General features: G+C 43.1%; 4 protein-coding genes and 1 long non-coding RNA gene across 13 annotated transcripts; 1 reads left to right on the forward strand and 4 right to left on the reverse strand.

Annotated features, from left to right (window-relative positions):
- Positions 1-258: 258 nt before the first annotated feature.
- On the reverse strand, positions 259-63982 carry KDM7A (lysine demethylase 7A). Of its 2 annotated transcripts, none has more exons than XM_066997925.1 (20): positions 63819-63982; positions 38754-38839; positions 35332-35449; positions 33399-33559; positions 31828-31969; positions 31378-31564; positions 30736-30898; positions 28668-28755; positions 27786-27892; positions 24734-24825; positions 20411-20500; positions 19403-19612; positions 17872-17996; positions 17218-17375; positions 12281-12378; positions 10659-10804; positions 10295-10507; positions 8013-8094; positions 6557-6833; positions 259-5718 (listed from the first exon to the last, which is right to left on the reverse strand). In XM_066997925.1, exons 1-20 carry the CDS (start codon positions 63935-63937, stop codon positions 5624-5626), a joined length of 2757 nt encoding a protein of 918 aa, XP_066854026.1. In that variant the 5' UTR covers positions 63938-63982; the 3' UTR covers positions 259-5623. The 2 variants fall into 2 exon arrangements, with proteins under 2 accessions (XP_066854026.1, XP_066854019.1); XM_066997918.1 differs by having other exon boundaries at positions 10659-10807.
- A 2579-nt stretch (positions 63983-66561) lies between these two features.
- Positions 66562-81393, reverse strand: LOC106031010 (uncharacterized). 3 transcript variants are annotated; one of them, XR_010831847.1, is made up of 6 exons: positions 80172-81393; positions 73857-73953; positions 72547-73769; positions 70799-71853; positions 68459-69310; positions 66562-67518 (listed from the first exon to the last, which is right to left on the reverse strand). It is a non-coding gene; the product is annotated as an uncharacterized lncRNA (long non-coding RNA). The 3 variants fall into 3 exon arrangements; XR_010831848.1 differs by lacking the exon at positions 80172-81393 and adding an exon at positions 77817-80165; XR_010831844.1 differs by lacking the exon at positions 80172-81393 and adding an exon at positions 74337-77807.
- A 2746-nt stretch (positions 81394-84139) lies between these two features.
- SLC37A3 (solute carrier family 37 member 3) lies at positions 84140-108070 on the reverse strand. Of its 3 annotated transcripts, none has more exons than XM_066997933.1 (15): positions 107843-108070; positions 105007-105172; positions 103969-104083; positions 101431-101523; positions 100862-100945; positions 99489-99634; positions 98795-98891; positions 97592-97676; positions 96356-96537; positions 93700-93841; positions 92367-92468; positions 90396-90443; positions 89198-89349; positions 87421-87486; positions 84140-86603 (listed from the first exon to the last, which is right to left on the reverse strand). In XM_066997933.1, exons 2-15 carry the CDS (start codon positions 105105-105107, stop codon positions 86511-86513), a joined length of 1506 nt encoding a protein of 501 aa, XP_066854034.1. In that variant the 5' UTR covers positions 105108-105172; positions 107843-108070; the 3' UTR covers positions 84140-86510. The 3 variants fall into 3 exon arrangements, with proteins under 3 accessions (XP_066854034.1, XP_047927693.2, XP_013028562.2); XM_048071736.2 differs by lacking the exon at positions 107843-108070 and adding an exon at positions 107270-107515; XM_013173108.3 differs by lacking the exon at positions 107843-108070 and adding an exon at positions 106178-106295.
- Positions 108071-108151: 81 nt separating this feature from the next.
- Positions 108152-116977, forward strand: RAB19 (RAB19, member RAS oncogene family). Its single transcript, XM_013173107.3, has 3 exons — positions 108152-108444; positions 109323-109506; positions 111780-116977. The coding sequence occupies exons 1-3, from the start codon at positions 108247-108249 to the stop codon at positions 112043-112045; spliced, it is 648 nt and encodes a 215-aa protein (XP_013028561.1). The 5' UTR covers positions 108152-108246; the 3' UTR covers positions 112046-116977.
- A 400-nt stretch (positions 116978-117377) lies between these two features.
- Positions 117378-137439, reverse strand: MKRN1 (makorin ring finger protein 1). 4 transcript variants are annotated; one of them, XM_066997958.1, is made up of 9 exons: positions 137361-137411; positions 137186-137279; positions 131548-131676; positions 126961-127196; positions 120812-121038; positions 120104-120318; positions 119313-119423; positions 118720-118858; positions 117378-118297 (listed from the first exon to the last, which is right to left on the reverse strand). In XM_066997958.1, exons 1-9 carry the CDS (start codon positions 137392-137394, stop codon positions 118085-118087), a joined length of 1398 nt encoding a protein of 465 aa, XP_066854059.1. In that variant the 5' UTR covers positions 137395-137411; the 3' UTR covers positions 117378-118084. The 4 variants fall into 4 exon arrangements, with proteins under 4 accessions (XP_066854059.1, XP_066854051.1, XP_066854046.1 ...); XM_066997950.1 differs by having other exon boundaries at positions 118735-118858; positions 137186-137439; XM_066997945.1 differs by having other exon boundaries at positions 137186-137439.
- Between the last annotated feature and the right edge of the window lie 4410 nt (positions 137440-141849).

The following is a 141849-nucleotide window of genomic DNA, read 5'->3' on the forward strand; positions in this document are numbered from 1 at the left end:
GGAGGGAGAAATGAGCAGGGAAGCCATCCGTGAATATGACAAACTATGTGGATGTGTGCAAGAGAAATCACTTCTTGCAGAAACAGCACACCACTTGAAGAAAAAAGATATTCAGAAATGAGTCATCAGTAGCTCGAGGCAAACCTGAACAAAAACCAAGAGCAAGAAGAACATGGAAATATCTTTTTTTTTTTTTTTGACACCCTGCTTAGAGTTTACACCTCTATTTTTCTTGATTTGCTAATATGACAGATCACAGAACACTTCCACCTCCCTTTTATATTAAGACTCAGAAAGAATATACACATCTTCACAAATTGCAATTGGCTGCCATATAATATACTTGGATTGAAACAAGATTTGCACTTTGAAAAATAAAGAACAGTATGAGAATATTCCTTCTCACATTTCTCCAGAAAATGTCTTCTTAAAAACGCCGTGAGTAAAGAGCACAGACACTGGGCCTAGAAAAGCACATTCTGTACAGTTTTCTGTATTTACACTGAAGTGAATGAGAAGACTGAAGAAATTAAACACTTTAGAGTGCTAAAATCAAAACATAAGCAATACAATTTTTTAATTTCAGTATTTTAAAGTACAGAAAGTGGAAACTATGAATATCAAATACAAATTTAAACAAAGCCACTTGTCCTCCCCTAGAATAATCAATGTGAACTACTTATAGAAACTTACAAATTTAAAGTAAAATCAAAACAAAATAAATACTGTACATACACTTTCCCTGCCTGCAGGCAAAAGAGGATGGGAAATACTGTTATGAATTGAAAAAATGCTCTTAAAGCTGCAGCATCCCATTTCCCAGCCAAATACTTAACACAGTAGTGCGTTTCTGTAAAAAGGAAGACACACATACACCGACCCCTACCAAGCAGACAAGCTAATATTTTCATAGACATTAGAAGGAAAGACAGAAATTAGACTATCAGAGTAGAAAAAGGAGAGGAAAAGACAAACAGGCCAGCAAAACATTACTACAAAACTAGTAAATATAGCCAAGAACTAGCCCCCCCCTTTTTTTCCCCTCAAATTTCATGGTTTTTTTCCTTTTTTTTTAAAAAAAAAAAAAAGATTTGCCAAAGTATTGGCAGCAATAGACATTTCCCAGCAGAAGTGACAATACATATCAATATAATCTCTTAAAGTGATCCCTTTCATTCCCTTCCCACAGCATGAAACTCTTATGGCTTAATTTATATTAAAAGTAGAAAAAAGTCCTTTTTTCCAAACAGAAATGCAGCCTATGAAGAAGGCGCATCTCCTTATCAGTGCTACTTGTATTTCCCATCCGCTGCATGACTTATCACTCTTGTGCTCCCACAAAGAGGGCTACTAGGGTGTTTTTTTTACCGTAGGTTGTTTTTGGAAAAAAATGGATGTCGCAGCTTTTAATCTTGTTTAACCACAAATAGTAAGGCCCTGGGTTCCATTTATATTTCTTCTGAGAAAGAGAGTTCGCTCTAGGCTCACTCAGTCCCAGCTTTTAATGGTCTGGAAGTATTACATGAATGAGACTCTGAAAAGACGCTAGACTTGGTGGTGGGAGTGTGAAGGGATAGGTGGGCATATGGAGCCTAAATAGGGCAGTAGTTATAGGCTTGTAGTACCAGGTCATTCTAGCTTCAGCTCTGCTTAGTCTCCACAATCGCCAAAAAAAGCAGTTAGCAGACTTCAGGCCAGCCCTAACTCTGAAACCCTGAAAAAAAGTTTCAACATTTGCAACTTCATGGCCATGAGGATGAAGGCAGCTGATGCCATATAGCAAAGCCTAGAGAAAGCTGAAGCTTCTAAAAGGCAATCATGACACTGTGCTCTCTTATTTTGCTATGAGAAGTAACACAAGCACTTCAACCACCAAAAAAAAAAAAACCAAGAAAAAAAAAACACTTCAAAACCCCCCAAAAATTCCCCATGTGATCAGAAAGCAATAATTGTAACTCTCAACATCTAACCCTTTCAAAATTGTCTTTAAAATGGATTCATGTAGAGTATTATAGGTTGCATAGGTAATCTACCTCAGAGGTCATTAAAGGCTACCTTGTAGCCAGGGTTTATTAGCAAGTCTAGAGGGAGAAAAGGGAAAGTTGCTGGAAGAGTCATTGATATAGTTTCTAGGTGGTCTTTCCATTTTCATGTTTTGGTTGTTTTGTTTCAGTTTTTTTGTTTCTGTTTTTTGTTTTTTTTTTCCTAGTTGTAGGAACGTGAGAACTTAAGAGAATGGGAAAACCATTACAGTATTTCGTTTCCTATTGTATGGTCTATCAACAAAAAAATAAAAGTACGTTTTTATGTAAAATCCAAGTTCACTGACTTTTCAAAAAAGATCCTCCTTCAAAATGAGTTACCATACCAGGCTTAATTCTCTGAGTTTTCACGTCAGTGCTCCCCACTCCCCCATCTCTCCCATCCCAAGTGATACAGCAAGAAAAAAAATAGGGCTTTTTCCCTCCACTACTACAACACAAGGTTCAGTCCATCTACAAAAAGATTGGTGCAGTAGTGTTTTCACCTAGAACACAAAAATACCCCTACAAACAAGTACACAAAACAAGTGAGGTTACCACATCCTCTTCATAAGCTACCAGGAGACTAGACTTTTTTTTTTCCTTTTTTTTTTTTTTTTAAATATTGCTCATAATGGCAATTTCTTTTAAATTGCTTGTTCTGTGGTGGAACATCAGAGTTAACATCTGCTGGAAGCATGGATATCTGAAGAAAATGGGAATTAACCTCTGCCTGTTGACAGCCTGCGAAGAGACTATTACATAAACTCACAACAGCAACAACAGCGGAGAGCCACTTTGGGAAAAAAAAGTAGAAAACAGAATAAAGAAAGGATAAAAACAAGAAGAAATAATATATATGGGTCCAGCCATGTCTGTGTTCCAATAGTAAGATACAGATAAATAATATGGATGGTCAGAAAAGAAACTTTGTATAAACCTGTCACATATACAAGCACACTTATTCCATACTTCAAAATTCCTTACTCCAGATTCTATTCTGGCATACTTCTATTTCCGATTAGTGTTCTCTGAAATCTGCCTTCAAGGAGAGATGGCTCATTCCTCCTATTCTGAATCTGCTTGCTGTCCTAAACTGGAAATTTTTGTTCTTAAAAATTACACAGCCAGCAAGAAGGAAGCAGTTTGGTTCAATATGCTAAAGCTAAAACAGATTTCAAAGCTTGGTGGGCAGTAATCTATTTGCTCAAGCTTAAGCACAGAGTATATTTATATGGTATATAATTTTAACTAGCACTGACAACATAGTTTATTTCTTTGATTTATTACCTTGATGAGAACATGTTAGAAGATAGCTAAAATATTCTCTTTTGACTATCTCCATCTGGAAAACATAGCACCTGAGAATAGCAAGTACTTATTGTCACTTTCAGCACCAGAGAGTACCTCTTAGCTTATCTTCTGATTTGTAGCAATCTTTTGTTATGTCCATTCCCAACAGTCTAAACAAGGTAAATAGCTTGCATTAATAAAAAATAGTAATTAAAAAAAAAAAAAGACTGAAAACAGCCTGAATGCAGCCAGTGGTGTTCTTCTTCCAGGGGATGGGGGTGGAAGAAATATCTACTTTTGTGAAATCATAGCTAGCAAACAAAAAAAGGTTTAAAAAAATCATTCATATGCATACTCACGCACACAGACACACACACATGCATATAAAGTCAAGTCAATATAAAGTTAAAGAGGGGCTCCAAAACAAACAAACAAACAAAAAAAACACTTAAATTATAATTTTGAAGCTCCAGAGGAAGTTAGGCCATGAAAACTACCCAATTTATTTGCAGTTGCATTATGTTTTGATGTTTCTCAATTTAGAAACAGGATAACATAGTGCTGAAGTTTTGACCCTGCAACAATCAAAACCACCTGACATCAGAACCATTTCCATAAATTTTTAAAGGCATTCATAATCTAGTCTATATGAAAATAACTCTGCACAAATATTCTGGAAAGTCCAAGATAATCTGTTTTTAAATTACAACACGAGAAAACTATTTCAGTATAGAATATGGAGGAAGGAAAAACTGGTTATGGAAATCTAAATCAGTTCAAAAAATTGGATAACTATGCCTGAGTATTTTACTCTTAGGAAATCACTCAAAACAAAACAAAAAAATATACAACAACAACAAAAAATCGTTGTCACTAGCACATTAATGTTTTCATTTTGGCTGGACCCTGCAAAATGCCCTTTTTCCAGAATCAAGTATTCCCCTTTCTGCCTTCATCCCCGACCCTCAAAAGTTAAATATTTAATTTTATATTACAGAAAAATACAAATTTAAAACCAAAATTATTTACAATAATTCAGAATCAGCATTTGCTATCAGCTCTGAAGGAAGCTTGACACAAATGATCATTCTGATACCAGTAAGCTACTTAACGCTTATATGCGCACCAGTTAAGACTTTTAATTGGCTGTCATGCCCAGCTTTGAAAGCAACACAGATTCTCTTGCCTTCCTGATCTTCACTGAAATGTCTGAAGTACAATAATAATTTTAATGCTTCTTTCATGCTACATTAAATAATATGCCAAATCTTAAGACCACAATGTATCTTATGAGTTATTACTGAGTAAGCGTTGTGGAAAAACATGTAACTTAACTGAGCTCCCCGTTCCTCCAAGAAGACGTATCGTTTCCCTCCCCTGTACCAACTTCTGAATAACCTGTACAAATGCAACTTCAGGGACCTTTTTGCAGACGAAAATCATCAGAGATAAATCAAACACCACATCAGGAGGAAAAGTATGCACTCCAATTTGGAGGAAAGGGGTGCGGCTTAAAGCAAGTTAGCTACTGGACTGACATAAGAAGAATCTTCTGTCTTTAAGAGAGTCTCCTCTAGTCCATCAAATAAATAAATCTGTATAAAAGAGGAGAGGTCAAAAAATAACCAAGCTGGCAGAGAATATGCACCTTGCAAATCAACAGAAGCCCAGCCAATAGCTTATAAAGAGCAGGAAAAAAAATAAGATTCCAGAAGCCTTAATTTAAAAATAATTAATAATGCATCTCATCCCTATTTAAGACTATAACCTGAATATCAAATTTAGGAGTCCAGAATAATAATCACCATTAATGTGGCTCTCCACTGCACCAAACATACATTATCAAAACAATAAAAAACTTTCACATTCTTAAATCTAAATTAATAACCCCACAAAAAAGTCTTCCAAATAAATAGTTTTTTAAAATGAATTTAAAAGTTGTCAAAATCTATCAGAAATAAATTATTGATAAACCACCTTCATCATCTTCCCCTCATGAATTAGGTCAGAAACTACCAGCAACAAATGATATTCAAGCCCTGATGAGAGACTAATTCTCACAGTCCATGTCTCTCCGAAGATTTCCCCATTCCCATATGGTTATTGCTGAGCAGGTGTGGCACAGTGAAAATGCAGCATTGGGTTGTGGGTTTTGTTTTTTTTTTTTTGTTTTTGTTGTTCATCAGGCAGTGTTTTATACGGTACATGCAAGTCTGCTTCAAGCAGAGGAAAAACAGCAGCTCCAGGCTCTGTCGACCTCAATACTGGTCTGTGTAGGAAAGACAGCAGTAGTAGAAGTAGCAGCTACATTAAACAAAGAAGCGTGCATGGCCATTCCGGTTCAGCTTCAAGATCTTCCCAAGGCGCTGTTTAGCAGTTGCCATTCCTTTCTTTGGACGTTTGCCTGAAAAAATAAATCAAGTACTTCAATTGGGAATTTCAGAACAAATTTTTATTATCATAGAACAAAGAAAAGAACTTAGAGCTGAAGCAGGCAAAGATTTCACCTAAATCACACTTTCCAAAAAATGTTCTTCATCTGTCTGTTTTGGAGCAAGCAAACAGGAATCAGAATTCTAAGAACAGCAGGAGTTCCTTTCCCTATACTTCTGCTAGCATTATCATAAATAATGCTATTGTACTATTTCCAAATATTTCTAGTCTAAGGAAGGGCAGTGGGTGTGGTAGGGGAGAACTTAAGCCAAGCTCCCTGAATTCTAGTCAAGTAAATGATTCCCTTGAGTAAAATATGCAAAATAAACTAGAAACTAAAAATTAAACAGAATGATCATCAGTTTTCTTTTGTTTGTTTTTTTTTGTCGTGTTTGTTGTTGTTTTTTTTTAATGTCACAGTTTTTAAACCTTCACTTAGATAAATAAATCTGATTCAGGCCAGTGTTTCAGAGTATAGCTGTGGTTCTCTTTGTTCTGTTCCCTGTAATATAATGAATGCACGACAGACAAACCTGCAGAGATGCAGTGCTAACAATGACAGGTTCTATTAGCCAAGCAGTCAGTCAGATCTCTTTTTTCCCCTCCTCCGCACATTCTAAGCCAATATTTAACAATCCAAAGGATTCCCAATTTTCTATTTTTCCTCAAGGTCTAAGCCTGTCCGTTTTGCACTTTCTGCATCTAACAGCTCTTTTTGATGTTTACAGGGTTCTTTTCTCAGGTGCTTGTTGTCCCACCACCTCCCACCTCCCTTTCCCTAGCAAGAGGACAGCAGAGATAAACATTACCTTTTGTCGCCTGGTTACTGATAGGGGGTGGATTTGATGCTGGCCTCTTCGTTGGGTGAAGTGGTATAGACAAGGACGTTTCACCATATGGCCTGTCAGGGCTAAGGCTGCCATCACTCAGCCGGCATTCTCCTTGAATTAGATTGGAGTCTCGTGTATACTTGCCATGCTGAAAACTCAGGCCATTGTTGTGGACTATACTTCGGTTTTCCTGAACTTTATGATTAGCCTCAGATGCACCCTCTTTCTTGATATATTTTTGTGTTTTATTTGTATCCTGATGTGGAAAGGAGGGGGGGAAGAAAAAAGTGGAAGTTAATAGCTTCTGGATTCAAATTCACTACAGCTTTTCTAATCCCACTACTATATCTTTGAAAAAGAAGATGCAACTCCACCAGTGTCACCAGTGTCCAACCACTTTATGATTCCATCATTTCCTCTAGGACAGATTCCTCTTAAAAATAAGATATATAAGTACAGTATAATATCTCTGTGCAAGCTTTTTCATATTCACTTAAGGACAATGCTATAGATTAATTACACATACCAGGGTACTCAATTTTTCTACTTTCTGATTTTAGTTTGCAGTAATCAAAACAAATGCAATTGCTGTCAATTAAACTGGCCAGTACAGCAAGCCATACCATAACCATTGACTACTTAAACAAGTAACTTGTTTATTTGTTTTCAATATCCAGCTGATGGGACAACAAACACTAAATAGGGGATCACCAACTGTAAAGATTGTTAAGTAGTTAGATGTTCTTAAAAAAAACCTACAAAGCATGCAGTTAAAATACAGTTATTAAACAGCACTGTTATTTTGTAACTTGATTTGTTCTTCATACTTCCAGCATATACAGCTTTAGAAACAGAGACACTTATCAAAAAGAAAACAAACAACAATGTTAGAGAGTAAGACAAGCAATCTTTCATTTATACATTCCTTGCTGGATTCCACCTGGACATCAGCAAGCAAAATATTCCTACCTGCTGGCTTTTAGGTTTTTATCAGTTCGGTAGTATCAATTTCCTAGGTATTTTTTAAATTATTATTAATTTATTTATTTACTGTTAACGCTACTGACAAGTTCCACTTGTTCTGATGCTCTAGCTAAGAATAACAAGCAAACAATATAGTTCTTCTCCAGTTAGACTGCATGCAAATTCAGATTTTGTAATATATTTATTTTTTCAAGATACTATACTAAACATCTTTATACTAGCCACCATAATGGAAGAAAGTTTGAGAGGAAATAAAAAAAAAGACCATGACAGAAATACAATCTTCAGTTATGAGCACCACAAACATCTATTATCAGCTCTGCAGTATGTAAAGACCTATCCCATCATACTTAACTTTCTGTGCCTACAACTTTGCGACCTCTTTTTCCTATAAAAATATGCTCAAAACGTTTTAATATTGCTTTAATATTGCTTCAAAATATTGCTTTACCTGAGGGGTAATCCTCGAGGCTTCATTCAGGTGTCTAGCCCATGCTGAAGTTCCCAATTGTCTTTCTTCTTCCTTCACAGACCTACCTAAAGAGAATTTCAACAAGCTTAAACTTTGAAATCAGTAATTAGGAGTACAAAATCAATTATACATTTGAATAACTTTAAAATTAAGGCAAGAAGGAAAGAAAAATATAATGGAAAATTTTCCTAGATAGCAAGTAAAAGCTGTCAAATCTGTTTGGTTCTACACACTAAATCAGAAAACAATTTCACAATATAAATAGAACTAATTCAAGATTTATATACCTCTGTAAGACAGTCAGACAAACACAATCATTCAAATTTGAAAACAATGATGCTGAGGACATTCTACTTTCTTTGCTATACTATACTGTTCAGTTTTCTACCATGGCTTTGTCTCATGGGTAGCTCGTACAAAGACCAAGACTGTCTTTCCTTTACAGGCAGTGTTTTCTTTCTAAGCACTGATGGGCTACTCACACACAACATATGGAACAAGATCTAAGCCAACAGGCCTATACTAGAAGTGTCCACGTTGATAACATATGCTATACAGTTAGCTTCTAAAATTGAGGGTATTCCAAAACATCAATTCAATTCAAATTTAGAGGTTAATACTCTGACACTGAAAGATTTTGCTAAATATCGCTACACTAAGAGTTATGCAGTTTCATCTCCTTCACCAGTGATACATACTGGTGATATATACTATGTTAGCTGGATTTTTTTCCCCATAACAAACTACAGTGTGCTACGTTTTAGATTAGTGGCTAAAACTACACTGACAGCACACCGAAGTCTTGGCTATTGCTGAGCGGTGCTTGGACAGGGTCACAGCTTTCTCTTTTTAGCACTCTTGCCTTCCTACAGTGAGTAGGCTAGGAGTAAGCAAGAGACTAGAAGAGGACGAAGCCAGGACAGCTGACCTGAACTGGTCAAAGGGATATTCTCTGCCATATCACATCATGCTTGGCAATAAGAACTGAGGTAGAGGAGAGAGCAGGAGCGAAGGCTGTCTTCAAATCTGTTTCTCAGAGACTCGCTGGGCATCAGTCTGCTTGTGGGAGGTGGTGAGTGATTGCCTTTGCACCACTTGTTTCTTTTTCTCTTTCTTTCACTTACTAAACTGTCCTTATTTCTCCCCATGAGTTTTCCCACTTTTGTTTTTCCTGCTCTCTCCCCAATCCCACAGGGCAGGGGGAGGGAACAAGCAGCTGTGTGGGTGCTTAGCTGCTGGCCTAAGTAAACCTACCACAATGATAGTAACCTAGATATTACATTTTTAATAAAGGTATAAAGACAGTAACACACTGTGTATGTCTGTGTGTTTTGGTGGTTGCTGTTTTTTGTTGTTGTTTGGCTGGTTGTTTTTTGTTTGTTCGGGTTTTGTTTGTTCATTTATTTTCTGTTTTTATTTACTTGATTGGTAGGTTTTTAAGGACCTACAGCTTAAGGTACCAGAACATTGTCCATGACATCACATCAGGCTTTTCTGTTTTCTACTTAAACAAAAAATGAATGTATTATTAGTACTTTGACCTAGCACCCTATTTGCTGGTGGGTTTCTATTTGTTTCACATGAGCCAAGCTATAATCCTCTTTCATTTCCTTCTCATGCAAAGAATTTTCACACATAATTACTTTTTCCTCTCTGTTCCAAAACCTGAATTTGATTCCTTTGAGGGAATTAGTGTTAATGTTCTGTTGTCTGTCATTCCCAAAATTCATTTAACAGATGCCTATTTTCCACAGGCACAGAGACATCAAAATGCCTCTGACAAAAAAGTTACTTCTGAATTCTCCTCAAGGTTAGATTCTCCTTTAATGCACTGCATTCATAGCAGAATTTCATGAGTAAAGCCAAATGTGCTTTCCAAAATACATGAAAGCCATCAAGCAGATTCCTGTTGATATCTAAGTAATACACATGCTATGCAAGTTGCAAATATGTAGATGCTGTCAATCCTTTTTGAAGGAGATTACACTTTCTGTCTAGCCATAACTTCCTCACTCTTGTAAAAATGCCATGAAACTTCTAAATGGCAATATTCAGTAGATGCATTTTGATGACCTCTCAAGCTAAGTTTGCCACTGTTTTATGAAGTATACTTACGTTTTATAGCAAAACCGAAAAAAGCCCACCTTTTAAAAAGATGTCTGGTTTACTTAAAAGCTTAACTACAGATCTTAAATATTTAAATGCTTCTTCTGAGCAGTCTGTTCAACAGCAGAGAGCAGCAGCATAATTAATTCAGGTACCTACCACATTCCATTGCTTTGTGACTCTGAGATGGCTGTCTGTCTTTATGCCTACTTCTGGGATAGCTTCTGTGTTCCTGAAGAGAGGTTCTTTTATCTGTGCAGTCTGTGCTTTGAGTATGACCTGGTAAACATGTGGTATAGTGCAATCCTGCCATAGAAAGCATGCCCTGAATAGCTTCTTCTTCTGTACTTGTCGAGGTAGGACATTCCCTAGAAAAATACACGAGTATTAAGCAGTAAAAAACAGAATCCTATATTTCTCCAAATGAATGATTTTTGCATTCATATAAAGAGAAACCATAAATATTTGAACGAAAAGGTCTAACAGTAATTTATAAACGAACACAGAAAATATTCTTACTTTTTATTGGGAGTTTCATTTCTGGATGGCTTCTGAGTAGTTTGACAAAGGTCTCTTGTGACCTTAGATTCCTCTTTGAAATTTGATGTTACTTCCTGTTTCTGTTCATCACCTGAGCTTTCTGACTCCTCTGTGGAGGAATCCTTCTGCTGGAACAAGAGCAAACAGTACATTGAAAGGTCATCATGCCTCCTAAAATAGAGATGCTACTTTAATTTATGCTAAATAAAAAATCCAAAGCTTCTGGGTCCATCTTTATATATATATACATTTATATATATGTGTGTGCATAAATCAGAAAGCAATTAACTTGAATAGAGTAACTGAGATGTTATATATCCAAGTATTGCAATACTGAGGGATTACATGCCCCAGTAATCAAGCATCTCCAAATCTAATTTCTTCCAGAAAACACTACACATATTATGCCACGCACAAATCATTGCATTGCACAAATTTCTTTAAAGAGAGTATTGACTATTCTTTATCTTCTATATATGAAGTAGAGGAAAAAATTATGGAACTATGGTTCCAAGGAGCTGCCCAGAGTGATGCTTATTACTTATAATGAGACACATGTTGTCCCAGGTAACAGTTTCTCGTTCAAGCCAAAGACTATACATAATACTCAATAAAAGGCTTCAGAGTGGAAGATCAAAACATGGAGGAATCATAATTCTTCAAGACTGCTACCACTATCCCTGCCATCAAAACATAACTGGAATGACTAAGTCAGTGCAACAGATCACCAAGGGATGTTTTCAAACAATAGCTACATTCCTAGGAGCATCTTGTTAATCCTTGACACTTGTAAAGTGACATAAATGAGCAATTACATTGTAACTACAGTTCAATGTTAATTTAAAATAAAAGTTGTCTTGGTTTGCTAAGATCTTCTTCTCTACAATATAAAAACATAAAAAGGATTTAAAGGAGCTACTGAGATGCTTCATTTTGGATATATCATTACAAAAAAAAGCAAACAAAAATTATTATGCTAAATATTATTAGAAATTAGGAAGCAGGATATAGTAAAAATAAGAAAACAGTTGCACTAATACAGAACATTTTATTCAATGAGAGTGATCCAAAGGTGGCTACATGCTTGTAAACAAAAATATTTAGTATACTTGCAAAGAAATCACTACAGTGTAGGCATTCAAATGGAAGATCTCCATTTATGAGCAGTCTAAATCACCTCATTAGTGTTTAGCCAGTTAAGGTTATTTAAAAATTGAAGGTTTATAGGATTGTTTTCATTTAACTATTCTCTAAAATGAGTGTGGTAGACACTTATAATTCTAATGATGAAAGTTACATTTATTATGGAAGAAATAAACAAAGCAATTATTATCTATTTTCTCAGCCTTTGCACATTCCAGAGCAGGGTCATCCTTTGCCAACCCCACATTAATGGTAAACAAGATCATAATATTTGGCTCAAAAGGCACATCTTGCCATTTTCCTCAGTACTAGAAAAAATGAAGAATGAGACAGAAGGGTAGAGTGTGAAATAGTGTCTTGAACAAGAATTAAATATTTTGTTATTGCCCACATAAATTTGAAGTTCGCAAAGTATACTTAATTGCTTTGTTAACTTTTGTGACTTCTTCTAGCTATACCTGTGTAGTGCAATCAGGCTCAGATTCTTCTGAATCAGAAATATCAGAGTACTCTGAGGATCCATTCCTGAGTTCTGATTTCACACTTTCAAAGAACACTACGGAGAGAAAAAAAAATATATAAAACCCAACATTTATTACAAGTAATATTTAACAATTATGATGGAAGTAAAGAACACAAAATTCACATTTGATCTTTTTAACAGTCTTTATAAAGAAAGCACAACCCCATACTGATCTGACTCACAAGTCAAGTTTCCTCAAACTCTGAGTTGTCTACTGTTGACCAATAGCCTTGTGAATTGGCTCACTGGATGAAGCCAGTGGAAGAGAAATCGTGCAGCAGGAGCACAAATCTTTTCTCTCTCTTACAGATGGGAACACTGACAACCAGAAGCACCTCATTTGATTCCTGCTTTTGTATATGTAGATTGGAGTGAGAAGCGTGTCTCAGGAAGAACGGAGTAGGTTTCACTAGTTGCAATTCTACAGATTAAAAGTAATCTTCAGTATCATTCTTAAATTCTTTAAACATGAAATTTCCTTGTTTTAAAATAAGAGCAGTCAGAGAAACACTCATCATAAAAGTCAGAGGATATTAAATGACTTAAAGGTAAATGTATATATATATTTCACTGCGTTACTTGCAATTTTTCTTTCACATCACAGTTCACTAGCAATATTCTGAATGTTTTGTGTCACTGCAGAACTGTCAATCGGGAGTTAAAATGAAGACCTGTCACAGAAGCTTAAAATATTATTGTGATGACACACAATATACATGTATTGGTTTTCATCACATTGAGAACTGAAAAGGTAGGGGTGAAAAGGAAATACCAACCTTAGACACTTTTTGCTAGTAGTAAGATAAAGTACAATCAGAGAATGAAGTGTCAAAATAGACATCAAAAATAGTGGCACATGACACAATAATCTATCAAATACATCCACCTAGTAGTCCACATGGTTTATTTCTATAAGTGCTGAAGGAACTTGAATACGAAGTAGTTAAACTGCTATCACAAGTATTCACTTTTTAAGACAGCTTATGTTCCAAACCACAAATTGTAGGTGTTCAGAATCATCCAATACTGTATACCTGTGTCCATGCTGCTGGCTGAAGTCTTGGTTAAGTACAAATTAATGGAAGACTATAATATGCAGCTTATCTAGCAAATATGCTTTGGAGAAAAGCTATGACTCAGTGAAAAAATAACGAGTTTATAAATGTTTGTCAAGAAGCTAGTGGATAAAGAAGCACTTGAGAAGTTTTATGTTGCTTTTTTAAAAGTCTCAGCTAGGAAACTGAAACAAGTACCATATATTAAGTACTAACACAGATCAGAAATTAGTTCTGAAACAAAGACAAGTATAGTTAAAGTATTTTGCTTTTAACAGTTTAATATGCGGCTACATAAAGAGAATGCAATAATTTGTAATTCATTAGTTATTTAAGCATTAAAGATGTACCTGATACCCTACTTGTAGTAGGATTTTGTTTCTATTGTGGACTGTGGCAAAGCTCATAAACAGGCAAACATATTCCAAGTGATAGCATTAATTTCTAAACACTACATAAGCAGAAAGAGTCATTACATCATACATAAGAGTCAAAAGAAAGCTAAGAATGAAACAGAGTATCAGAAAGTGAATACAATGAACACCTGGAACTTAAGGTAGTACTAGAAAGAGCTGTGAGGGATATCCAAACACAGTAAATGAGCAACACAACTGTAAATGAATTTAGGCCAAATAATGTTCAACATATGACCATAAATATTCTAAATGACTATAGCTTTAAAAAAAATAAAATAAACAACACCACCAAGGGATTTCTGATGATAGTTTAAGTCTTTGGCTTAAGGTAATAAAAAGACAAACAAGATTCTAGGATAAGCAACAAAATAGATAATACAGAGAATGACACCATTACATAGCTCAATTTAATTCTCCATTGGAGTACTGCATCATGCCTTTTTCAAAAAAAAAAAAAAAAAAACAAAACACTGCTCCAAAGTTAGAGATGATTCAAAGGAAGGGGCAAGAACAATTAAGGACATGAAAATATGCTCACAGGTGGAGCTTCAGATCTTAGCCAAAACTTAATGTGTAAATAGTGAACCACAATTTAAAAAAAAATACAATTAATGAAGGCTCCTCAGGAACTACTGTCTCGTGGAATTGGAAATGCCTAACATTAAATCAACAAAACTATAAAGAAGAAATGCAAGCCTTCACAAAAATCTATGAGAAGGCAAATGATGTAGCAAGACAGAATAGGAACTGGACAAGTACATAATTAGTTAAATACAGAAAATACTTAGAGTTATAGAAGTAATGCTAACACAGAATCTCATACTTCAGAAGCCATCTTGCCTTCTCATAGAGATTAACTGATACCCTGCTAGGGAGAAACAAATTATTTGTCATCTACTTATTATCTGGCAATATGATCTAGACTGAACTGCTAAAGCCACCTAACATTACTGAGACATTTCTGGTTCATCTGGGACTGAGTACTAACATATGTAACAAACTGTATGAGTCTCAGGTTTGATCCAGTTTGGCTGTGCCAATATTCCCACATTAAGCCAAACCATTGACCCTTCTTTATTTTGCAAGGTGTGGGCAAAGCAATCAGAGAATACCTGCCCAGTTTTCTTTCTGCCTTATATTGCTCAAAATGCCACACAAACTGCGTTCCTCTAAACTCCCCTAAAAAAAAAAAAAAAAAAGACCAACAGCCCTTTTCATTTGTTTTCTTGTTGCTGTTTTCTACATTCCCCCACCAAAGATGCCTCTTGTTTTCTCACCCTTCACATGCAGGCTTCAGATACACTTACTGACATTCCCAAGAACACAGGACCCCTTTTTTAATTAACCTCTTTTTTAATAAAAGTAATTTTTTTGTAATTGAGCTTTTAAAAAAATCAGTGTAAATATACATACTGTTTTTTCTTGGGTATTTTTGTTGTTTTCTGTTTATTTGTTTGTTTCCATTACTTTGGTATTTACTGTTATTACCTTATAAAGAACTAGTCTACCCTCAAGTAAATTTATGGCTCCACATGATACCAGAGAATGTGAAGAATACTCTAAAAATTCTGTGAATGAAAGCAGTCATTATCTATAAGATCAGGCTAGCCTACTGTGAATTCCCCCCCAAAAAATAAATTGAGAAAAAAAAAATCTTAAATCACCTTCCCTCTATCCACAGGAAGTATCTTGCTCTGTTAAGTGCCATGCTGTATCTTTGTCTCTCTGATAACACTGGGTCACCATTTAGAACCAGAATCTTGGCAGGACACACAAAGCTGTATAGTCTGACCTGTTTAAAGGCATCTCTCTATAGACTTTGCCTCTTGGCCTAAATCCCAGTAAGAACAATGGAAGGCAGCAGCCTGTTATAGAAACAGGTTGTTCCATTATGGAATTCTCTGCAGAAGAAAAATTTCTCCCTTTCTGCAACCTTCACTTACGGCATAATAACATAACCAGAAATAGGTGATGTTCCCTTAATAGGGACATATGAAGACTCTCACAATTCAATTACAAATATTAGTGAAAGTCCTGAGTACTCAATTTCTGGAAGAACAATCTGAACATTCACTTTTAGTCCCAAATACATTTCTTAGATTTAGATGCAAACTGCTAAATTCTAGCTGTATCAAGTAAGAGCAAAGACTTTGAAGAAAATCTACAATTTCTGTATATGATTGAATCTTCAATGCAAGTGTAAAACTTAGTTTAATTTTTAAAGTGGAAAAACAACATTATACCTAGCCTTCACTCAATTAGCCATTTGCCTTTTTGGTTCATGAGCACACAAGGGACGTTTTTTCTGTGCAGATTTTTAAATCTTGTCCTCTGTGACCTTTGGAAGCACAGTCAACAGGGATTAGAAATTGCTTTGTTAGTGAAAATAATTAAATATTTTATCCAGGCTGACAATGGACTCATAAATGTTGTTACAGATGTGCAGGAAGCCAAGGGAACTGCAAGTCTCTAGAGGAGTCTTGTTATCTTATAAATGTTGACCTCCGTTTCCTAATACATATCCTCTGAACCCCTGGTAAGCTCTACTGTGAAAGGATGTGACTTTTATAATTAAACAGAAAGATGAAGAAACTATGTCAAGAACCAACTTGTCCCTGTACACAGATAGCATTATTAAAAATAAGCACTGAAAACAGGTATTCTATATTGATACTTTACTAATACACTTTGTGATCAGCACTGTTGAACACTTGGCAGGAAGACTTGAGGCTACAGAAAGGCCAAGGAAGATCAACTCCTAGTGATGGATGGTTTAGATATAAAGTATTGGAAAAAGGGACTGAAGTGTTTTTACATACAGATAATGATAAATTCTCCCCCAACTTTGCACATAACTGCTAAGGTTGAAAGTGTAAGATTTTATTAATGCTAAGTTATGTTTCTTCGCCTTTATGGAATAAACCCATTCATTAGCAAAACACACAAAATCATATGAGCAAGTATGTAATCACCAAATGGAACAAAAAAATGAAAGATGACTTGGGCTTGAAATTATCTGCATTTTATCTTTTATTCTCTAGAGCGAATGATATGTAGCAATTTTGGTCAAAAAATCAGCACTCTCATATTATGAAACAAAACTAAATGAACAAATATCTTATACTCAAATACTCATCTAGAAAACCAATTAAACATCCACTCTGAAAGATGCTGTATTCACAGTATTCAAGATGGCACTAACATAAAAAGATGAGTTTTACCTTTCAACTCTATGCTGTTGTTAGCTTCTTCGGTAGACCAATAATATTTGACGAATCTATTATTGTAACTTAATGCTACTTCACTGATCTATTAGTTTATCCTCTCTATACTTAGGTAAAATTTCAGTAAACTCAAGACCATTAAAACATTGAACTGACAAGGCTTAGAGAGAAGCTTACTGTTCAGTGGTTTCTGGGCATCTGTATTCCCTCCTCCTTCAAATCCTGAGGTCTGGACTTCTCTCTTAACAGCCGTCTTTTTCGACCTTGTCCTGTCATCTTCGTCTTCACTATCTGCCGTGTAAAGACTTCGATCTGTAAATGGGCGTCTCTCATCTCTGTCTCACAAGAAAAACAACATACTATTCTTACAAACCTGAAGCAATTGTCTTCTCTTCCTTAATTATTTATGTCACCCTTGAGATAGTAACAGTAACATTCTCTTATGCTCATCTCTTTGTTCTGAACTGCACATATTTCCATTTTGTTCCCTGTACAACTGTCGCTACCATAAAGATGCAAAGTTTGACACCATAATATTTTTAATGAGAATCACTGTAATATAGTGACCCAACCTAGCAACTGAATGAAATGTCATAGCAAAGGAACGTGTAAAGCATTTCCTCCTCTTCACTCCGTAACTGTGGCTCCACTAGGGGACAGCAGACACAATAGACAAGACATTCCTTCTATACTCCTAACACGAATCTTACTTGTAAGAGAGAACTTAGAGCTTCATAAACAGAAAAAAAAAAAAAATACTTTTACTAAAAAATTAGCATGCTCTGGTCCATAATGACTAGGAACAAGTGATCCACAAACAATGCTTTGTACCTAATTATTCTTCCATTTGACAGCAGAAGGCGAAGATCGTTGTCTTTTGTTCGCCATTCAGGTACTGTAGAAGATGGCTGAAAGGGCTTGTTAAATCTCCCATTCAGTTTCGAGTTTGCTGTATCCTAAAGAAGTAAAAGCAATGTTGCTTATTATTTATTTCTATAAATTAAATTGCTTTTCCTGCACTCCACAAAAGCTTAAGCTCAGCACCAGGACAGTTACACATTTCTGATAACCAACTGAAGAAAGCTCAAGAAAAATATGTTCAGATGTAAAAAAACAACAGACTGCATCTTCTTCCTTAAATCATCTACAGCCTCCTGAACCACCTGCAATAGCTACAATATGTCTATAATACTCCTTTTGGGTTTTCTTTGGAGAAGCTGGGACAGAGACTGATAAAGCAACTCCTGGATTGGACATCTGGTCCCTGGAATTAGTTCCCAAACTTATTCATAGGACAGCAAAATGTTCATTATGGAAAGTAACCTGCCATAAGTAAAACCCTCTTAGCTCAAAGCAACTCGTGTCTGACACATGCTCTGAAATAATCAATGATAGACTTATGTGCCAAACACAGAGTATGTAAAAGAGTGTTGTTTTTTTAAAAATGATTACAAACAGTATTTTTCTATATCAAGTGGCAATGGCTAATACTCCTAAATATTTTATTTTAAAAACAGCTTGTAGCAATGAACTGCACAGGTCAACTATTTGTGCTAAATTTCAAGCTCAGCTTCTTTTCTTTGGGGCCTAAATGCATGCCTCTTCGTCATGTCTTAGGAAGTTCAGTACGAGAACAACTTAGTATTTCTCCACTATCACAGCCAACACATTCATCTGCATTTCTTATTCTCAGAAAGTTACTTATTTCCATATTTGCGTTTTTTCCCATTTGTGCTTCATTTTTTTGAAAATAACGTCATCAAACCTGAAAAAAAAGAATATTTCAAGAGACTACATATATTTCACTCATTCTCTCTGTGATGCTGTTGTAATACAACTACACAGTTCACTGTCCCACAATGGAGACCAAAGGCAACCTTAGGCTTTCTGGTAGGGAGTCATAGTCATGCAGGAAATAGGAGCATGAAGGAAAAATGAGGCTAAACAAATTACAGTAATTGAACTATAACATACAGCTACTTAAAAGCACACAGGGAAGCAAGTCTGGCCTAGAGCTTCACAGAACTGAGGCTTTGCAAGCTCCCTTTCTGAACAGAACTGATTCAAAGTAGGATTTGACAGCTACAGCTGTCTTATTTGAAAAACTATACTTGCAGTAGGTGAGATTCAGGGCACTTTCAAAACCAAAATGTTGAAGGAATGTCCACAAAAGGTATCAAGGAAGAGAGAAATTTCTATCAGAAAAATCTGAAAGAAAGAAATTGAAGACCTACCCATGGCTCATATAGCCAAGAGTAATAGCCTGTGTTTTTATGCATATTTAAATTTTTTCCCTTTCAACAAAGATTAGAAATTTCTTATGTTCTGGTTTTGCTTTTCTTTCACGTAACATAATACTTGCCTCCTCCCAAGGTGACATCTCCAGCCTTTTCAGTACCTCCCTTGTGTGGAGTTCCAAGATGTCCAGGTTGGAAGGAGTTTTGGTAGCATGGTCTCGCAGTTTCCTCACTCTTCGTCTGGAGTGGTGAGGAGAAGCTGTTTCATGTGAAGACCGTGACGCTGCACACACACCGAGAATTCCCTGAGTTTTAGCTGGTTTGTTGTTTTCCTCCTTTAATTAAAAACACATATTTCAGAACAGTCACATAGGGACAAATCCACATATTTAAGTGCTGCTTCCCACTCGTCTAATGGAATATAAGTTATACAAATAAAATTTTTAGACCTCTTCGTGAAGTACTACATATTTGCTATGGACTTATACACAAGCCTTAGTTACACAGTTTCTCTTTCCCATTTGGGGCTTTTAACCTCTCCCGTAACAGAAGTGCAGCACCAACATACAAGGTAGGGCATACATGCACTGTACCCAATAGATCACTATTCTCTTCAGATTTCAGTACTCCTCTCTCCATAGGCAAATGTAGGAGCTTTCGATATTAATCAAAATTAAAGAATAAAAGAGTGAAGGGGGGGGGAGAACAAAATAGTTGACAACCAGATCACAACAAACAAGTCAGTAGAAGAATGCAATACGAACGGAATTTCAAATGAAACTACCAGTTATAAGTGGTACAAGTGGTAACATTTTAGAAATATTGATCTACAAATAGTTTCACCATTAAAATGTGTGGATTTTTTTTTTAAGAATTACATAAAAAACCCTTGTTACACATTTTCTTTATCTCAAACACCAAAAGCATTGTATTTCCAACAGTTTTACTCTTGATCTTCAACTAGAAAATGAGAAATGAAATTTTCTCATTTTTCTATGAGAAAATATATTAAATATAAATAAATATTTACTTTGAATAAAGAGGTGAATAAGGTCAAATTAATGCATAGCTACCATGGAATGCCCTGATTCAAAGATTTTTCCTGCAGACTTTAGTGTTGCCTCTGTTCTTACCTCTACAGAACGAATCACTTTTGAGAGCTCTTTTATGAGATGTCCAGGCCTAATGTTGTCTGGAATTTCAAAGGCATGTTCTGTTACAAGCTGTATGCAAAGGATTGAGAAAAGGCAATTAATTCTTTTTTTCCCCTTCAGATAAAAGCAGAAGTAGTACAAAATAAATGAAACTACAGGGAAAAAAAAGTTTGAAGGGAAGAAGCCAGATTGATTTCTTTTAATAATTACAGCAAACTGCCAGGACAGATGCATAAACACGCTGAACCTTCAAGTCCAAGATTTAGAAGGGAGCAGATATCCCTCAGTGTCTGACGTTCAGGATATATAAAGGTAGGCTCAAAGTCAGCCATCCCACAGCTTCTAGTATCTCTAAGAATCTAAAGAAGTGGTTATACAGAGCTATTCTGATAATCATTTACATCATTTTATTTCTCTGTAATTAACTTCTTTTTTTTTCCCCCTTTAGCATGGTCAGTATTGAGTCACACTTAGCAAACTCAGAATGATGACCTTCAAAAAAACCTAAAGGCTAACAGAATTTCACTATGACAAAATTTATTCTTAATGGTAAATCAGGAATAGCAATGAGTAACCAACAAGCAGATTTTGGACATCTGCCTCACATTTCACTTTTTAAACGACCTCCTTAGCTTATTTAAAATGTGGTAGGTTGGAGAAAGCTATTCAAAATCATTCCCTACAAAAACAACTTGGGACACCATAATAGTTTATGTTCCCTTTAATCCTCTGAAACAGTATCATAGCACAGACAGATCTACTATATATTTATTACTAATCTGAGCAAGTCCAAACACTCTACAGTTAGATCTAGTAAAACAAGTTTAATATTTTGTATGTACAGTTTAAATTTGCCCCAAGACACCTTTAGTTAATATTAAACAGATGAAACACTTGCACATAGACCAGAATGACTGTCATGAATTCTGGTATCCCCTTAATTGACTATTTAAACAGAAAAATGTCTCTCAAACACTTTCAGCCATTCACACTTCAAAAATGAGGTTCGGCAGCAAAATTATTGCTAGAAGCAATTCGATACTGTAAGTATATTTCATTGAATCTGGCTTCCTCTCAGTCATTTAAAACCAACCAGATGTATAACCTTGATATACTCATTTCAGTGTCATTAATGATACAGGGAATATTAAATCTGCTGGTATTATTTACAATTGTTCATTCACCGGTGCATCACCTCTACACATTCACTCTTGGGAACACAGCACCTCTGGCACCACACAGTATAATTGTTCCAACAAATTAATGGTTATTTTAGGACCTTTCAGTCCTTTCTACATAAAGACTCTCCCAAAAAGCCTTCCTGTCCATGAGGACTTGAAGAAGAAGAGACTCTGATGCAATTTTATAAAACACTGACTGGAAAGCTTCTCTGGCTTAAAAATACTGGCAAGCCTTACTAAATCAACCATAGTTGAAGAAGAAATACATTATTTTGCAAGTAAAATCTGTAATAACTCTTTGAACAAATTAAATTCCATTGGCAAACTCACTTGTTTGTTACTATAAAAGGTATCTCTTTACATCAAAGCTTTCTCAACTAAGCTGTGGTCAGAGTAATTATGAAAAAAGTCCATCCAAGCAACTAAAATATGCCAACAAATTCAAATTGATATATCAGGCTAACAGTTTGACAGCAAGAACAGATGGGCAGGAAATACGAATACCTAGAGATACCACGTCTAAAAAATTATCATCATTATTATGTAGCTTGTTTTAAAGTTGTCTCTGCATGCTGACTCCTGGAAACTCTTTGGGACTGAGGAATTCTCTTTTAGTAGGGTGAATAGTAGCAACAAAATTGACTAAGTATGTCAGGCATTACAGATAAAGAAAATAATGGAAAAACCTGTAATAGACTGAAAAACTTCAAGAAATCATTTTGTACATATTGAAAATAAACAGTTGATCAAGAAACCTATTTTAAAATCAAGATGTACAAAAAGTCCTGGTAGGCATAAAAATCCACAAATCTTTAGAAATTAGCATTGAAATTAAGCATACTGGTACCTAAAAATACGAACACAACCGAATGCCCATTCCTTGGGGGGGGGGGGGGGGAAGGTTTTTCTTTTTCCCCCCTCTTAAAACAGCTGTTAAAAACAACAACAAAAAAAACCCACAACAGAACAGTTGCCCAAAATAATCTTACTGGTACATGGATCAAGCATCTTAAAAATAGAAACTGAGACCTGTTGCTTATATAAGTTGGAAGGAAGCCAGAGCTAAGATCCAAGAGCTCAAACGACTGGTTAGGTCATCATCTTTACTGTGTCTATCAACTAACCTGCTCGCTGATGATCTGCACTAAAGTAATCAGAACATATACCTATCAATAAAAACCTTGCACAAGCTCAATTCAAATCAAGACAAGAAAACTAAGATTATTTTAGTAGCACTCCGTCACTATTCTCAGCATCTTGTAACTCTTGGCATTTTTTAAACATTGCAGAAATGAAGATACTGCTGCTTTGCTGAAGATGAGTTTAAAATGCTCGAACAAGTAGTTCACAGCAATACACTAACATAATTCACTTGTCTTGAGAAGACATATTCCATGATAGGAATGTGAAACAACATGAGTAGGCTTCCCATTTGTAGACTATTCATTTTTCATTTCTTTCTCAGAATCTGTCTGAAATCCTCACCATGAACAGATGATATAGCAATGTACAAAGCTCTTCCTGTCTTCTGCTGCATACAGCTACAATCCTAACATGCACATGGTCTGCTGCGAAGAAAACATCAGCTCACTTATGAAGCAGCAGCTAAAAAAGGTGAAGGCAAGCTACAAAACATGATAGCAGGTGGACAGCAGACCATGTTCTCAATAGAGCACGAAGGCTGTGCAGTTGCCTCACAACTGAAGTGTCTTCAGCCAGTGGTTTGGGAATACTCACTGATCTCATTAGTAAGCATCTGAAATGCAGCATCTGCAATTATTATTTTTTTTTCCACAGAAAAGTAGGAAACATGCCACATTCTAGACAGAATATTACTCAAACCATTTAATTAACTACTAGACACTACACTACACAGACAACAATACTATACTACGGCAATCTATAAAAGAGGAATTCCAATCCAACTTCAAGTAAAAACAAGGATTTATATAGGTTATGTTTCTCGTTTATCAAGTTAGATTAATCAGCTTGTTTATTTGCCATGCCATGGATGCAGAGAGAGCTTGGATTCACAGATGGTTTAGTATCTTAGGCACAACCTCCTGTAAATACTGCTATACTGCTTACTAGCAGGATTTGACCCAGAACGGCACACCGGAGAACCAGTTCTGAAGTGTTACAGGTGTACCTTTCCTTCACCCTCTGTAATCAGTAATGCTATACAGGCTGGACTTGAGCTGATTACACATGGCGTTAACCACCTCTACATTTACACCTCGTCATCAGTTCCATGAAGCTTACTATGCTGGATACAGCATTGTGTGAATAGGATACCTGATGTAATACAAGAAATTCTCTTCCAAGGAGAACTTGTGGGCAGAAAGACCAAACAAATCTCCAGGAGCCAGTTCAGGTCAGTGAGGCCAGCAACAAACTAGAATTAATAAACTCAGTCAGAACCAAACTGACTGTCTGAACAGCGTTTCCTAGAAGCACAGGTTCCAAGAGGGCTCATTAGCTCAGACACTTAAAAAAACACACAAAACAAACAAACAAAAAAACCATAGAGTTAAGGCCTGGTCCAGTGCTGTGCCAAAACAAATAAGCCTTCCTAGAGAGCAGAGCACCAGCAAAGCCAGCACAGAAAACGTATTAATGATTTTACAAGCCAGCAAACGTTCTGGAGGGACAGTACTCAACCAAAGTCAATATCCTCAATCTAAACTGACTCTTCAGCAATATACGTGTACCTGAAATGTGCTCTCCAAAGCACTGACATCAATGGAAAATCCTAATATCAGGGCATTCCAACCTTCCATTGCCTCAGATGAGGATGAATTGACTGTATAAACAGACCTATTAGAAAAAACTCCCACTGGCTTATTTTGAAGGATTCTTATCCCATACTGCAGTGAAGCATGATTCTGTTTCTATCAGCTACAATACAAGAGCTTATTCATTAACATCATAGTCATAGAAATTTGTCATGATGACTCTTCCCCAGATCAGCAGCACATACTTTCACTCTCCATAGTCTTTCAGTACTCAATAATGGAAAAAAAAAATCTTAAATATGAGAAGGACACAAACCTTCACTTATTTCTAAATCAAAACAGAGTTCACCAAAATAGCAAACAAAATCAGTCTCACTCTTTCTTACCTCTTTTTTCATCCATAATTTTAAAGCAGTAAGTAAAGCCTTCACTCCTTGCACTAAATAGCTTGGAGGCTGGAAACCATCTTCCCTCAGTTCTAAAAGGGATATAGATAATAATTTAGAAATTCACTAAGTGAAAACAGTAGAATGATACCCACAGCCAATGAAGTTGTCATTATGCAACAGCCCAAGAAAAGGAAAAATTGTGTAAGCAAGTGAAATACTACATCCTGTATTTGCATGCATACTGTAACAAAAACAAAACAAACAAATAAACAAAACCCACAACCTCACAACCTAAAGCAATTCTACATAACATCTTTTTTCTTGGCTTCTTCTTGGGCAATTTAGAAATTTTACAACATACTACACTTCATTTGGAATAAAACAGATCTACAGTGTAGAAGAAAAATGTTATTTGAAGAAACAAATAACCTGTTTTGTTCAGAAACATTTTAGTCAATGGGGACCAGAGGTACATAGGATGGGACGCATCTCTCCATTGGAATTCCTACTGCTTATTCCCATACATGCAGCAAATAGTTCACACTTTAATACCAGAGTTCTCCTTCTTAGTGTACATCATTTTTGCTCCAAAGTAAGAGTGGGGAAAGAGAAGAAGTACAACACTCTGCTACAAAAGCTGTTGTTGTTAAGAAAGCTGGTGCTCCCAAGTGATCACAATTCCTTTTAAAATTTCCCTTTTCCTTCATGGGAAAAAGGAAGAGAAAAGGCAAATACTCCAGAAAGTCAAGAGTAGACTGGAGACTCTTCCTATGCTCCTGAAAAATACTTCCTCCTGTCAATAAGAAATGAATAAGCCCTAGAACTATTTTTTTTTCTTTTTATTTGTTAAAAAAAAAATACACTAATAAAGTTATGTATTAGTCCAGTGGCAGAAAAAGGAAAGTTCTGCTACTTAACAGCTGTTTATCTCTCCAATATGCCTCCTACTTTTTAAAGGGTGTGAGAAGGAGTGGCAGGCCTTTGAGCTGCAGCAAGAGTCTTTCTGCCTACTAGCTGACTCAGTAAAATTTTGAGAATACAATGCAGCACCACAGACTGGACTTATTTTTTTTTAGCTGCAGTAAAAAAAAAAAAAAAAAGGGACTGTGTTACATAAGAATAATCAAAACCAATCAGCATTGTACAGATGAAAAAGTCACTTATTCTTAAGTCCCTAGAACTACAGAGTAAAGTTTAGGTGAATGGCACAACACTTATAGCATTATAATATACTTTTTACCAACAAAAAGACAAAATCAAAAGGTTTATGACTGCTTGTTATCCTTTCATAAAAAGAAGCAGAAAAACACAGTGCACTGATTTTGCTAACTGACGTGAATTTCACAAAGTACTGCTAACAACCATGTGTTCAATGCATTACAAGCTATTACCTTTCACAGCTGAACTGATATCATCCCTTATTTTAAAAACAAAGGATTCTGACTGGCAAACACGTGAGCCATATAAGCCTCGATGCCAAAACCCAACATAATCATTACATTAGCCATGAAAGCCTCAATTTTGATTTTTCATTATAGGTTTATAGATCTTACCAGTGTTCTGCAGCAAAATACCTGCTAAGCCACAGCTGAAAAATAACATGAAAATATGCTTCATGACCCTCCCTTAAGAACCACATGTCACAAGAGGCTCCTAGTATATCTGCTCAAGTAAGGAGGTGCATAATAAAAGAGGGAAACATGTAGAGATGAAACATGTAGTTAACTAGATTACTTAGAAACATTTATCCCACTGATTTTCCAGCAGAAATATAGCTCCTACATCTTCTGTCGTGTTTTTAAATTTCAAATACCCAGGTGTGAGACCGACAAAAGCAAACTTTCAAGAAGAAAACAATCTTTCTTGGAAGCAAAAAAAAAAAAATCTTTAAGTTTGTTCAGTTAAATTTCTGAATTGTTTTAGTTTCATCCAGAAACTCTAAATACTCATTTAGGAAACTAGAGTTGTTCAACGCCTTCATTTGCTGAAAGAAGAACAGATCATTTTCAAGGTTTTTACCTTAGAAAAAGGTTTTGTGAGAGTGCTCTTTTAAAGCAAATGCTGAATTCAGCAATATCCTCTCCGAAGGTTTATTTCTCTCCTTTGAAATATGGTATTTATTAATAAGATTAAACAGAGGTGGCAGAGGGCAAGATATTTGATGCAAAAGAAGGTGAAGTCAGGCATTCTCTCAGCCTCAATTATACATGGGTATAGATATATGAGTTAAAGGACTAGATGAGGAAGTTTGGAAAGGACTGTGAACTGTCAAGAACAAAAGCCTGTTGAGATGTCTACCGATAAACATCAATATCAGCGATTTAACACTGCTCATAAGAACCAATAGATCTTTCCTACAAAAATCCTCATGAATGCCTTCCCCTTAACAAGAAAGAGCAGAAGACAACAGGTAGTTTTACTGAAAAGGTCCAAGGAAATTGTAAAGGTGCAAGAAAACCTTTACATTCAACTGTGAAGTCACCAAGAAGCAGCCACAGGCATAAACTAGTGGGATCATTTAGAGAGCGTTGTTTGCTGAAAGGAGAGAAAGACTACCAAAGGGTATTCAAGACCTTAAGTGACACACTGAAATAACTTTCATATCTGCCTTAACAAGACCTTGTCAGATAATGGAAAATTAATCCTATCTGGCTGATAGCCTAATTGCACTGTGCTAGAATCTCCGATATTCTAGATCATCAGGACAGAGTATCTTCGTTGACCAGATACACCATTAGCATTAAATGAAAAGCACTAATAAACAATTCAAAGGTGTCAGTAGCGTTCTACAAAACGTTAGTTACACACATCACTACCTACACTAAGAATTCTGCACAGTGCAAGTTACCCTAAAAAGCTTGTACTAAGAACTGCTGAATCTAGAACTGTAACAGTGCAGTATTTACCAAAATCTGTTTAAATACTATCTGGTTTTCCAAAAAAAAAAAAAAGTCTCACCTGTTCTCATAGCAGCAACATAATTTCCTCCACTGTCAACTGAACAAAAAAGCAGACATATGTATATCTCTTGAAACTGGACAAAGATTACCTTTTAACGTTTCCAGTAAGTTTTTGGCCACAAACCAACAGATGGCTTCAAAGAAAGGAAATTTGAAAAGATCTGGGGTTTTTAGCCTCTTCTCCATTTCATAACACCTGAACAAATAGAAATATCATTTAAAAACATTCACATTATCTGATTTATTATTCAAGCATGTAATCATTCAAATTGATATAATGTCCAAAATAAAATAAAATAGGCATGGTCATGTTAAATAAAAGAAGTACCACAAATTTAAATCCCAACAAGACCACAGACAAGATTCAACTCTGGTCTCATCCAGGCTCTGACCTTATCAAGTTTGACTGCTGCACTTCTAAGAATAAAGTTGGACTTCATAAAACTAGGATACAAACCCAGTGTGTGATCTTTTAACAGATGGAATTTTATCAGGATTCCACTGTAATAAATAAAAACAATATGTTTAGAAGACAGCTCCACATCTTGGACAAAAGCTAAACACAGCTGCCCTTTGAGCAATGCTGACTTGAGGATGCTCATTTCAACTCAGTGTTGCACACCTGGGCTTGCTCAGCTTTCGTTTTCTTGCTTATACTAATCACCAAAGTATGGCGGGGAGTGGGATTTTTGTTGTGCTGGTGTTTTTGTTTTGTTGGTTTGTGTGGTTTTTTTTTTATTATTATTATTATTATTATTAAATTTGTGCATATTCGTCATTTTGCTTTTAAAACAAGCTTTGCAGAAGTGAAACAAGAGTATGTGCTGGGCTTAGTCTAACTGAAAATGCCACTATTGTCTGTTTTGAGAGCCTGTACCCATCTGATCCTGGTTACAAGCATGAAGAAAAGTATCTACCGGAAAAAATATCCTACTTACTGAGGAAAAGGTATAGTAAGAGTCGAGACTAACCTGAGCTGCATGCCAATGTTGAGGTTGTGCAAAAAATTTCCTCCAAAAGCCATACAATCCTGAGATGTGAGCACAGCATGAATCCAGCCTGAAATGAAAGATTCAGAAACTTAGTAAATACATATAAATTATTATAGGAAAGATGTTTTTAAATACTTGCATGTACATATTAAAAATCATTTAAAATATTGTATGTCAAACCAAAAAAAAAAAAAAAAAGAAAATTAGTATTCTACACCAGGAACAAATATTCTTGACTTTAATAACATGTAGTTTAGATTTCTGAAACACTTTCTAATGGAAATGTAGTTTTCTAAAGGAGTTACAAGCAGACAAAGGCATTCAAGACATTTTGACTGGGTAGGAGCTTTGGGTGGCAGAGGGGGAAAGACAGAACACCACTGATTCTTTAAGTAAAAAGTCCCGGAAGTTTTCCTTCCAATCAGCAATAATAAGTGAGTTACTGTGGGGAAAAAAAAGCATGCTGAACAATAAAGTAATAAAAATAAAAAAGAAATTATATTACTTTTCATGTTTACATGTTCCTTACAGTAACCAAAAAATTTGCACAACTTTAAAAAAAAAAAAAAGTAATGTAGCAATACCGTGTTTTTTCTACTAGGAATTCAGAAATAGTTCTATAAGTTATTCCCAGTATAGCCATTCTAATTTTAGCGAAACTAATGATCAATTTAAAACCCAGTCTAGGTACTCTGACTATGCTAATTTGTCACATATTTGAAATATTGTCCTCATGAACTCTACAATTTACTATGGCAAAGCATGGCCAACATTACACTATTAATCTAGCTGATTACCACTCAATAATTTCAATTAAGTACACAAAAGAACATATTGGCTTCCTAGTTAAAAATAGTTGCATTGAAATTTTATCCTGTGCAGTTTTAACGTAAATAAACTAAAAATATAGAGAGTTCTCTTTTCCAATGCTTTTTCTGATTTTACATGCATACAGACCTTTCTGTATGCAACAATAGACCAGCTGGCCATGAATTTGGAGATTACCTCATGGTTTAACTGAGCACAGGCAACATGTACAAACACAGGAAGCTCCTCAACCTGATGCAAGTTCAGCCCAAATCACAAGCAACTATACCGTGCCCTCATTCAGCTAAAAACAACCAGTTCTAGTTGTTGTGGTACCACATACAAAAAGACCTGAAACTAGTAACTACGCTGAGTAACCAACATACCTTCTATGTTTCCTGTGAATGAAATTACAGAACGGAATATAAAAGACTGAAGGGGACAATGGCAAAAGCAATCTAAGGATTGGCGTTTGTAATTGTTGTTGTTGTTTGTTTTAAACAAATTAAACTGTTGTTTGTTTTAAATTAATATTATAAACTGCTTTGTTTTATTTCTATTGTTTGAAAGGTGCAATGAAATGTAGAGTGCCTTGTATTTCCAATTGCATTTTGCATTTGTCAGTATGGTTTTCATTTTTCACTCATCACAGTAGATGAGTACCTCCGACTCTTCAAGGAGGATGCGTATTTCAATCCTATCATACACATTTCCCCAGACACTGACTAAACCAACAATAAAGCCACATAGAATATCTTGAATAGAACAATTTGATTGTTATTTAAGAATAGTATCTTTAACAATATTTAAATAACTCTCGAGAGCCTCCCAGTAGGTGGTATTCTTCTATATGCAAGATTAGTTTTAAATCACAAGTCTACTCCAAACATATTACAGAGATTACAAAATAATTATGATATCCACTACCGTCAGGATATCCATCCTACCAAGCAGGAACAGCAAAAATGCATTTCAGTACAGATCAGATTTTTTCAAAGCCTTTAATCAGTCTTACAGAATTTCTTTCCTTTTTTTTTTTTTTTTTTTTTTTTAACATCTGTCTCAAAAGCTGGCATCATTGGTTGGGTCTTATTCCATACTCCAACACCTTTTTTTCTTTTTTCATTCATTCAAAAATTCAGGATAAACCAATTATTGATAATGTAATGTGTCATTTAAGACACCCTTCATTCCTGGTAATGAAACATGCTATGTCCTAGAAATAAGTGTAAAATCTTACCTGTTGGAACAAATAAAGTGTGTCCTTGCTTTACAACACATTTGTAACATTTGTCAACCTTGTCCCCAAAATATACTTCGCTTTGGGTGACAGATGAGCTCCAAGACTCATATAGAGCCAAATTTTCATCAGTGGGCTTGATCAAATAGAAGATCTTCTCACCCTATTAAATAAAAACATCAAATAAATAAATGTATGTCCTCTTGGAGGCACAGTACTACCTCTGAGTTATTTGCAACAAAAACAACTTATTGACCAGTGTGTCACAGCTGCAATTGTCCAAAAGCTTAAGTAATAGTACAGTAACCAACTGGGGGGAGGGGGAGAAGGGGCATGCATTTTGAGATGTGAAAAACACCCAACAATGACATTCATTTTCATTTAATTCATTTTTTAATACTAAAATTTCACTATACCATCTACCAGTCTATTAAAATGGTCAGCCAACCAATTATAGTCTAGAAGTCACCAACCGCATGATAAATTAAAAACATGAAAATGAGACACCAACTTCACTTTCACTTTCCAGCTCCTCCTTTGCCTGTTAAGAAAAATCATTCTTAGCAGGTAATAATGCCATTGAAGAAAGCTGCACACTGAGTAAATTGTTTTTCATAGTCATAAATCAAGAAGCCTTCATACCCAGAGAACATGGTACCAAACTGAAGTTCCTCCAAAATCGATATGAAAATCAGTATAGCTGTCCTGGACACCCATCAAGCAATACTTCTGAACAAAAGGCTTAGGGAAGACAGAATCATCTGGCCAATAATTTTCCACCCATGAAAGCTTTCTGGCAATATCTGGTACTTCCACTAATTCAGACATCCTTTAAAAAAAAAATTATACACATAAATAAGATCAAGAGTAAGTGCCCCTCTTTTTAAATGACAACATTAAATGTTTGCTTCCTACAGAGTTATTACTTATGAATTAGTAAAAATGTTTTATACCCATATTACATCACAGTAGCTGTCTACATAAAACATGCAGCCTCTTATCTTTAACACTAGAGACATTATATTCCTACGCATAGCGTTCACCTTAGTGAAAACCACTTCCTACATTCAAGGAACTGAAGTCAATACTCACTTTGTGTCTGAGAACTCCAGGCTGATCACGTTCAATACTTTTGGTCGGTCAGGATTTGTGAAATATTTAATATAATTATGGAGCTTCATTTTGCTGTCTGCTTGTCTTGCTACATCTATTACATCTATCACTTTGTCACCACCTGTGAAAGACAGGATGATTTTCGTAATCCTACCACAGATAAAAACAGCTGTTCAAGATGTTTAAGAGAAATTTTACTTTTTTCCAGCTTTTATCAATATATTTCTGTACAAAAACTCCAATATCATTAGCATTCTCTTAGAACAAGGACAGATTGGTATAAACCAACTTTTACTAGTCTAGCTTTAATTGTTACAGTCAGCAAAGGACAGAACTGAAAAAAGTCTAAAGATAAATCCTCTTTCGTGTGGTTAACCAAAAAAAAAAAAAAAAACAGGAGCAATGCAGAATCACTGGTTTAAAAAAAAAAGAAAGAAAGAAATTGGTTTTGTGGCTGTCACTGGAAAGACTAGTGTAGAGAATGTTATCAAGGCAGATCTCTTCCTCACTCTTCCTATTAATCATCACCACAGCATTTGAATATATAACACAAGGACCACTGAGAATTCTTTACAAATAATAAATCTTCCTTCTTACAGCTCTTAGCAAACTGCACTGAACTTTTGCCATAATTAACGGATAGCTTTTTATATTGAAAACCATGCAGGTACTCTGCTGTAATCATTCTATGCTCTCCCCCCCAGCTTATATACACACATATCTTCTAAGCACACTCTGATTTCATTGAATTAAGCCATAAGGCAAGCTTAATTTCTAAATACAACAAGAATTTGTTTGCATAAGACATATTTTAAAGCGAAATCTGTAGAAATAGGCAAGCAAGAAGCAACCTTTAGCCAAGAGAAAGGAGTAATGACAAAATTATAACAGTAACTGAATTACGTCTATTTAGTTACACAGGAATCAAATTTGACAATTCATTCTGGAATGAAGGAGTGCATCTAGATGCACACTATATTTACTTTAAAATTCCAAGTTAATAGCATCTTGACAAATCCTACTTAGAATAATTTTATTTCTGTTTTCTTACTTTTAATTTCAAAACCAGAAAAGTGAACCTGCAGAATTCCAATTTTGTCCCTAAACCTGGCAGGTCAAAATATACGCATAGTAATGAAATGAAGAAATTTCCAGAAGATTGATTGAGTATGGAAATGCCAATTCACTGAGCCCAAAACATTAAGTTTTGCAATAGTCTGACCACTGATTAATCTTTATCAATCCTAACAGTGATTCATTCAATTCTCAAAAAAATGAACAATCTGGTAGCAGAACAAAAACATGTTATGTTTAGCTTGCACCAAAATTAACACTTCTGAAAGTTGAGAATTAATGGTTTACTCCTGTCACAAACCTACCACAAACAAAATTCAAATCAGTAGCCTTAATTGTGCTCTTTGCCAATCCTCTGGTTAGAAGTATTCAATTTAGAACATATATTTAGCTCTCTAGAAGCTCTTATAATCATGCAAATATTTATTTTACTTTAAAAACAGGATCATTTGCACATATTTCACAGTGACCCTTACCTACATAGCGTTCCACATCTAAGACGGAGAAAGTTGGCGGAGGAAGTCTGAGCCCCAGACCATCTAATTTTGGAACCATTATAGGAACATCAAACCCATGCTTCTCCAAGTATCTTTGTGTCAACTGGCTTCCATGCATTTTCAAAATTACTTCATCAGCACTAACAGAAAGAAATAATGGAATGTTAGCAGAAGAGCGTCCTCCAAGCACTACTAAAAAAAATAATTATGTCACAGTTTGGGGGAGGACAGGTTGGAATGGCTGCATTTGAGTCCAAAAGAACTGGACCCAGTACTACTATCAAACTAAGCATTTACCTGGAAGACAAGGACAACAATATAAACCAGTAAGGAATCATTTATTGTCAAGCATAACCTGGGAAACCACAGTCTTTCTATATGATTGAACACAGTCATTTAAGACGATGAGAAAAAGGAATTCTCACCAAAATAATACAAAATGTTAATGTTAACAACAACAACAAAGAGTCCTTTAAAGAGTTAAAAGCCATTATACATTTACAGTGAAAAAGACAGCCACAGACAGATTGAGATGATTTCTGTTACAATTTTCTCCACTTTCCTCAGCATGAGAGAATGGGTAGGGTAGAGCACATGTAAATGTTCTTTGTTATCTGGAATGAAATTGAGGTGTAATTACCCAATCTCTCCTTTCCTGGACTAGAGGAATAGACAGTATTCTGACAGTTCAGGCACATAAAAAGAAAAACAAAAGTCAACCACTCTTGCTGCTGCACCCACACTGCCTTACAGAGGCATCTATACAGATTGGAGCACTGGACAATCACCAACAGCATGAAGTTCAACAAAGGTAAATGCCAGATGCTGCCCCTAGGACAGAGTCATGCCAGACACAGGTACAGACTGGAGCAGAGTGGCTGGAGAGCAGCCCTGCAGAAATGGACCTAGGGGTGCTGGTTGCCAGCAGGCTCAACCTGAGCCAGCAGTGTGCCCTGACAGCTACAAGGAAAAGCTGCATTTTTGGATACATCAAACACAGCATAGCCAGCAGGTCCAAAGAAGGGAATCTCCTGCTACATTTAGCATTGGTGCAGCCTCAGCTTGAACATTGTGTGCAGCTCTGCACTCCACAATATAAAAAGGATGTTAAGGTACTTGAAAGCATCCAGAGGAGGGCAACAAGGCTGGTAAAAGGGCTGGAATACATGTCCTGTGAGAAGAGGCTGAGAACACTTGGGTTGTCTAGTTGGGAAAAAAGAAGGCTGAGAGGAGACCTCATGGCTCTCTGCAACTCCCTGTGGAGGGGAAGTGGAGCAGGAGGTGCTGGTCTCAGCTCCCTGAGAACTGATGACAGGGTGCAAGGGAATGGCACAGAGCTGCATAAGAGGAGCTTCAGACTGGACATGAGGAAAAATTTTTTTACTGTGAGGGTAGCCAAACACTGGAAGAGGCTTCCTAGCCCGGTGGTTGGTGCCCCATGCCTGTCAGCGTTCAAGAGGCATTTGGACAATGCCCACAATAACATGCTTTAACTTTTGGTTAGCCCTGAAGCTCAGGCAGTTGCACTAGATGATCTTTGAAGGTCCCTTCCAATTAATTATTCTATTTTATTCACTCCCCCTCTCAAAGAAACAGAAACAAAACCCAAAGAAAAGCAAACTCAACAGCCATCACCCTGTAGCGGCCCTGACAGACAACGTAGCCCAGTGCAAAACTGAACAGGGGAAGCTACTGCATGAAAGGGCAAATTTATCCACCTGAAACAGGGACTCACTGTTTCAGATGGGGAGGGTGGGATAAGGGAGAATTCTAAAAGGAGGAGGAAGTAATAATCCTAGGCCTTCATTTTCTGAAGCAGGGAAATGTTATTCACCTTCTCGAAGACATACTCAGCCCACTAAGTTTCTCTATTATTTTTTTTTCACTGAAATGTTTAAGTGAGCTTCTGTACCTTGGAAAAGAACGAGCCCGCAGCTGTTTAACAAAGGTCCGCGTTCCAGCCTGCACCGGTTTGGAGCCATCATCCAATTCCGTGTAGTCATGTCTGTGCCAGTTCCTCCTCTTTTTCACTATAAGTTTCAGAAGGATTAAACTTTAAATTAGTTAAATCAGATGCCTAAGATTAGCAGTCATTCTATCAGCGAGGCAGACATGCCTCAGTCACATTACTGAGATTAACAAATCTTATTGGATACCCAGGTGACACCTTACCTATCTGCAACAAATGAAATCTTCAGAAGACCTGACAATGACCATTTGGACTTCTAGAGCTCCTCTCATCTGACAACATCAGTGCACATTACACACAAAGATTCAAAATCCCATACTGAGTGCAGCATAAATAAACAGTAACAATCTGAAAATTGTTCAAATCTGAAGAGTAAATCAATAAAATTTGAATACTAATTTCCTAAGTCTCCAATTTTTATTTTTAATAAATAGAAGAACCCTACCTCTTCAAGATACTGAAGACTTCGTTTTATGCATTAGTACAGAATTAACAGAACCTAATCCCATTGTGCTATCTCACTATATGAAACAAAACCACCCTTATTTTGTTCACTGTTTATCTTACCATAACAATTTGGGGTATAAAGTGTTTTGGCAGGTACAACCTTTACTATGCAATACATGTAATAATATGCAATACATATATATATATGTGTGTGTGTGTGTGTATATAAAATTATTATGCAATACATATAATGTGAGCATTGTGCCCCAAAACAATGAAATTCTGAGTTGCTCTAAACTGCTATTCTCCATCACAAAATAATAATAAAGAACAAAGAATAAGTTACTGTTCTATTACAATTTGGGGAACCTGAGAGTCCAAAAGCAACTAAATTGCATTTTTAACATCTCCTTATACTTAAAGGGCCAAGGAAAATTAAAAACTAGACATTCACATAAAATTTGGTGTGTTGGTTTCCCACTGAAAAATGACAGATAATCAAATCAAGAAGTGTGTTGGATTTTTTTTTTTTTGGTTGAAATATAAAAAGAAATTGATCAATACTCCTGTATTAGTTAATTTGATTTTTACATCTAACTATATAGTAGCTTTCTTTTAATTACTGGAGCTCTTACATAATTAATTTTGTAAGATACTGAATCTAAATCCACTTTGGATAAAGTGTATGTTTCTTGTATATTCTTGCAGGTTTTTTTGGTTGGTTGTTTTTTTTTTTTTCCACAATGTCATTTTACTAGGTGGGATTATATATCTGCCGAAATTAGATATACTTGTCCTCTTAAACACAGTTGAATTCTGGTCTCTTTCAGAACTCCTTTAGACAAAGGGGTTTTAGAATATGAAGCAGTAAATAAAAGATGTCTTTACTTATACACATAATTGCATACAACTGAAGCACTGTCAAGCATTGTTGCAACATTCGAAGTCAAGAAACATTATCAGTCTCTCTCAACATTAAAACACGCTGAAGTCCAAACCACAAACCATCACAGATTTGATTCTGGCAACTTAGCTAAGTACAATTAATAAAATTACAAATTAAGATATATTTCAATATATCACCTCTGCCTGGGTTGATAAGCCTGAAGCTTTTAATAAATCTAGAAGATGTACTCACTTCAGGCAATATGATGTAGTAAGGATAATTTTTACTACTGATTCTTGTCTTTTAAAAGACTTCCAACACAGAAATGACTCAAATTGCTGCAGGTGAAACAAAGCTGGCATTAGAAGCCTTTGCATTAAAAAAAAAAAAAAGGTTATTCACAGGAATCAACAGGATGATAAAGCACACTAGTTCTGTCAAATAAAAAAAAGAAAAATCTCCAAATTCTCTAGATTTTTAGTATTTTGAAAGTCTCATATGTACTCCCTTCTACTCTTTCTGCCAGTCCCTCTATTCCACAGGAAAAAAAAAAATACAGGCAGAAAGGTGGGAAAAGAAATGGCTGATATTTTACTCTTATTTACAAGAGACACATACAGCGTTTTAACTGAAAGAGATGTCCAGAACAGTAAAAACCACAAGCAAGTAAAAGAGCATTTATCTTACCTTTCAGGCCCTAACATGAAGGTAGCTAATATTGAAAGTATTAAATATAACCTACATACAAAATACATATAATACAACATGTATTAATTACATAAATATGTGAAATTAATCACTCCATTCATACTCCACAAAACTACCAATGAAGGTGCAGTGGTTTCAAAATTATTGTTTCTAAATGGTAAAGTGAATTCAGCTTTGTAAAGATTCTAGATCTTGAGATGGCTGTAAACCATTAAGTGGTCTTCAAGCAAAGAAAAAAATATATATGAAAAAAACACAAATGACCACAACATAGTGCTCGGACACTAAGCACATATAGACATTTTTTGTGTTAGTGCGTAAGAAACACAGTACATATATACATTTTTCAGGTTTGAACATAGAAACTTAATTCATTGCTGGATAGGTGAAATTCATTTTTACGTTACTTTCTTTTGAGAACAGAAGTCATGTTGAAAAATCTAGGGAATTAGATATAGCAGTGCCCTTGCAGTAGTTACAGAAGGACAAAATACATTTTCTTCAGAAGTGAAATGTTATCTTTCCACTCCAGATCTCTACAGTGAATGTATCTACTGATAGAACCAAAGAGGTCTGCCTCTCTTGCCACTCTGCTTCAGCCTCTTCCGGTAACTCACAAAATTCCTTGTAACTTGGTGGAAACATGTTTACAAATCAGATACCTCGAATTCAGAGCAGTGTAAGTCTCAAGGACATAAAAGAAAAGTAAGACAGCAAGCTCCAATTCTCAAATTTCACTGGATTGTTGTGACGTATACTCTTTAATCATCAAGAAGGATAAGAGAGCTACCTTTTATATTTTCTCAGGGTTGCTTTCCTAGGTATGAGGATTTTCATGATTAAAATACAGAATAGTGAGCAGTCTTTTGGAAATTTTTTTTCTTTTTCTTTTTTTTTTTTTTTAAAGTAGCATGTAATATATACAGTAGGAGAAAGCATCACAACCTGTACTTGACTTTTTTTTTTTTTTTTAATGATTCCCTAACTTTTGGTCTCTCTCTCTCTGTCAAGTACAGATTGTTTTCTTCTAGCTCTGCACACTTTGATTTCTCTAATCTATAGCTGTGGTTTATATTTTATTCTATCTTCATCTCCAGATCAAGGAACCTCTCTCAAAAAAAGACAGCTTGTAGGTTTTGTTATTGTGATTGTTGTTGTTTTTTTCAGTTCAAAGTTTGTCACATAGAACCAGTACCTCCTAAACAATCAGACATCTTGAACATCCCTCTGAATAGTCTTTTTCAATAGCGCTTCGAGAGAAGAGACATTAAAAATATAAAATAAATATATGTGAATAATATATATCTGAATAACCCATACTTACTTAGAGAAGGTCCATGGAGAATTGCACAGTTGGGACAATGGTACAGATCAATGTCAACAGCATGATGCTCCTCTACCCCAACACAGCTGCAATAATATTTTTAAAATGTTAATGAGAATACAAAGAAGATTTATCTTTCAAGCCAAAAAATAATTACATCTTAAGTCTTTACCAGAATATGCTTAGTCTACAAAATCATAATGAGATACCAAATTATCTCAACTACTAGGTTGCCACATAAATTTTGAGTAACAGTTTACCACTGAACAGAGAATGCCATGAAAGAAAAAAGGAAAAAAGGAAAAAAAGGAAAAAAGGAAAAAAGGAAAAAAGGAAAAAGGAAAAAAGGAAAAAAGGAAAAAAGGAAAAAAGGAAAAAGGAAAAAAAGGAAAAAAGGAAAAAAGGAAAAAGGAAAAAAGGAAAAAAGGAAAAAGGAAAAAGGAAAAAAGGAAAAAAGGAAAAAAGGAAAAAGGAAAAAAGGAAAAAAGGAAAAAGGAAAAAAGGAAAAAAGGAAAAAAAGGAAAAAGGAAAAAAGGAAAAAAGGAAAAAGGAAAAAGGAAAAAAGGAAAAAAGGAAAAAAGGAAAAAAGGAAAAAAGGAAAAAGGAAAAAGGAAAAAGGAAAAAAGGAAAAAAGGAAAAAAAGGAAAAAAGGAAAAAGGAAAAAAGGAAAAAGGAAAAAGGAAAAAAGGAAAAAAAGGAAAAAAGGAAAAAAAGGAAAAAAGGAAAAAGGAAAAAAGGAAAAAAAGGAAAAAAGGAAAAAAAGGAAAAAAGGAAAAAAGGAAAAAAGGAAAAAGGAAAAAAGGAAAAAAGGAAAAAAGGAAAAAGGAAAAAAGGAAAAAAGGAAAAAAAGGAAAAAGGAAAAAGGAAAAAAAGGAAAAAAAAAAGGAAAAAAGGAAAAAAGGAAAAAAAGGAAAAAAGGAAAAAAAGGAAAAAAGGAAAAAAGGAAAAAGGAAAAAGGAAAAAAAGGAAAAAGGAAAAAAGGAAAAAAGGAAAAAAAGGAAAAAAGGAAAAAAGGAAAAAAGGAAAAAAGGAAAAAAAGGAAAAAAGGAAAAAAGGAAAAAGGAAAAAAGGAAAAAAGGAAAAAAAGGAAAAAAGGAAAAAAAGGAAAAAAGGAAAAAAGGAAAAAAGGAAAAAGGAAAAAAAGGAAAAAAGGAAAAAAAGGAAAAAAAGGAAAAAAGGAAAAAAGGAAAAAAGGAAAAAAGGAAAAAAAGGAAAAAAGGAAAAAAGGAAAAAAGGAAAAAGGAAAAAAGGAAAAAGGAAAAAGGAAAAAAGGAAAAAGGAAAAAAGGAAAAAAGGAAAAAAGGAAAAAAGGAAAAAAGGAAAAAAGGAAAAAAGGAAAAAAGGAAAAAGGAAAAAAGGAAAAAGGAAAAAAGGAAAAAAGGAAAAAAGGAAAAAAAGGAAAAAAGGAAAAAAGGAAAAAAAGAAAAAAAGAAAAAAGAAAAAAGAAAAAAAGGAAAAGAAAAAGAAAAATCAAGCTCCTTTAAAAATGACTCCATAATATACACCACTGCCCTCTACCCCCTCTCCCAAGGCTTTGATCCTCATTAAACAGTGCACACTAAATCATTCTATCAATTCTCTTTATAAAATTTATAATTAAAGAAAAAAATCTGAAACCTACGTGTTGCCAATTTCTATAAGATAACATGGATTTTTCATATATTTCTGCAAAAAGTACATAACGAACTCCTACCCCAATACTTTTGTATTACCCCTGAAATCTTTACACTACCAGTGCTAGCTATATAAAGTACACTGTGATCACACAAATCACATTATAGCAGTGTTTCTGTGATTTTAAAAATCACGCTTGTAGTAATGTTTTCCTTGTGCACATTTTCCCCAGATAAAGCAGTCAAAGTGGGATTAAAGTTGAAGATCTTTATAACAGTCATGAGAAAATATCTACTCTACTATCTCAATAACAATATTTTAAAGCCAAAAGGAAGTCAATCTTTTGGAAGATCAAATGCTAGAAATGAATCGGAGAAGCCATGCTTTTGCACAGAGCTCACAAGAACAAAAATCCCTACTTGCTGGTAGAATCTGAATCCTGACAGAATTCTCTCTCTCAAAAGTTCACTGAAGCTTAGAAAAATGCTGACCTTATAATAGGGAAACAAGACTGCAACGTTAATTTTTTTACACCACAATTACATCTTTCCATTTAATGCATTCTAGGAACATGAGAACTTAAACACTACTCCATTCAAGTAACCCACTTCATCTCAAAAGTGTAACAACAGCCTAAACATTGAAGCTTTGAAATGGCCCAGCTACAAGAAGTCTTTGCCCTAGCAACCTAGTGCCAAAACTGATGACATGATCCAGAAAATATCAGCTAAACAACTGCTAAAACAACACACTAAATAGTCTAGCATTCAAAGCGTACCAATGAGCAAGTCAAATCTGAAACTAAAAAGCATCTCTCAACGAGAAGCACATCATTCTGAATTCTTTGTGAACAGCTTCAGCTGGTTCTTCTACTTAGCCATTCACTAAACAACACATGAAATTAAGGTTATATAACTTTTTGTGTGTACTATTCTAAAACCTGAATATAAAGCTCAGCTGCCAAATATGTTTCATCAAAATTATTTCAATATTTTGCATCTTTTTAAGATCACAACTACAGAAATTATTACATGATTCAGCTGACATATAAACAGAAACAAAGGCAAAAGCAATCTTTTAAAATGCTTATCCAATTTCTTTTTGCTTATATTCTCTCTCCTTTGATAGAATTGAAGAGTGACTCAGTCCTATTATTATAAGAAAACTGTTTTAAAATATACACTCCAAAAGGCCCAAATCAGAAGGCTGGTTTATGCATACACTTGAGAATCTCACTATTTTAGCTAATTTTCTGATTTCCAAACAGCTGAAGATATTTGTGTTGGACTGTATCTTGCTGAGATTTGCATAATTATTCAATGAAGCACTGCTCTGTGTAAAAATTTCACATACTCCCTTTATTCCTTTTTTGTGATGTAGATCTAACTTGGTCACCATCATCCCAGCCAGATTATCTTGCGGACTAATGGTAAGAACTTTAGAGAGCATAGAAATAGTTCCTTCAAGCTTTGACACCTGCTTGTCATACTCTGTTTAAGAGCATTAACTTTATTGTCTCTTATAAAATACTACAGACAACCTGAAAATAAAACAGAAATTCTTTTAAATACCAAGCACTTTCCCGGACTTGATTAAGCCCACAAAGGCTTAATCACGAAGCCCTTTCCTGAAGGCACCACGGGCTTTGTGTACAGAGACAGGTGATACTGGAGGGGGATTACAATAGTTGGAACAGCCACTCAGTAAAAAAGCCAACAATTTCAACCTGTGATTTGTGCTCAAAGTTCAGAACTAACTGGAAAGGCAAAACACTACCTGGGAGATACAGGAAGGGAATCTACCAGCAGATACCTGACTGACGCAAAGGGCAAAGGAGGATCCAGCACCCGCAAGAACAAGTGCTGACAAGGATGCCATAGAGGGTATCAATCACAAACAGCACCATAAGTCACTTTCCTGAGTCTCTTTCTGCAACATGCACAGACAAATGTGACATTAATCATTTTGGCTACCAGCAAACAATCAATTACTGTGATAAGTGCAACTTCAGACTTCAAGTATCAAAGCAAGGTCACTAAGAGAGAGGGCCTGAAAAGCATTAGCATACTCAAACAGTAACACTCCCAATCCACTGGATGCTTTCCTGAATGAAATACCGTTATTATCCTTCACCTCTCCACCCATTTGGGTTGAAATGTCTTCAGTATATATTACCTAGTTTTTGAATTGCTCATCTCCTGCAGGAAGGCTGTAGACTAATCCTCAAGTATCAAGGCAAGGTCAGCAAGAGGTAGTAGAAGAATCTGGCAAGTAATATTTTTTTTTCCACACAAAAGAACATGCCCATCCCTTGCAAGCAAAGAAATCCTTTGCTATTCAAAGTTCAAGGAACCAGTTGTCCGGACTTAAGTCTCATGAGAAAGCAAGTGGCTTGGCTTTAGTCTGAACTTCCCATTTGACTGTTCAAATTCTAGGTATACAAAAGCAGCACACATAAATCAGAAACAACCAAAGGAGGACTGTCCAACATACACAATAGCTACTAATGGATCACTGTTTTTAAGTAAAGGGAAAATAAGCCTTCCTTCACCTAAGAAAAGAACCTACAAATGCTGTTCTCTACTGTAGTATTGCTATTCATTTATATGTCAGTAGATGAGTACAGATAATTTGGAATGGTGGATTCAACAATTTCATGATTGGGCTGGAATGCCTTGTAGGAAGAGATTACTCAAGCCCAATACCTTTTGTATTAGGTTTATGTGTCAAGGTTTTGGTAGAGGGAAGCTGCAGGGGTGGCCTCTGTGAGCAAAGCCCAGCAGCTGCCCCACGTTAGTGAAGAGCCAGCTCCAGCTAGCTCCATCCCACTGCTGGCCAGAGCTGAGGGACATGGGCCGCACCTCTGAGAGAACATAATTCAGGAAAGGAAAAACCTGCTGCGCAACAGCAGCTGGGAGAGAGGAGTGAGAAAAATGTGAGAGAAGCAGCCCTGCAGCCCCCAAGGTCAGTGCAGCAGGAGGGCAGGAGGTGCTCCAGGCACGCAGCACAATTCCCCTGCGGCCTGTGGAGAGGCCCCTGGTGGAGCAGGCTGTCCCCCTGCAGCCCATGGGTCCCACACGGAGCAGATCTCCACGCTGCAGCCCGTGGAGGAGCCCCCGGTGGAGCAGGTGGATGTGGCCTGGAGGAGGCTGCGGCCCATGGAGAGCCCCCGCAGGAGCAGGCCCCGGGCCGGAGCTGCAGCCCGTGGAGAGGAGCCCACGCAGGGGCAGGGGGTCTGGGGGGAGCTGCCGCCCGTGGGGGACCCGTGCTGGGGCAGTTTGCTCCTGGGGGATGGACCCCGTGGTACGGAGCCGTGTGGGAGCAGTTCCTGAAGAGCTGCTGCCTGTGGGCAGCCCCCGCAGGCTCAGTTCGGGAAGGACGGCATCCCGTGGGAGGGACCCCACGGGGAGCAGGGGCAGGCAGTGACCCTGAAGGAGTGGTGGAGAAGTGTTAAGGACTGACCACAACCCCCATTCCCCTGTGCCACTCTGGGGGAAGAGGTAGAATAGGGTGGATGGGGGGGGAAGTATTTTTAGTTTCTCACTGCTCAAGTCTTCCACTGATAGGCAATAAATTACATAAATCTCCCTATGCTGAGCCTGCTTTGCCCATAACAGCAATTGGTGAGCCATCTCCCTGTCCTTATCTCAACCCACAAGCTGTTCTTTTCGTCATATTTTCTCAACCTGTTCTGTTTTTTTGGGGGGGAGGGGAGTGAGCGAGCATCATGGTGGAGCTTATCTACCTACCCATGTGAAACCACCACAACTTTACAGGAAACACTGTCCCTGAAGACTGCATGGTTGCACGAACCCATCCAAGGCACTGGGCTGCTCTTCTCTGCTACAGCAGCAGTGTTGGTGGATCAAGTATCAGAGCCAGGTCAGTCACCTGAAGGTTTGCTGCACCTTCAAAATCTAATAGCTGCTTACTCAAACTATTCTTGTTTTTTTTCTTTTCACCACTTTTAGCGTTATCAAGCACATCCATAGCATTCTGGATATTGCTTAACTGCTGTTGTTGGTCTCATTGAAAGAATCCTGGTTTCAGCAGGAAAAAAAAAAAGCCAACACAGAAGACAAAGCACTCTTGATTCAAGACTTTATTTTCACATCCCCTTTATAAGAGATAATCACATGAAAAGCTATCTTATTAAAAGACTATATACTCTACCGTTATATAAAATTTCAAGTATAAAAGGGAATGAATGCAAATCTTGTATTCATTCTTGCTAGTATGTTTAGACACAATACCTTCTTTCTTTTCCAAGCTCTAAAATTGCTAAAAATTGTTTTTTCAGAGATACACTTATACTCTCCCTGAATAAATACTGTGGGTACTCTTCTTTTTCTTTCTCCGCTATCCTATTTCTGAGCAAGAACTCAGCACATCCTCTTCTTCAACTCCCCCTTACATCGACACCCACAAGCTTCTGTTGTTATGTCTCAGAAAGCACTTGCAGGCATTATCTGGTACAAGGAAGAAGAAAAAGCACACATCTTGACATCCAGTAGGGGAAAAAAAAAAATCAAAAATGCTGGAACAGATGAAAAATACTAGGGCTATTACAGCATGTTCCCCGTTATTAGGAATGCAGGGCTATACACAATTACTAGGGGTATAGGCTTTTCTCCCATTGACTCCTGCTCATTACATGAAAGAACAGATCCCAAAATCCTTTTTTGACTTCCAGTTTGCCTCCAAAAGAGCTGAGAAGACGTATAGACAGTGATTCCCTACTGTGTCTTACCAGGAACGAGAAAAAGAATACTTAAGTTCTTGAGGTAGCAGAGATCAATTAGTAATGTGACAACCTTAATTGTCCAAAAACTGTAGCGACTACCTCGGGGTACGGTTTCTCAGAATATTAAACTGAGCGTGGCTGTTGCTCCGAAGAAAAGGTCCCAACCTGCCTCCCGCAACTGCCTGACCATATACTCCCCTTGTGTCTGTCACTAGATCTAACCATCAGGCAGCCACACATCAAGTCAGCTAAGCAAGCCGATCAGCAGCAAGTTAGCCCCTGCTCAACTCACTTTTTCAAACAGACTTCAGAAACCCTGACAATAAGAGTCTTAAACGTAAGTAAATAATTCAAGTGTTACCAGTTACGGAAATACCTCACTATTTACCAAACACAAGCTTAGTGGAATTTTTAAGATGTGTTATTCGAAAACAATGCTTTATTTCATTTCTAACCTATTTTGGGTTTCTAAAAATGACTGCTCAACAATAGGAAAGAGATGTCACTTGAGCAATCTCAGGCTGACAATACACACACAAGATTGTATCAGGCCTTACTACTAAATTTCAAATCACAGATGAGAGATATTCCTATTAAAATACTGAGCAAAGAACTATCTAAGTGGTAGGCACGTACTACAATAAACTTTTCAGTTTACAAGGTCTGCAGTTGCTGCTTTCATTTCTGTGTATTTGAGCTTAACAACAAAACCCAAAATATTATTGCCCTAATTGTCGAAATTAATTAGCCAAGGTGCAAGGTATGCAAAGAATGGTTTTGCATACCCCATCCCAAGAATGCAAAGAGAAGCATTTTTACCCAGCAAGGTGATTAGGTACAAAGTCAATTTGGCAAACTAGTTTTCTGTTTAGTCGTTAACTCAAGCCTATACTATGCAAGTGGTGCAAGGATGTCACATAGGCAATATTTACAGGATAAAACAATGAAAGTACTGAAGATGTCACTGCCACAGCTAAATAGTTCTCTAGTACTTCTGAAGCCACAACTGTTACTCCTTCATGGAAGATATGAAAGTAATTAATTAGGAATAGAAAGACGAAGTCAGCGTGACAGTACTGTTGTCAGACTACATGTCAGACTACCGTAGAACAAAAACAGCTAAAAAATTAAGTTCGTTTGAAGGAGAGTCTAAAACTTAAAATAAATGTGGTAAGCTTTTAAAAAAAAATTAACCAGTTAGATATTTTCCCTTCTTCAAAATGCATGTAGTTGCATACATAAATATGAACACGCAGTAATAAAACTGACCAAAATACAAATCAACATGGAAATGTGGAAAGAACCACCAGCTTCCTCTTAGTCTTACCACGATAAGTATGGCAACAACTCTGGAATCACAATGGAAACTGTAATTTTAGGCTTATGCAGGGATTTACTCTGATAATTAAATAATTTAAAAGAAGTGGCGGACTTCTATTCACTAAATATTAGAAACATACTGCCATAAAACAAATTATACAAAAAACACCCAACAGGAAAGTATTTGAGCTTTTATTTTCTCCATATTTATTAATTTTCCAAAGCAAAGTATGTTTTAAGGGGAACTATTCCTATAAGCACATTTCAAATAGAATACATAAATACACTATTTAAAAAGAAAAATCAAAAAAGAAAAACATTTATCTCTAGCAAGTATTCCTTCTCTTAGGGCTACCAGTTTTCTCCAGAAAATACTTTTTCATACGACAACCTCAAGAATAACAATGCTGCATGCCATTAACACACAACTCTGCCCCTCTTTGATTGCTCAGACATCTTTCAGTCTTATGAGATCTTCCTCTAGATTAATCATTACATCACACACTAAAAATATAAACATTCATTATATAGGTTTAGTATTCCCTAATGTAATTGATCCCTGTTCCTTTTAAATTAAGTAGTGTTTCTCTGACGTGATGTGTCACAGTAATACAAACATGCAGATAGGTATATGATCTATTTTAATTTCCAAAGGGCTTTCTAGTGATCAAACTCTCTGGACATCCAGAATCAAAACCTAAAGTTTGATACCCATGGTAGTATCATCCTTGCAGCAGACACTTTTAATGCCTACACTCAAGCACATTCTTCCATTGAGAAAGAAAATCAATATAAATAGTTTCTCTTTGAAGTACCACTGCTTTTCATTCACCCGAAGCACAGAGGCTAAAATAAATAAAAATCAGCAAGTGCCATCTTGGCAAAGAAAGCTCAGCTCCACAGAACGGATTCTGAAAAGTAGAAATGTAAAAGGAAAGCCACGAGCAATGGAACAAAGCTATCTAGTTCCGTAACAATATAGGTTCGGGTATGGATACACAAAACCTTCCACCTACATTTAGGGATGTATTCAACTTAACCACCATGGGACCTGAAGTCTTGGGGAAACAACACTGAACTTATTTGCACATTGATTCTAATTTTCTGATTTTCTAATTCGAGTCCAATCAGAAAATGAATTGCTACATTTTTGAGAGTGAACATATACGTTTCCAAAGATCTGGTGTATTAGTACAATCAAACTGCTACATTGAAGTAAAGAGAGAAAGGATCCCTACTTTCATAGAATACTTTGACAATTGAGTATTTTGTATAATCAGCATAATCATGTATCTAATCATCTATGCTTATGAAAAGGTTACGTGGAACACTGATTTTCCATACAATGATTTTATATAACTATTACAAATTGGGGCAGGGTTCAAGCTGCAGTCAAAATAAGTACAGGCTCAGGATTTCCAAAGAACTTCACATGCAAAAATGTCCACCGAAGGCAAACAACCTTTTCATCACCAGATAGGAGTGTCAGGAGAAGACACACAGACTGGCTTACCACCATGAATTACATGTAACAGCTTTATGAGAGAAGTACTTCTGCTAGTAATAACTTCGTGACAAGGCAGAGTTAACATCGCTGAAGTACTTGGGATGTATTCCTTCTGTTTAGTATCATCCATTAAGCGCACACACGATTTATCTCTCCTTATGCAATAAGAGATTTCTGCTTATTCTTTCCAACTATACCGACCGCATTAAGCTGCTTTAAAAGAATATTTACAGTTCATTTTTGTCCCCATCCTTTTGAAAACACTGTTTTACAGAAATGAAGGTCTGAAGGAACCTAGATCATTTACTGTAGATTTTTATCAAAATAAGCTGCCTCAATAAGATCAGAAAAATCACATTTAAGTAAACTACGGCAGACCTCAAAACTAAACAGTATGTCAGTGACAGCCGAGAGAAAAAAGCCTTTAAAAGCTGCAGTGGTGTTTGAAGGCCTTATTTCAGTGTGAAAGTGATTAGATGAGATAAACCAGGATGACACCAGCAAGTGAATCATGACATATGATTTATAGGAAAGCAAGAAAAAGAAGCCTACATCAATCTGACCTGAAGAGCATCTCTTCAGCACTTTAAAACTAGCAATCAGCTCAGGAGTCCAGGACTGCCCTGTACTGCAGCTCGTACTCCCGCCTGCCTCCATTGTCCCCCCAGTATGCCCAGCCTGACACACCACAGAAGAGGGAAACCAGTTGCCTGGTCTTACAGATCTGCTAAGAGATGGCGGCTGAAGTAACTGCTAGAAGCATGATGAAGTAAATGAAAGCTAGCCTGCCCTCCCCACAACTGATGCAGGAAAAAAAAAAAAGAAAAGAAAAAGAAGCATTAAGACTGGATTTAAGTAATTCTAGGAAAACTGGTTTCTTTGTTACTGGCTTCTTTGTTATATGTTGTCTACACACAAGTGCTTGCCTCAACTTTCACTGGTGTTATTTTCATCTTTCTCTTCCTCCATGCCAACTTGCACAGACTAATTCTGTCTCTACCTTAATGAATCATTGCAGATGATGCAGTTTAAGGGGTGCTGAGTCCCAGTTCCTTTGGCCACAGACAATACAAACCAGTCCTGGTTACACTGCAGAGTTTGTACCAGGTTTCTTTTCCTGGTAGGTAGCAAGGTCCTTTTGTGCACCAAACGCACAAGCCGGCTATTTGGTTCTAAGGAGAGGGCAGTGGAAGAAGATGAAAAGTAGGAAGTGAACTGAATCAAAAGCTGTCTTTGAAGAGAAACTGAGGCTCTACCCACAGTGACAAACAAATTTCAAGCAGCAGTGACATGATACAGCTTGCACTGATCTAGCAGCTGGCAGCCAGTGGAAGAGGCAAGCTCCTCATTCACTTCCAACCAAGCACTCTCATTCCCTTTCTCAGCCATAGCCCCAGCACTAGTCTGGTTACAAAGCACCTTGTTTTCACTTGCCTATCTGACAGAAACTAACCTAACCAGTTCAGTTCCCGGTTTACCAGGTCACCTTACAGCACAGACAGCTATCACAGCCAGCCTGTGAAAGGGAGCGGGACTGCGCAATCTGGAGAGGGCTGTAAGAAGCAGGACTGCCCTGTCTGGCAGCGGAAATCGCTAGGCTGGTCGGGGCTATGGGGTAACCTTACCCTCACTGTGCACTGATGCTTGGACTAGCAGGGGTTAATGGATTGCCAACAGCTTACACAATCAGGTTGCAGGGAGAGATGTTCTTCTGAAACAGACCTGAAAAACAGCCTAGAATTTAACTGTATGATCTGCACAACACAGAAAAAAAGATGTTATCACATCCAAGAGATGTGTGTGTTGGCACTGGACGCCAAGTGAAGCAAGCTCTTTTTAGATAGCACAGCATTTATGATGGTCTTACTCTGACTGCCTTTAGATATCCTGATCCTTCTTTGAAGTATTTAGTTTTATCAGTTCCTTGAGACCAGGTAGCTGTAGATCCAGGTGCAAGAACGGCTGAGCCAGGTACCAGGCAGAGCCATGATTTTATGCCACGGTCCATGTTGTTTGCCTACAAAACTGTCTTTCCAGTAACTCCAACAGATCAGTTTGAAAGCCACATTTCTAAACCACAGGATGGCTCTCCGTAAAGAAGAACAAGATCAGAGAGATGAACTTTCAGACTGTTTCCCACCTCGTAGTTTGAGAGAAACATGATGACCATTCTGAAAATGTTTAGACACCTGCCTGCTTTTAATACAAGGAGTGTTGCTTGATGCCAGGTTGTTGGAAGACGAGACTTGATGTCTTTGTTTGTGTGCACACACATTTTGTTTGGCTGGGTTTGTTGTTGTTGCTGTTCTGGGTGTGGGGTTTGGAGTTTGTTTTAGAACACTCACAATACTGACACACTCAGCAATTCTTAAATTCCAGAATTACACACACACAAGCCTTAGAAAAACACATTTAATGTCATTCTTTTATATGAAACAAATCTCTTTAGCATTAAGTATTAGGCCAAACAATTTGTTCAGGTGATCTACACCACATATTAAAAACAGTTTTTGATCCACTTGGCAATCTCGTTGGTATCTTCAGCAGTTCCATTTCCTTCTCAACAGCTCGAAGCGTTGACTGCTCCTCACCAGCGAAGGGCCTGGAGTGCAGCCTCCTGCGGAGCGCTGCCTGGTAGTTCCGCTTGCCTAATAAAGACGAGCTGTTTAGAAAGATCAGGTTGCCTAATAGAGACAAGCTGTTTAGAAAGATGATGCACGCACGACAAGTACTATCAGTACCCTGTTACTTCATGCAGCGCAGTCTGTACATCTTTCAACATCCTGAGTAACGCTGTCAGTAGACACCATCAGACCTGTCTCAAGCCCAGTCGCAATAAAAGCTATGAAGGTGAACAGGTAGAAAACCCACAAAGGCTTCTTTGCCTGAAGGGACTGATCAGGAAGCTAACAACTGGGTTTTTTTTAACCTGTGCACCTGCATTAGGAAATGTCAGGCATGATTTGAGAACACAACTTTCAGTTAACAACAGGGCAGTACCCTTTCCTAGCCCCCCGTTCTAGCACCAGTAACCAGCATTCGCACAACCTTTAAGACTGCACTGCTGCAAATCCCTTATTCCTGGGTTACTTACTGTGGGGCTGTTTATACAGACTGCAGCAGCAGCAGGTTCGTTCAGGCTGCTTTACGCACCTTTTAATTGGTGCCTTGAACTGAACACACTGCTTTAAAAGTTTCTGAATCAGATTGGTGATTGGTTTTAAAGACATCCTAACACTCACCAGAACACTCAGGCTCTGCAGCTGTACCTAAAATGAATTTATTTCCTTCAAAATTCAAATCATTAAATATTTCCCCTCCCTTAGGAAAAAAAGCAAAAGTCAAAAACATTTTTATACTCTTTTGTCTCCCAGTCATGTAATTCCCCCTCCAGTCTACAATCTTCTTCTGCCATTGCTAAGAACTTACTTTTTCCCTTGATCAAGCTTCTAAGCAAGCACAATAATTTCTGCATTTTCTAACTACAACAGAGAATAACGCATGATGGCTTCCAAAGCTTTGAAATACCTTACTTTTATATGGCAAATAAACTGGAAGTCAATAGCAAGCAGAGACAGACGCTTCATTTTTGAAGAAACCCGAGAGCAAACTGGCTCATCATCGCTGCTCACCATCCTCATTTTAAACGCAGATGGAGTAGTTGATTACATTAACTTCTATTTAAGCTATGATACAAGCAAACTGTTTCAGATACACAGATAATGAGTTTAAATATCAGATGTTATGTTGGCTGGCTGGCAGAGCAGTAAGTAGAATAAGCTCCTTCAATCAACTGGATAATGCCCATAATTTAGAGATCTTTATTGGATTTTCAGCTGCTTATAGAGGTCCAGAGGAACATACCAGCAAAACTGCATCCCTGTAGTCCATGACATATCAATAACTTGCTTCTACACATTATTCTATCTACAGTAATCTAACTGTTCAATCCTCCTCAGATGGAATTAATGAAGCATAGTTATTTTCAGACCACATGGAAACTTCAAATAGCGCAGAACAAAGCTAAATAGAGTTTGGGGGTTGAGTTACATCAGCACTAAGGTTTAATTTTATCTGTATCAACTATTTTTATTCTGGTTACAATTTAACACACTGATTTTAATCTCAAACTCTAAACAGTTCAGATCCAGGTTACTGAAAGCAGCTTTGCTCTTTCATAAGCTATCTAAAGTCATCTACATTACTTGAAAAGGTACAATTCCACATCTTTTATTCTAGATTGAGTACACAAACACTTTTAGAAGTAATCTTTATATCACAGTCCGTGCAACTCAGCTCCAGAGCTTTTGGAAGGGAAAAAAGATATTATCTATATATTAATCTGGCATATGTATATGTAGCTCTTATGTCTTCTTTTTCTTCATAGTAGGCACAACACAGTTAACATGTGAACAACGATACACACAGGAAAATATAAAGCAAGAATCAGAGGATCTACTGCAAGAGGTCCCCTGAAAGCAAGTACATTTACTATTCCTGTAAAAATTACCGGAACCATCAAGGTCTTTAGGACAAAAATTCTAGCTCAAAATTTTCTTAGTTGTTTCTATGAGTAAAGATAGGAAGCCTGCCAAAGAGCAACACGTCCATGTTGACACGTTTTGGGTGTCAATATGACAAGCAGTGATTATATGAAAGTGTTTTGATATAAGTCTTTGCAATTCAAGAGTGAAAGTACACATCGTGGGTCCCATGCTTTGTCTGCGAAGGAAATCTGCACCACTACACGCTGTAGACTGACGGGCCAGGACACAGCTCTGCAAGAGGAGCTTGTGGCTGTGGCGAACAGCAAGAGGATCTTGACACAGCAACGCAGCCTCAAGGCAAAAGAAGGCTAACGGTATCCTGGGCTGCTTGAGGCAAAGCGTGGCCAGCAGTGAAGGGAGGTCATCCTTCCCTCTGCTCAGCACTGGTGAGGCTACGCCAGGGCACTGGGACCAGTGCTGGGCTCCCAGTACAAGAGGAACAAAGACTCACCGGAACAAGTCCAGCTTGAACCAGTCCAAGACCTTTTGGAGTAACGCTAACACCTAACAGTTGTTGCCTTTCTGGTTTGAAGGTGGCAGTAATAGTTTCCTTTCCTTTTCTACCTCTACTAAGATAACCCAGAAGTTCCAAAAACACTTTTCTTGACTCATTAACAACTAGTAAATACTTCACATGAGGAAAGAACTAAATCCTTCACCACCATTTCCTAGATAAGGGATTGGAGGTCAACAATCTCCAAAGAGCATTAATTTAGTCCAATCTTACACTGACTGCAAAATATTAAGCCATTTTCTTACAATTCAATTACAGAATCACAGAATCATCTAGGTTGGAAGAGACCTCCAAGATCACCTAGTCCAACCTCTGCCCTAACACTAACAAGTCCTCCACTAAACCATATCACTAAGGGCTCACATCTAAACATCCTTTAAAGATCTCCAGGGATGGTGACTCAACCACTTCCCTGGGCAGCCCATTCCAATGCCTAACAACCCTTTCAATAAATAAGTTCCTCCTAATATCCAACCTAAACCTCCCCGGCGCAACTTTACCCCATTCCCCCTCGTCCTGTCACCAGGCACGTGGGAGAATAGACCAACCCCCACCTCTCTACAGCCTCCTTTAAGATACCTACAGGGAGCGATGAGGTCTCCCCTGAGCCTCCTCTTCTCCAGGCTAAACAACCCCAGCTCCCTCAGCCGCTCCTCGTAAGACTTGTTCTCCAGACCCCTCACCAGCTTCGTTGCCCTTCTCTGGACTCTCTCGAGCACGTCCATGTCCTTCTTGTAGCGAGGGGCCCAAAACTGAACACAGTACTCGAGGTGCGGCCTCACACCAGACAGGGGCACAATCACCTCCCTAGACCTGCTGGCCACACTGCTTCTTATGCAAGCCAGGATGCTGTTGGCCTTCTTGGCCACCTGGGCACACTGCTGGCTCATGTTCAGCCGACTATCAACCAATACTCCCAGGTCCTTCTCTGCCAGGCAGCTTTCCAACCACTCATCTCCCAGCCTGTAGCGCTGCTTGGGGTTGTTGCGCCCCAGGTGCAGGACCCGGCACTTGGCCTTGTTGAACTTCATGCAGTTGACCTCAGCCCATCGGTCCAGCCTATCCAGATCCTCCTGCAGAGCCTTCCTGCCCTCGACCAGATCGACACACACACCTAACTTGGTGTCATCTGCGAACTTACTGAGGGTGCACTCAATCCCCTCATCCAGATTACGTAAGAGAAGTTTATTTATCAGTTTTTTTTCTTAGTATTTTTTAGTTTGATGGTCAGTGGTATGTAACACAGTCAAGCTACTTGAAGAGTGACGTACTACTCATTCATTATACTGACAAGTCCCCAACTTTGCAATCTAAATATATCTATAGTCAACTTTCCCTAAAAATAAAGTTCTTACTTTTAGCAGCAATTCAAACCTTAGAATTGCATAGGACAACCTCAAACTGTATATCTATCTTCAGAAAACACAAGAATTAAGATTGGACATGATGATGCCAATTCAGAAGCTTCCATCCAGAGAAAGATACAGAAAGCTGTATTTCAAATTAACGCTGAACATCACTTACTTTCTGCACACCTTACAGTAGCTTCCATCAAATCAAAAACTCAATTATGAGTCTGTATCAGCATCAGCAAGCTTACTGGCTGCAACAGAACATAGATCTTCCACATATAATTTAAAAGAGATGGTGACCACACAATACTGATTATCTGACCATACTCAAAAGCTAATTTTTTTCATAAGTTTTCAACTTTTTCATGATTTTGCCTCCTTTCTTTGTCCCCCTCCAGCATAACAACACCGTACAATCAATGACAAAATGGAATTAGATGCAGCGCTATCCTATGCAAAGATACCGATTGGGCAGGACTCGGCAAATTTCACAGCCATTCAAGTCACAGACATGCATTGACAAATGCTAGAAAAATAAAAATGTCACAAGGGCACTGATGTGCAATAAGCAAACAGAACTGTACAGTTAACCCATATCTGTTCCTTAATGTAAGGAAACAAATTCTGGGAAAACTACCAGTTGCACATGAGGCATGTATTTACCTTTGTAAGGAGCAGATAACTACCCCACATTAACACGTCAAGCAGTGGCACCAGCAGTGGTAACTTCCTTTCACCAATATACAAGATTTCAATTTCTTACAGTAACGAGCCTGTTCAGCATCCAGTAACAGAACCAGCCAGCTGGAAGTAAAGAGTTTTACACTTGTACAAAGCGGAGGGCTTGAGTTTTCTTCTTTAGCCAATAAAGTTATTTCCACATGCAAGTAAGGGCCAGGAAAGAGAACACACAGTATGTTTTCATTTTGCAATGCTAGCTGAAACACCAGTTCCAAATGACAAAATTAGAATTTAACCTTTACTAGTCAGATGTAAAAGCAAGAGGTAATGTTTGCAGAAGTATTTGAGCGTTATTTCTTTGCTTCAGAAAATTCTGATCTAGACAGATGATAGTCCCTAACCCTAGTTCATACCTGAATCCTTCATAGTGGAAGTCCATGATGCTTCAAGCACTGCTGCCAGACCACACTGGAAGTTAAGAGCTACAGCTCAGGCATTTGCTTTCACTGGGTTAAATAAGGCACTCACTTTTCAGTAAGGATGCCAGCCCAGTCACTCAATACCAACAACTAATCCACTATTCTTCCTTAGCAAGAATAAGAAGAGCATTCTAAGCTACTGCTCCCGAGTTCATTACAAGATACAGGAGCAGCACATTTCACCGAAGCATTAAGAGATTCACACCGATGTCCCCAGAGGTCCTAGCAACTGACACAGGAGAGCACAGCATCAGAGGCAGCAAGCTGCTGCTCACTTTCACAGCACGTCGATGTATCCTCCGTGCAGACAAACACTGCACTTGGAACTCAACTTGAGATTTAACAGACTACATGCGTACAACATTTTCAGTAGCGTGCTTTTGGTCCTTTCTTGAACAAGCAACAGAGCACAGAAAAATGCCTGGACAACTCATTTGGGCTTGAGACTGTGGCCTGCCAACACGACACACCATCATGAAATAAAAAGGGAAAGAAAGCTCTGTCCTCAGAGGCAGACTGACGACATTTGCCTGGGCACACTGTCACGTCAGTGTGACCATCCTTCTGGTAAGGTTCCTAAACCGCCCCGTACCACTCACAGATCTGCCCTCAGTATTCCTGAAAGGCACGCGTTAGGTTCTGCAGCGACCATTCCACTTTTGCTTGCTTTTGATGCTGAGTTTAGCAAATCTACTGGATGATGTTATCATCTAGCAAAAAGATCGGAATATTTTTTGTTACCGAAACAAAACTAAAAATCTGTATCACTGGCAAGCCAACCACAAGTTTTACAAGCAGCTTTGGATAATAAGACATGGCAATTCCTCTGGCTGCTTTTCATTTACACAATTTGGCCTTTGTGTATAGGCCCTCATACACCAACATCCCAAAAGGAAAATGTCAGTCTATTCAGAAAATACCTGCTGATAACTGGTAAGAATGACAGATCAGATCAATCCTACATCCTGAATACCAAAGACTTCATTTCTCAGAATGTCACCTTTCCTTGCACTCATCTTCATGATGAGTGCTTTAAGAGCTTTTAAGTGAATAAAGCATTAATGTACACGGAAGAAATATGATTAAATTTATGAAATTAATTTGCCAAGCTACCTGTAATGTCAGCTGATGGTTTCAAATGAAAATAAATATACTTCGTACAACAATGTATTAAAAATTTAGAGCAGTCATCCTCACTACAGTTAGCTTTTAAGACAGAATGATATGGAGGAGGAGTTTGGTGTGTTTTTTTTTTTTTTAAAGCTTTCTTGCTTTTGTAGCAAACATCAGCATTTATGGCTGCCTGAGAAGCAATGAACTCAATATTTTCAAAAAGAAAGACCAATTTTAAAGTCTACTTTAGTTAATGCTGAAGTAATGGAGAAAACAGTATTAAATATTAATTCCATTCAAAAGCAGAACTGACCCGAGGAGATGTAACTAGCCACATAAATCCACATTACCACCATACAGCAGACATCTGAAGACTATTCATACTCCACAGACTGTTAGTTCTATGTATTTGTGAGCTAATGTTACAATACATTAGAAAGGACTGACAGATGAGAAATAGCCTAGCCATTCTAAAAGCTGTGTGTTTCACTAAAATCTCTCCTCTACGTTGCCAACAAAGCAATAGCAATGTTTTTAAATGAATTCTCAGACTTGGGCAATGAAAATACAGGAGTGTTTTTCTGTTTTTGAAGCACATACATTGTACCTGTGAAAGTCTTTGCTGATTACTCAGAGTTGTTTTGAGACGACGGTATTTGATTTCAGAATTATGTAGGGCAAGTATAAATATTTATATTAAGAGCATGAGTTCATCTTCATCTTGTGCAAACTGTCATGTAAACAGAACAGAGACACTGCATCACATGATCTTTCAAAAGATATAGAAAGTGCACAGAACACTGAACTGAGCATATGAAATCTGCTAACGAATATGGTAACTGTCCATGAAAAGCTAGAAACCACAAATGAAGAGTGAAAACAAAATTAATGTGATTTTGCCCACTGGCAGTTAACAGAATGAAACTCCACTGCAAGGCTTAACCCATTTTATCGCCATTTATTGACATTATTGTTGTCTTAAGAGAGCTCAGCATTACAAACAGCCAACAGATCAAGATAAGTTAAAAAAAAGGAATATATTTCATATCTGCTAGGTGTTATAGTGCAGAGCAGATACAGACGTTAGCGCACCAAGCAGTAGCCTCGTACCCAGAGTTCTCTTACCTCTATAGTCTGTGGACGTAAAAGACACAAAACAGAGCCATTTGAAAACATTTTAATTCTTCTGTCAGGTGAAGCAAATATTAGACAAAGCAAAAGGAAAGAAAGATACAGAAGTGCTACGTAAGCACCAGGAAATAACATCTTTGTAACCATAAATTAACTAGTTACGAATTCGGTATTAGTCAGTGAAACTACAGAAAAAACTTGCTGCATCTTCATTTACGTAATGAAGAATGGGTGAAGAAAAAAACAACAGTATCAGTAAAACTGATAAAGATCAACCACAGCATTACAAAAAACGAAAGGCGCTGTTTAAATCACTAATGCTGAATCTTTATATTTTTTAAGTAACATTTAACAGGTATTAGAGCTATCAGCATCCTACCCAGTATTTAGAAGTTCACAAAAATCTTGTTGCATTCTAATTAAATAAGCCCAGTGATGTACTTTCCCCCTGTTTGTCTTAGAAATGTTGACTGGACAATGCCTTTTTTTGTTGTTGTTCCTGTCATGGTTATTTAACCAGAATGCATATTCTAAATCAGCTACTATGCTTTCTTCCAGAACATCAAATAAAAAATGAAAAAACAGGCAGATTACAGATCAAAAGGAAAGAAGTGTTAACTTTCAGAAGCATATACACTTCAAACAAAGCCAGTTTTGCAAGAAAACTGTAAAAGGAAAAACTCATACATATAATGCTAGATGTTATTACATAGTTTCAAAAATTGAAGAAATTTGAATACATACTACTGTGCAGTGCTCATTATGGAGGAATACATCTACTTTAATATATATTAATAAGTCTTCCCACTTCACAGATGGGAACAGAGAGGGGGGGAAAATGGCTTACTCAAATTAAGACTATAAAAGGATTTGAAACAGACATTCAATTACACAAGTGCTAGTCTGGCATCTTCATTGCTGCTAGTTTCTTCTCAGTTTAACCAAAACTAGTCTGGCATCTTTATTACTAGTAGTTTCCTCTCAGTTTAGCCCAAACTGTTTCAGCTGTAGCACTGCTAGCAGAGCCGAAGTCACCTGAAATCACCTAATTCTTTGGCAGAGGACACACAGCTCAGGCCTCCACCTTCCCTCTAAGGAAACAAGGCCAAACCAAAGAAAAGCAAGATCAACAAACGTGTCGTTCTCCCTCGAGGTCTCAAACATTACCCTAACATACTCCCAGTTTCCACAGGAAGAATTTAAGGCTTACATATCATAAAAGCCAGAAAGCCAGCTCAATAGCCTCTGGTGCCAGATCAAAGCGCTAGTGACCAGACAGCGATTTGTTGATTCACTTCAGGCCCCCGAACACACTTAAGCATGTTTCATAATTAGTTAGTTTTCTGCGAACAGAAGGTCTGCACCAAAAGGCATCTCTAACAGCCTCTCCTCGCACCCTGCACGTTTCTTGGCAGGGCATCGCCATACCTCGCTCGTCCCCAGTCCCCTCCCGTTGCGGCCCGGGCGCTTCGCCCTCCCTGCAGGCCGGCGATGAGCAGGGACGGGACGGGCAGGTTCAAGGCAGACCTGCACCTGCCGACAGGCACCCAAATGAGGCTCCACAAAGCTGGGTGAGCCACTGACCCCAAAGAGGGCAGTAAGGAAAAAAGCCAGGCACTCCCCTGTCTTATCCCCCCCGCTACCATTTCCTCCAGCAAGGCAGTCCCAAGCGGCGCTTCACAACACCCGGAGATCTGCCCTCGCCCCAGGGGAGGCTGCTCAGCTCAGTAACCCGGCAAAACCCTACCCCAGCAGAGGAATGCTCTCTGTCAGTTTCCTCAGCGGAGCTGGCTTACCGAACAATCAGACAAGCACTGAACCAGCAAGACAGAAACGACACGAGCACGCGGCCGGGAGCGGGCCAGCCTCTTTGAGCAGCAGAGGGTCGGTGAAGCCCATCGTACACAACCTCGTGTGTAAAGCGCCAAAACAAAGAACCAATTCAGGCAAAGGAGTCACTATAGCACGTAGGTTTCCTTCTTTCCCTGCGGAGAAAGAAAGCCTGCCTTCAGAGCGCGGAGCAGCGCGTTAGGATAGATACGTGGTGCCCTCTTCCCAGCTGCCAGAGGGAACCTTCGTTTTGTGGCTGAGGTCAGATAGGAGCGGTTGGGAAACATTACGTTTCTTCAGAGACTAAAAGAAGACACGCTCAAATCTATCTGAAAGTCTTGTACCAGAAAAAACATGTTCTACATGAACTTTATTGTGATGTTTTGTTTTTTGCAGGTTTATTTTTCCATTTGAGAAAAATGTAACAAGCTTCGAGGTATTTGCAATCCTCGAAAGCATATGAATCACTCTTCTTTTCAAATGATGTTACTTAATGTTTTTTAATAATGACAAAGCTGTAAAAAAAACATCAGAAGCTCAATGGCAGAGTTCTATATATCACCAATGAACTGCTCTAGGACAGGGGCAAAGAGAAGTTGATTCTTTCAAGAAGGCTTCAGAGAGCACAGAATAATCCTGAGAGCAAGAGCCATCAATTTAAAAATGATTACATATAAATGTAATCAATTGGGGTTTGTGTTGTAACAGAACTGCGTTCATATGTACAATGCATACAGAGGAGGGCAGCGTTCCCTTCACTGCCCTCTAACCTGCCCAAATACGCGTTGATTTCTGTAAACACGAGCAGTCAAAACAGATACAGCCGTTATGACCACTAAGTTTCATTTATACAAAACACCAAAGATACAACTGCACGTAACGCTGAGCAAAGGTGGATGGGTTTTCTTTCTTAACTCTCTCTGCGAGGGAGTGGAGATGGCACAACAACTTTGTTGGTGCAATTATGAAATATTAGGAAAAGCTACCAATTTTTGAAGAAAAGGGATGCTTCCCTTCTTTTTCCCTATTGCTCTGGCTTTGAAGAATAAAACACTTCCTTAGCTCCATTAAGCTCTTTTTAACGTGAGAAAGTGACATGATAAAGGTTACAAGCATTTTAAAAGGCAAAGACTGCTTGGGGAGTGAGATCACTGCAGCTGGCACTGACACGTGGGCCGGTGCCTTACCCTACCTGCCACTGGGGCACGCTGGAAGCTCAGCGCAGGATCGCTCACAAACAAAACACCCCTGGAGAAGCGCCCCAGCAAGCCTCCCAGGGGCACGTGCGTTTCTCAATTCTCGGTTTGACAGACTGGCTTCTCTCTGCTCCGTTACGGCCAGTACAGTACCAGTGCAGTCTGACAAAGTAAACAGCCTCTCAAAGCCAACTCCATGGTAATCTACTTCGGAAGCATTACGGACACCGCTACGTGGTGCGGACAAAAACTGAATTATATGCTTAAAGAAACTTCAGCTTGTTCAGGCTGGTCTTAAATCTAGCCTACAAGAATAAGTGACATCTATGCAATGCAGTTATATCAAGTCAAACACGTGTCACGGACAGAAAAAAAAAAGGACAAAGAGTTCAATGCTGACAACAGGATTTCTGCAAACTCCAGACATATTCTAACAGTTAACTGTAAGTTACACACAGACACACACACACACAACATATATTTTTAACTTTACGCAGACAATATATCACAATAAAAGACACGAGTGAGAAAAGAAGGCAGGATGTGGTTAACCTAATAACTGTGGTACAGCATCAAAAAAATGAAGGGAGACAGGGGCAGAAGGAGAAGGGTCATGCATGGTATCATTTGAAGACAAAGCCCAGAGCTCAAATAGGTGTGAAGGGCTACTGAAAAGACTCAAGAAAAAGTTGAGCACAAGACGACAAAGGGGTTTTTCTGCTGTGTTTTATCTGGAGTATATTCTAGACAAGAAAGGGAGGCAGCTTAATGGGACACGTTCATTAAAGGAAGAAAAAGCAGGTAAATATGGAAATTGTCTAAAATATAACTGTATGTGCCCCTCTAAAAGATTTGACAGTCTGTCATATCAAATCTCTAGAGTCTCTTCTCCCTGGCAAGCCATCCAAGGAAGTGCTGAAGCCTACAACACACGCAGACACATGTAATGCTCTTTTGTTCAGCAAAAGATAATTACACAAGATTGTGGCCAGGTGCTAGGTCCACTTACAGAGTAACTAAAACCCAGAGCGTAGGTTCATAACCTCCTAAGGCACATGGAGACGTTTGCTTTTACAGAACAATTTGCCAGAAGAAATAAAATACCCATTTGTTTACGGTGATTAATGTATTGACAACAGTAATCCAAAAGAGTCATTGGAAGGCGGACAGCGCAAGAAGAAAACCCAGAAGAAGGATCCCGTGCCATGCAAAGGGACTGGCACAGCTGTCGGAACAGACCTCGCGCTGCCTGCTGCACATTATTACCAAGGCGCTCTCTTGACTACACGCAGGCAGGCAGCACGGAGTTTTGTAATCCAGTAACACGCACTGCATATCATGCTAGCGCACCTTAATCAAGCGTGGCTTTCCATGCTTCTTAACAAAGTCACATCAATTCCAATCCACAGGCTGGGTAAACAAACAAAAGAAAGAAATCAAGCGAGCGAGAATCCAGTTCCCCCAAAACTTCAGACGTTTCGGACCGGGTATTTTCTTTCACAAGCTACGTAACAGACCTCAGATACCGTCAGACAGAGGGAAGGGAGCTCCCAGGGCAGAGCACAGCTGGGAGCAGATAACAGTCTCCCACGATCCCGTCCCTTTGTCACGGGTCCGCGCGAGCGTGCGGCTAAACACAGAGCAACGCAGCAAGAGGGCTGCTGCCAGCTCCCCCTGGCACACGCGGGGCTGCAGGCGACCGAGGCGGCTCAGCGCAGGCACTGCTCTCCTGCCAGCCGCATGACAGGGCTCGACGCAGGAGCCGCTGGGGATCTCCGGGCAGACGATCGAGACTTTAAAGAGCTGCGGAGCGAGCAGTCCTTCCCACCCCCGTGTCAGCCAAGCCTTTCCTCCTCTTAACCACTTCGGAAACCAGCTCGCTCGTACCGCAGCAATATTAGCGCACAAGACCGGCGTTTCAATTAAGCTCGCGTGCAAAGCGAGCAATTCCCAGCACAGGCTTGCAGACCGACACACGTGTAGAGAAACACTTGCTAGAGACAGCCCGTGACCCTACACAAGGGCCTTCAGACGATGCCCCAACCTTTCCTACCAGAAGCGACCCTAAGTTTTGACAAACTTGTGTCAAGCCACTGTAATGCAAAGGAGCCGCCGCGCTCCCAGCTTCAAACAACAGCACCGGCGAGTGCAGCAGCAGCCGCCTCATTAAAAATGTTAATGAGGAGCTGTTTGGGGGAGGCACGGCGATTGTGTTTTGCCTGTTGTTTTCTTTCCAGTCCTTGCAGCTCTTTTTATAGTTTCTCTTACAGCCTCCTTTGACGCGAGGGGACCCCACACACAAAGGGCCAGCCAACTCTACCTCGGTCCAACCAACAGCCCAAACGCCGCGAGCGCTGCCTCCTTCCAGCACCCTGCCCCTCAGCACCCTGCCCCTCAGCACCCTGCCCCTCAGCACCCTGCCCCTCAGCACCCTGCCCCTCAGCACCCTGCCCCTCAGCACCCTGCCCCTCAGCACCCTGCCCCTCAGCACCCCTCTCACACCGCTGCAGGGGGAAGAGGGGGCGGACAGCGAACCGGTGCGGGGAGCCCGGGGGACAGGCGGCTGGCGCGGTGCGACCCAAGCCGACCCAGGCCAACCCGGGGGCCCGGGGCGCCGCCGAGCCGAGCCGAGCCGTGCCGGCAGGGGGCGGTGCGGGCGGCCTGCCGGCTGTTTTTGTTCGGCGGGGGGCATTTAAACGCCCCCCCCCCGGCCACCGCCGCGCCCCGCCGCCGGGCGCCCCGCGGGACGGGGGCGGACACGCGGGGCCGGGCGCCCCCCGCTCGCTGCCTCCCTGCCTTTGTTCGCGGGTCCCGGCGCCCCTTCCTCCCCCCCCCCCCCTCACCCTCCTCCTCCTCCTCCTCCTCCCGGCCTCCCAAACGTCAAACCCAGCGGAGCCCCGGCAGCAGCCCGGCACGGCACCGGCCCCGGCCATTGTCCGCCGGCCGGCACCGGGGGCACACGGGGACGACGAGGCGAGGCTGCCGCCTGTCCGCCCGCCCGTCCCCCCGCCCGCCCGTCCCCCCGCCCGCCGCCTACCTGCCGTGGAACCAGTCCTTGCAGATGTCGCACTCGATCATGAAGCGGCTCACGTCGTAGGGCTCCCGGCACACGCAGTACACGGGGGTGGCGGCGGTGCCCACCGCCGCTCCGGCCATCTTTAAAGAACTCACGGACTGGGGCGCCCGCTCCGCCCCTCCCCTCCCCGCCCCGCCCCGCCCCTCCCCTCCCCGGCCCTCCTCCTCCCCCTCCTCCTCCTCCTCCTCCCCCCCCCCCGCCCAGAGGCACGGCGCGGGAGCGAGCGGACGGCGGCGCGCGCACGTGCGTCACCCGCTCCCCCCCCTCCCTCCCCGCGGGCGGACGCGCACCGCGCCTGCGCGCCGCCCGCACCGCTCCCCCCTCCCCCCCGCTTCAGAAGAGCGGACGGCACCGAGCGTGCGCGGGGGGGGGAGCGGGGGGCGCGGAGCGCGCTCCCATTGGGCGGCGGGAGGGGACGCGCACGTGCCCCGCCGCCCGCCCCCCTCCCTCCCCGGAGGGCGGGGCGCGGGGAGGCACGCGCTGCTCCCCCCCCCCCCCCCGGCCGTGTCACGCGGGGAGGGGAGGGGGAGGGGCAGGGTGCCGCGAGGACACGGAGAGAAAGAGCGCGCCGCGCGCCCCTCCCCCGCCCCCCTCCCCGCTCCTTACGTAACCGCGGCGGAAGCGGCCGAGCGGCGCCGAAGCCGCCCGAAGGCCGGAGCGTGCCGCCGGGCCGCCGCGCAGGCGCAGTGCCGGCAGGGGCGTCGAGGCCGGGGCAGCGTCCCCGCGGCGACGGGAGGGGGGGCGCACCCCGAGGCGGGCACCGTGAGGCAGCACCGGCCGGGGCCTGCCGTCACCGCCTCCTGACACTGGTTCTGTGAATAGAACCAAAGAACCACTGGGCTTGGAAAACCAAGACCATCTGGTCCAACCATCCCCCTACCACCAATGCCACCCACTAACCATGTCCCCAAGCACCACGTCCAGCCTTTCCTTGAACACCCCCAGGGACGGTGACCCCACCACCTCCCTGGGCAACCCGTTACAGTGCCTGGCTGCTCTTTCTGAGAAGAAATGTCTCCTCATTTCCAGCCTGAACCTTCCCTGGTGCAACTTGAGGCCATTCCCTCTGGTCCTATCACTAGTTACCTGCGAGAAGAGGCCACCCGCCAGCTCCGCACACCTTCCTTTCAGGGAGTTGCAGAGAGCAATGAGGTCTCCCCTGGGCCTCCTCCAGACCAAACAACCCCAGCTCCCTCAGCTGCTCCTCACAGGACTTGTGCCCCAGGCCCTTCACCAGCTTCGTAGCCCTTCTCTGGACAAGCTCCAGGGCCTCGATGTCCTTCTTATACTGAGGGGCCCAAAACTGAACACAGTACTCAAGGTGCGGCCTCACCAGAGCAGAGTACAGGGGGACGATCCCCTCCAGGTCCTGCTGGCTGCACTATTCCTGATACAAGCCAGGATGCCGTTGGCCTTCTTGGCCACCTGGGCACGCTGACAGCTCGTGTTCATGCAAGCACTGACCAGCACCCCCAGATCCCTTTCCTCTGCACGGCTTTCCAGCCACTCAGCCCCAAGCCTGTAGCACTGCATGGGGTTGTTGTGGCCAAAGTGCAGGACCCGGCACCTAGCCACGTTGAACCTCATCCCATTGGCCTCTGCCCATTGATCCAACCTGTCCAGGTCCCTCTGCAGGGCCTTCCTACCCTCTGGCAGGTAGACACTTGCCCCCAACTTGGGTGTCATCTGCAAACTTACTGAGGGTATAGTATGTACCAGGACATTTTCTTACAACAGATATTGTTTTCCTTTATTAATCTGATTCAAAAGCACATCGAGTTATTCATCTAATTCAAAAGCACATCAAGGAAAATACATATTAGTGGTAGGGCCTGAAAGCTCTTGCAGAAACATTCGCAAGTAATAACAACATGACAACAACTGGGAGACAGCTGTTCACGTCAAAGTTGTGCAACAACACATCGGTACTTGTAGCCACGTCACAGTCTGAAAACACACAGTTCCTGGCTCCTTAGTGTGCTGCTTCCTAGGCTGTCACGTGCTGAGTGTTATCTTGGAGCTGCAGTTACCAGCTGCAGTGGTAACTTTATCCAAATTGGCCATAAAAATGCACACGTGTTGTGTTTCAGGAGGTCTCTGCGAACGACAAACCCCCTAATCGCCTTGGTAAAGCACACCGCTGGGTATTCCTGTAAGCAGGGGGTGAGGCTGTCTGATTGTGGGGAGGAGAGCTCGTTTTGCAAAGGGTTGTTCTGGCATTGCTCGATTTCATGAGGAAGTTTGCAGGTGACACAGAAAAGGTTTGCCCAGTGGAGAGAGTGCAAAGAATGAGGAAACAGGACGGGCTCAGCCCTCTGCAGGGACTTTCCCTGTACCAGCCTCGAGTACTGCAACAAACCCAGGTTTCTGTGAAAAGAAGGAAGTTACAGCCTCAGCCACGGACAGTGAAGCTTACCGTTTAACAAGCACTTTCTCTACGACCACAAACAACATCCTTTTGCTGTTGTGATTTCTCTCCAAGCAAGGTGTATCGGCGATCCTGTCTGCTGCAGGCACCCTCTGAGCAGGTGGGGGGTACCTGTCTCATCTGCGGCAGGAACGTAGCTTGAGCTGGCTCCACCTCGCTCCCAGTCTGATCTGCTCTCCGTCAGCTTTTCTCTTTCCAAGGTTTCTTTCCAAGCACAAATACACTTGAATGGAGCAGAGCAAAAGTTCAGAAAAGCAAAAGAGCACACACTCTCTGTAAGAGACCTACAAAACCGCTTTTAATAAGCATTCCTTCCAGAAACGTGGACAGCCTCATGAAATGCAGTCTAGAAACAGAAATGGCAATGCCAACCTTGACCGTGCATAAAGGAGCAGGACCGTTCAGAGCACGCTCCCCAAAGTACTTCAGCAGCACATGCTTTGCTTGCCGCAATGCTGGCACCTGAGCAGACCTGGGGCCAGCGTGCAGCCCGCCCGCCCTCCCTCAGCAGCTCCAGCAAGCGGGTTCACCCTCCAAAGCAGCCCCCAACTATCTTCCCACCATCTTCTCCACCAGAATGGGCCCTGCTGAGCACAGCCCCTGGCAAACCCAACTTTCTGGGATCAGGCTGTGGGATAGAAAGGGCTGAGAGTCTCGGATTATTGCTGGAAAACATGAGCACTGCCCAGAGGGGACGAGGAGGAGTACCCAATTCTTTTACTCTGGGACAGGGCCAAGAAGGCACTTGGCTGACCAAATCAAGCAGCTTCCCGCTAGGTGCGGAGGAATGATGGATGCACTTGAGCTACCATTTGGGGTGAGTTATTTCTGTGGGCGGGCACTGCAGGCTGGAGAAAATGTCAAGAATGGGAAGCAGGGCTTAGGACTGAGGAACAAGGATGATAGGAAGATGAAACAGTGGCACTGCAGCACATCCTTCTGCGTGCTTGTACCAAAGGCTTGTAATTAGCTTTTAATCAGTGCTCGAGTAGAGGTCACAGTTGTATGGGCTGTTACAGAGTCAGGATTGTAGCAGGGTTTGGGTCATGGTGCTGTGTGGGGCGTGCAGAGCAGGGACCTTTCCAAGGAGCCAAACGTCTCGAGAGCAGGGGGAGAACTCATGTCCATCAGTCAGGGGCCGCTGGCTCTCAGCGGGCAGCACAGGGCTGGGTGGACACTTACTGGAGCTGCTGCACTCAGCAGCCAAAGGGATGGCCCACGAGCAACCAAGACCTGGAAGGAGCAGAAAAAGAAGTCAGATGTTAACGGGCATTTTCAGAGTAACAAGGAAATAATCAGTTAAGTTGTTGGGAAAACACAGGGGTAAGAGGTAGTTTCCCCATCCTCGGACATTTTTTCAGTATATTTTTGTACATTTTGCAAGAGCACTCCTGTTTTATTTATTTATTTTTATTTATTTCCACATCAAGAGGCTTTAGGCTGCCAAAAAGCAAAGCTCTGGAATAAAAAGCGTTCCAGTTCTCCGCATGAAACTGCCCAGAGTCTACCCAGAATTGGCAGTGTGATCTTTGCATCTGCAGAGAAAATACTGAGTCATGTTGTCAGCCCACACACGTCTAACAAAAATAAAAGCAGCCCAACGATTCAAGATTCACCCCCTCACCACGCAAAGAAAGCACAAGTCATTCAGTCATGCCTCGTGCGTCCGAGACCTTTAGAAAACACCCGGCGCAGGGAACATTCGCCCCCGCGGCGCCCACGCGCCGCTTCAAACCGTCGGCAGCGTTTTCAACCCATTCACCACCCGGTCGCAGCGGCGCTCAGTTTAGCATCCTCGGAGGAAGTTGCAAAGACTTAAAGGTTTCTGTTGAAACTAAACACTGCTGCTTACGGTAAACACACCGCAGAGCTTATGTGAGGGGCGTTGAAACGGTGCGACACGTTGTACGCCGCGCGAGTCCAAGAAGGCAGGAAAGTGTCCTGTGCTTCCCCGCATAAAAGAAGTGACAAACTTAAGGCTTGGTTTGTATGAGAAGTTTATGGGCTCTTTTCCTGCAGGAGTTAATCCTGCACAGGGACATGGTCTCTCCCTGCACTGTGCTCACAGGGGTGGCACGCAGCAGACCGGGAGGCATTTGCACACGCATCAAGATTTGGGGAATTACCCAGGAAATCCTCCCCCTCCTTCCCCTTCCCACATCTGACATTGTACCCGAGTGAGAAAAAGCAAGTCCCTGCTGCTCATCCGGCTGCTGAAAAGCTCTCTTCCCACTTTGGTGGTAAAAGCTGGTGGAAGCATTAGGGGCTGAGCTTGGAGCGGCCCCGCACGGTGCCGGCGCAGGGACGTCACCGCACAGAGGACGCGGGGTTGCATGAGCGCTGTGGCACCGGCGGCAACACTGGAGACGTGTCAGGGGCCCAAAGGCCACAGCTAAGTTGTGTTTGCTTTCACACAGCGTGATTTTAATCGGCGCAAAAAGCACCCATTTGCTGTTTATGCGGGGAGCCCTGGAAGCCGGGACAAGTTTACAGAGCAGCCGGGGCAGAGCACGCGTCTGGAGATAAGGGGCGGGGGAGCACTGAGCGGGGAAAGAAAGGAAAAATCTCCTCAACCTGATTTCTCAGCATTTCCTTTATTGCTCAGGAAGGCTACGTACTGCGTGGCAGAGGGCTAGGAGACAACTTTACCAAAACACTGTAATCACCTAACTCCCAATATAGGAAGGGAGGGGAGAGAGCTGCAATGAGCCTGAGGACGAGCTCATCCCAGAGGTGCTGGGTGCATCCCGAGGTCCTGGCCTGGGGTGCGGGCGGCTGTGCCCATCCCCGTGCCACCAGCCTGCACCAGCACGGTGGCAGGAGCAGCAGGAGGGTAAATACACCTCGACAGCTCTCAACTTGTTTGCTTTGTAGCTCGGGTACGCTTACTGGAAACTCAGAGGTGCAGCTTGACGATCAGGGAGTGCTATTGCTGGAGAAAATCCTTCATTTCAGCCCTCCGCTGTTTGCCCACTGGGAATAAATACTCCTTATCTGCTCTCGGTTCAGCTTCATTCCTTGAAAGCTAAGATAAAAAAAAAAAAAAAAAGGAAAAAAATCACACGAGGACCTTTGTTTTGGAGCACCGTTTAGGTGTGTTTTCAGATGGCTGGTTCAGGATAGGATGAGCTGCACATCAAGGATGTAAGGGAAAGCAGCCAGAGGAGCTCAGCTGTCGCTTTCCACATGTAGCCATAAAGCCAGCCCCAGAGGCCACGTCCCCTCAGCCAGCCCCTGCTGCTGCTGCACACCCCAGGGGCATTCTCTGCCCAGACCCAGCAGCTCCCCGAGGAGCCCGGCCCCGCCGGTGCTGGGGGACGGGGAAGAGGGAGCCAGACGAGCGCGCAAACAATCCCGCTTGCACCGCAGAGCGTGCGATCGAGCTCTTTGTCACCGCGCTGGAGCACGCTCCGTCCTGTGCGTTTTCCTTCCCCGGTGTTATCGCACACCCCCTTTCTGTACACGCCTTATCAACCCCCCTATCAGAACCAGCCTTGTCAGGACGGGGGCTCATTTCTGCTCGCCTAATATCTGCCTGCCAGCTGCGTGTTTGTTTTGTTCAAAAATTACAGCCAGTCATAAAATCTAAGTGCCGAACCTGCAGCTGCTGTTGAAAATAAAGCTCAGAGCCGCCAGGGCAGCACAGCGGCGCTCAGGACCGAGCAGACAAGGGCTCTCCCTGGCCAGATCCACAGCCCCAGCGCCCGAGGGGCCTCGTGCGTCGAGTCCAGCACCTGGCGACGAGCCCACCAGCCAGCGGGCACCTGCCCCGCGCGCCGCTCACCTGCCCGCCTCCAGCTGGGGACAAAGGACACGGAGCAGCGGGGTGAGCGCCTGCCCGGGAAGGAGGCAGGCGGCCCACTGGAACAAAGCTGCCCCGTGCCTATTGTTTGGCCTCTTTTGTGCTCCCAAGCCATGCTGGTCCCGAGCTGCGCCAACGGGGAGCCGGATGGAAAGGGCTTTGTTAGGGGAAGCCCCTCAGTCCCCAGCTCCTACTGTGCCCAAGGGACCCCAGCGCTGCTCTGGGGAGCACCCCACGGAGAGGCCCCGCTCAGCCCGGCTCACACGGCCCCTGCCCTCCCACAGGCAGCTCCACGGTGCGGGGATGGGCAGCAGGATTTGAGCACAGGCATACTGAAGGGTCCCCGCAGGGGACAGGGCGGCGAGGAGGCAGGTGCACACAGCAACCAGAGGCCACCTCTCGGCTTTGTTCTGGGAGAAACAGCTTCTGACGTTTTCTGGTACTAAGGCTGCACGTTAAAGAGGAAGGCTCTATCCAGAGCTCAGTTTCTCTTCCTACTTTTCATTATATTGGGTATATTTAAAGGAAATTATACATTTATTTTTCGCTGCAAAAGCTCCTTTGGCCATCCAGACAAGCAAGAAGGCTTCCAAACAAGCCTTGTTCAGATACAAAGCTAAAGAAACAACTGCAAAATTCCTATTTAAAAAGTACAAAACAAACAAAAAACAACAAAGGACTAGAAACCACGATGCCTAAACACAGCATCACCTCCTTCCTTCAGGCTTTGCAGTTGGCCGAGAAGCTTCAGCAGACCTTACAGCGCGGAGCTCAGGGGCCAGGAGATTCCTGGTCACGTCCAAGCTGCAGACAGCAGCTCTGGGGCCCAGGGGCTGAGCTGACGGGGCTGGCGCGGGCGGGCTGGGGCGTAACAAGGTGCCACCCCTGGGGAAGCCGGGGTCTCTGCGGAGGCTGCCCGCGGTTCCCGCAGGGCACCGGGGGCAGCAGGTAACTCATTAACGCCGGCGCTCACACGAGCAAAGGTCAGCACGTGTTGGTTGCTCCTCTGGAACAGCCGACCTGAAAAGTTTATCTCGCAGGCTTTCTAGGAAGAAGAGAGACATCCAAAGAAAGCATCCCCCAGCCACCTGCCCCGAGCGCCCCGCTGTGTGCCCAAGCCACCAGCGGCTGCCCTTGCCCACCTCCCCGTGCCCAAGGAGTCAGCGATTGCAAGGAGCACTGCTTGTGGTGGTTTGCTCTTTGTAGATGCCTGCGCTGCCTGCAGGTCAGATGTACAAACACACGGGTGATGCTGGCAGAAGTGTTCCTCATCTCCGAGCATTTCATGTGAGCGATCAGCGACCTACCAACCACTTCTGACAGCAGCTGTGAACAGACAACTGTTGCTTAATTTGACCCACGCAGGGCCATTATTTAGACCTGTTAAAAGCGAGACATCCATGGCTGTTGGGATGGTACCAGCAGCACCTACTGGCAAGCCTGCACAGGAGACATCAGCTGCAGCCTTTAGTCAAGCGCCAGTTCTGGGGGAGCGAAGTTCAGGGCTGAGCTCCTGCTCCCATGCTTCGAGTTCATTTCAGTCCGGTGGGACGAAGCAGCCCTCCTCCCTCACATCCGCAGAAGCAAATGCAGTCCAGGGAAGGGAACTGAGCTCCACTTCCACAGCCACTTACCAGGAGAAACGGGGCGTTTGGGCCATTTCGATGATTTGTTTTCCCTGCAGAGATGTACTGACAAAGGCCGTGCTTCTCAGCCACGCTGCGGTAGGGAAGGAGAAGGCTTTACCGCAAAGGGGAACTCAGTCACTGGGAAACAGACAAGGAGGATGCCGTGAAACATATCAGGAAGCACTAATGAAAAGGTGGCGGCAGCCAGAGGCTTTGAAAGTTTTGATTTCTCCAAGAGAATGAACTGCCTGTTCTAACCAAAGAAGAAACAGCCTCCAAGCTCTCTCTCCTGGAAGGGAGGGCGTTGAAGGGCTGGAGAGGAGGGAATGCTCTTTTGGCCAGATTAATTTAGAAGGTAAAGGTGGTTTTTCCCAGGGGAATTAAACCGGACGCTTGCCTTTGCTCCTCTGTGGTTAATGAAGAGCGCCTGAAGCCCTCCTGCTTGCAGGAGGAGGGCAGGGGCAGCTCCTGGCCAGGACCATCCCAGCACCAGGTGGTGGCTTCGGTGGAGGAACTAAATGCTCCTGGTTCCTTCTCCAGCCAGACTGCTTCAGCTTTGTATTTGTTTTTGCTAACACCTTCTTATTTTAACTCACAAAGCCCTCGCTGAAGTGCGGTGCCCTGCCCCCCGGTTACAGTTACTGTGGCTCTACTCAGATCTCCTGCAAGCCTTCAAGATAGAGGCAGCCTGAACGCGGCAGTTCAAGGAGTGATAAAACCCTTTAAACGTGACGTGAGACAGAGCATGCGCTCAGCAAATGTGGGAATTGAGAACAACCCCAAGAAACTTGACCTCCCAAAGTGCAGGGAGGGGAGTGCAAAGCTCCTTACCTGGAAGGAATTGCAGCAGGCATCAGCACAGGTTTGGGACAGGCTGGCCGAGCAGCTGCCCAGCTGAACAGGACCTGGGGGTCACAGTGGTGCCAAACACAGGAGCTAGCAGTGTGCTCTCGTTGCAAACCACACAAACCACATGGCAGGCAACCTTAGGGGCAATGTGGCCAAAGGGAGGTGATAATTCAGCACCGGTGAGGCTGCAGCTGGAGCAGAGCTGCACGCTGGGTGTCGCGAGTATTCGAGTCCCAGAGCAGAGTTGGGCTGCCTGGAAAGTCTGAGTATTTCAGACTTAGGGGGAGAGGGAACAGCAAAAACCACCCCAGAAGTGACAGTTTCCTTCCAGTTCCCATGTCTCTCTAAGTGGCCCTACCTCACCATTATTCAGGTGTACATCTCAGAAAGCAAGGCTCTATTTTTTAGTATAAAGCGACTTGAAGCAGGGAATGAAGCTCTGTGCAGCCACCTTACCCACAGCAGCTGCTGCCCAAGCCGGGCCCGGCTGGGCTGCCGGTGCTGAAGCATGCAAGACCCAAGGGGAACGTCCCTCAGCCCGACAGTTTGGGCACCTGCACACAGCCCATAACCCCGCTGGTCTGGCGGATTTTGACCCTCCCTGCTTCTCACCAGCACCCAGCAGACGACAAGTCCCTGGAGGTCACCAACATGCCTCCAGGTGACCTCCCGGCTCGGTGCGACGGACAGCCAGCTTGCTAAGCTTAATCCCCACGTGCTCCGTGGGGTTTCTCACCACGTTGCCGTCCTTCTGCAGCCGGAGCAGGAGCGACTCACACCAGACCCCAGCCTCCATCCGCAGCCTGGCATTATGATCTCAAGCATTATATTTCTTTACGAGCAAATTATCACCGAGGCTTCAATGCACTGTTGGCCTTTTAAAAACCTAAGTGTTTAGTATTTTTATTTCTCTCTGCTTTGCGGTTTATGGCTCCCGTAAATCTGGGACGAGCCGTGGCAAAGGGAGAGAGCTGATCTCACCCACGGGAATGAGAAAATGGGCAGGAGAAGGGGCACGGACTGAGTCCTTAACCAGGGGGTCTCTGCTCCCTGCCCCAAGCCTCCCTGAGGGACAGGCAGGGCGCTGCTCACCAGGGCTGATGTTAACGTCACGGTGATGCTTTCTTCTGTGTTGCTGAGCAGAAAGCTTATTTCTTCTGTGCCGCACATCTACAGTAAAGCAAGAATCTCTGTGCTTCCAGATGCTATTAAAATAAAATAAATCTTTCCTGTAATCAGCCTGCTCAGGGGCATGGGACCCACAACCCTTCCTTCCCACTGCCCTTGCCCACCTGTCTCAGTTCTCCAGATCCTCCAGGGCAGATCATTTCTACATGAGCACATGCACGCTTCACACCTTGCTGAGCAGGTCACCATCTTCACAGAGACCTTTAGGCACAAAAGACAAACAATATATAATGTTCCAAGGGTGTCCGGTGGATTGGGCTGTTCGCTGACAGTTTTACTGCTAGCTGCACTGCTCTGTTCATTGCTAAAAAAAAATGATCTTCCCCCTACCATGGTACCCAAGATACACAGGTAGCTCATTTTATACGTATTTTTATCAATGTTTAAGAGCATGTGAGAGTCCCAACCCGTGCCATAACCTGCACACAGGACTGTAGGGCAGGTAAAGGAGAAAGTGAATTGAACACGAAAGCCCCAGTGAAACTCACGGAGCTTCACACACGCTCTGGGATCACCCAGCAAATCGGGTTTTACTCCAGACACATCAAGACTCAAAGGCAGAGGTAAACATCATCAGCACTTACTCTGCCCTCCTCCAGGAACTACAGTCAGCTTGTGTTTGGACAGGACAGACAGACACAAGAGTACACACTTCGCTGCACGCCTGTGAAAACCGTTCAACTGCTTTCAGTGCTGGAGACCTGCACCTCTCCCTTCCAAGCGGAGGCTCCCTCCAGCCCTGCCTTCTCCTCGCAGCGGGGGCAGCGGGCACCTCGCTCCTCTCCCGGCCACGAGCGGAGGTGAGGACAGGACGGCGCTGAAGGCAATTAGGGCTGCAGGGAGAGCGCGGGGAGCAGGATGTCATTGCCAGAGCTGGAATTTGGCCTGGGCGCCATGGAGATGAAAGGTAGCAGATGGTTAAGGTGTACATGGGAAGCACGCGCACAGCACCTGACTGTAGATTTAAGACCAATTAATACAGCAAAAGAGAAAACTTGACAAGGAAGCTGGAGATCTACAAAATGAATAAGTGAACCATGAAAAGGGGAGTCTCCCCCATCCACAACAACAACAACAAAAAAAAGCAAGCAGCACAGCGTACAATACCTACAGAGCCCTGAATAAACTGAAGTTGGAACAGATGGAGGCAGAAACAAACCGCGGCGCTTACGAGCTGGCCAACAAGTGAAAGGACCAACTCAGGAAGGAGCTGCCCACAATGCGGGGAGAGGACAATAGCCCCCGCCCCACGCCACCCCTTTTCTGAGGTGCTCAATATGCTTCGTACAGCTTAATTCAGGGCTTGCAGTCTGCAGCACTCTTGGATGCAAGATCCTAACAAACGACCAGGAAAGCATATTCTTCTGAATAATAAAGCATGTGTCTCTAATTAAAAGATGCCGGGCACAACGTGCTGCAGACAGAAGCCTCCCGACGCCGCCTCGGAGGCGCAGGAGCAACCTTTATCTCTGGGCAGGGCCCGGCCCTGCGGCGTGAGAGTGGCTGGGCACACAAACCTTTCCTTTGCATTTTATCTGATGGCCTGGGCTCTGCCTCAGCCAGGTCAGAGGCGAGAAGACGAGCTGCGAGACAAGCTGCCGCGCTGCAGAGCGGGAAGAGGTTAGCATGGAGTGATTAGGCACACAGAGAGAAATTCCTGGCTACAAGGGTGCATGAAATGCTAGCCACCAAGGAGGGAGGCGAGAGTCCTGGGGTGCCCAGGAAAGGCAGCACGGGGCCCCCAGGAGCAGAGGGCAGCAGCCCCGCTGGTGGGGCCAGGCTGTCGGGACACAGGTCTGCAGGCACAGGGCCGCCCCGCCGCCCTATCTGCGGTGTAAATCCCAAAGGTAAACAAGTCCAGCGCTGCAGACAACATTTATCACCCGCTTGAAGGCAGGGCGGCGGGGGCTAAGCCCCCTGAGAGGCACCCCCAGCCTGGACGCGACAAGCGTTTCACGGCATGCGATCCCGCCTTGAAGCCACCGGCCCGGACCTCACCGACTTCAAAGCGGGAGGCTTTTGCTGCTTGGCCCCTGGGAACCCTGCCCCAAAGCCCCTGCCCCTGTCTGTGCTCCGGGCCGAGCCCAGACATCGCAGGTTTGCAGGGCGCAGGCACGCTGCAGCGGCTGCTTGGCTCCTTGTAGCACCAAGGGGACGCCAGCACCGGGTGCACGTAAAACAATGCTGTCTGGGAGGCAGCGAGCACAAGGAGCCCAGGCACAGGCCATAAAACACCTCCCCTGTTTTTATCCCCACCTGGTTCCCTCTGTGGCTTTAGGCAAATCACGTTGCTTTTCCTCCTCAGTTTCTGCACCTGCAAGACAGTATTTACCTACCCCAGGAGGGGGTTGAGAGGATTAGTTAATGTTTGCCCAGGGTTTTAATGGATAAAATACTCTGTGTTAATTCCTAGACCAGTATCTGCAACCCCCCCTCCTCCAAGAGAGGGGTTTGCTCAAGACTGAGCTTTGCTACTTCAAAAAATCAAAATCAGTTAGATAGAAAAAAACCCTTAAGACCATCATGTCCAGCCTAACATCAAGATCAACCTAACACTCCGAAGTCCACCATCAAACCGTGTCCCTTAATGCCATGTCCACATCTCTTAAATACCTCCAGGGATGGGGACTCCACTACTTCTTGGCAGCCCGTTCCAGTGTTTGACCACCCCCTTCTGTGAAGAAATTCTTCCTAATATCCCACCTAAACCTCCTCTGGTGCAATTTGACGCTGTTTCCTCACATCCTGTCACTTTTCACCTGAGAAAAGAGACCGACACCTCCTTGCTGCAGCCTCATTTCAGGTAGTTGTAGAGAGCGATGGGCCGTCCCCTCAGGCTCCTCTTCTCCAGACTAAACAGCCCCTGCTCCCTCAGCTTCTCCTCACAACTCATTTTCTAGTCCCTTCACCAGCTTCGTTGCTCTTTTCTGCACATGTTCAAGCAACCCAATACCCTTCTTGTGGTGAGGGGCCCAAAGCTGAAGACAATAACTGAGGTGCGATCCCTCCATGCCAAGTGCAGAGGGACAGTCACCTCCCTCATCCTGCTGGCCATGCTATAGCTGATGCAGGCCAGGACCCCACTGGCCTTCCTTGCCACCTGAACACATAGCTGGCTCGTGTTCAGGTGGCTGTTGACCAACACCCCCAGGTCCTTGTCTGCAGGGCAGCTTTAAAACAACACTTTCATATACAACCCCAAGCCTGTACTGCTGCTTGGGGTTGTTATGGCCCAGGGGCAGCACCCAGCACTTGGCCTTGTTGAAGGCCATACAGTTGGATGTGGCCCATTGATGCGTCCCATCCAGACCCCTCCTACCCTCGAGCAGATCAATGCTCCCACCCACCTCAGTGTCATCTCCAAATTACTGAGGGTGCAGTCCATCCCCTCATCAAGATGTTGATAAAAATATTAAAACTGTCCCCAAGACGGAGCCCCCAGGAGCGCCACTTGTGACCAGTCACCAACTGGATCTGAGTCCTCCCACAAGGACCCTTTGGGCCCAGCCCCCATCCGGTTTTTACCCAGCAAACAGTACATCCACCAAGCCACCAGCAGCCACTTTCTCTGGGAGAAGGCTGAGGGAAACAGCATCAAGCACTTTGCAGAAATCCAAGTGAACAACAGCTTTGTGCCTGTGGGCTCCTAACCCCCCTGACACCAGCCTGCTGCGAGCACCGGCCCCGCAGCAGGTCCCTGTGCAAGCCCCAGCCAGGGGCAAAGTCACAGGCCCACCAGCGTGGCGGCAGCTCTGGGGCTCAGCTCTCCCCCCCCAAGCACCCGGGGGGATTTTGGGCAGCCCCTCGCCCCCCCACATGCACAGCACTGGCCTCTCCCCTGGCCTGCGGGGCGGCAGATGAAGGCCAGGATGCTGCAGAGGCTGCTGAGCAAAACCAGGAGCGCGGAGCGAAACGTGACTCACTCCTACCACACCGCAGCCCGAGTCACTTTGTTTGCGAGTCTGAATCGCTTTCTGCTGCTTCCATACTGGCTTCTTTCAAGGGTGAGTAAGCAGACAGCGGCAGACATGACTCGTGTTATTCACGGAGCACTGAAGCCGTACCATTTCTCCATACGCAGCCGGATGACTGCATCCTCCGCCTCGAGTGGGACATTTCTAAGAACTCGGCAGTGACGCAGAGGCGGCCAGACCAACATGCTCAGCGTATTCCACTGACAGTACCTCGCGTTGATTCATTAATTGCCTGCACTCCGCCACGCATTGTTTTTACCCAGTCGTTTCATTTCAGTATTCTTGGCAACTCCAGGAAGGCCCATTCATGGGCAGAGCTCCAGGACAATGAGACTGCTTCAAGCTGGAACTGAAACCCTGCCTGTAAAATTAGCAGTGCACGAGTTAAAGTGGGTTTTGTGGTGAACATCCTTGAAGAGTAAACAACAGTAGTTAAAGACGGGGAAATATGGAAAGACTGCTCAAACTGAAACAGCGTGAGCATTTCATGCACTCGTTCACATTATGTATAAACTCATACATATGCAAAAAGGTAAACAAACACACAGCTATGAGGCAAGAAAGTGAAACTTCCTTCAGTACTGAATTGTCATTTTTGAATTACTCAAACTGGCTCGTTATGTAGATATTTTTATGTTTAAAAACACAGCACTTGCACGCATTTTGAGAGAGAATTGTGATTTTTTTCCTATCCCAGGCTAAACTGCTGCATCTTTTTCTCCTGCTGCTCCAGAATTCCGTGTTTCTCATTTATATTTCTGCATTTAGTCACTGTTAATTTGAATGACAACATCAAGACGATGACTCTTTGCATAGCTTGTAGCGGCGCAGTTTGAAATAGTGTAGTATTTTTAGCAACACAACCTGCATCAGCTTAGGCACAAATGTGAACTTTCTGCCAACTGGAGGCACAATACCCACTTCCCTAGGAGGACGTGACACCACAAACACCAAAGTCTAAGCAAAAGCACTTGATTGTAATTGTAGTGTTATTTACACAGACCAGTTCAAATTCTGCTTTTTCTTCCAGTGCCAAAAGTTTAGGGCTCCAGATAAATCACTCTTTCCTCTTGAAAGAGGTTTATTGCATTTATTACTCGTTTCAGAGTCCAAGGGCCCAGGCTGAGATCAAAGGCCAGAGGCAGGACGCAGCGATGCCCCACATGAAAATGCTGCAGCACGCAGTGGGCGAGATCTCCGCCAGGGACAGGAACACCCAGATTCAGTTCCCAGCAGCGCTCAGCCTCCTTGAGTAACCTCAGATGTGTCATTTAGCCTCCTATGACTCAGTTCCTCATTCATACAATGGAAATGACACAACTTCTTTATTTCGTAGGAGTCCTGTGCAGATAAATATCTTCTAGTTTGGTATCGGAATCCGCTCAAAAATCGTAACAAAAGCAAAGATCAGCCATGATCTGAAGAAATGATGTGAGCAAAGGCTGGGAAGTAACAAAACATACCCAGCAACTGAGGGGAGCTCTCTGAAGTGAGCTGGTTTCTCGTTATCATCACCTCAGAGTACCTCCAGAGCGAGTGATTTGGTTCCCTTTACAAGGTGGAAAATTCCAGTGACCGAACTGTTTCCCACAAGAAACGCAGCTCATTTTGTAAATGCAGTTTCCATTCTCTCCGTACCAGACTTGACAGGGCTTGATCATGAACTGTGGCACCAGAGAAGCGCAGCGCTGACTTGGCCAGATGGCCGGGTCAGGATCCTGCTTCCCAGCATCACTTTGCACCCTTTCAAAGGCTCCGCGGTGCTGCTGCCTCCCGGTTATGGCCACATGGCTCCCACGTCCCTGCCGGTGGCTGGTGCAGTCACCGGGAGGGAGCCAAAAGGCAGCACCCCCCGGCAGCAGCCTGTGGCACCCCTGGCACTGCCACAGCCACCCCTTCTCTATTGGAGGCAGGGGACCACACCTGGGTGCTCCCACACTGGCACCCGAACCCATGGGTCATGCCAAGCTTTCTGAGAGACGTCGTGTTTTGGCGCGTCAGAGTCCTGCGTGGCCCGGATTCTTCCACCTGTGCCGTAACGTCGATGCAAGGGCAGGTCCCGGTCCTGTTACTCTGGCACGGTGAGATCGCTCGGCGCCTGACACCCCGAGCACGTCTTACCCGGGCCAACTCGCCTAGCTGCTTTGTGCTTTGCATCACCGCTCCGTAAGGCAGACGCGGTAACTACCACGGAGGGATGTGCGTGCTGTGATGAGATTTTAAGACAAAAGGCCTCACAGCCCCCGTCCTCAACACGAACATTTTGTTCCACATGCTACGTGGCTGACCACAACCCCCTTGACCTCAGCACATTTTGGTGAGTGAACAAGGGAAGGTAACGACACTTCTCTTTTTTCACTGAAGACAAAGCTGCAGAAGACAGATTCCCATGGCAACAAAGGCAAAGAAGTGTCCCAAGATGTGATTTGCTGTCACCATACCCACCTTGCTGCAGATAAGGACAAGCGATAGCTCTGAAAGGAACTGTTTCCATGGGACCCTTCGCAGAGAGCGCACACGATGACAACCCGACAGTCTGCCTTAGTCTTCAGCGGCGAGCAGGCTCGGCTGGCAGAGAGCAACGCTGTTTCTTGTAGCAAAGGCTGCCCCTCGAAGCATGCCTAACCCTGAACAAGCCACACTGCTGCTCGCTAATCCACTTACCCAGGCAATTACACCGGGACAGCAGCCTGCAGAGCAAGTCGTCAGCTAAACACAGGCTGTTTTTTTTATTTTATTTCTTTTTAATCCATGGAGTGCTACCTTAAGCTATGTTGAAAGCTCCTTACAGAGCACGCATTTATGCTTTGGCAGTGCGTGCTATGTAAGTGCATTTCCTTCCGACACTTTCATTTATCATAATTCTCCCCTCCCGGCCCTGCCCCTCCAGTTCCCTAGGGGAAGTTAGTGAATTTATGCAGGAACAAAGTCACCTTGAGCTTTAATCCACACCCTAGCAGAAGGAATAGTCTGTCAGCAATCACATCCACCCACTCTGCAACTGCATAACAATGCTCACTTTGTTAGCACAGAAAACATTGGCTCCTTTTCTAGTTGTTGAGACAAGCTACCACAAAGGCAGAAGCAAGGAAATCGGACTGGGGACAGAAGAGGGAGGAATCTGGCCCTGTGATTTCAAGAATGAATGGGTAACCTGAGGTGAAACTGTGGAAGTAGGGAGAAGAGAGCAAGCCTGGCAAACCAAGTCCTTGTTTTACGATAACACCCCTAAAACAAATCCCCGCCTCCCTTCCTGGGTAAAGGATGAAGGCACCTGAGAAAACGTGGTCGGTGAAGTCGCAGAAGACAGGCAAATATCCTCACCCAACTGACAGCAAAGCAGAGCCAAAGCAAGGGGCAAAACTCAGCAGAACCAGACGTATGAAGGGACCTGGATGTCCTCATTTGGGAGCCAAGTCCAGATTCCCTCAGAACCAGGGTGGCATCCAGCTGCTGGTGCAGAGCCTCCACGTTCCCCCCAGTGCCCTGCTCATTCCCTCGGGGAAACCAGCCCTGATGCTGCCTGGGCACACAGATACAAGATCCTGCTTTTAAAAGGGACCCAGGAGCTCCAGGAGCCCACAACAGCATCACGGATGCACACAGAAACAAAACTAAGCGGCTAAAAGCCCTTCCCAGCCAGCAGAAACCCCTCCCAACCCTGCATGCACACTCACCTGAGGTTTTGGAGGTGTGCACTGACACAGGCACGGCTCCTGCTGGCACAAGGCTGGTGCAGGCCCGTGATTGTGGGCAGTGCTCCCACCTTCGCGCCCCTGCCCAATTACTTGGGCAGCAGGAACCAGCCGCAGCTGTCTGCTGCTCTCTGCTCTGCTTGTTGCCATGCCTTGTAGTGAGCAGTCCTGGGATGAACCTGCCTCTGACTGCAAGGAATGACACGTTAATAATCTCAGGAGGATGCAACAGTTACAGCAGAGGGCAAGGAGGCTGAAGGGGAAGAGGTGAATGGAGCCAGCTCTGATGAAACTGCCTCTGATGCTCCCGGCCTTCCGGCCGCATAGCAGGGAGAGCTATTACCCCACTGGTTTGTCACCTTTGGCATTCGCTGCAGGTAAGCGCAGCCTCAGTGAGCCCAATGTTACTTTTCTCTGCCAGGTACTCCAGGGAAGATGAGGGAGTTTCTGGAAACTAGCCCCACCTGACAAACTGGGGAAAAAAGTGAGGCTTTAGGTTTCCGGGTGTAAGATTTCTCCGGGTTTGTGCTGGAATCCAAGAGCTCAGAGAAATCAAGCCAACCCAAATTCCCAGTACTTTGCTTACCACGTTATAAGGAAAGAAGATTTAAATAGCACAACTGAGTAATCTTATCCTCCTCTGCTGTCATTTCACTCGTACACTCTGGATTATGTTGTTACTTACGTGATCTGCAAGGACAAGAGGCACCAGCGTATGGATTTCCTGTCCTTGACAGCTGAACGAGAACACCAACATCCCGGGAACAGACTCCTCCAATTCACCTGCAGGTCCATCATCTGCCATCTGCTGATTTTAAAAGGATTCAGAAACAAGACAGGTTGTCTCTAAACAGTTTTAGTTGGGCTTCTGCAACCTCAGACAGAAACATTCCTTCTCCTTACAGTAATCTTAAAACTAACGAAAGGGTCTCAAGCCTGCTATCTGCTCTCATCCTCCAAGAGCACATTTTGATTTCCCCATTGAATTTGTTTTCATAGACACCTTCACCTTGTTGCACAGGTGGTCAAAGGGGCATTCCAGGAGAACCTCCTGGGACCCAGCCATGAACAAACCTAGATAATTACCAGGGCCCGAGAGCCAAAGGAAACATTTACGGCAATTGTCCAAATTCTTCTTCTTTGCATCACTATAAATATTGATCTAAGCAAACTCATTTAGCAGAGGCATTAATAGAACCAAGATGCCTTCACAGGCATGCACTTAACATGCCCCAATCCCACAAAACAGTCTAAGAGCTTGTATTCACAGCTTTCGGAGAACTGCAGGCTGTTTACTAAAAGCATGAGATAAGGCTCAACGAAGACAGAGGAAGGCAGGCACGTGGTGCCTTGGAAAACTTTTGCAGTGCAGAACACAAAACATTCCTGTATGCACTTTTAGTTCATGCCTAGAAAATAAGGGGGGAGAAATCACAAATAGGTTTGGTCTAGCACCCTGGCCAAGACAGCCCTTAAAGCACGCTGCTGCTTCTCCTCCCACTCTCCTGCGTGAGGGAATGCTGTTCTGGCCTTGGTCAGGACGAGAAGGTCGGGTGCTCTCTCAGGTTGCCCAGCTGTTAGGGCAGAAGCCCAGCTCCTCCTCCTCTGGAGCGCCCTGTGATAACCGCCGCCATGCAGCCTTACCTGCCATTTGGCTCCAGACTCGTGAGGAAACCAGGACCCAGGAGCGTTGCTTGAAGGGCATCTATTGCAAGGACCTTCCTCACTACAGAAGAGCATTAGGGGGCTGAAGCACATCCTTTCTTTCATAACCAATTTGGTCAGACAGCCCGTCCCTTCCCGGGCTACAGCTAAGCGTCCAGAGATCATTTCCTAATGCACTTCTTTGCACTCCAGAGCTGAGCAACTCCCGCACTTCCACTTGCGCAGACGTAGGGCTCTGGGGATCAGTCACAGTGCTGGTGACGGGACTGCCACAATCAGCATCTTCAAATAGACACTGAAGCAAAACTCTACATAGAGGACTTCTAGAGCAGGTTGGAAAACTCTAATCCTATTCATAACAGTGGGGAGAGACAGAAGAGGGGTAAAAATAAGAGCAGTTACTTTTCCTGAAGAACAGCATCAGAGCACCAAACTACTTGGAGGTGAGCGACCAGAACATGCAGGCATGTGCTTTTTTTTTTTTCTTTCTTCCAACGAGTATTGTGCTCAACTCGGAATTTACAGTTAGCTATAAAACACAAACACAATTACAAAGTTTCCCACTGTGTCCATTTAAACACAGCTACGTGTGGGTGTGGATTTGTGCTTAACGAAACGAGCCACTGGAGAGAAGGCACAGCAGCGCCAGCAGCCACATGGCAAGTTTAATTTCAAGGGAAGAACACCTGATGTCTACATGCCTATTAGTAAATAATTAAAAAACCAACCCACAGGTATATGTTCTGGCTTCTTTATTTAAGAACATTAAGTACACCGTTATAAGCATCTCTGTTAGGGGCATCTCACAAAACTTCTTACGGGATTGATGGGGAAGAGTGCCAAACCACGGCACGTGGGTCTGGTTGAAATGGCAGTCAGGGAGCAGCGAGGTTGTCACCCTGTGGGCAAGCACCACGCAGGGCACCGGCCTTCGCAGCAGCCGACCCAAAGGCAGCTGGTAGAGCTGCACCTACAACGAGGACGAACAGAAGCGTGCTCAGCAGAACCGTGCTGGGAAGAGCGACGTAAAGCACGCACATGAGTCACCCCAGATCAAGTCAGATTAAGTTTATTTATGAGATCATTTTGGACATTATCAGATTGAAAACCGTTCTCTGCCTGAGCACCTTGAGGAAATACACAGAACCCAAAACGCAGGATGACGATGACGACAACAACAACAACAACAAAACTCCCGAAGCCAGGGGAATGCCCGGCTAATTGACAGGGGCCTCAGAGCAGCGGCACACGTACAGGCGAGCTGCCGGGCAGCTCGTGCTTGCAGAGCTCGCAGCACATCTGACGCTTCTCCAGAGGGGACAGAACTGTTTACAGGAAGCCATTTGTTACAGGGGCCTGCCTCCCCGCCGCCCCCGGCGACGTCCCTTTCCCACCCCACCTTTCATCAGCAGCTTATCTAGCGCCCGGCCGGCCACAAAGCCCATCCAGGCTGGAATTTGAAACCGGAGAGTCTCAGACACCACGGCCGGGGCAAACGGTGCCGCCATCAATTCTGGAACCAAATTTCAGGGAGTTTTGATTCTATTTGCACGGGGGCTAATGAGTAGCTTGGGATGTGAACGGCAGCCCCAGGGCATAATTCTGAGGACACGGTGAGAGATTCTCAGTCCGCTGCTCTAATTATACAGGCAAAATTGGAATAGGAATGAGAAGAGACAAGAACGGGATTTCAGGTCCCCTGTCAGATTAATGCCATCGTTTTCCCAAGCACTGAAATTCTGAGGATTAGCCAAAAATGCAAGAATCACCTCCACCAAGATAGAAAAAGATTCTAAAAAAAAAAGTGTAAAAATGAAGCAACCAAGTTTCCCAGTAAGCAAAGCTGTGCACAGAGCCACCACTGCAGAAGCAGCAATCACCGAGCAACCGTTCCGTACAGTAAGACCGTAAGGCACTAATAACGCTCCACTCGTTACAATCGTCACGTGACTAAAAATTGACATTCATAAATTAAAAAAACAAATCACCGTACATTTTAAAAAGGCAACTTTTCCCATGAAAAAACGTTTCAGATTTTCAGTTCCAAGAATTTTTGCGCCCTCATCCCCCCCCATCCAGGCATTGCTGACTAGCTGGATCGAGTACTTGATCACAAGTTCTGCTGAAACATCCCAAGGCAAAAGCAGAAAACAATTTGTTGAGAAGTTATTCAGTGATCCCATTAACAGCACCAACAAATGTTAGAGGTGTCAGCCAGCTTCCCTGCTTACCGCATTACTGCAAAATGCTCAAATACTCCCATACTAAGTGCAGTCACATTTTCTGACCTCAGTTGCATCTATTTTCCTCTTCAAGACACAGCTCAGCTTCAAAACACTGGAGTCTGAGGTCGCCTATGCAGCCATAGGCAGGGGAACACGGGAGACAGCAGCACTTGCTTCTTGATACTGTTCCACAAGGAAGCTTCTGTCCCTGTCTGGAAGCCCATGTCTGAGAGCAGCCAGGTCCCTTAAACCCATTTAATTCAGTTCTGATTTTTCCCTTGCTGGAGATAAAAGCAGTTGCCTCATGAGAATGAAATCAGTGACACCAAATTCTTCAGTGTCACCAGATAATCCCATTTTGGTCAGTATTGATCAAAGTTCAAAAAACAAACTGGTAGTGAAAGTATTTGTGTCCCGTTACTGATCCCCAAAGCCATTCAAGGTTCCTTTAGAGGCAAAGGATCTGTTAAGGCTTTTTCTCAGAGATCACAGTAAAACATTATCCAAGTATTGCACACTATTTGTCTGCTTAAATATTCAAAAACAGAAATCTCATTTCCCAGAGATTAGTAGTAATATTAATAAAAAACGCTAAAAACAAATATGGAGTTAACCTCTCCATGCAAATCTACTGGAATATGAGAGTTATTGGCTAGGGGTAGCAGAGGTCCATCTCTGCAGAGATTTAGCAACAGTATTTTTTAAACAATTGGACAGCACAAATTCCAAGTAGTTTTGCCCTTTCTAAAAGCTACATAGACTACCCATGAAATGCAGTGTATGCTTTCGCCAGCACAACAAAGCATCGAAATTCATTGCAAGACAGCCTCCCAATGTCAGTTTTAAACACCTGACCTTTGGCCAGGACATCCAGAAATAAATAAGAAAGGGTATAGCAGTGAGACCACCCAGCAGCAGGCCCCAGCGTGACTGCTGGCAGGGAAGAGTCTGGTAGGCTGGGACAACCCACCAGCCCCAGGGATTGTCTGGCTTAGATCAGCAGCTCCATGATGTGGACGGTCTCAGGACGGGTATTTGGTACTTCGATATTGAGCTTGGAAAGGCAGGTCAATCACATCTCGCAGAGCTATTCTGAGTTCGTCCAAACCTGGAGGATGAAACAAACGAGTCTCCCAGAGATCTGATTAGCGTCCCCGCTGTCAGGCCCAGACAACCGTCCTCCCAGAGGCAAGCAGAAGTCACTCAGCCAGCATCCGCAGGCGCCGCTCATGCAGAAGCAATCTGATCTCCCTCACTATTAACGGTGAAATGAACAGGATTGTTGAACTCGTCTGTGGGAAGAAGCATATCCAGGACAATTAGCACGCAGCAACCGCTGCCGCAACCATCCTGCACTCCAACAAACGTTCAAGGCCTTCAGAGAAAGATACGGACTAAAAGAAGTGTCAACAGAGTGACACAGCAGACAAAATGTCTGAGATTGCAAAGAAGCTCCTGTGATATCAGCTGTCATGATCTTTTCAGGAAGAAGCCGAGCTCTTCGCCTTCCCAGAGGTCTTCCTACTGGCCTCCCCTGCTAGTTACCAAGGTGGCTTTTTCCATTATCAGCAGAGACACTGAAACAATTCCTGCTGCTTCCGGCAGGGAAGAACAGGTGAATCGAACAGCGTTCACCACCCTAGCAAAGCTGAGGAGATCAGGGCCTGAACCATCCCCTCTCCTACTGGTGTATCAGGCCAAGACACTTTAATTTTAGTTTCAGGATCTTCATCACTCCTTCCACTAACCTTCAGGGGCTGACAGACAAGCAGCTCTCGGAAAACATTAGGAATTACGTATCCTGGAGATGAATGAGGGAAGTCCTGCCTTGGAAGTCAACCAGGTATTTTTAGGCAAGTATTTTTGGATGTCTGCCAAAATCTCAGTTCCTGTTGAGCAATGTGCCTTTAAAGGATGTAAGAGGAACCCCGTTGATTTAGACACCCTGAGGCAAAGGCACACCACAGACCACTGATAACTGCACCAAAGCTTGCAGATACTACACAAACAGACTGCGTGCCTACGTCACAATGTTTAGGTTCTCACAAAAACTTTCTACTGCAAGTTGAACTTCAGCGAAAGAATAATAAAAAAAAGGATGTTTCTTACCATTAGAATAAAGAAATAGAAAACCCACATCCATCCTAGGTTCTCCTGGATCAAGGACACTAAATACTAAAAAGAAAGGGAAAAACATTACTCAAACTGGGAAGGTAAGCATGACTCTCAGACATTACTCTTTTGTTTTCTAGAATTTGTGGGCTGTTAACACTCCATGAAGAGCTGATCACAAAACCTTCCAGCTGATCTTTTCCTGTCAGAACAGATGAGTCAGGACAGCAGCCTTTCTGAGCAAAGCCCACAGTCTCAAAGCAGAGGTACCATCCTGAAGCTTTACAGTAACTCGCAGCAGCACAGAGACAGAACTGAACTACAGCTTCAAGGGGTGACAAATTGACTCTGCTGAATACAAGGTTTTTGAGCAGAATACTGGGACATAAGTGGATATAAGTACTCTCAGAAGAACTAAAAGCTCTAGAATGGCTTATAAATTACACAGGACACATTTTCAAGAGCTGTGCAACCGCTAACTACTTAACCCTTCAGCGTAGGCAAGACACTTGAGACTGCAGTCCATTCCGAACTGCATCCAGGTTCTACAAGCCTACACAGTCTATAAAAGAAAATGTATTCCCTATCAGCAGATTTATATTCAGCTGCTGTACAAGGGCTTCCCTTCTTCACTTCTGGGTACATTAGCACAAAACAGGGACTGAATTTCCAACACGTTCACTGTGCGTTTGCTGTTATTCACACACCCCCGGAATGTCGTCATGGCTGTCTCTGCTGAAATAAACGCGAGGTTAGAATGGGAGGCGGGTGGGATTTTTCAGAACTGAAGGCCCAGTTTTTATGGTGACGGAAGTTTCAATGGTATGTGTGGGGGAAGAGAGAAGCACTGAAGACAATGTAGTAAGAAAAGTGAGCGTAGCAGCACACTGTAATATGGCCACGAGGCACTTGTAATTTTCCACGCTTAACAGATCTAAGTGGCATCTCTCTTATGAAAGAGACAGAACGATTGTACTCGTCAGGCAATAAATGACAAGAACAAATCCAAATCCCTTCAGAGAAAAATTCGTGTGCCTTGCCTAAGTCGTTGGTATTTTACCAGCACTAGAGGATGCCTGGAATAGAACTGGCTCTGATCCTCCTACTAAGTCCTCCCCTCCCAAAGCACCACTGTGTTCTTCCACATAGCTAACGCTTGTATTTGAGAAGTAAAAATGTCCCCAGTGGGCACACTGTCAGCTTCCTTTTCTGCAACAGTCTAGTCTTCAGGCCCCTGGCAGCATACTTGAAGGACTATCGCAGCAGGTGGTGCTGGATTTACAGGGTGCAAGAGACAACCACAAATAAAAAAGGGGAACCAAAAATAAGAGCAAATTCTAAGTCACTTTGTAAACACCATAACATTCATAATAGGCATTTTAATTTTAGTCAGTTATATAGGTAAACTTTTCTGTAAGCAAAGGTTTTGCCATTACCTTTGAGCAAAAATCCTAAACAAGTTTCAAAATATCTTATTTTTACTCTTTGTGAAGCTGACCTTGTCTTGCTTTTTTCAGTTCAGGATATGAATGTCTCAAACTCATTTGATTTATGAAATTGCTATAAGGTTAGCAGTAGGAATACTTAGCTTATTTGTTAGTTAAATTTCTTCCACTGGAAACATAAAACACATTCCCATGGTTGTTTCTTAAATAAATGCATACATACCTGCCACGCTCCACACAACTTTGGATTGAGGAGTGAACTAACCTCTCTAACCACAACAGACTCTCCATCTCCTTCCCCACACCTCTGTTTCGCTTTGCAGCCTCACCTGGCCCACTGCAGCACCAATACTGCCAGTCCCATCCACAATTCCCGTGACCGTTGCCAGAGCCTCGCTGCTGCCTCTCACCAGGTCCTGACGCCCCAGGTCAGCAGAAATTGCAGAACTGATCATGTTGGAAGGGCCTCCAATGAAAAATCCTGAAATTGCCAAGATAACAGCTTTGGTGCAAAAGAAGCAAGGGGACGGATTCTCAGCAGAACGTCTTCAAAACACAGATTCTACCATGCACAGCTCAGGAAAAGGACTCGTTCTAGGGACAGTGCTCACGGACTAACTGCGGGTAGAAGCTTACCTTCCCAGCTGAAGAGCACAGTCCTGGCACACCGCGCATACCCAGAGTATGCGCACAGAAATTGCCAACAAGCTCATTTTCGTTCAGCAGCAAAAACAAGGTAATTAGATTTGGCACTGCAAGAGCAGTCAGGATGCACCAAACTGAATACAAAATACTACTTTTGAACAGCATGCGTATACAAACCCTCAACACGAAGCAGATACAGACACGTCCCTACTTTGGAGCAGTACAGCCCCACGCTATAGCCTCATTCTCCAAGGGCTGGTGGAGAGATGGAAGAAAAAAACCTCCACAGGACAGAGAGTTCTGAAATAGGAGTGTTTGGAAAGAAAGGCTCTATTCATGCAGGCTAATCTTAATTCCATAACACAACATCATACGTCTGTGAGCACAGCAAGCTTGTGACCTTTCACAGTACACAGGGCATTTGGGGCTCTGACAAACACCCTCAAATTTGAGCCGCAGCTCACAACTTTGCATGTACCTCATTCTCTGCTACAGGTGATGGTTCCTGTAGCACAGGTAGCAGCAATTAGCACACGTCCATGCCTCAGGCAGCAGGTCACTGCTAGGTATTTTGGCATAAATCCACCTTCCATTATATTGAGCCAAGGCAGACCCCTGTAGTTCCAGTCCATTATTCTATATAGTCTATATTCTGTATCTCCCTTTGTTAGGCAGTTTTTCTACAGCTTTATTCCACAAGTAACATAAACTGGGCTTCAGATGGTAATCTTTCTGCAAAACTGGCAGAGATGACAGCACACAAATGCATTGCCACCACCTACACGTGGCGTTACTGATCCTTGTACAATGCACATATACACACACATCACATACATACACATATAATGCCTACTGGCCTAACGGTGCCATTTTAGATAATACCTGTAATTGTCATGATCACAGCATTGATAGGTTTGTTGTTGGGAGAACCTGCAGGAGAAAGACCAGATAAGTATAAATAAAACACGAACTCCAGAATGCCATTTATTTAGGATCAGAAATGATTATGCACACATCCAGTTTCAATCACCTTTCCAGTTACCTACAAAGTAACAGTAGCTTCTACGTGACTAGACTTCTACAGAGATTAGTCTTACTGCAAACACATTTAGAGACTGAAGGTCCAGAAGTTCCCTGACAGCACTTTACAATAGGAAAAGTCACCTCTGCCATTAAAAGTTTGTGCCCCATTTCATTATTAGGTTTGCCTGGCTCTGGGTTCCAGCCCCTGTTATGCCTTTTTCCATGACACAGAGCCTGCTCGTGTCAAGAGACAGAGGACTCTCCTTAAAAGGCCACTTGAACAGTAATAGAATCCTTTCTGAAGAAGTTAGACACAGACTCTCCCACCATAAGGTACTTCCCTCAGCACTTGAACAGCCTCTCCCACCATTCTGAATTTTCCAATGTCTTGTTCAAATTGCAGAGATTAGATTTGGAGGTAGCAATCCAGCAGCTGTCTAAGCAATGCTGAGCAAGAAGTAAAAAACCCTGCAAAATCCCGTATTCAAACTCCTCCTTACAAAACCATGCCTGGGTATCTGAGGGTTCTGCTTCCCTTTCCAGGAGCCATATTGTGTCCATGCAGCTGCTTTCTCCTCACAGTTCCTCCGTGCTTCTCAGGCGTTTTTTTCCCCAATACCTCCCTCCCAGGCATCATCAGAACTCCCTACTCACTGCCCCAGCGTCAGGCCACGCATGGTCAAGTTACCATGTGAGAGACAAGTTGCAGCCCTGTTCATATATTCTCAGCCCGTTATCACTCTTATGCACAGCACAGTATAAGCATAAAAACTCTTCCTAATTTGGCCAATGGAAATTTAATTATGACACTGCAATAACTCCGCATTGTACCTGGCTCAACAGCACTTCGTTTTGAGCTGAGCACAAGACACCTGGATCTCTGGCTGCTCTGCTATCTAGTACAAGCTTCAAACTTCCTCAGCAATAAAGCTGTATTTGCTTCCAATTCACTTTTGACAGTAATGAGTTAGCACAAGAGCTGCCAAAACTCCACCAAGCCCAACCCTTGCTATTTAATGATTACACCTCCCTGGCCTTACTCTGAGACCACCTGAGTAAGCCAGCATGCCTCTGAAAAGGCACACACCTCACAGTTCACGTCCAGCTCTGGACATGATTTCTGCCCACTGACCTCAAAGCGCTCTATAAAAGCTGTCCTGTATCACCACCTCATTTTAGAGGGAAACACACATGAGAGAAATGACATTGAAGTGAGCACTCTGGTACCGCTGGAGAATATGTCTCAAGATACAAAACTGCTACCCTTAGAAGAGCTTCATAGATGTCTCACAGAAACAAGACCTGCCTGCCCTACTCAGTCTACCTGACGGACTCCTTTCAATAATCAATAACCAAGAGCTGTATCTACTGTAACAGGCAGGAACTCTTCAATTTTACCACTTACAGAAGCGTAAGTGGTGAAGCCTAAGAGCTGCTGCCTCTTTGTAGCACATGTACTTCAGCACAGCTCTGTCCCCAGATTCTCCTTCCTCTTACTACAGAGGCACGCCTTCGATTTCCTGCTCTGCCAGTTGTGGTTTTGATACAATGACAATGCCAGAAATCTCACTGACACTGGAGAAGGATTAGTACCATAACTCACCGGCGCAGGGCAATCCTACCGCTCAGAAAATTCTTTTCCACCTCATTAACCAGATAACAGATTTCTTTCTGTGCAGTGCCACACGCCAAGTAAAATACACCACAAGGCACCACCCTGATCCAGAAGCAGCTTCAAGACCAGAGAGCAGTCCGAACAGGCTGTACCTTGGTTCTCTTTGAGAAGCACCAAATGAACCCCTGATTACTATACAACAAAAACATACTCACGGCTGTATCCAAAGAGAGAGCCTACAGCAAAGAGCAGGCTAATTGCTAGCACTGGAGCTCTCTTCTGTAGCACGTCAGAAATCAAGCCCTGGATAGTCCCACCTACAAAAAAAATAAATCATCATCAGGCTTAGGATGCTAACACCTTGAACATAGCTAAGTCATTTTACTGAGCCCAGTGGCCTCTTGCCTTCTCATTAAGGTAGTTTTCAGGACCGTCAAGAAAATCTACGTCTCCTGCCACCCTTACACCCCAGACACAGAGACAACTGTACACCTACGTGGTCCAGACAGAACAGAGAAAACTACTCGTGCCACTTTCCCAGGAATTTATTACTTCTTCCCCCTCGTCTTGGCATGCAACTAGTCAGTGCTCCTGCTTTCCTTTTCCTTCCCCTGTAGGACCATCACAGCAACCACAACTCTGGATGTGAGCAAGCTTAACATGGTAGCTGCTTTCTTTAATAGAAAGTACAGGAAAAGGCAGTTCTTTTTCACAGGGAAAGCATTAAGCACACAGGGGGCTCACATTCCCTGCTGTTTCACCTACTTAGGGTAGGTGCAGAGCTAATTGCAACAAATTCTGATAGGTGATATAAATCACCTCATGCATCTCTGCTACCTCCACAGGAACCGCTCTGCTGGTAAAAACTAGAATGTTTGAGAAAGCATAATAAAAGAAAGGAGACAGACAGAAAAACTGACCCTGAAATGACCAAAACAAGGATGTCTATTCTAGGAAAGCTAACTGGACTAGGTAATAAAGCAAGAAATTGAACACGGGAGTGTGGAAGCCTAATCACATATACAGTACGTTCTTTATGCTGGAGGAATAGGGGCAGATTTTGCAGCCGGCAGACACAAACGCAATTACATTTGATTTCACTAAAGATAACAGAGTTGTGCCCGCTCTATTGAGTTTTGTGCTGAGCCTGTTCTTAAAAATCAAGGACAGAAGGTATCGTACAGAACCCAATAGTGCAGACCTCACCTCTCCCTCAAGGGTACCTGACAGAAAGGAGGTAGCAAGCAGTTGAGACACCTTGTATGGGGCACTTTTCAGGAAGCCCTAGCAAGTAAAGAAAAATGCCTGCTGGGGGTAGTGTCTAAGAATGCCACGCTGTCCTTTAATCACATGTGAACTCTTTGGGGGACATTTTGCTATGCATTTTAGACCACGGCCCAGCAGCCACATACATAACTGGCCTTTTTATATATTCAGTAAACAGCTACAGCCCACTGAACGTGACTGCTCTGAGCTGCACTTGCTGTCTTGCATTTCCAAACGCTAGCAGGGCAGCTGCAGGAAGATGTCATTCACTTGCTCACTCACCTACGATTCCTCCCACATCATACCAGATGGAGAGCTGGTCAGCTTCTGCTTCTTTCCATCCAAAGTTGTTACTGAGGTAGAAGGGCAGCCAGAAGAAGAAGGAGTAATTCACCAGTTTCAAGCAGGCATAGGCCAAAGAATACTGGAACAAAGAGTGGGCCAGAAAACAGTTAGCACTTGAGAAACGCAAGCAGCATTTCTGCTTCTTCCCATAAAGCTCTACACCCAGCTGAAGCTTTCAGAGGGAAGTGCTTCTGCATTTCATTTAAGAAGGCAGCATTATGAAAGCTTAATGCTGAACATCAAAGGGAACCCGGGAATACAGAAATCACTGTCAAGAAGGTTATTTTCTTTTCACTGAGTGCAATGGGTTAAAATGCTTCCCATGCAATCTTGAGAGGAACTGACACCAGGCTTCAAAAATAAAAACCAAAAACCACATAACAAGAAATTTAATTCACTTTCTGAAGAGAAGGGAGCCAACCATATGACATGAAACAAGCCTGAGATTTAGTCATCTGTGCATCACACTGAACAAAGTTACGTGAAGTAGTTTCTCTGCTGCTGCCTTTTGTCGTTCAGAAGGCTCACCTGCTTACAGCACCAGAAGAGAGAAAGCTTCATTCATGACCCCCAGGTAAGTATTCCAGGACACAAGAGCACAAGGTGAAAGGTTTGGCCAAAGCTAAGCACATGCCTCCAAACACAACAGCTGAGACAACCCCCTGCCTCTGCCTGCTCCTTAGCTAGCAGATCTCCTTCTTTAGAGCCTTCCAACAGTTCCTTCTCTGGGATCGCTGACCCAGCATGCGGCAGGATGAGGCACACTACTGCAGTAATGCCTCCTGATAAACACTGGCACAGCACTTTAAGGAACCCATATTTGAAGAGTTAAATGAGTTAATGAAACAATACCCTGCTAGGACCACAGCTTTTGAGGCTGTATGTATACACAAGCAGTTGTCCTTGAATTTTAAAAAGCAGAATATTTTGATATATCAAACACCACAAATTCAGCTCTTCTGAAATTCTTCTAATAAATACATCATTTTTGCTGTATTTTCAATGCTTTTCCACTTTTAGAGGAAACAAACTAACCTTCATCACATATGTAATGCGTAGGATTGGCAGAGTTCTCCTGCCTCTGGGTGTGAAGATTTGCACTGTACAAAGCAATATTTATTACAACATGCTTAGAAACTGTCAGCCAGATTGTCTGACCAATTAAACACTGAATTGCTAGAGGCCCAAGGGAAAGCTGTCTACACTGAAACTTTTCCAACCATATCACTCAGCAGAAGAGAGCAACTACAGAAAAATAAGTCAAATGAAATCTTTGTAGACTTGCAACAGAGCTTTGGAGGTTCTCTCAGCGTTTGGCTTCGCACTCGCTGATTTGACAGCACTCCGGCTTGCCTGGTCACTGATCTGACATCAGATAAAACTCACAGGCTCAGAGGTGTTCACATTGCTGTGTTAGTACACAGAAGATGCCCTCAAAATCCCAAGTATAGAAGCAGCAACACCAGTTGTACAGTACCTCCTTATATTCTGGCCAACGAAAAAAGCCACACCAACTGAGGCAGCCTCGACCACTGCTTAGAAACTTAAGGTTCTTTGTATAGCATCCCATTCTTAGCACCACCAAAACCAAGGCATAGTTGATACAGCATTTAGCTATATTAGGCAAGAACTCAAGATGGCTATGTTTTATTTTGCCATCCCTCCACCAAGGCCTTAACAACAGAATTGTAGTTGTTCAGCACACTTGGTGATGACAATTTACCCAATCCTTTCTAGATTTTGCATTGCCTTAATCACAACAACCAGCTGCTTAACCCATTATCTGACACGACCGTCCATTCAGTAGTTCTGCTTCACGATCAAATCCCAGCAGTTCACACTGTACTAAACCAGCCCTCCTGTCCCTTTTCTTATACTGGCTCCAGTATTCAGAGGGCATATAGTCCACTTGCGCAGAAAACTAACAGTATTTTTTAATGGTAGATTAATTTTTCTACTGAATCAAATCCACAAACTGGGCAACACTGTCAATGCAGAAGTACAAGTTCTCACACAGGGGACAGGATGAGGATATGGGGAAATTGCATCACCAGGCCTTGTTTCCAGTTGTATTTTAAAAACACCCACTTTGTCACGCTACATCATGTCGATTAAGGCTTTTCAGGCCAGACTTCTGCTCTAAAGTAACTAAAAAGCACACCCAACTATCAGTGCTACAGAGTTTGGTGCGATGCTCTGCTAACAGTAAGAATCCGTTTTCTTGGGTTAGTGCAGCTGCCTCACCAAGAAAGCATCCCACAACCACTGCCTTTGCTCACGGACTCCCTTCTAAAGTCAGTAGCAAAAAGGGCAGGATCTGCTGCCCTGGTTGGCTCATTGCATGCACTGAAGGAAGCAGGAGACCCACGGGAAGAAAAACATGCAACCACATAGCAGGACATTATTATAATGCATATGCACAAAGATAACTGCCCCAAACCCAAGGTTTTAGCAGCGTAAGTCAAATGTTGATAACCAAAACACACGGTCAACATGTTAACAATCACGTCAACAAATGCTGACAACACAAAAAGTCAGGGTTAAATTTAACAACATAAGAAGTCAGATCCCACTCAAGAATCTGGGTCCTCACCAGTATTACACCTGGAAGGCAACAAGCCTGGAAAAAGCCAATGGCCTTTGGCTGGCTGTCGGTGTCAGCTGCTTGAATGGAGTAGTTGCGGTCATCATCATCCACATCGTCATCACCCATTAGAGGTCTGTTGGCATCTTCCTCGACACTGCCTTCTTCGTCTGCTCCAAGCTCAGGAAGGCCTAAGATACACAGGGGATATGCAACAGGGACAAGGGACCGCAGACTGCTCACCCTCTCCCCACTCTAAAGCTACGCCCGCTTCTTGTAAGCGATTCTCACTTCTAGCAGTTCCCTTGCTCTCCCATACCTCCATCCTCTGGCTTAGAAACTCTTCTAGATGGTGTTCTGCAGCGCCGCCAGGTTCTACCCTTTATCTTCTAACGCTCTTGAAAGTATTCTGTCTGATCCTGGCACCGGCTTTGTCTGTTCTCAATGTCTGGCCATTAGTTGGAAGACAACACATTAGTGCATTTCCCCCGTTATTTAGTTGCTGGGACCCTTCAGCCTGGCTCCTGGCTACCACCTCCCTTGCATGTGGAAGCAGAGCGTGCCGCCAGCCGCTCAGACAGCTGCTGCCTGGAACGAAGGCCTAGGGACTGCACTGAGCTTTCTGGGCTGCTGAGCATTCATACGCACACTCTTTATGGTGGTGTTAGTGCTACCAACTTCACAGCCTTTGCAGGCACCTGGGAAACCTCCTCCACGGCCCTGTCAAAGCCTGAATGTTCTTTTGTTCTCCTGTTACACACAAGCCACCGCCTCTTCAGAGAAGGACCATGTTCTGCCTGAGAGCTGTTTAACTGGCTACTGGGAACCTGCACACGAAAAGCACTTTCCCTTCCTACTACTGAGCTAAGGCCTGCCACAGGTTTTTTCCTGCAACAGCCAGTTATTAGTTTGCTCACTGTTTCTTAAAAAAAATTAAAAATACTGATTTTCCAGGTGAAGGAAAACTGAGAACTAGGCACATCCTAATAGAAGCATTACAGCCAGGCTGTTTCATCTTGCTTTGAAAAAATACCCAGACTCTACATAGATGATGCACAACGGCATTTAGAGTGATCTTGGTAAGGAGAGCATTTGCTGCATTAAATACACTAAAGTGGAACACCATTTCGTAAGAATCCTGAGGATTAGTGCTGTCAGAACAAGCAGTACTCTTTGTACTACATGGAAAGCTGCAAATCTGCTTTCCATGAAGGGACTGAAGTGCTGCAGCCCCCTTCTACTTACCCACTTCCTTTGGTGAAGTCAGGAGCCCAAAGAAGACAATGACTCCTCCAGCAAACTGGACTGAGGCAGTCACCAAGAAAGCATACTGCAGATAAATAAGTAAAAGATTATTTTTAAAAGGCTTTCAGTCACATGGGCTTCCTTGACCAACGAGGATCTCTCTATATTCCAACCTTGTCAGAGACTAAATACAGTTAGAAAAACCCAGACTATATCCATAAAACTTGGAAACAAATGACCTCTGCATCTCCTCAAAAGACTTGGTTCTAGCTAGGCTGAAAGACCACATGGACAAAGCTGTTTTAGTTTCCTGAGGTGTTAGCAGTGATGAAGGAGCTCACCCAACACAACCACAGATCCAACTACCCTGGAAGGGACTGCTCAAAAGCATGGTCAAACACCAAATTCAGACCAGGTTGCTCAGAGGTCTGTTCAACCAGGTCTTGAAATCACTCCAAAAGCAGATTCTCCAGGCTTCGGGCCCCTGTTCCAGTCCTTAAGTAACTTCACAGTGAAATATTTTTCCAAACATCCAGCTGAAAACTTCCCTGATTCACCTTGTACAGTGTTTTTTGCTCTCTCACCCTGCAACCCAGAAGAGTCTGGCTGTGATTTCTCATCAGCCTTCACATAGGCACTGGAAGGCTACTACTTGGTACCCCTAAGCCTCCTCCTCTCCATCCTGAACAAGCTCAGCCCTGTTTGTCTGTCCTCGTAGGTCATGTGCCCCAACATGCAAAGGTTCACAAACATTCCCTGTATTCAACTGCCTGCTGCCTGCACTACAGCGACATAAACCATGCCTGGCCTCTTCCCAGCCATACACTATGTCTCCATGTCTGTCGAAACCTCACCACTACTCAGCAGCAGTGAATTCAGTTTAATGAGAACCTGTGATGGATGAAGAGCATTTTGAGCCACCCAAAACAGAAGAGGGTACACGACAGCATTAGGGCTCCTCAAAAATATCAGTCATGTTTGCAGAGAAGTCTCAGGTTCATTCCGCCTAAGTCTGAAGGGTCAGGAAAGGAATACCCCTTCTATTCTGCCTGCTGCTTCCTACCACAGAATTTCAGAAAATGAAACTGGACACTCAGATAAGAAGAAAAATATTTCTATTATCTTTCAGAGACAAGATAAGAAACTAGTCTCTGCATAACCCAGACATGCAGCCTTAGCTAGAAGCCAGACAGCAATACCTACCTCATAGCCATATTTGAGAACACAGGAGGCAAGGAATGCCCCAAGGATATTTCCCACAGATGCACAGGCACTCCAGAGTCCAAACACAAAGCCTCTCCTGCAGAAACAGAAGAGAATTTGGAAGGGAGGATGCAGGGAGAGGTGACATCAGGAGCTAGACAGACATATAACATTAGAATGAACTTCAATTTATCTATAAAGTTACAACAGAGTAACTTGGGGGTACCAAATCAATAAGCAAGAAATGTTCTATCCTGAACCACTTGCATTACAGCAGAAGCAAGCTGGCAATATCAGGATTACAAGCCATGACTATAGCTCATCTGCAATATCCCCAAGTGACAGGCTCAAAACTGCAGTAAAAGTTAGTTTCCATTTGGTCTCCTTAGCAGTAAGTGGTCAGAAACAGGTTTTCCAGAGGCAGAACAATTTGAATTCAGCCACTCTGCACTACAAAACTTCCCAAGTTTGACCCTGTGCCTTTAGCACACACAACTGTGTTCACACCAAACTGTTCCATGGCTCCAGAAGAAAAGAGAGAATGGTAACTAGAAAGGCATGTCTCATCCCACACTGCTTTAATTCTGACCTAACAGTTGACAAAATAGAGTTGTGCCTTTTTTATTTGAGACTTTCAGCACAGCCTGTACTCAGCGAGTCAGAGAAGTGAGTCACTAAAGAAAACTCAACTTACCCAGCTTTTCCAAACCAGTTGCCCATGACAGCAACCACGCAAGGCCAACCGGTGGACTGCAGCAAGCCATTCACAATCCAGAGACAGCAGTAGAACCACTTGTTGTAGAAATGCAACCATTCTGTGAGCGTGCCAAAGAAGAATACCTAGAGAGGAATTAAAAACAAACAAACCCACAACCACACACACACACACACACACAAAAGAAACCATGAGACTACTGCTAGAAGCCAGGAGCGAGGTGTTAAAGAAGTAATAATATTTCAGGGAGAAGGTCCCCCGCAGGGGCCAGGCCAGAGCTAGGCCTGGTATTGTTTGAGGAATGGTTCAGAGCTAACAGCACCCTCTGCTGAGCCACCGCAGCACTAACTCCAGAGCCCAAACAACTCGTGAGATACACGCACTAGCAGGGCGCTTCCACTCCCAAAGACTTATTTTTGTAAACAGCAGTCCTAATCGGAGAGCAGAAGCAAGGCAAATACTTGTAGGAACAACACTAAAAATACAGTAGTCTCGTGATTTGTTACTCTACTGACATGTGAATCCACAAGGCTCCGTGCAAACACAGAACCCTCAGTAGTTCTTTATCTCAGCAAAAATTAACATAAATACTACAGCTAGATTTCAAATTACTGCAAGTCCAAATGTAACCCAGTCCAAATAAACACCCTTTGTGGCATACTGTGCCTGATGCATGTCTGTGGTCACACGTTTGCAGAATGCAATAGGCCATAGAGGGGTTTGTAGCCGATGGCTAAATCAAAAGCACTCCACACACTTTACCACTACTTCAGCAACCAGAAAGCCACAACGAGATAAGACTGATTCATGCGGATCCGCAGCAGCTTGAACCTGAAGTATGCTTTTGTTTTAGGCAGACATACTTTTTTGACATATGCCCTCCTGCCAATTACAAAACAGGCAGATGAACGCTTAGTATTGTTAGCATGCCCTTTAAAGAAGGGAGCAAAAATTGCATCTGGAGGCAAAAAACTTGATGACAGCATACGTGGGCTTGGAGAACAGCTGCAACACCAGGCAGTCCCAAAATGTCCAAATACACCCGATCTCACACAAAAGCTATTCATCAAGTCTCTAGACAGTGCCTCAAACTTCGGAATTTCCTTCTGACACACCACCCATAAATAGGTATTTCAGGAAGAGCTGAGTCATCTCACGTAGCCTTATGCTTGATACAATGAAGTAAGTGCAGCCAGGACAGAGTTTTACGCTGAGACTTTGAGACCACTGAGCTACAGCTACAGTTCACGGCAAGATTCACACAGAAATAGAGCCTCTGCTCCTAAATTAGAACCCTGCCCTTAAATCCTGACAGAGATGTTTCTAAATCACACTAGTGTGTTCCAACTTACCACCAGAGCAGATGAACACATGCCAAAAGACAAAACCCAGCGTAAGTTCAGGCGATCCCCAACAATGCCACTGACAAAGAGACCCTAAGAACAAAACACAGCATGAAGTAAAGCCACAAAACATACATCCATGGCCTGCAAGAATTAAAATGAAGTAGAAGCTGACCCAAATGCTACTATACCAACTCACTGTTTGTTTTTAACCACTTCTGCCACCAAAAAATCTCTGCTTTTTCTAAGTTGTTCACTAAATTTCTTACCTTTAAAAATTTCAACTGAGAGTTCTTGGAGAAACACAACTGCCTTTCCCACCCACCGATGGCAGGGGTGTGAGAAAGTTTGAATTGACGGTGTAACTCTTGCATTTGTTAACAAGCATGTTCACATGGAACACAAGCATGGACAGAATGGACAGAACGAAAGGAAAAAAATCTGAACTAAGCTTTTTAACTGCATTAGTTAGAGCTAAGTGAGCCCAAGAAGATCCTGCTAATCTGCTCCAAATGCAGATGCAATGGTCCCCATCAAATATAACCAAAGCCTGGCAGCTTTGGGTTAGTTTTACTCACCACAGCATAGGAGAACAAAAAGATAGTGTCCAATGTTCCCAAGAAGAGAGTTGCTTCTTCTGCACTTGGAAATAAATGGCTGCTGTTCCAGAGCTACAGAGAGAAAATTGTAACAAGTAAGTAAACAAGTAAAAGCAGGGCTCGTGGTATTATTTTTCGATACAAACTGCAACTCCAAAGCAGAAGAGCATCTGGCCCCAGCAACCTTCTATTCCTCCAACACTTCAGTTACCAAATCAAGAACAATTCTAATGTTATGTACTACAGAAGATGCCCAGTGCCACTTTGTTTCACTTTTAAAGGACAAGCTAGCAAGCCATGTGAGAAATGCTAGTCCTACCTGGATCAAGACAAGCGACACGGCAATGCAAACCCTACTTCTAACAAGCATGCACCAGCTAGACAGCTTCTTACACAGAAACACTGATGAGTATCTTAATGAATAATACAATAAAGGCACATTCTGTTTTATGTGCAATGTCTCTTCTGTAGTTATCTTACTGTCTTCACTAAATGAATAATTCCCTTATAATATTTGTGGCACAACCATAATAAGAAATGACAGACCACAAACTGAAAAGAAAGAGCACAAGAGGAACAAGGGGAAGAAATAGACTGGTTGGAAACTATTTACAATTAATCTCAGTCACTAATTCTGTTATTTTTGTGCTTGCCCTCAGTTTCATTTTATTTGCAATATGATCAAAAAAGGGAAAAGACTCGATTGTCCCCAGAACAAGACTAGTGAAATCCCTGGAAAATAGCAAGCTTTGAGGACGACTTGAAGAATGAATAACACTAATTAGGACAAAGTTTTCCTCCCTCCCCACTGTACCCCCATTAAAAAACAAACAAACAAACAAACACACAAGCAAACAATCCAAACCTGACCAATGAATGCATCTAACGCAACTATCGTCAGTTTTAGCTTGATTCTCCCTCTCCAGGAGAGCATCCTGTACAGACAACACTAATTACACATCTTAAAGAGATTTCATTTTGGTAAAGCCTATCAACACAGCTGCTGCGTAAGTCTCATGTGTCAAAGAGAACTAATAAAGCCCTTGAGAAGTATTTGTTGCCACTTGAAGCCACCAATACCTCCTTATACACCATTAGCTTTCAACTTTTAACCACAGTTTATCCCTGGAGTTCCAGAAGCTATTAAGAGTCTTAGAAAGATAGGAAAATCAAATCTCTTGCTATTAGACTTAAATTCATTACACAACCTCCAGACGACTTAGAAATCTTTAAAGGCTGAGGAGTACAGATCTAAGTTGTTCCTCTAACAAAAACATACCAGGGTTGACTCATGAAGCAATTGCAAAACATTTTTAAACAATTATTTTTAAGTATAAAAATAAAGAACAACTGTACTTAAAAAGATGTATCAAAGTTCAAAATTGACAGCATGTTCATGTTGCTAGTCTGGTCCAACAGCCTATCAAAACGCACTTCACTGTTAAATGAGGTAACCTAAATTGACGCCAAAAGGAAAGGAGGGCCATTTTGGCCATTTTTTCCTTGAACGGACACATATACTTAAAATCCAGCAAAAAATTAGATCATCTATACAACATGAAGATCACAACAGCTTCCAAAGCATTCTAGTTGTTTGGATGTCAGTTAAGGAACTAAATAGAAACATCACATAGTTTGTTTTAGCATCCCGGAGAGGTTCATTCTCTTTTGCCATACTATGAAGTCCAGGCCCAACTTACTATTTTCACTAGTCACAAAAAGTCAGCATTTATTCCTCAGCCAAACGTTCAATTAACTGGGGGTTTGTAATGCAGATGAAGCTGACCTGGAACTCCCTGTTGCTTCTCAAAAGCACCAGGACAGGCCACTGCTAAAGACAAGCATACTCCTAAAAGGACTACAGGTACGAGCTAGTGGGTAGTTCCTGCGTTCCCATTTGTGAGGTGCAAGCAGTACACGGCTTCCTTTTCTGCACGCAAACGCTGCCAAAACTCCCACAGCTTTCACCGAAGCTAGGATTTTAGAGACATCAGGTACTGGATGTTCAGAGTTTTGGAAAATAATACCTTTTAGATACAAGAAAAAATGGCATTTATGATAATCAGCCAGTACTTCCCAGAGAGCCGCCTTCTCTCCTACACTGACTACCCCTTTAACAGGGCAGCAGCCCCCCCACCACCAGAAAGCCACAGCCAGGATGTTAAGAGCGCTGTAAGCCCATTCACTGCTCACTTATTGCTGCCGACACTTCAGAGGTAGGACCCCTCTTTCCCCCTCCCTCACCTCCTCCCTTCTGATTCCTACAGAGACTTTCTTGTGGTCCCCATTTCCATCGGAACACCAATTTCTTGGCAAGTTTCTCTCTGGGGACCACCAGGGAAGATGTCACCGTCAGCTGACGATCCAGAAAACAACAATTCAGACACCAAGTTCCCACTCACGTTCAGAGAAGTGTCTCTCACAGGAATAAATAAAAGGGCCTCTTCAGCACCTCGATCTGAGCACGCTGGAAGTTACCCATCTTTCTTGGCACCTGACAGCCCCTCATATCCTTACCTCATATGGCCGGAGCTCAAGGGCTGTGCTGTTTAGGCAGGAGGGCGTCCATTGGCTCGAAATGCTGACTTTGACATTACTGAATGTCTTCCTGGAAGCATGGAGCAAAGAGTAGCTGCCAGAAGAAACACACGCACAGTTTGGCCAAATCTCCGTAGGTCAAGTGGGAAAGGGTGAGACTCAAAATTCAGATACAGGCTGTCTAAGCAGGCAGTGAGCAGCAGAGGACTGACAGGTTTGGAGATAGTTGTTAGTAAGAGAACCCCCAAAATTACGGGGGGACACACTGATTTTAGTGGGGAGGTGTGAAACAGGGTCTGGACTGGAAAGGGGTTCCTCTCTTCTTTTCAAAAGAGAAGATAACTGTGCAACAATTAGGAAAAAAATAATAAAGAGAGAAAAGAATACATTCATCTTGGTAACCACCATTACAAGTGCTCTCCCAACGACAGGTCAAGCATCAGTGGCAGTATTGCTGTGAAGATCAAAGATACCAACGAAGCAGTTTCTATAGAGAAGCAGCACGTTTTTCCAGCTGTTGTCAGTAGGTGTAGCAAACAAGCTTTCCACACAAATCTAGGTAACCCTCAGGTCCGAAGCAGAGAAATCCCTGTTCTAGAGGCCTGCCCCCTGCAAACAGCACTTAAAGAAGATGAGAGGACCCCAGAAATAACAACAGAGCATTCCTTCAGTCAGATCAGGCATTAAATGTATTCCGAGCAACAGGATTTGCTTCCTGCCCCCTTTCAGCACGCCCCTCCCCATGCCCAGCCGCCTCCACCCTTCTGCAAAGGACCATTGTCTGCGTGGCACGGTCAGTGTTGCCTTTGGGGCGAGCCCTGTTTGTGGCTGGACTCGCCAGAGGCACAGCACACATCGCTCCGCTACTGCAGTACTCCCTGACCAGTTGTCACTAGCTTTTGAGTTTGTTTTCAAGGCTCAGAGACACCCTCATTCTCCTTCCTTGGACGTGCTCTGTACCTCCCCAGATTGGGTGAGATGAACCCCCCCCTCCGTGCAGAAAGGTGCTCAGCCTACCTGAAGAAGGTGAGCAGGAAGACAGCAATGTGGTAGTGAGTGCAGTGGGACACCAGGCCCCTGTTTGCGGGCTGCCTCCGCGAGCTTCCAGGCAAAGCCATGCTCCAACCCTGCTCCTGTCCTGGGCCACAAAGGTCGGATGGTGCTTAGGTCATTTTTCTTCTCACTTAAATAGAAGAAGGTGGGAAGGGAGAAAAGAAGAAAGCAGGAGAATTAAAGCACAAGTACAAAACACAGTGCTGCTCTCCAAACAGCTGGAAGTTAGTAAGAATGACTCTGTGACGTTTCTTCCCAATTGGGCTCACATTTCTACTCATCTCATCAGCTGTGCCTTCCTTGACATCTTACATGCCCAGAAACGCTTTTTGCTCTCATTCTCCATGTACCCCCATGGTTATCCTCCAACCCGCTTCTTTTTTGTCCTCCTCCTAGCAGATTCTCCTTCAGTGCCCATCACCAAAGGAGTTCCCCCAGATCTACCAGCTTTACCCGTTCCCACGCCAACAACCATTCAGCACCATTTGCACACGCAGTACACTACAAAGTTGTCATAAATAAGCTAACTTTCCACTGGCACCTGTCATGCTGTAGACCGGTGAGTTTAAGTCAAGAAAGCAGCATTTGGTTACTGGTTGAAAAATGGTTTTGGATCTAACTGCGTCCTAAAGATGTTGCTGAGAGAATACACCCAAGGGTGGACTTGCACAGCTAGAAAAGGGAAGTAGCTGTGAGGACAGTGCCAAAATCCAATAGCTAGACGCCCTGCTCGTTCATTCTCAAGCCCTCCGTTGTAGCTCCGTCTGTCACTAACTCATGGCAAGTCATACTTCATTGCCCCTACCTGTAAGGCATGGGTGACATCTGCCCAAACGTCCAGATACCAGACACCACCATCATTAAGGCTATGATACACCACGCCGTTTCGTAGTACTGGCTCAGGCCGTGCTAATCCCACTCCCTCAGATGTGCTGGCACACTTTGCTTCTGCAAACAGTCAGGGAAATGACCCAGCTGGGCAGCGAGGTGCTGAATGTCTCTCCACGCCTCCCTTTTGTTTCCTGGGCAGGGAGCTTTTCGGTTGGACTTCCCTGCAGCAGCTCACAAAGCAGCTGCACAAACACTTGCGCCCGTGCAACTAAGCGAGCAGCGCAGGGGAAGACACGCTACGTACCGGTGCCGCTGCTGACGGCAGGGCTCGATGCAGCTCACACCAGTGGCCGACAAGTCAGTCGGGGGGAGCTGCGTTTCAGGAGGACACTCCAACACCTCACGCATGCTGCCCGCTGAGGAGAGGCAAAGAAATCCACCACCCCTGTTCCAAAGGGTCACAGCAGAAAAGCCCATATTCCACACAGACCTGCTGCTCTTCCCTTTAATAACCTGTAAAGGTTTCCCCCAGCCAGCTTCCACCACCAGCCCTCCTTCCTTGTTCTCTCAATGACGACGTGCGCCTGCCCACTGGATGCCAGGATCTATTAGCCCTCACCAAAACTGAGGCTAGGTCTCCAACAGAGCATACGGCATGGAGACCCTCTGAGTAACAGGGACTCAGCTACTACATCTTGCAGACACCGGCACACAGATTTACCGGACCCAGCACAAAAACTGAGTGGCTCTGCTCAGGGGAAAGCAGCACCTGCAGTTGGAGCTGTGGCACGGCGAGGCCAGCCCTGCGAACAGCCTGCAGACTGCACGGGCTGGCGGTCAGAGGCAAGAGCTGCTTTTCCTTCCCTGTTTCTTCTTCCCCCCCGACCACGCAATGGCAGATAACAGAGGTCTCCGGAGGAAAGCACAACACCGCAACTTGTGCAACGCCGAGGGAAAAGTTCCTTCCTCGTGTAATCAGTTTACAGCCCGAAGCACGAGATTTACTACTCGCTTCATGTCACCATATGCAAACATAGCTCTTATTTGTCCAAGATACCCGGCTTTTTTTAAAGCCAAGTCCCGGATTTGACCTTAAAGCCACGTATATTTTTACAGACCCTACTGTTGCAATAGCCATTCCTCAGAGCTTCTCAGCCTCAGCCAGCTTTCTCAAAGACGGCCTTCTGGCACACGATGATGTTTTTCACTCGTTTACAGACAAATTCTGGTTTCTCTTCTCTCCTTTCTTCGTGCTGCCTTTTCCCCGGGCCGAAGGGCCAGCCAGCGAGGAGGCTGTCCTCGCAGCCCTGAGAACACCACGTTCATTCGTACCGCAGGGGGAGAAAAAACCAAGGGGCAGGGCAAGCCCCAGAAATCAAAGCAGCGAGGCACAAACCTTTAAGAAAGGAGGAGGGCCGCGTTCAGGGTGTCAGGCTGCCCTGCCTGCTCGCTCACGCTGCTTGCCCTCAGCTAATGACTCTTCTGAAGAAGCTTTTGCTGAGCTTTCGGCAGTCCCTCCGCTTTAGGTCAAAATAAGCCCCCTTAAGCTCAAAACAAACTTCCTTAACGCCACCCTGCCGCCCCACAGAGCGGGCACGGAAGACCGCAACCAACATTCCCGGGGCTGCCAAGGCACAAAGCGAGCAAACGGAAATATTTATTTAAAAAAAAAAAAAAAAAAAAAGCCAAAAAGCCTCCTTTCCAAACGGGGAGGGGGGGAAGAAAGGCGCCCGGAGAAGCCGCGGCCCCGGGGCTGTGGTCGTGAGGGGAGCGGGGGGGCCCCGCTCGGCGGGGCGGGCCGGGGGGCGCTGAGGGACCCGACCCCGAGTCCCGGTCCCGGTCCCGGTCCCCCGGGGCCGCCCCCGCCTCGCCTCGCCTCACCCGGGGCTCCCCCCGCCCCCCGCGGAGGCAGCCCGCTACGTAAGAACAGCAACAATAAAGAAATCAAAACCCACCCAGCCCCACGTACCGAGCCCCGCCGCCAGGCCGGCCCTCAGGAAGTCCCGGGGAGGCGGCGGCTCTTCCGGAGGCAGGGGCCGGCGGGCACGGCGGGACTTGTAGTCCTGCACCTGCACCGGCACCGCCGCCGGCACCGGCACCGGCCCCTCAGCGCCCCGGGATCCTCGGCGGGCGGCAGGGCGGGACGCGGCGGCGGCTGAGGGGAGCCGAGGGCGGCTGGTCCGGCAGGGGCTGGGCTCTGTGGGGCGGCTGCGAGAGGAGGAGGAGGAGGAGGAGGAGGAGGAGGAGGAGGAGGAGGAGGAGGAGGAGGAGGGCAAGCAGCGCCTACATTTCCCGCCGGCCCCCCGAGCGGCGGGGCGGTACAAAGCGGGCGCCGCCCGGCCCGGCAGGTGAGGGGTCCCCGCGGGAGCCGAGATGCCCTTCTCGGCCGGCCCCGGCGCGGACGACGCCTTCGATTACCTGTTCAAGATCATCCTGATCGGGGACTCCAACGTGGGGAAGACGTGCGTGGTGCACCGCTTCAAGACGGGGCACTTCAACGAGAAGCAGCAGAACACCATCGGCGTCGACTTCACCGTGCGCTCGCTGGACATCGACGGCAAGAGGGTGAAGGTCGGTGGCAGGAGCTCGGGGGGAGCAGCGAGGCCGGGAGGGGGCCTGGGGGCAGCGCGGTGCCCGCGCCTCCCCTGCCCCATCGGCTTTCGTGCAGGTGCCCTAGGGGAGCGGCAGGAGCACCCTGCGTCCTGGCCGGCCGTGGCGAGGCAAAACACCATCTGTCTTACCGGGGGGTTGCTGAGGGGAAGCTTCCCCTCAGGATATCCTTAACAGTCGCTCTAACTGGGGTACGTCCCTGCTCTCACGTTCTCTCTGGGTTATCCCGTTGAGAGGGCTCGTGCTTTACCTGTGGTGAATTCTCTGGAAGCCATCTCTGGTTTGGAGGGAGTGTATTTTCCCTGCTCCAGAGATGTGGGAGCTGGATCCGGGACAGCGAGGAGGGAAAACCCTCTGGTTCTTAAAGGTTCCACTTTGGTGTGTTCCTGAACTCAGAGAGAACGAAGACTCGTGGAGATGAACACCAGGAGAAAATGTTAGCCAGAACTTATTTCCGTGTGCAGATGAAAGATCAGGTAGCAGACTCCCTCACGCTGCCCAGCCCTGCATCAGGGTTTCTCAGCTCTTCTTCCTTTCCTATTAAGAGTCTGTAATGCCCTATATCTTTCGGCACACTTATTGAAAGTGGGCTCTTTGCAAAGCTGTTTTTACTCTCAACAGCTTGCTTTTTGGTCTGTGTGCATCATCTAAATAGACACACAAATGTCTCTTCAGATCAAGAGAGGGCAAAGCCATACTGTGGTTTAGTGGAGTGAGCTGGAACAGGTCTAGCTGCATTGCAGAAAAGGCACAGGGGTTTCAAAAGCGTAGATGCAGGTGGCAAACAGGTAGGAAGCAGCACTCACTCGTCTTTACAATGTCTGTCCTTTCTCTTACAGATCCAAGTGTGGGACACAGCCGGTCAAGAGCGCTTCCGGACAATAACCCAGTCTTACTACAGGAGTGCCCATGGAGCCATCCTTGCTTATGACCTTACTAGGAGGTCCACGTTTGAATCTATTCCTCACTGGATTCGTGAAATTGAAAAGTATGGTGCTGCAAACTTGGTCATGATGTTAATTGGTAGGAATCTAATTATAAATACTATATTGCATAGCTTTTTAAATATAATTATGAAGTCTCTGTCGCTTTCCCACCATTTCATCTGTGATCTATGAATTAAAGAGGAATACAGTTTTAATTGAAATAGATTGAAATACGTATCAGTTTAATCTAAGCTTAAAAAATTGGAAAAGTCACAGCCTGGCCCTGATAGGACCAAGCCTATTGCACAGTGAAACATTTTACTTGTTCCTTTCGTGCTGGAATAATGCAACAAACTTGCTGCTAGCTTAGCAAGTGCAACCCAGCTGAGGCTAGAACAGCAGTAAGCCCGATGCTCTGCTCCTAATGTGCAGGAATTCAGCAGCTTGATAATTTAAGAGGAAGCGGAATGCACAAAGCAACACAACTCCTCCTTCTCATCTTTCCTCCCTGCTCTTTTGATAATGCATGCCCATGGCTCTGTAATGGGACTCCAATTGGTAAGGCAGTATACAGGGATATATGGCTTTGGCAGAGCACTAAATAGTCTGCTCGCGTTCCTCGTCCTCGTTTATACTGCTAGCATTCAAGAAACTTTGCCTCTTGAGGAAAGGAATGGATAAAAATTGCTGAATTTGGAGATGGGAAGAAGCAGGACGGTTCTTTCCCTTTGGGTTTCAGATTATTATTGCTCTTCTCCCCCAAGAAAGAAGCTGCAAATGAGAGCTCTGACATGGTAAAATGACAGAGCCTTTATTTACTTTCCACTGCTTGTTCCACTGCAGTGTGCTGAGAGCAACACGCAGCCACAGCAGCCCAAACTGGCTTTTGAGGATAGGCAGCATTGAGCCCCATAGCACAGCAGGCATAGGATCTAAGCTTTTGCTTGTGCCCCTAGCAAATTACTTATTTCTGCTGGGTGGTTCTTCCTGTTCTTCCTCTGAAGAAACAAATTCTGACCTGCATGCAACTGCAGTGCTTAGGATGAGTAAGGAGGGGGAAAAAAAATCACTAAATTCTGGTAGGGTTTTTCTAACTCATGACTCCAAAGAACAAGACCTATTAGTGTGTGTCAGTAGGGCTGCTTTTTTTTTTTTTCCCTTAAGAAATGTTTCAAAAGGGGTAAAAATGAAGCTTTTGACAAGGATCCAACTTGGTGCTTCCTTCCAAAGCTTGTGCTGTTTTACTTACTTTAGCAGGAAGTCTTTGTACAATTAATTAGATGTAGTCACTTTATATACCTTCCTAAGTGTGAAAGGTTAAAAATTCTAACTCTCCCATTTGGAACTGAAAGAGGAAAGGGGTCGGTGTGCGTGTGTCTTTTGTTAGGATGGCAAACAACCATGAAGCAAGGTGTTCTTGAGGGCTTGTGCTTTGCTGGTGTTAGTTGTTGCTGTTTGTTTCCCTTTGGAAAAGCTAGAAGCTGCTTAAAGGGGGAGGAGAATTAGCTTATATATGCTTCGAATTCAAGACCTCAGTGTGATGAAAGGTTGTCCTGAAACTAGGAATGTAGACTTCAGCCAGGCACTGGGTATACCAGAACTGATGATAATTCCACAAGTGTTGGAACTACTAAAATACACAAAGGTGTTTTATTTGAGATGTTTTATAATTTGTCAGATTTTGACTAAATTGCTTTGAGTAGAAGTTTCATCTGTATGTGCAGAAACTTCTTAGGTATACCTTGTAAGCATTAAGATAGTTGTTGCCAATTCCTGTCTCTTTTGACACTGTCTTGAAACGACCCACTAATGTAAATGGGTCATGTTAAAGTCTTGTTAACAATTGGTGAGGTTCTTCCTTTTTCTCTGCATTAGACTAACAACATTCCACATCTGAGCATCCACTCTGAGATGTGCTGAAGTAGCTTCACAATAAATAGCAGAACACGTGGTTTCCACTGAACGTTGAATGAGGAATAAACCTTTGTGTGACATTGCTTTGGTTTATGGTGTGCAGTCACTATAGTTACAAAGATTACCCAGCTTTTTTAAAAGAAAAACTGATTTAAATACTGCTTAATGTTTTTAAACATTAGGGAATAGGAACAAACAGTTGCTTCCGAAGAATCCTCTGGCACCACTATCTAAATAATTACATGAACACATTCGTTTTGTGGCTTTTAACTCATTTGATAAGCATCAGTTTTGATCCATGTTCTATGGTTGTCTCTGACGTGCTTACATTTTGCTTTTCCAGCAATTCTTAGCCCCAACGTAATTCTGTTATTTACCAAAGTTAAATTAATGTACTGTGTTTAAGGAAGAAATCTTGAGAGACTAAGTTCAATTATCTATTTGCCTTCTTTTAAGGGAACAAATCAGACTCGCTGGATAAGCGCCAAGTCCTGTTTGAAGACGCCTGCACACTGGCAGAGAAGTATGGGCTCCTAGCTGTGTTGGAGACATCAGCAAAAGAAGCTCAAAACATAGAAGAGGTGTTCGTGTTGATGGCTAAGGAGCTGATAGCCCGAAATACCTTGCAGCTTCATGGAGAGAATCCTCCGAACAGCATCTATCTTGACTCCAGGCCAGTGATTGCCAGTCCAACTGCAGAGAAGACCCAGTGCCTTTGTTGAAGAGATTTCAGGAACAGAGTTGGAAGTTGTCATCTTTCTGAGGCTGTTTGATCTTTAGTTTTATTCAACTGATGAAAGTTTGCTGTATGGCCTCAAGCCATCTCTCTGATATCCCTAACTTGCAGTTTGGTGCGGAAGTATCTCCAGAGATCACTGTTGCTGTTGACAGCACAGGTTGCTTTGAACATGGCAGCTGATGTTTTACCGTGAACTTGTGAGCTGAGAGGACTCAGGAAGCTATCAGCCCTTGCCTTAACCAAAGAGAACTATAAAAATGATTGCCTTAATTATGTCTTTGAAAGATTTTTCTGGCTGTGTCAGAAGATAAATTTGCACCAGAGCTCTGCATTGATTTGATCCTTCTAAGATATGTTGTTTGTTGTAGTGCAAGCTCCTTACCCTTTGCCAGTAGCTTTAAAATGTCCGAAGTCCTTGGACAGCACTAACCTACTGATGCCTCGACTTTTGTATAGGGGAGGTCCTGATGTCAGGCATGTAGCCAGCCATCCCCAGGAACTCAATATTCACTTTGTAAAAGTACGTGAATTTCAGATCTGTGTTAACTTCTTCACCAGACAAACCCGGAGACATTCCTGAGCTTTCAAAGCAGGCAGAATATATTAGGGTCCCAACCGTCTTCCTGGGGTGAAAATGGTTGTCTTTTACTTTGCTCTCAAGTTATAAGAATTGTATTTAGTGGTGACCTGTCTTGCTACACAGAGTTACAAGGAGCACTGAAGCTTTCCAGGCCACAGTAATGACTTAATGCTGGGGTGAAAGGACCATCTTCTTTTCCTAAGCTTGTCTTGCTTTTGATGTACTGATCTTAATCAAAAGCTGGCTGTTGGTTGTGTGGCAGGCCAGTGGCAGTATGCTTGTAGATTTTCAAGGGAGCGTGAAGGAAGGGATTCAGGCTCTTGTAAATCTCAGTGATGGGTGTGATGGTTTATTAACATAACCTGACCTTAGAGCAGTAAGGGAAGGGTTATGGAGCACACCAGCAGGCTACCCCGGACAAGTATATGTGCTATTCCTTTGGAGACTTAACTGAACATCATGGTAGCAGTAGATGATTTTGTATTGTTCCTCCCAAATGCAAACTTTGCTAGTGGGGGGCTCGCTTTTTCTATGTAGGGAGAAACACATAGCAAATCCTTTTGGAAAAACTTGTCTGAGAAGCACAAAAATAAAGTAGAGTGAATCATTGATTTAGCCTTGCACATATTTCTATTATTATTGTTGCTTCCTCTGGCCAGGTTCTTTGCTATTGCATGCAAAGAATGGGTTAATTCAGCTACCTGTAAACTGAGGGAGAAATCTCCAGTGGTAACTTCTAAGCCTTTTACTGGAGCCTGCTGTGAACAAAGCTGCTTCTTCAGGCATCCTCTTTCTGATATGCTTTCTTTTTAAATCTTAATTTCATCTCAAATTGGTACTAGCTTAGTAAGTGCGTTCAGTTACATTTAAGCAACACTAAACACCATAACCTCTCAAAGTGGCTGACTAAGTAGCAGTCTACCCTCCACACCGGTATTTTTTTCACCTCCTGTCACTGGGAACAGTCAAATGTAAGTTTAACGTTCTTGTGTTTAAAATCCATATTCCCTCTTCTGCAACGTAGCAGCTGTTACATTTTTTAGTATCCACACTTAACTGCTAGCAAGCTGTCTTACTTCAGAGATACCTGAGATATTTGTAGCAACTATTAATATTCCAGAAAATAGGAACTAGATACTCATATTTTCTGTCTTTCATTAGTTGAGAATTAGAGGGAAGATCTTAACAACAGACTTAACCTTTGCATGGTTCATTGGATTTATTGCCTTAGAGATTCTTGTATGAAGTTATTTTGCTTACCCTCAGGATGGAGGAGACTTCTGCAGGCTGATGATGCCTTAGCAGTCTGGCACTACCAGGCTACAGGGCTCTTGCCATTCTCTTCCAGCACACATGGAGCTACTGGTAAAGTCCTTCCCTGGCAGAAAGCTGAGCAACACAGCGTTGCACAAACAGGCTTGCGGCTGAGCTGTCGTGCTGTGTTCTGCTCTGTTCCCTTTCCTTTGACAGATGTAACACTTGTTCAAGAAACTGGCCTTAACTATCTACCCTGACATTCATCTTTGTGCAGCTAAAGCAGGAGTGAGAGCCCTCTTTTGGTTGGTTGGTTGGTGTCTTCCACAGGCCCTTTCAGCAGTTCTGTTGAATTGTTCCCATAGGGTCATTTTTTTAAGCTCTTCATATGAGAGAAGAAAGAACTGCAACAGTGGTGAAGCTCTTCAGTGTGTATTAGTAGACCATTATTAATGAGGCAACATATGAAGAAAACTTTTAAACTTTAGTGTAGTATGTTGTTCTAGACTGTTAGATAGCAACCACTAGATTAAAAGGCAGACTAATTCTGCAATTGTGCCTTTCTCCATCACAGCAGTTGGAAGCATGCAGCTGTCACCAACGCAAGTGGCATGACATTAGCTGCTACAGAACCTTATTTTAATGTCTGCTCCTCCATCATCATATGCAGACCTGATGTGCTTCTCGAGAGCATCTTTAATGTGTGTATAGCGGTGGCTTATTGTAATGTTTACAATGCTGTTCTGAAAGTTACTACTGTCCCACAATTTTAAGGGCTGTGCATGCAAGTTGAAGATAAAGTTGTTTGCTTTCATCTACTCGAGTATTCAAATCTTAGCTGTCTCAAAATTACTGTTGCCTTAAATGTACTGTTGCATGTTCTTTGCACTGATACCACACCCACACCAGATGAGACTGAGGCAGCACCTACGCGCCTAACAGGGCACAAAGAACTGGAAAGATTCTGAAACAGAGCACACTCTCATACCCCCAGAAGCTGACCGACTTAAACGTAACTGCAACCCAATGATGTGGAAGGCACAGAGCCCAGGCTGTGTGGCCAAACTTTTCTTCATATATAAGGGACAGGCTCTTAGTAACAAAAGCTGAGGCTCTTATCTAATCATTCCAGTTAATGTTTAAGTAGAGGTGGAAGAGACTGAAAAAGCAATTCTCAGGCCCATGCCTGGAGCAGAAAAGCTCTGTCTCGGACTCTCCTTTCAGGAAGCAGATGCACACCTGAAGCAAAGCCAACCCTTCCTTTCAACCAACCAGCCAAATGCTCCAACCACAGCCCTGTTTTGTGAGAGCAGCTCCTCCCAGCTGTGGCTTATAGAAGACAGCTGCTACTATGGGTGGGCATGGGCTTCTACATCTGCCAATCCCCAGAAAAACAGATTCAGCTCCAGGTGTGTGGGGGGATTTTGTACTCACTGCTTTCTGTACTGACTCCTGAAGCCATTTTCAAACACCTCTCTCAAGTGAGTGTATAAGGACTAGAACTATGACAGATGATGCTGAGATATGCGAGTCCTTGTGGAGCTGCTTTATTCAGGGCAAGAGCCCCTTTTACTTGAAAGTACATCAGCTTTTAATAAGAACTTGCACACTTGAGATTTTTACCTTGTTAGCTCAGGCCAGGTAGGACCTCCTAAAGTGATTTAATACACTTTAGTGACATCGTTCCAAAATCAACCTTAATTCAGGCAGTGTCAGTGCAATCATATCAAGCTGTTGCCAAGCAGCTGTGGACACTGACTTGACCACCAGTGATAACCTGCATACCCCTATAAACTGCATACCCCTAGATAGCAGCAACAGCAGCAAGTAGGGGCAGAAATTTCACATATTTGCAACTCTTCTCCTATTTCATTGCTACAGCTGTGTCCATAAACATCTTTGCCTATTACAGTTATCACTGCCATGTCTGGCTCATTTTGCTTACATGAAGCACCCTCAGTACACCCACTATTGAGGTACACAATTTCAGATCAAAGCAGAAAGATGTATTCTTGCACAGGGAGTAAAGCCAAGGCACTTCAAATAACAGCATGCACATTTTTTCCTGATTTTTTTGTTTTGTTGTTTTGAAGTCGGGATTTGTTGGTGAAAGTTTATGGAGTCTTTATACCTTTTTCACCTTAACACTACTATAAATAATTTCATAGGCCTCTTCAGTTTCTGTATCTTAGGTATTTATTCAATATATACTATGTTTCCTTTAAAAGAGAAGCTGACAATGGTTGTAGACTGTTCGGCTCATCTTTTCATAGTCACATTCCTCAACAAGTCTGAGTACATTGCTAGCAGGCAACTACTGTATTTATGCAGTTCAACAGAACACTTCTTTCTGAACACACACAGGCTTCAGGAAGCATGTGGATTCCCAGGCAATGCTCAGGCTTACTGTACAAATAGCATTATGACAGGAAACTATCAACAGAGTATGTACTGCAGCTGACTTGGCTCAGGACAAATAAAAGTTATACCATAGTGCAGACGGTAGCCACCTCTGTTCTCGCTAAGGGCTGATCTGTTCTTCCGGCTGTTCACTGGTCTCAGCTATCCGTTCAGAATGTGTTCTTTATATCATAGGCTCTTTTTTAGAAAGGTTGTAACAAAGTTAAAACTTCATGTTAGTGTGACACGATTCTGCAGGAGTTAAGAATAAGTGACAAATGGCTTTGTATTACACAAACACACATGCCACCACCACCCCTCCCCCAAATCATCAAGCTAAAATACAGAAGCTTCAAACTTAAAAAAACAGACAGACCTCATTTAATTTTGGGGGGGTTTTTTGTTTGCTTTTTTTTTTTGCGTTTTTTGTTTGTTTTTATTTGGGAAAAGTGCTTCTTACAAAAGGCAGCTGCAAAACATTACATTATAGACCTCAGAACAATTTCTCATTCCAATTAAAAGTGAAAGGAGAGGCAGTCTAGGGGACAAGAGCAGCAGGAGAACAGATCACGGGGCATCCACGAGTCAATAAAAGACAGCAATAATGTAATGCAAGGTTAAAATTCCTGTACTGGAGCTTTGGTGGCAAAGTAATTTCTCAATGCAAATTACAGCCCGAAACTGCATGACTGACTTCATAAGCAGTAACTCACGTAAGCCAAACAGCTTTACCAGGCAACCCGCCCAACTCCGACGCTGAAGGGCACGCATACCTCGACGCAGCTGAGAGGCACTCTGATTTCCTAGGAAAGCTCACGGCCTAAGTGGTTGCACCAAGTTCTAAAGTTTAAAGAGCAATACAGCTAAAGGGGCCTCCCTGGTGTTCCTCCGACCCCACCTCAGCTAACCAGATTTCTGCTCCTGGACAACCCTAATAATACACATGAAAGAGAGCTGGTGTATTAAGGAGTTACACATAATAGTTAAGATCATTGCAATAGACTGAGCTGAGACCACTAAACCAGTTTCATGTCCAATTGGAGGCTAGACTTCATGCACCAAGAGGGGATGAACGGTGGTCTTATTATTTTTAACTTATACAGAGTCTCCCATCCTTGAGGTCCAACTCTACGTTTATCTGTATATACACATAGAAGTTCTCCTTTCACTAAGACATGATCCTTTCATGCTAGACACAGTAAAAACCCGGAACATTCACACCTGGTTCTGGTTACACAGTAGTAATAGTAATGTGCAAGTAAACAAGAGACCAAAATCACAAATGAAGATGTGTACATGAGGGGGCTGGAACGGAGCTGATGCCAGAACAGGTTTGTTTGTATCTGGTCTGAAGTCAGAAATATTGTTTTAAGGACAGAAGAACGGCCATCAGCCAATTTACATCCCCACTGCATGGCCACTGCTCATTTTTGTATCTGGGCTCTTCAAAATGAGTGTGGAAGTCCTGTAAACACTTTAACCCTGGAACTGGGTGAGCTCTGTTGGGTACATAGATGAAGCAACAAACCTAAGCTAACTGTTTGACAGTTAAATTCATTTTTACAAAAACTAACATTTTGAAGATTTCTTGTTATTTGTTTAAACAGAGGAAAAACAACACTCCTGGGATGGGAGGGGGTGGGAAGAGACAGACCCTGGGTAAAAGTTATTACAACAGCACCTGGAATTGATAGGCCTGCCTAGGAGAAACACAGGCACTGCCACAACACCACAGGTAATAGCTACTGCCTGAAGCCAAGACAACAGTCCACACTCCACTGACAGGTGCTATAGATCCAAGTCATAATAATCTTCCAGCTCATCATGAAACAAGTCCCACTCGTCCTCGGAATCTGTTAGCTCATCATCACCTCCTGCTGCCAACAGCATGAGCAACATCTCACCAAGCTCAAAGGTCACCACCTCATCTTCATCGGTCTCAAATGGATCACCATTCTCTCGCTCCTCGATGAACTCCCAGAACCGATTCCTTCGCTGGGCCTGCAAGTGGAACACAAGCATTTCCCCAGGTGACCAAGTGGTACAAGACAAGAGTCTTCCCAGGGGCCAAGCACTGTCAGCCTCTGGTGTACTTTCTGACACGTAGGAAACCATGTTTCTCCTTCAGGGATATACTCACCTCCCGTAGAATCTACTCTTACACATCCCTATTAATGCTGCCCAACATTTTACCTCAGGCTGTTGGTGTAACAGGAACATTTTTTAAATTCACTCTTTTACACCTTAGCCTCCATCACTCCCAAACTTTAGACCACCCCCTCCTTCAAATTCACCACTACACAGGTCTGTCAGAAAAAAAAAAAGTTTCCCTATTCCCTTCAAGACAGATTTAACACACACCCCTCTTGATCTGTCTCTGTATATACAGATACACATACAGAACACAAATCATCACCACTAACCCGAGATCTACTTGCCATTCCTACTTTGGGTCTTTGCGGCTCCTCTTGACGGCCATCAGGATACGCATGTTTGTAAAAACAGTTCCCTCCAAATGGACAGCTCCCACGGCCTTCGTCAAAATACCTGCATGGCTTGTTGCTGGAAAGGAAAATATCGCAACCCTTACTCACAGCAGACCCAACCAGACTTCAGAACTGCATTTACCTATAGTCCAAGGGGATCTCAGGTATCATTTGAAGCTGAAGATACTTTGTCAGTACAACACCTACGCAAAAAAATAATGTATTACACAACGTTGGTACCCAGTAGGTGTGGGTCAACGCGTGCACAGGGGCACTGAGGGCTTGCACAGCACAAGTTGTACCACCTTACGGCTAGACCACCGGTGTTTTGTGTGTACAAGGGAAAGACGGAGGTCAAAGTACTTAGGAACAGCTTAGTGACTGTGTGGTTGCATGCGTTTGCAGGTGGATAGGTAAGGATGGACTTCGAGTGGGAGTGGAAAGGAGATATGATACATCAGTATCCTTCTTCTCCATGTGTGCCCTTATCTCTGCGTTCTCAACTTGACAAAAGGCTGCAGTGCTCGTACCTCATTGCCTCCTTGTATTTCTGAATGAGTTTCTGCTTCTCTTCCTTCTCCTCCACCCAGTACTCACTTGGAATGACAAAGTTAGATGTGATCCGACATTCTGGGCAGGACCTGGGGAATGAACAGACCGTGCTGCAAAACTCCACATTACAGGGCGCTCTCTCCTACACAACAAATCATGGCATATATTGATCTTTACAATGTACCGTACAAGTGCACTTGCTGTATGGACTTTTAGATCTGTATTCTCTCTTACACATGAAGATAACCTAAGCTCTCTTCAAGAACTCAATAGCAACGGCAGCTGGTCTCAAAAAAACACTTCACACAGACTCCTTTTTCTTTAGCATTAAATAAATTTATTTTTGTTTCAATTTCTGTATATATTTTACTGGACTTTTTTCTTTAGAACAGCCTTTAAATGGAGAAATGGTTTGTCAACTGATTAATGCACTAGGGCGGTAATGAATTAAGAAGCGTACATTCTGAACTGGTTAATCTGTTTTCAGATTCCTGGCTGGGTGTCCAAGACAAACAGTAACCATCAGACAACATGCTACTAAAGAAATGAAAGTCATTTTCTATCATTAAGTGACTTTCGCAAACTTAATCCACATTAACCAAATCAGAGTGTAAATGTTACCCCTTAACAATTACTTCACTTCCAAACTGAAGTTAGCATGTATTAAATGCAGTCTCTGTGCAGGGGGGAGGTCTGTTGCAAGTTGTCACAAGTTACTAAGTTCTTCCATAGCAACAAATAGCACAATCGAAATGGGAAAGTGCCTCACTTTATAATCTTGCTCTCAAATTGTTTAGCACTCCTCCACTTGCGGATGCACTTGAGACAGTAAGTGTGGTTGCAGTTGGAGAGGATCCCAAAGCGGCGCTCACTAGGATTAGCTTTTTCATACACCACCTCCATGCATATGCCGCACACCATGTCTTTACTACGCTGGACGGCAAATGAAAGCTCCATGTCCTTCTCGTGAGCTTCAATGCAAGACTGAAAAGGAGAGACAGAGAAAACAACTACAGAGACAGCTGGTCACCTGGTGAACTTCAAACAGGTTTTAAGCTCAGTTTCACTCTTCCATTCTTTATGCAAAATGACAAATGATTAAGCTGCAAAGCCTTTATCCTCAAAAAATATATATATACATTGCTTAGATAGTGGGAAACAATTCAGAGTTCAAATTCACTCCTTCAGACATTGCTTTTAAACATCAGAAAAGCAAATCTGAAAGACCATCCAGTTTTATTAGGCAAAGAACAAAGCTTTAGCTTCTTCACACAGACTGCTCTCCCAGCACAGATAAGGAAACCCAGTTGCTTTTGAACATGGCTCTGACAGGAAACAGTCCAGTTCACAACAGGAATTTCTTTCTCTGTCTGACCTGCATGCACCTTCAAATCAAAGGGTATTAGTAGCAAGTGACTGCAAGGAGCTAGGAAGCAACAACTGAAGGCTGTTTAACACCAGACAGCTGTCTGCTTACCTTTATGTGCTGGGATCTCTGGGCAGCATCAATTGGATGCAAGACCTGCAGCCCACACATATCACACACATCCCCATGGATATATACGCAATTTTCTCCATAACGACATTCTCCTACTGCGGCGTAGGGGCATAGCTCCTTCTTCATCTCCTCGTTTTCTTCCTGCTTCTCATATTCTTCCTCAATCACCATTCCATCCAAGGGTAACTCAGTGCAGGAAGTAGCAGCTGGGAACAAAATTAAGGATGGTAAGCAACACATTCAGATTTATAGCATTAGGAGTGTGTTTTAACGCCAAAAAGTCTTTGAACGACCCGGCTCAAGTTATCCGAATGGATTAACAAAAAAGAAAGGCTCACTTCAGTCCTAGTTTCAAACCCTCAGTATGAACCAACAGCTATTTTCTCACTCAAGAAAGCAAGACTAACTTCTGGTGCGATTTGTTCTTCCTTCAATTCAGACAAGATTAAAGCTGTAAAGATTTCAGTGGTCAGATTCAAGTCCATTTATAGGCTAGGTCTACACTAGAAAATCTCACTAGTTCTCAGCAGCTCAAGAGCATTATGCAAACCACGGTTCAGCAGCAATTAAGTAACGTGAAAAATCTCTGCTTTGAGAATCAGTTCCACACCAGCTAACATCGCTTTTTTCCCCCCCAACAATTACACAGCTGAAGCAACAGAGGTGCATCCAGCATAAGAAATGCCAACGCGGAAACACCACACAAGCAGTTCCTCACGTGGAGGTTAATAAGCCATGTTGTCGATCAGCATGAAGTAACTTCTATTTCTAGACTCCCAAACACCTGCATGAATAACAGAAGAGCCCTGTCCAGATCCCTATAACCTTATTCTATTGCAAAAAGACCCCACCCAAAACAGATACCTAGTCTGGACTTATCAAAACATCAGTATCAGACATACAAACCTAACTTTAAGAAACCCTGAGATTTTCAAGGTACTCTCATTACGTTCTAAGCCAGCCATCAATTTTGCAAAAAGACACCAAAACACTAAATGAACTCCCTACCATACTCTGAAGGTAACTGAAATCTGTAGAACCTATCTAAATAGGGAAGAGAGGCCCTGCTTAAGACTTCTCCCTGTTCCTCTTAAAAACACGCTTCTGTCTCACCACAAGCCAAACAGCCTTTTGAGATCATGATAAAGTAGGATGATAAACCAAGTTATCAGACAAAAGCAGTTCTAAGATATAATAAATGCAGGAAGATTACAGAATTATTATATCCAGGACAAATACAAAAATACAAGGAAGAACAGCAACTGGATTTTATAACAGTTACTGGTTATATTAATAAGAATGAAAAAAGTCTTATGTGCTTTTGAAAGTGGAGCTTTATAAGCCTTATGAGCACTAGATTTGGAGAAGCAAGCACACAAGTGAAGGTATACTTGGATTACTAAGAGTAAAGGACACTTTCTCAAAAGGAATCAGAGGCTGCACACTCACACAGATTTACCCCATGAAGCAAAGATGCAAGATAGAATTACAGAACACCCTGAGTTGGAAGAGACCCACAAGGATCATTGAGTCCAACTCCTGGTTCCACACAGGACCACCCAAAAAAAAAAATCAGACCATGCATCTGAGAGTGTTGTCCAAACACTTCTTGAACTCCAGCAGGCTCAGTGCTCTGACCACATCCCTGGGGAGCCTGTCCCAGTGCCCGACCACCTTCTGGGTGCAGAGCCTTTCCCTAACACCCAGCCTGACCCTCCCCTGTCCCAGCTCCATGCCGTTCCCTCGGGTCCTGTCGCTGTCCCCAGAGAGCAGAGCTCAGCGCCTGCCCCTCCGCTCCCCTCGTGAGGGAGCTGCAGGCCGCCATGAGGCCTCCCCTCAGCCTGCTCTGCTCTGGGCTGAACAAACCAAGGGGCCTCAGCCGCTCCTCATACGTCTTGCCCTCTGGACCCTTCACCATGTCCATTGCTTCCTTTGAGCACTAATGGTTTTATAGAATCTAATAAAACATCTATCAGCTTGGTAGCCTTTAGATATAGAGGAAAGAACAAGCAGGTCCTGGAGAGCTCACCATTTAATGGGAGAAGCAAGTATCAAAGATTAGTGCAGGAAAAATACTAGCTCTCAAAAAAAGGTCAAGTTTGCTTCCTGTTGACTTCGCATAGAAGTAGAACCATTTCTGACTTTGATCTTAGACAAATCTGTTTGCTAGTAACAGTCACTTAATTGCTTTTCAGAAGTATAAGTCAACTTTTAACCTGCTCATTTTCAGCAAAAGGTTCAGAACCAGAAAAACAAAAGTCTTCATTACCTCCTCTTCCCTGTGAGTTCTAGTTACTCTTCTTTGATGTTAATTCACAAGTAACCATTTACTAGGGTCTTAACCTTCTGGCCTAAACACAATATGAAAATTTGTACCCATTAATTGGAATTCCACCCCCCTCTACTGGTGTTTGAAATGTATCACCTTCTCCAAAGGTAGTAACAAAAATCTCAACTACCAGTCAGTTTCTATACTCTCAGCTATCATTTTTGCCAGTGTTTTTTTCTAGGTAATGCTATCAGATTTTCCTTTTTTTTTTTTTTAAACCTACCAAGGAAGGAAAGTTTAGTGGATATTTCTTTGAATGGGACTGGCAAGATTTTTTTTATTTTATTTTGCTTAAGGCAATCCTACATCCCTGGGAAATGCGTACTTTGAAAACAGAGGCACATTTGAGATTTTTCTTAATGGAAAAAATTTCCGGAGTCACCCGCACTGCTCTGAGGAATATCCTTGGCCAAATCTTTATCCAGGAAGGGTTTTATTCATTAAAAAACACTTACTTCATGTTCTTTGAAAATAAAGGCTTTGAAGTCTTACTCCCAAGTCTGACTTACAAACCCATTTATTTTTTTTATGCTAGGCCACAACAGGAGAGAGCAGAACTTCAAATTTTGGCTACATATACAGAACTTTTGTTTAAACAACAAAAAAACTACAATACTGAAGACTGAAATCATTAAGCACAATATTGAGTATAGCTACTAAACTCCAGCCAAGTCCACAATACCACCCTTGTACAAAAGATACAACCAGTTCTTGTTGTCTAGACGTCTAGCCACTAAGACACAGCTCTGTGAATGTCAGTCTTCAATAATGGCTTTAGGTACTCCTACAGGATATGACAGGGTAGGAGGTGGGAGAACATGCTGAAAGTGACGCTTGTTTCCAGTCTGTCTTCTGTGCTGTCCCAGCACTTCCCCTCAGCTAGAGCTCTATTTCAATGAAATAAAAATGAAATTACTAGTTTTACTTAGTAATAAGATATACTTAGTACTAATACCTCAATGCTTCCTGAAGCCCTGCATGAACATCTCGTATCTGTTACAGTTTTGTTCCACCTTGTTATAGAATGAACGTACTGAAAAGAATATGGTTACTAGCTCCTATGATAATGGATGACAATACATCTAGGCTAAGAGGAAGAAGATCTCTCCAGTTCTGAAGAACTCATTAGAAGAACTCTGAAGGCATTAGATATTATCTCGTCTGTCAACATGAAGCAGGGCCTATAAAATAAAGAGTATTTGCTTTCACGACCTTTCTTTCTCCAGCTTCAGCCTACGCTATATTCATATGTTGATCTCTTAAAAGGATTATTCAGATTACTTGTTTCCCTTAATAGGGTACATGGAACAAAAGCACTCCAGTCCACTTAAACCCACTCCAAGAAGTTTAACAGTTTCTTCCATGAAAATCTTCCAGTCTTCAATGTATAAAGACAGATATATACTTAGCATACTCTGTTAGTAGATATTTTCAATAAGGTTAATCTGCTCCTCATGTCCACCATTTAAAAGGGAAAAAAATATATAGTTCTCTACAATGAAAGACAGCAAGTGTCTCTCCATGCTGCAAGAATTCAATACATAGAATCTGAATGGAAAGAGAGCTAGGCTAAGTGCAAATTGCTTGCCTCAGAAAATAAAGGAAAACAGTAATCAACAATCAGGAGTATAAAGCTTCAAACACTGACAAGTCTTCTGCATATAAGTACTTCCAGACAAATCCTAAAATTCTACGACGTTGATTTTTTTTTTTTTAAATGTATTAAGCCTTAGGCCAGCTATGGAACAGAAACTTCCATTCCTCTAGTGATGCCACCCAAAACCACGAAACTGTGGTATTGCAGGGTGAACTCATCTCCTAATCACCCCTCTCTGTGGGAATCATAAGCACGTGCCTCTCAAAACACAAGCGTATTATAGCAAACCAATGTGAAACTGAACAAAAGTGTTTTCAACCTTTTTTGATGCTTTCTGACTAAAGACTTTCACTTCATGAAAGATACCTAATGAACATTCTTGAATAATCTTGACCTCAACTTCTTTTCCTCTTGACTCCAGGACCACTTTCCTGAAAATCTTTTTACATAAAGGAGATTCTCCATTTCAACTTGATGCAACACACATCAGATCTCTAGAATTCCAGGGAGGAGGTCTGTGCCTTAATAAATCTTCAGATAGGAAACACGACAGTATAAGACATGTTAAGACAGATGTCAGACGCCTCAAGTTCTAGAGATACTGAAAGAAAGTCATCCTATATAAACTAGTTTTTTACCATCAATTCACATACCTGCTTTCACACTGGGACAATTATTGCCACCCAGTACATACATCTAGCAGCCGAGAGGGCAAACCACATTTTGGGGTGCCTTAAACACAGCACAGCCAGCTGGTCAAAAGAAGGGATTCTTCCACTGTATTTAGCATTGGTGCGGCCTCACCTCAAATACTGTGTGCAGTTCTGGGCTTCACAATAGAAACAGGATGTTAAGGTACTTGAATGCATCCAGAGGATGCAACAACACTGGTAAAAGGGCTGAAAGGCATGTCCTGTGACAAGAAGCTGAGTACATGTGGGTTGTCCAGACTGGAGAAAATGACTCAGAGGCAACCTCATTGCTCTCTGCAACTCCCTGAGGAGGGGAAGAGGAGAGGGAGGTGCCAGTCTCTTCGCGCTGGTAACTGATGACAAACACACAGGACTGGTGCAAAGCTGTGCCAGGGAGGTTCAGACTGGATGTTAGGAAACAACTCTTTACTGTGAGGGTAGTTGAACACTGGAACAGGCTTCCTAGCCAGGTGGTTGATGTCCCATGCCTGCCAGCACTCAAGAAGCATTTGGAAAATGCCTTTAAAAAAATACTTTAACCTGTGGTTAGCCCTGAAGTGGTCAGGCAGTTGGACTTGATGCAAAACAATTCAGCGTTTCTTATATCGCCACCTTTCTGCTCTCCCTCAGTTATTCCAGAACATCTAGCACAAGTTACAGCAGCAGAACAAATATGGAAGCGTGGTGCACCTGTACCTCAAAAACTGAGTATCCGAAGAATTGTCGCTATTTTCTTTGCTAGGCCATAAGGTCATCTTCAAGATAGTGCATTTAGTCACAAATCAGAGATTCATCTGCATTAGCAGAATGCCTTGTCTTAATGGTAAAAGATGAGCCACTGCTAACAAGTATTATCTGAGCACTTTATGCCCAGAATAATTTGAAGTTATGTCATAAAGGATATGTTTAGGATTCAGTCAATTATTTGATTATTCAAGGCCATAAGTCTTTAGTTTTAGACAGCCGGATATTAAAGATTATGATAAACACACGCAGCCTACTTCTCCCCTAAATTTAAGTCTTGGTGCTACCTTTTTGCAAGGAAAGCAGATGACAGGTATGCTACAAACAGTCCGGTCCCATCTGATGAGCTTTTCCAATCTCATTCTCAGATGAGCCATCTCAGTCTTATAAAGACAAGTCTCAGGTAACTAGAATATACAATTTTCAGCCTCTGGTCTGAACTGCCATGGGATTCATGAAAGCAAGCATATGGTTTCAGATGATTCTACAGGAATCTGCATCTCCACTGGAAAACCTTTACAAGTATGCAGAGACTGTCTTTAAGTATACCTGGTTTTAAAACATCGTAACAGCAGTAGTAACTGATGTGGAATGATCCTATTATTCATGCCAGAAAACTCAGGTAGAACTTCACGACAGAACAGTTGAAGTGATTCATAAATCTGAATAGCTGTACTCAACAAAACCAGAAGCATTAAAATAAATGCACTATGTAGAAACTGTTGACCCTTGGCAGAAATTTACTGTTATCCCATGATCAGCTTACCACGTCCACAGTATGGCTGCCCAGGGACAAATTCTACAGCATTCACCCAGTCTTCAACACCTACTCCTGCAGCTGCCAGATCTAAATCTTCAGCTTCTAACTCAACAATTTCTTCTTCAATGGTTTCATCAGGGAATGATGCAAGGTCTGAAGATACTGAGGGATAAATTTTTTCATCTGGATTCACAGTAGTCACATCTTCTTCTTCCTGTATCAGTGGCTTGGTGTGTTCATATCTAAAAATTAAAACACATCATGTCAACTCATCACAAAAAAGTACTTCCAATCCCTCTGGTTGCTTTATGGACATCAACCGATTGCAATGTAAACACCCTATACTGAAGAAAGACCTAGAAGCGGCTTGGAAGAGAATGCCACTGATGACTCTTTACACAAGCGGATGAATTTCTGTAATGTGTCAGCACTGCCTAATGAAACCAAAGGTACTTACTCTGTCATTTTGTAAGAAATAGAGTAGCGCACACAAGTTTTACTTAACTTCCATAGAATGAAGTTCTATTATTTCCAAAACTGGTGATGTACCTATTATACACATATAGTATTATCAACTTTAGTGAGTTCATTCAGCTTTGAGAAGACTAATGGCAGATACTGCTGTCTTCATCTACTTGGTGGGACGGAATAGCAAAATCTTCTTAGAGGCGCAGTGATAGGATGAGAGCCAGCAGACAAGTTCAAAGTGGAAAGTTACAGTAAGTTATTAGACGAAAAATTACCGTGAGAGTACTCAAACACTGAAACTGATGCCTAGAGATGCTACACAATCTTTGTCTTTGCAGATACTCAAAACTTGACCGGACAACACCCTGGGCAACATGACCTGAACTGACTTACCTTGGCATCTTGCCTCATTCAGATTTTATGTTGAATTTTAGTAATCACTTCTAACGTCTCCATCTTATGCGGAAAATGATGCTCAGAACACTTTGATTCTTACCACCTCTGAACAACAGGGAAGCACCATTTCCCTCAAAATGATCTTCCAGCAGCTAGTAGACTACAAAGACAATAATTCATTCGCCCATGAAGTCATAGGTATTTGCTGACTAATTTCAAGGATTAAGGTAGAGAATTCTTGGAGATTATACAAAACCTTTAAGCAATTGTGATTCATTTGCCTTGTGTCAGATTGAAAACAACAATGCATCACAGTTCTTGCATATTAAAGAAGTGCTCCCAGCTGAATGTCAGCTCTGAAATCTCAAGGAAGCTATGAAACAAGTTTAAAACACAAGCCTCCAGACCTCTACATAAGTGTTTTCCAAAGCAAGGTACATGCACTCCAGGTGTTATGCAAGACAATTCCACTGGAATTCAGGAAGGAAGTATTAGAATTTCTCTATTTAAAAAAAAAAATCGGAAATTAAGCTTTAGTAATATTTAACACATGGATTGAGGCCAGCATCCTTACTCAGTCTATATGTCAAAGGGTCCCATCACATATGGTATGCAAGGTGTACTCAAGGAGGAGCGGGTGATCCATAATGCAGAGGGACTGACAGCAGCGCCCCCACTCATTTGCTTTTAATGTATTGTTTGCTTTTAATGCGTTACAGTTTATACCTGCCCCATTAAATAGTGCCACAGGTTATATATTATCAACTTTTAACTCAACTCACCCTCACAAAACAAACAAGAAGTTTAAAAAGATTCCTGCGAAGTAACTGTGGATTGAAGATAACACAGAATGTGAACACAAAACAAGATGCCAGAGCTGACACTTCCACTTACTATGAGCTCTTCCTCAACCATGGTACAAGGTTAAAAACAGTGATGACCTAATCAAGTCTGACAAAAACTTGGGAAAAAAAAAAAATCAAAGTTACCAAGAGGACTATTTGAAATACAAATTTGTAATACAGATCCACCACTGTTCATAACGAGCCTTGCACTAAGTGCATATTAGGCCTTCAGGTATTAGCTAACAATAGTACGAAGCCATCACTGTTAACAAGACATTTAAGAGCTAAGCATTCTGAACAAAAGTGACAAACTTTTATAATTTTTTCCAGAGATATTTCAAATCATGCGATACTCAGTCAAATGTTTTACAAAAAAGCGACAAACGTTGAGAAGCATCTTTGAGGTTTCTTAAATAGTAACAGACAGACAAAGTCACATACAAATCAGAATACTTGTTCTTCCTGATATGGTAAAAAAGGCTGAAATAATGCATGGAAAACAACACAGCAACAAATGAAAGCGCCTTCCTGTCAGTAAATACTGTTGGAAGACACAGAACACTGCTGAAGATTCAAAGAAACAAGTACTAGAACAAATTACGCAGTGTGGGAGGTTTACAATAGAGGCAGATGAAAGTACTTGTTAGTAACACATCTCAGCTTATGGTATTCAACAGATTCTGTTTCAACAATGAAATACATGAACCACTTTTTTGTGAGCCACTAAAGGAGAGATGTACTGGAGAAGAAGATATATTCTCAACAGTAAATGACCTCTTTAATAAAAAGAATGTTTTACGGGGAAAAACTGTACAAGTGTAACCACTGAAGGAACAGCTGCATTGACTAGAATAAAGCATTCCAGGGTAAGATTACAAAAAGCTCCACACGCAAAATTCATTCACTGCATCATTCACAAGCAAGATATTGTAGCAAAGAAGTTAGAGCCAGAAAGTGCACAAAATGCTACAGGATGTTGTTGATACGGTTAACTTTACAAAAATGAAACCTTGAAATCACCAAATCTTTCCAATATTTTGTAATGAAAAGGAAAGTAACAAAGAAAGCCTTTTGTACCACACTGAGGTTTATTGGTTATCTCACAGCAAAGTGCTTAAAGGAGCTGTCAAAGATGAGTCACGCCTTTTTCTTTCCTAAGACCACAAGTGCTGCAAATCTACTGAACTCTTCGGTGATGAGAAGTGGCTGTGACTAGTATGCTACCTAACAGATATTTTCGAAACACTAACACACTTAAACTGTCCCTTCAAGGCAGAAGTGACATTTTCAGAATGAGAAAGTAATTGCTTTTTGAAAGAAGCTAGTGCTATGGAGATGACATATTGAAAATGGCTGTTTGGAAACATTTCCATTATTATATGATTTCATTGCCAAAAACAATGAAAGCATGTTACCCATGGAAACACTCATATTTGTACATTTTAAGAACTTCTAAGCATGTTAGAAGATTGTTTATAAATCTTCTAAATAGAGTTTCAGTGTGCCTTAGACTCATTTGATTAGTTTGCAAGAAAAATTGATGTCAGAAGTCAGAAATTTACTAGCCAAATTTCAACAAAATCTTTACATATTTGGTGGACAGGAATGAAAAATGAGCATCACGATTTAGTAAATACAGCCAACAACGAAGTTCTTTTTGGATCTACTTATCTTTGCAAGTGATCTTTTTCAGTTGTAACAGCCATTAAGGCCAAGTACTGACAAACTGAACTTACAACCAGACCTTCAAAATGCTGTATCAAAACGTTAAACTGAGATTTTAAAAAAATAATGAAGCATATTGAACCACATTGCTCTCAGTAAAAAAAATACAATATTTTTAGTGAGAGCAAAAAGGTTTTGTACAGTTAATAATTGAAAACTTTAATCTCCATCTTTTTGTGCATGTTTTAATGCACAAGATCTATTAGTACAGCAGTACGTCTACATAATTTATCTGTAAATCTACATTCATTAGAGTTACGTGTTCCGAAATTTTTCACTGATGGTATACATGATCAAAAAAGTTTGGAGACCACCAATCTACATGATCATGAAAGTAGCATTGGCAGATATACAGAGGGCTAGAGGTCTATCTTCCTTATACATAGTAGCAGTGCATTAAACATGAAAGTAAAACTAACTGTGAGTTACCATACGTGGTCATGATACAAATTTAATCACACATAAGAGCTGCAACAAGACAATGTTACAACTCCTGGTGACTTTTTTTTTTCAATAAAGTGAATTTAAGATTATGTAAAAAAACATCCCTAAGCCTTTACAAAGCTTTGCTACACTAGGAAAGCATTGGTTTCCTTTGTTGACGCTTTTCTTCTTCTCTTTTTCAAGAGCATAGGTTAAGTTACATGTTTTCATACGGTAGGGTCAATTTGTACAGGTAGCATTTTGAAAACCTACACGACTATACTCCAGTTACTTTTTCAAAAGTGGCAGTTCAACTGTCTGAACAATTCCTGAAGAAAGAGAGAAAAAAAAATATTCATACCTGTTCAGGCTTTATCATCTACCAAATGTTACTCATTCATCAGTTCAGCCAGTCTGAATGTAGTCTCAGATTTCAACTCATCTCCTCAACTCATTAACAGAAATCACATCCTGACAACCACTGCTTTTATTGAAACCCGTTCTCTTCTCTCCTTGTCTCACTTTTACTTATTCTCAAAACCAAAGCAAACACTACAGTATTTAGTGAGAGAAGGCCACTTGTGACTAATTTTAATAAAACTCTGAAGATGCAATGGAAGTGGGAAATACTTCAAGAAAGTTTCATTTGTTTATTTTTTTTTGGTCAACAAACTCTCTACTCAGGGCCTTGGAACAAAATTATTCCCATACAGCATGGTCAGTGGCATTTTTTTACCTGCAATGATCTCCGTAAGCACAGCATCCTCGCTGATAATACCTGCACACCATGGCAGACTGACTAGTGGACAGGTCATGGGAGTAGCGACAGTTGTCTCCTTCCTTGCAAACTCCATGCATGAAATACCTATAAGACAGAAGATTACTGTGAATTAAGAACAAGCACTGAATCTGTAAACACAGTATTTGGATGATGAGTTATTTTATAAACCACGGTATGCTGAATTAAGAACATCACTAATGACTCATGGGACCATGTCCCAGTATAAACACACAAATGAGAAAGTCTGAAAAAAGATGAAGCCTTAGCAATTCCAATGAACTGCACTGAGTTTATAAGGGCTTATGCTTAGAGAAGCCTGAAAAAAAAAAACAAATGTAAAGTAAACCTTATCCTGGGCTGGGGACAAAGTTTTATCAGTAGCTCCTGTGTTTTGACACACCAGCAAAAACCTTAGACAAGCCTACCACTGAATCCAACATCAAAAACAGCCATATCCTAAAAGTTTCCTTTTTTTAAAAAAAAAAGTCTATTCTTAATTTGTAAATAATTGAACCAGGAGTAATTTCCTAAGAATGCAATACGTGTTGTTAATGGATAGTTGTATTTGACTAAACATGCACATTAGTTTTTGCCATAGGAGCCAGATAATCAGTAGAAGCACCCTGCTTCAGTACTGTGCTGCCTGTCTTAAATTGGACAGTTCACTAAATTTTAGCATTTCAAATAAGGCAAGTTCAGTTAAATACCCTCAAATTCATCTGCTCAAGAAAACTGAACAGTGTTTTTCCATTTGGTTTAAGTTTTAACCCAGAAGACACAAGCTTCTTTAAATTTGAGGCCTTGTAACTACTCAGACTCTGTACGCTCACGAGAGCCACAAATGAAAACTCAATTTAAAGTACATCTTACCCAATCAACATAGAAGTATTAATCACTACCCCCACCACCAAAAATCCTACGTAAGAACTGCTTACTAACAATTCAGCTTACAAAGGGCACTGGCCCTCAGATATGAAGCAAGCTGCAAACTCTGAACTCGTTGAAAACAGAGATTTAGTACACACGGAAAATCATTCAGGTTCAGGTCTCATATAAATCCTTAGCTTGTCTACAAACCACTCGAGTGGAGATTCGGACTTGGAAAGGTATTATCTGCTTCCATCTTGCTGCTGAAGGGTGCAGGCCTGCCCTCCTGCTACCCACCAGCACTGCTCTGCATTGGCACTACCCCTGCACAGCCAGCAGCACCAGGTCCTCCGAGGCAGGGGAGCAGACAGCAGGATCACCTTTCACAGCGCCAGCTAAGACTGGGAGGGCTCTTCACAAAACAGCACATTCAAGTCGATACCCGGACACATAAAGGGTTACTGAACGGCGTGAGCTTCTGCATGGGTACTTAGGCTGCTGCATTGTTAGGATGCCAGATAAATCAAAGGCAACACTTTGCCAAATGACATAAGCAGAGCTCTATCTGTAGCCCAATACCAGGGAAATACTGAAACTTGAAGCAAGTCTTAAGAGGACTGATAGAGGGTATGCAAAACCAGTGGCTTATTCAAGGTACTAAGAAGAGAAAAGCTAATGTGGTTTTATAAGCCACCAGCTGACGCTAGCCATCAGGCTGAAATTCACACCTCAAAAATACCACCTGTCTGTACGCTGCAGCTACACAGCAAACCAGATAAGAAACACAATCCTACAGAGAAATAAATAATAAAAAGGCCAGATGACACTGCAGGATATTCTCCCCAGAGCAGTGAGTAGGTTAGTCAGGTTTGCCAGGTGGCTGCACCAACAGCTCTGCCAGCACACACCAGGAACAGGGCACTGAAACAAAACAAACCACACGCTCCACAGTCAGCGTTATCCACCACAAAGACAAATAAGAAACCTCCACCCAAAAAAAACACACAAACGCAACAACACAACCCGCTCACCCGCCTACAGACAAACCCTCCTCAGAGCCGAGAGCCCAGCAACCCAACTCATGGAACCGGAACACAGCTGGAATCCCCCGGCTTCTTTAAGGAAGGGGACCCACACCAGCAGGGGCAGGAGTAATTCAGGGGGTTGTTAAGTGCCTGCCACCAGCTCTTCAAGAGCTGCTGTCTCCACCCGCGGCTCATTTCGACACAGCATTGCTTCCCCCGTGTGTCGGGGCAGGAAACTCCCCGGCCGCCTGCTGACTCAGCCCGGAGAGCCACCTCAGCTCTAGCCCGACGGTCCTTCGGCGGCTCCCGCGGTTATTCTTAGCCCGGATCAGGTCGCTGCTCAGACCCACCTCAGCCAGCGGCGCTGGGACGCTGCTGGGGCTGAGAGAGGCAACTAGGAGAAAGGCCACAGCTGACGGGAGAACTTCTCCCCAGAAGCACTTGATAAGAACAGTGCCCTGCAGGCACTAAGCGAGGCTCTCCCACTGTCAGACAGAGGCCCAATTCCCTGCCTCCCTTCCTAGCCTGTGTTCGGAAGTCAGGGATACCTAAATTCTCAAGTTTCTCCAAGTTTTAATGACCTTGATTTCAGCAACGCCTAAAAATATAATAAACCACTAAAGATTTTTCTCCCTGCTGTTAGGATGTGATTGCTTCTATCACTTGCCATTTGCTAGAACAAAAACACGTATAGTGACTTCTATTAAAAAGACAACGCTATTTTAAACACGGGCAACTGCAGCCTAAAATCCTAAGCGCGTACTAGCTTCTTTCCGACAGCTTGCTTAATATACATTAGGAGTTTTCACACGTGTAATCCTCTTAGTGAAGCCACTCTGCAATATTTCTCTCCACAGCTCCCGAGGCTTGCAACGGGTTTGCTTGTTCAAGGCGTGGCTTGTCCTTTACCTCAGGCCCTCCTCGTCCTGCTCCCAGGTAACCCCGTTTCGTTCCTAAGCCACGGGGTTTGCTGAACAGGAACGCCACACCTGGCAGCAGCGCTGAGCCTCCCCCACGGACGGAGACACCGCCGTCGCTGGCGGATGGGAGCCTCGGAGGAACACGGGCACGGCTGCTTTGGCTTCCTCGGGGGGCCTGCGTGGGTTGCGAGCCCCTGGGGAACGAGGTGCTGGGGAAGAGGCCAGGCACGTGGCTCCTGCGTGGCACGCGGGCACTCAGCCACGGGTGCCTGATGAAATTCTGCAGGAGCTAGCAGACTTATGAAACAGGGGAAAAGTAGGCCTTGGCGGTATTGATCTGCTTGTCCCCTCCTCGCTGTAACCTTCAGAAAGCGGCTAGCGGGGCGCCCAGAAGAGAGCAGCTAAGAAGGGGAGATAAGAGCAAGCATTTCAGAGGCCTGCGCGCCACACCTTATCGCTCATGTTACACCACGTTAAGGAGGCACACTTCAGTGAGTCAGGATCTTCACGCTAAGAGACAAGTAAATACCTGGTCTAGGCTCTAAGGAAGAGCAGCAAAGTTACAAACATGCAGCCAGCTCTCGAAACACAGCAATGGGCTGCTAGAGGGTCTTATTTATGGTCAGTTGCTGAACACACAAGTGAAACGCAATCCACTTACACCAACTCGATGAGCTGAGGTATTGCTGCGTGAAATCTGGAAAGCCCAAATATCTGGAGCTATCAGCACCAAGTCTTGGGTTTAAACATTGGCTATACCACTGCTCAGTAAAACTACATATCCACCTAAAACAGGAGGTGCAGAGACACTTGGTCAGGACTACCGTTCCTTTTCTTATTTCAAACATACCAGTAACAAAAGGATCAAATGTGAAATAAAACTCAATTTCATAACTACTTATTCCCCTACATCTTATTCCAAATTAAAGGATTTTTTCCCCACAGCACAAAAGCCTTGAAAACTGCTGAGCCATAGCAATGTAACAAAGTTACTTCTCATGACCTATTAAGAAACAGGATGAATCCATTTTTCATCCAGAGGTCTAAATCTTAGCTGCAGAAGGGCACCATCCGCAGAACTACAAGTCTCGGGAACATCAAAGTCCTTCCTCTTAGTCATTGTGTTTCCCGCTCCAAGATGGCAGTCGTCCATCCCAGGGACACCACCCCGACGTAACAAGAGCAATTAACCAACTAATTTATCACATCAAGCGTTCAAAAATGCAGCAAGAGCTTCCCCTACCAATTCTGAAACTCTCACTTGTAACAGGACAACAGTATTCCTCCATCAACCACAAAATGCAGAGGATTTGTCCTGAAGAGAGCCCCATTTCTCTGAAGTTTTTCAGGCAGCATCTGCTGTCACCCCTATGACAGCTCAGATAAATAAAGCCTAGAAACACAAGGAACTAGGCAGCGTTACTCGAACCAGAAGCTGCTCTAGATACTATGCTGAAAAAAGCTATTTTGAAATGGTTTTGAACCCCTTCATCTTGCACTTGAAACCTCTAGCTCATTCATAAAGGCAGAACTAGATACAATAACAAGTAGTATGTTCTCTCGATAAGAATTTCATTTTCTTGAATTAGGTTTCAATAGGGTGTAGTCCTTGTTAGCTTATCACACAGCCCCAGAAGACAAAGTTGAATTGTTAATTTCATTTTAAAGCCTGAGGAAAGCCCTTTTGCCTACAACTCGAAGGGCCCACTAAAAACAAACAAACAAAGAAATGAACAAGCAAGCAATGGCAGGGCTAAGAGGATTAGTCAAAAAAAGAATGCAGAGGCTCATTAGGCCGAAAGCTGAGATCTTACTCTTGTTTAAGCTCACGTTAAAGCAGGTAAATCATTACAAAGGACCAGCTTTAACTTCCCACTAGTCCTGGGCATTCGTAAAGAAATGCATTCGTTGGACACTCGCTGACCGGCACGGCCCCAAACTAACTCCTCTGCTTCTGCACTACGGCAGTCGCCGTCTTCTTGTCTTCTAGCTGATTCATCGTTAGCTGGGCAAATATCCGCGCCCCGTAACGCGACTTCGCCTAGTTAAGCCTTTCGGTCTTCCGAAGAGCTGCGGCGCATTCCGCAGAGGGAGCGCTAACCCCCGCCCCGGCGGGAGCGCGGAGCTGAGCACCCTGCCCGGCCATTTCCTCACCAGCGGCCTCCGTCCAGCCGCCCTTCCACCAACCATTACCCCGGCTGCCGGCGGGCCAAGCCCCGCGCGCGGCGGTGCCCGTGGGCGACGCTCCCCACGGCTAACGGGAGCGCGGCGGTGCGGGCGGCACAAAGGGATGACGGAGCAGCCGGGGCCCAGCGGCGTGCACGGGGAGGCACGCGGAGGGGATGCGGAGCTGGTGGAACAATCTGGAGCCCCCTCCTTTTTCTCTTTTCTTTTTGGAAGAGGCTCAAGTTATATTCGTTATATTCAAGTTATATTCGGGTTTTATTTAAGGATAAACGGTGGAGATGGGGGGGGGGATGCCCGCTGGTGCTGCACATAAAGGGCCCTCACGGCCCGCTCCTCTCCGCAGTGCCGCAGCGGCGCCATGCCGGGGCGGGGGGGGGGGGGGGGGGGGCACCGATCCGGGCCCGGTGTCCCCGCACTGCGGGAGGCCGCCGCCTCCACCCCCCCCCCCCCCGCCCCACGGGGTTACCGGTAAGGCAGCGGGGGGGGGCGCTGCGGCGGCGCCTACGTGCGCGGCGGGGGAGGGACGCCGGAGGGGACGGGGAGGGGACGGGGCGCGGATAATGGCGGCCGCCCGCCCGCCCGCGCGGCGCCTACCTGCAGGTGACCTGCTTGGTCCAGCCGCCTCCCGGCCCCAGGGCGAGCGGCGGCACGGCCGCGGGCCCGAACAGCGTGCCCGCCTCCTCCGCGGCCGCCGCCGCGGCGGCGGCGCTCGGCCCCAAGGCTGCTGCCGCTGCTGCTGCCGCCGCCGCTGCCGCCGCCGCCGCGGCGCCCGCCGCCGTGCCCAGCGCCACCGCCTCGGCCATTACTGTTTATCCCGCACGGCCGCAGCCCGGAACTTCCGGCAGCGCGGCCTGCCGGGCGGCGGCGGCGGGGCGGGAGGGGCGGGGCGCGGCGCGGCCACGCCCCCTCCCCGTCGGTCTCTCCGATTGGCCGGGGTTGCGGCGGGAACGCCCCCTCGGCTGCGTTGCCGCTGCGCGGGGCGGCCGTTACCCGCGGGGGGGGGGGGAGGCCCGCGGCCGCGCCGGGCCGTTAGGCGCGGCCCCGCGGGGGCGCGCAGCGCGGGCGCGGCCGGCGGCGGGAAGCGGCTGGGCGCGCGGCCCCGCGGCCTTTGTTCGGAGGGAGGGAGGGCGGCGGCACAAGATGGCCGGCCTGAGGCGGCGCGGGGGGGGAGGGCCGCCTGCAGGCGGGATGCCGTGCCCTCGGGTGGCCCCGGGGGGGGGGATGGGATGGGATGGGATGGGATGGGATGGGATGGGATGGGAGGCACCCGCCTGGGCAAACAGAACTCTCAATTTGTGACTGAAATAAACAAGCAAAGCACACACACCGGTGTTAACGGACTGGTAATTGCCTTGACGGTACGCATAAGGAATAAAAGACCGACCAAGTGGCTGACACCGGGCTCCGTGGGCAGCGATCTGGGCTGTGAGACCAGCCCTGCAGCAGCCTGTGCTGCAGCACTGCAGCGAGCGTTCACAGAGAGGAAAAATGTGGGTTTTTTTCCTCACACACCGCCGATTTCAGCCCCTCACAGCCATGCTTTCGCTCCCCCAGCTCAGCCTGCTTGAGCACTAGGACGCCCGTAGACACCCACAGGGACCTGAAAGCTGAGGGGCATCAGGGTTTGGGCACTTTTCCCCACACTCACGGGGGTTTTAGGGACAAGAATCCCGTAAGCACACTTGGGATGCATCTCATTATATCCTTTAGGGGCTGGCAGTGAATAATCTTCATCCTGTCCAACCTCTGAGTCATCCACATTTAGTCATTGCCTCTGTTTCAGATCCGGGTGTTGGGAAATGGTGGGTAGGTGTGTGGTAGGATGTCGGTGACCTCCTGCTGCAGGCAACAGGAACCGTGCCATTTTTAAAGCCCTTTCCCATATCCCTAGAAGATTCCTGTTTTTTTTTCTTTACTTTTTTTTTCTTTTTCTGATGTATTTTCTCCTGCATTGTCATTCCTGCTGGCAAAAACTGATGTATCTTTTACAACTCATAAGTTTTCATCTCAAAAGACCCTCGATCTTCCAGTGTTGCCCCTGAGTAATGTAGTTCAGCAATGTATTCAAGTAAACTCAATTTTCCTGCCCCAGACTTACAAATATTACAATTCACATTTTTATATGCAATCATTTGATAAATTCTAATGTGGTCCAAACTTCACACTCTATTTTTTATAATTATCATTATTATGGTGAATGTTGTGGCATGCCTTCCTACTTTCTCATCCTCCATTACTCCCTGTACATTGTCCCTTTTTATCCAAGACAAAGTTGAAAAAACCTTGAGAGTAAGAAATCCATGTCATTGGTAGAACGGACATGAAGGAAAGAGTTGAGTTGTGGGAAAAAAAAAAGAAGAGTATTACTTTGTGTTAAATAATAGTCTAAATTCTCTTTCTGTGAGTTGCAACGTTCTTTCTCTGTCTTGTCTGTAGTCATTCACTGACTACATGTTTATCAAGCTCTACCTCGAGGCTAATTAGAACTTTACTGGTTATAACAGAGATGTCAGCTGACATCAGATTAAGACCTTGATCCAGGTTGTCCATGCCGCATTTACAGCTGGGACCAGCAGCTGACACTCTCCTGAGATGAGCAGCACAGTGGTCGATGCCAGACAGTAAGCTCAGTTCCACAGAGCCCCGTTATGAGAAAGCCAGGAGGTTCAGGGGAGCACTGAGCTGTGCGAGAATCTGGAATACCTTTCGAAAGAGTCTGTATTAATACTGAGAAACTGATTTTCTGCACATGATTCCATCACAGTGTATTTTTCATACAATGCTACACTGAAACGCAACTTCAAAAACCACACAGCATTTGTGTATGTTCAATCTTATGTTAGAAGCATCTAGAGAAAAAAAAAAAAAAACACCTTCATATTAGAAATTAATCAAATACTCTATCACCAAGCCATTAAGATAATCTGGAAAGTCATTTCATAACCATTAGAATGATCATGAAAAGCTGCTGATAAAAGTGCAAGAACGTAAGCCTTTAAAGACAAATTAAATAACAGAAGAGGAACTTCTTTGGGCCTTTATGTTGGTTAGATCGTTGTCTTACAGAGCAGCCCTGGCGTGATGTCCAGTTCCAGACACTATTATTTACACAAAGATAAAATAAACAGTTAAAAAATGTTCCATATGATTCTGCATGTTCCTAGTACATTTTTTGTATACTTAATATTTAGAAGAAAGCTTAAGAATGCACAGAGACATACCAGTATGTAAATTCCGGCTTGCAGAACCACTGCAGGTTAATAGACTATTATAAATCAGGTACAAGGTAAAGGAATTGTCCCAAGGCGGACATGCCAGTGTGACAAAACTAAAGTAAAGCTTGTTATTTCCCTAATTTCTTCAGCAGTGAAACCCTTGAGAGAAAAAGGGTTTCAGAGGAGTTGGTAACTTGGTAGAGATCAGTCACAGATGAAAATGCAAGGGTGGCCTGGGAGCGGCTGTGGCCTGAGGGCCCAGTTCCCAGCAGGCTGTAAGAATTTGTCATGGCGATTTCTTTACTCCCAGCCGCTCCCATTTCACCCAGCAACCAGTTTAATATTAACTTCTGCTTCCAAGGCTCCAAGGGGGAAGTACTAACAGGAAATTCTGGGTTACTGCAGGCAGGCAGTACTAAACTGTCACCAAACGTAGCAAGCAGGGGGGCAAGTTATACACAGCCCCACAGTTTCTTGCAAAAGCTGTCTCCAGCAGTTCTCTGGGGCTTTCTTCGTTTCTCCCAGTCAAATGCACACTATGGTCCTAACTGCTGCCCTAGTCCTTAAAACATCAGCCATGTAACCCATTTCAGAAATGCCCCACAAAGAGCATAGCCAGCCTAGCTCTTGGAGGCTAGCAGATATCAAACTGGCCCATTCTTTTCCTGGTTTAGCAAGACTCAATCACTTTTATAATGAAGCAAAAGATGGAGTTAGCCCTCAATAATTGTCCATATATGCTCTTATTTTTATAGTAATAAATCCAAAAGACAAATGCAAAAACTGGGATATGCACAAGACTGCAGGAGTGCTATCAAGGAGCTGCTTGAGCAGCCCTGATTTGTCTCAGAGACCTGCAGGCAGGTTCAAATTGGAAAGCCAAGACAGAAATCCAGCAAGCTGAGGGGCTGATTTCCCCCCCCCCCTTTTTTTTTTTTTGTTTTTGAAAGAAGAAGAAGGTTTGAAGAGAAAAATGGTAAATAAAGCAACACACTGTTACCCCTGATACCACAGACTGAACTGGGTGCCCATGGTGTAAGATCATCTTAAGATGAACTTGATCTTTAAGAGAGAGATGGAAACTCAGAGATCAGCTTGATTACGAGGTCATCTTGTCTGGTAGCATGCCAAAAATGTGATAATCCAGATATGTTTCTACAGTACTGCAGTGCTTCTGAATAGATCTAATTGAAATTAAAACAATATCATTGTAATTTGAATATATTTTTCAAAAATCTAATGTTACCTGCAGATTTGGTTTTCAATACATCTGGCTACCCATCTTCCCATCTTCTCAGGAAGAAGATACCGATCACAAAATCATCAGTATCCATTTATTTTATCTGAGGATGCAACCTATCATTCCTGCAATTAAATACCCTGCAGACCCTTTAGCAGAAGTCAGGGGATTGTCTTCGTAACTTAGCAATCTTTGCTTGAAGTTTCCTTTAATGTGTTTATTTTTGTAGAAACTAAAAAGACATTCTTTACTGCTGAATTAAACAAAAGTTGCAGAAAACTTCTTTAGAAAGGGACAAGTGTAAAATATGAAGGCTGCTTAAAAAAACTATGGTTTACAATTTTTGCAATTACTGGACTGCAGTAAAATCGGTTCCCTGACACTGATTACTTCAACATAAAAGCAGTATACTGATGATTACTTTTGCTAGTTTTATGTTATGCATGGAAGTTGCATAGAATCGTGTCTGTCTTTTAGCCCATAAACCAATGCCTTCCTGAATAGCTATTTGACTCTGAAATGTGATATTTTCTACAGAATACAAAATCTAAACATGCATAACAGTGCACCAGATCTCAAAGTGTCCTTTTAAGTATGGCTTTTTATGAGGTGACAGAGATTTACTAATTTCAAAGTCCTCGTTTGAAGCCACCCTAAACCTGTTAGAATAGGATGTCTTTGCAGGAAGAGACTACCACAGTTTTCCCCTGTGAACCGTGTTCAGTGTTTCTCTTTAGCCAGGCATCTGCATCATAAGGAGAGTCACCACAATTAGACCTACAGCATTCCTCGCCGGAGAAGCT

This window comes from Anser cygnoides, chromosome 1 (genome assembly GCF_040182565.1).
Source record: "Anser cygnoides isolate HZ-2024a breed goose chromosome 1, Taihu_goose_T2T_genome, whole genome shotgun sequence".
Classification (NCBI taxonomy): domain Eukaryota; kingdom Metazoa; phylum Chordata; class Aves; order Anseriformes; family Anatidae; genus Anser; species Anser cygnoides.

Bases quoted from the DNA above. Each gene is read 5' to 3' on its own strand.
- RAB19 (XM_013173107.3), top strand. From the start codon at position 108,247: ATGCCCTTCTCGGCCGGCCCCGGCGCGGACGACGCCTTCGATTACCTG. The intron at 108,445-109,322 runs GTCGGTGGCAGG...TTTCTCTTACAG, and splicing joins TCGACGGCAAGAGGGTGAAG to ATCCAAGTGTGGGACACAGC. The intron at 109,507-111,779 runs GTAGGAATCTAA...CCTTCTTTTAAG, and splicing joins CTTGGTCATGATGTTAATTG to GGAACAAATCAGACTCGCTG.
- MKRN1 (XM_066997945.1), bottom strand. From the start codon at position 137,394: ATGGCCGAGGCGGTGGCGCTGGGCACGGCGGCGGGCGCCGCGGCGGCG. The intron at 119,424-120,103 runs GTGAGGCACTTT...TTCATTCCCCAG, and splicing joins TTTGAGAGCAAGATTATAAA to GTCCTGCCCAGAATGTCGGA. The intron at 118,859-119,312 runs GTACGAGCACTG...TTTCCTTTCCAG, and splicing joins AAATACAAGGAGGCAATGAG to CAACAAGCCATGCAGGTATT.
- SLC37A3 (XM_066997933.1), bottom strand. From the start codon at position 105,107: ATGGCTTTGCCTGGAAGCTCGCGGAGGCAGCCCGCAAACAGGGGCCTG. The intron at 100,946-101,430 runs GTGAGTAAAACT...TTTTGTTCTTAG, and splicing joins TTTTGTTCTCCTATGCTGTG to GGTCTCTTTGTCAGTGGCAT. The intron at 86,604-87,420 runs GTAAGAAACATC...TTCTTCCCACAG, and splicing joins TCTATTTCTTTATTCTAATG to ACGAGTTCAACAATCCTGTT.
- KDM7A (XM_066997918.1), bottom strand. From the start codon at position 63,937: ATGGCCGGAGCGGCGGTGGGCACCGCCGCCACCCCCGTGTACTGCGTG. The intron at 35,450-38,753 runs GTAAGTATGGGT...TGAAACTTATAG, and splicing joins TCTCCATGGACCTTCTCTAA to TGAAAAAGAGGAGGAACTGG. The intron at 17,376-17,871 runs GTACAAAGCATT...CTTGTGAGACAG, and splicing joins TCAAATGGAAGAATAATTAG to AGATGAGAGACGCCCATTTA.